The sequence below is a fragment of the Pungitius pungitius genome, chromosome 18, assembly GCF_949316345.1.
Source record: "Pungitius pungitius chromosome 18, fPunPun2.1, whole genome shotgun sequence".
NCBI classification, from domain to species: Eukaryota; Metazoa; Chordata; class Actinopteri; order Perciformes; family Gasterosteidae; genus Pungitius; species Pungitius pungitius.
This window is the reverse complement of record NC_084917.1, coordinates 3,213,968-3,352,438: the sequence shown is the minus strand read 5'-3', so window position 1 is coordinate 3,352,438 and position 138,471 is coordinate 3,213,968. Positions and strand designations below refer to the sequence as shown.

The window sequence follows — 138,471 nt, the reverse complement described above, 5'->3', positions numbered from 1 at the left end:
AATAGACTGAAAGGATATTTATTTTTTTTCCTCGATATTTGTAAAGTTCCAGTTAGCTTGTGTAGGACATGGCCCTGCTTGTTGTTTCTGGTCCTCAGGCTAAGCTTCGCTTTAAAAATGTGACACTGTTCTCTTAAATTTAAAAGGATCAAAAATAAAAAATAAAAAACAAAGAAAATGAGAAAAATATTAGGTTGAAAATTGTTGTTTTGAAAAAAGCTAAGCTAAGCTAACTGCTGGGTATTCCCCAAAAATGCGACACTGTTCCTTTAATTAGAAAAATATTTTTAAAAGAGGGAGGTCATTTTTTAGGTCGAAAATAGTTGTTCTGAAAGAAGTCAGTGAACAACGGTTTAAAGGTGACACTGTTCCTTTAAATCGTTCCGAATCTGTTCCAAACCATCTTTCACGTGACATCACTTCCTGTCGCCCCGCCAGGTACACCTTCTGTCGAGCCTTCCTGACGTCCCTGAACGAGTTGAACGACTACGCGGGCCAACACGAGGTCATCGCGGAGAAACCTGACGTCCCAAATCATCACCGACCTTTCGCGCTTCCTGCAGGACCTCAAGGCCGAGAGGAAGTCGGTGGGAAACGTTTTCGTATTAACGGTTGCTGGTTCCGCATCATCTTGTCACTTGAGACAGAACGACACGGATTCAGTGAAGGAAGGAAAAAATAAATAAATAAAAAAAGACCCGTTGGGCTTTAAGAAATGAAGTAGCGCATTCTCTCCGCATGTTCTATTCTCCACGGACTGAGGTCATCGGCGAGTAAATATAGATACACCCCAAAAGGGCCAGGGTGCGACTGAGCGAGTCCTCCTCATGGAACGAGTCGTCGCCTCTCTGTCGTTTTGCTGCCTTGTTCCTCTCCTTTCAGGAACCGGCCCGCACACGGTTCTGAGACGCTCTCGCTCCTTTTTTTTTGTCCGTTAACAAAGCGGTGGACCCGCTGTGCGTGATTCAGAGATAACAACGGAGGCGCCCGTTGAGGCCGTGGAGTAAAAAAAAAAAAAAAAAACGACCCGGCTGGAAAAAAGAAGTAGTCTCGCTAAATCTGTCACGGAAGTCCAGCTGAGGGACCCGGAGTGGAAAACCAAAAGCAGATTCAGAGGCACGCTGGTCCTTATTAAGAGTGCGTGTGCTCAACTGGTGATGCTCATGTTGATGGACCTGCCTCCTGCTCACAGGAAAGCGCCTCATCATCACTTTGCATTTCCAGAGAGGAAAGGGGATTTCTAACGATTCAGATTGGGGCCCCGTTCCGCTCCTCTGGCTTTGCTTCAGCCCCGGCCCGGTTTGGTTTGGTTTGGCTTGGCTTGGGACTGCGGGTCTGTCGCTCCAGTGTCCACGTAGAGGGTCACGGTGAGACCCCTGATGTAACTCTGTGACACCCCTCTCGAAGCCGTGCACCCCGGCAGCCTCTGCTCACGGATGCACTTGAGGGCTTCGAAGCGAGCCTGGAGAAGTAAGAAGGTGTTTGTAAAGAGGCCTCCTCGTCTTCCTGAGCTCTGGTTTCATTCACATGGCTTTCTAAGCACCCCTCTGTGCTTTTTTTTTTTTTTTTTTTATCACGACCGGCGTCTATGTCAGACAAAGCCATGCCGGGCCGACCCAGACACTGGGATTAGAGGAGGGTCAGCCTCCCGCCGCTGCCGGGTTCGTAGACAGTTTATTAGACAGGTAAAAGCCAAATAAATACCCCGTCTTTTTGTTCCCATGTGGGGATGTTACGTAACTCCCTGAGAGAACCTCTTGCTACTCTCAGCATGGGGTGGCACAGCAGGCGGGGGGGGGGGGAGCACCAGAGTTTCCTTTAAGGATTGCAGCAGTGTGAGCAGATGTACTTGTTTTTACAAAAGTGGAACCTGGTTTTATAGCTCGAAAGCTCGAGTGCATTCGCCTCATTAGGATTGAACCCTAAAGCCATGGGAATAAATCTCCACACAGACCGTGACCTCAGTCCGGTGCAATGGTATTATTCGAGTAGGCAGGGTTAATATGAAGGCACGGCCTGCGCCCCGCTGGACTGGGATAAAGTGTCCGGTCTGTCTAATGAGGATTGATTAAGACCCTTAAAGACTCATCAAGACCTCCAAACGTGTTTAACCGTTGTTTAATGTTGTTTTAAACGCAAAACTACACACGTTTGATCACCTCGGAGGCAGAATTCCACCAGGTGGAACATGTTGGAACATGGAACATAGCTAGCTGCTAGGCTAAGCTAGCTGGAAGAGTTGCTCGTTCAACATGTTTGACACGTGGAGGAATTGCTCTGCAAAGTTTCCCGCCGTATGTCGCGTCTCTGTCACTTCCGATGCCGCTTCGAGAGATGCAACCACAGTGCAGGAAACAACCTCCTCCTCCTCCTCACGCGCCTCCTTGTGTCGAGTGGGCAAAAGACAAAAGGAAGCTGAGCGTTGATCTTCTCGATTGCCCCAACGCGGGGAGAATAGTGGCGAGCGTCCCTCCGGTGCACAGCGCTCCTGTGACTCGTGGCTGTTCCTAGTGCCTGATGATCAAATGTTTGTCGACACCTGTGCAGAGCTGCAAGGTGCTACATTCCCCCCCCCCCCCCCCCTGCCGAAGGCACCACCGTGCACACCTGGGAAAATAGAGAATTGTATTCCTCTGATTCCCGTATTTCGGCACGTTCGAGTCCCAGGTGCCCCGCACGGCGGTAGCGGTGGAAGACAAGCGTACCTCTGCAGTCTGTGAATCTAAACACAAGAGAGGCCCAAAGACGGCAGAACGTCTGCCCGAATCTGGCGGCAGCATTTTTACCCGCGTCCCAGATGGCCGGGTTGTCCCACGCGACAATGCGCTCTCTTCTATGGGGTTTGAGAGGGAATGAGCTCACGCCTCGTGCTTCTTGGCTGCAGGCCGTCGTCCTCCAACACGATTTTAGGGGGGGGGGGAGAAGCATTTTGCATAGTTTGTTTATCTACGGAAGGTTTGTTTATGAGACGCTGGATACATTTCAAATGTGTTATTATGGAGACAAATGTTTGGTTGAAAAATGCTCCACGGTAACCATGAGGTCACCCGGTCTTGTGAAAAAGGCCTCACTGTATCTCCACTGTCTCTTATCATAGGACGTGGTTCAGAAATGAATAAGATTCTTTTTTATCATACTATCGAATTTAAAGGTCAGGGTCTTAAAAAAAAAAAGAAGCTGGATATTGCATCGAGGCGCCGCAATGTCCCGTTATTGTGTGAGAGCCCCGAAATACTTCCTCCGAAACACTGGATCACTTCCTCATTCCACAAAGCTTCCCTCTAAACCGGAGGTGTAGGAGAAGTGCGACTCTTTGAGGCGAACCAGGCCCCTTTTTTCACTACTCTCATCTTCAGGTGGGACGAACCTCCAGGACCCTTCCCACGTCAGTCCTTCATCTCACATCTCCTGCCGGTGTGTTTTTTTGCGATGCACTGAGGACTTTTCTTCTTCTACTTCTTTCCGCTCCCACGGGGCAACGGGCCCGCTGCTCCATTGAATCGAGCGCATCGATATTCAGCTCGGCTACTGAGCCGGGCCTCCGCGGGGGCTCAGCGTAACCAACGGTTACTGTTTTATGTTTTTTTTTTTTTTTTTTTACCAGGTTACCCTGACACACACACACACACAGCGGCAGCGGAGGAATTATCTGCACGTCTGATAAGCAATCACAGTTTAATGTGAAAGAAAAAAGGCTGTGCAGATTTCTGTGCTGAGGTCATTAAATCTGTGCACATAGCAGAAGTCCCAGAGGACAGTCATTTTAGAACTGCACAAACCCGTCACATGACACGTGACACGTGGCAGTGTCTGCTAATGGTCCCTCGGGTGTCATCGTTCCTCGAGCTACAGCATGTTTGACCTTTTTTATCTAATTGGATCGTTACTTACAAAGCCTCATTGGGTGGATTTTTGTATGGAGATCATAATTTGTATTGTATACACTGTACAGAATGTATTTGCCCTACTTTCTCAGCTCACATGAATACTCCCCTGACAGTGACATTCATAATGTTTAATGGTCGAGACTGCTTCTGATGTATTATCCCTCGTCGTCAAGGTCACCTGCTCACAAATCCCTTGAGCTTGTGATTAGGATGATAATAATTCCCCCCCCCCATCGCCATCTCTCCTTACAGCACTTCCACGATGGCCGTAAGGCACAGCAGCACATCGAGAGCTCGTGGAAACAGCTGGAATCGGTGAGTGACCCCAGTTATGTGCGAGGCACCACAATGGTGAAGTGAGGCAAACTATTATTATACACTACATATATTTAGAAATGACTATTAATCAGTTCTATTGTATTGATTGAATCCACCTTATAAGCCTCGGCCGATACATACCTTTCATTGCTTTTTATACAATTGATAAAGAGAGATGAGTTGAACTGTTTAATAAGAGATGTGTGCATTCATTAGCTTTGATGCTAACACAACCAAGCCTTAGTTGAGACATTCTGTACTCATGTCCTGGACTTTATCCTAATGGGTTCAAAGTGGGCTGCATTTGTTCTTTTTAAAGCTGGTATTTCTGCATAGTGTCCGATTAAGATTAGACAAAACTAATACTGTTAGTATTGCACTAAGTGGAAATACAATTTCTTGTTTAAGTGAATCAGCCAAAAGAGAGCTTGCACAGAACACCCCCTCTCTTATTTCTGCCTGGCCCATTTGACAGTGGGAGGGTAGGGGGGGGGGGGGGGGGATATGCATAACCGCCGTGTCCTCCTCAAACTCCGCTGCGCGTTCAATGATCCCTTTGTGCGCGAGGCAGATAGGCGTAGTTCAGAGTGCACGGCCGGGCCCAACAAACACGGATTGTTCGCCCGGAGGGGGTCGAGGGAGGTGGGGGGGGGGGTTTGAATGAATGCTTGTTTTTCCGTACACAAACGGGCCACACTGAACATTTGTTTAATCTGCGAGCTGCAGACGCCGCGTCGATGGCATGAACCGACCTCCGGGGGGGCCGCGACGCCACAATGCCTCCCCTGAACCCTACATGACGCACATGTGACTTGTTGTGACGTTGGTTACTCTGCTTATTTGATTTCTTTAACAAAAAAAAAAAAAGAAAAATGTCCTGCTCCCCTTCAACATGGCAGGAAACGAGCGATCTAACGCGTACGATCGCGTTGAATGTGCTTTTCCTTCCGCTTTCAGTGTAAAAGGAAGTACGAGAGGGACTGCAAAGAGGCCGACCGAGCGCAGCAATACTTTGAGAGGATGGACGCCGACATCAACGTGACTAAGGCCGAAGTGGAGAAGGTACGTGTCACTGCGAGCCGCCCAACCACGCCTGTCCGAACCCCCCCCTCCTCCCCCACCACCACAGTGCCCGGCCTTCCTCACCCTCCCGCGGTGTGCACCCTCCTCTTTCTCTCGCCGTTTGGTTTCACTTTTTTTCTTTTCCGTGCCCTCGTCCCACACTTCCTCCCCCCCCCCCCCCCACACACACACACACACACACACCAAAGCCAGAGATGGCCGAGATTGATCTGACTCAATATGAGATACCAAACACGGGTCTGTGTGGGTCGTGTCCATGGCGACGCAATGTTTGTTTTTTGGTGAAGAATCTAAATATCCAGTTTAGTCTTTCCTCTTCGGCGGGTTATCAAAGAGAGGCACGCAGCCCCCCCCCGACCCCCCCCACTTCGGGCCTGCAGCCGATGTCACTTCCCGTCGCCGCGGCTCCCGCAAGGCATCATGGGTCAGCAGCGCGTGCTCTCTCGCTGCTTCGTCACACTTCGGACTCGATTATGATGCGAATGCGGGCTGGAATAAAAGGGCCCTTTTTTTTTCTTCTGCTCCTCCCGCGAAAACAAGAGCGGCGTTGTGTGTGGTTACAGTTATTTCTTTAATGGAGGCGTGACGGACTCGCACATCACACACGGGTTCAGTAATGGAGTCAGCGTCGCGGTTTGTGTCGACTCAGAAAGGTCCAAAAAACGACATTCCATTGAAATAATGGAAATCAAACTGTCCTTTCAGTCTCTGTTCTTCAGAGCAGGAAGAAAATATTGATCTGGTAAAATGGTCAATTCACTGGAGCCTCCTCTTTGTCCCACATGACGCGATCAGATCAGGAAATAAACATCTACACAGTTCGCCTTGCTTATCGCAACCACTTCATCGGGATACACATCGTACCCCCACATTCTCACCATTACACATGCCATTCAGCAAGAAAGTACCAAATTAAATATCTCTGTTTTGTTTGAAATACCATTGGCTCTTACTCTCACTTAAAAATGATTCATGTGAAACTGGAGTTCATTTCCAAACTTCTATAACAAAGGCACTGCAATAAATGTGATGATTTTCCACATTTACTGTCTATCTGAAGCCTCTTGATTTATTCTTGAACGAAGTAAAGTTTCCTGTAAAAACAGGCTGCAGTGAAAATAGATGAAAGCAAATGTGTGAAATGCGGGAAATCATTATAAAATCATTGTGATACCCAAAGAAAAGGAGTGCAGTCTGGATTGTCATTTTATTCACATACCTCCAAGGCAAACATTGCCCAAGAGCCATAATAAATATATCAGACTTCATCACATTTCCATCGTTCACAAATGAAAATCCTATAATAGAAATATCGGTCTGATTTTATTGCAGCGTTCAAGTAGTGACCTAAGCATGTGGAAATAAGTGAATTGAGACTAGTGTATCATTACTTTTATGTTGTCAAAAAAAAGACAGAAATGAACAGGCCACGTGTCAGGTGGTTTTATTTCCTTTGCAGAGGCGTATTCCTCTCGTTATTTTTGACACGGCCTCTGCGTGTTGGAGTCACAGTGAAAACCTGCAGGGTTTAAGAACAGATCGGAACACATCTTTATCGTGTGTGTAAATTCATGCTGAAGCTAAAAAGAGAAATGAACCTTCTCGGTTGCTTCTCGCTCCGTAGCAACAGAATTTTCTTTTTTTTGCCGTGATGCCGAACAGCTTTTGTTTTGTTGAGCTGAGCTGTTGTGTTTTTTTTTTTTTAGAACAAACCCCTTAACTCTTCCCTCAATTTGTGGGTCTGGATTGACAGCCCAGACGTCAGTTACAGTTATTTAAAAAAAAAAAAAAAGGAACTGCGGCTCTCGCGTCCCACGAGCACAAGAACGCCGCGCCCTCCTCTCCCCCCCTGCCTTAGTAATACCATTCAGTTCCGGTATTTCAGGCGTGATTGCATATGCTAACCCCCCCCCTTTACTAACTTCCCCTTTTGAGTGGTGACACCCCCCGGGGGGGGGGGGGGGGGGTCCAGTAAGTGCCTCTATGGCAACTTCTTGTTTAGCTGGTAACGGCTAACAATCCTTTTTTTGTTTTGTTTTGTTTGTTCGTGTGTGTTTTTGTATATCTATTTTTAATGCCATGCCTTGAAGCGAAGTTCCCACAAGGTAGGTCCGGCGCGCAGACAGCCTGTATTATTATCTGTGGGAACACACACGCACTGTCTCGACCACCCCCCCCTAACCCCCGCCACACACACACACACACACACACACACACACACACACACACACAGACCTCGCCCGGGTCCCCGATGACACGCCCCGTCTGACTGTGATCTGCTCCCCTGTACAGCCGGCTTGTCTCGCTGTCTTCTGCCAAACACTTTTACGTGTGTGTGTGTGTGTGTGTGTGTGTGTAACCAAGCGAAAACCAAACATGCCAGATGTAACTCTCCTTTCCGATCTGCATAGATGGGCGGTTAAATATTTATATAGACACTCCAGAGATGCTGTCACCTCTATACAGAGAGGGTTGTGAGTAACGGAACAGAAGAACGTTCCAGAGCGTGGCCACAGGATGTGATGTTGCTGCAAAAGTTTCGATTTTTTCTGCCACGTTGCCATGGCGACGGTGTTTGTCCTCATCCTCTCTCGACACGCTGCGCACCACTTTGCATGCACACGCTGCAGCGTGGCACAAACTCCCCCTGAATGCATGTCCACTTCCAAACAGCCGGACCTCCACGTCTCCACGTGTGCTCTTTAGCTTTCCGCTACGCTTCACGCTCCTTTTCTCTCTTTTTCCACCCGAGGCATTACATGTCACAGCTATAAGCTATAAATAAGGGTGTGCCTCTGGTGTCTGTCGAGTGTCTCCGCTCTGATGTCCTCCTTCTTTCTTCCATCATGTCTTATTATTTCTCCCCCCCCCCCCCTTAGGCGTAGGAACGCTGAAAGATTGGTGCGTGGGTGAAAACTGGACCAAAGTCCTCCAAATGTTTCCCTCGAGACTTCGACAGATCAGAGTTTTGTTCCCTCACCGTTATATGCCCCCCCCCCCCCCTCCCTCCTTTCGGCCCTTCAGTTGAACTTATTTAATAGTGGGTTCATAAGGAGACTCAATGAAACCGCTATGTATATGCAAACCAGCCTCAAGTGGGACGGAAAAGAGGAAACAAATACAAGTACTTGGCCACAGTATGTACACACACACACGCACACACACACACACACACACACACACACACACAAACCCCACACTCAGACTGAGATAATCTCATCTCCATCTGCTCCCCTTGGACCTGCAATAGGCCGCCCCTGCTGCGTTTTCTGACTGCCTCCCTGAGACAGAACAAGCCTAAAATAATCACCATTATGGCGGGTGGGGGGGAGACAAATCCCCCCCCCCCTCCCTCCATCCTGCAGGCAGGGCACACTGCCCCTACATGTTTGTTCTGGTCTACATGCTGTATGGGCCAAGGCCCACCCAATCGTGCACCTGTGACCGTGTGTCCACGCGCTTCCTGTTGATGTGCGTACACCTGCGTGCATGAACACCGGTCCGCACAGGTGTGTCGACCCCGCGTAGGGTTTCAATGCTCTGGCTGCGCGTGTGTAATCCATACATGTGTGTGCGTGGCAATCGGGGGGGGGATTTGGGGGTGGGGGGGGTTCACCCGAGCGCGGCGGCTCACTGATGTGCATTGTGCTCTGTTTGTTGTTGTGCGTTTCCCCTCAGGCGCGGCAACACGCTCAGTCCAGGCACCAGATGGCCTCGGACAGCAAGAGCGATTACTCCTCCTACCTGCAGAAGTTCAACCAGGAGCAGAGCGAGCACTACTTCAGCACCATCCCCAACATATTCCAGGTAAACGTGACCTGGCGGTCCCGGAAAAAAACCTCGCGCCGCCACACAAACACGTTGGCTTCCATTTAGAAAGGGGCACAATGAGTGTTTGAAACGCAGCCCACGAGAGTGCGGACTGATTGAAGGCGCCGTCAGAACGGTGCATTCATGTGCAATCATTAACAAGCTGGCAAATTGAATGCTGTTCGCAGCCCAGCGTTCCCAAAAACTCCCCCCTCCGGGTCCGCTGCTAAATATACATGCACTGAAACGCCGCCATTATGCAGTTATTTTCTTTCTGCGGCTCGTGAGCTTGGAAACACTGTGTTGGGAGTTTGAAATCTAAGATGAGGGTATCATTTTCATGCACCGCCCCCCCCCCACAAGGGATGGTGGATCCCTTCCACTTCTTCCACAACACGAGCCTCGTATTTAGGTGTGAATACCTTACCTGTTTTTATTCATTACTTTTTTCTTTTTATCACAGAAACTTCAAGACATGGAGGAGAAACGAATTGACAGGATAGGAGTGTGCATGAAGACGTTTGCGGAAGTGGACCGACAAGTGCTGCCCATCGTGGGGAAGTGTTTGGACGGCATGACGAAGGCCGCCGAGTCCATCGAGCCCAAAACTGTGAGTGTGCAGAGGATGGGATACGCGCGCCGCGCACACACACACACACACACTGCCGTATTACTCACTCGTGCGTCCGTCACAACTCGCATTAAGCAGCGAGTGTTGCCGCTCTTGGGGTCCATTCAATTCAAAGCGATAGTTAATGGTTTGATTTGACTCCGTACCGTAGTATAAATATGGAAAATCACTGCTTTTTTTCTCAACACCTTTTGCTATTTCCTGCGGCTCGTATAGTGTCCACCTTCAGCCGCGGGGCTCACCAGAACCTTATTCTTTTTTTTTACTTCATGCACTTCTGCAGAGCTCCTCAGCAGATGTTGGCTTGCGATCTGTGGCCTGTGCTTTTTTGGATATGAAAGGCAGCGTTTCGCCTGCGTCGTGATTTATCCAGATGTCACATGTTAACTGGCTGCCCTGTGACAAAAAACAGTCTCTCCCCAGAATAGTGTGTGTGTGTGTGTGTCTGCTGGCGAGGCCCGGCTCCAGGGCGATGACTCCAGATTGTAAATAACACATATATTGCGCGCTCCTTCCCCGTCTCTCCTCTCTCCTCTCTCTTCACGACCTCTTGACCCTCGATCCAAACTCCAAAGCAGAACGACGCGCAACGCACTTGATTGATGTCCTTCTTCCCGTCCACGAGACGGGCCGCGCGACCCCTCGACCGGGTTTTTTTTGTTTTTTTGTCGCGGCCTTTTCCCTCTTTCCACAAACTGGATAACAACAGCCTCTCCCTCTGTTCACGGTGAACTGCTATCAGATATAAAAACAACAAAAAACTAGGGTAAACAAAGAGAGTCAGGAGGCCCCCAGCTTTAGCAGAACAGTCCACACAAACAGACACCCCCCCCCCACCCCCTCTTTTTTTTAGTCATTGCTTTGTGTTAAACGTTGACGTTTAAACAGACTAAAAGCCCCCCCTCCCCCTCCCAACAGGACTCCAAGCAGGTGGTGGAGTCCTACAAGTCCGGGTTCGAGCCTCCGGGAGACGTGGAGTTCGAGGACTACGGGCAGGCCATGAAGCGGACGGCGTCCGACACCAGCCTGAGCAGCTCCAAGGAGGCCAAGGAGAAGCCGGCCGGCAAGAGCAAGGGCAAACTGTGGCCCTTCATCAAGAACAAGAACAAGGTAACACACGGTGGGGAGGGGGGGGGGGGGGGGCGCTCGCACAGCCGGAGGCTTCTGAGACGTCCCTCAGTGGTGGTGGGGGGGCGGCGGGCGCAAAAGGTTGTGTTGTGTTGAGATTCATTTATTTGTTTCAAGACAACGTACGTGTTCAGCGTCACATTCGTAGTGTTGTGTTATGTATTTCTGTTGTTATTATTTGCCACCCGTCCCCCCCCCCCTCACCAACACCACCACCAACCGACCTTTGGGAACTCCCTTTCCGTAACACGCACTAATGCATTTCCACCGGCACCCCCGTGGTCCGACCCGACCGGCAGATATTGACTTCATCTGAGAAATGACCGTTTCCCCTGGTTACGACTCAAAGTGGCCTCCCTCAGGCCCCCGCCTCCGAAAAGAACAACCACACTGATCTCGCACCGCGTCAGAATCAGAGCCGGGCACGAATGTCTAACTGTGTGTGTGTGTGTGTGTGTGTGTGGGGGAGGGGGGGGGGGGGGGGGTGATGGGGAGACTGGAAGCAAGTGTGTGTGGCGCCGGATGACAAACCCTAAGTCTGTGCTCAGGTGTACTCAGGACGGCGCCACAGAGGTACCTCCTCTTTAGATACACACACACACACACACACACACACACACACACACAGACGCAGACACACACACGCATGCAAACGGAGCGCGGACCATTCAGCGCAAAAGCACCGTTGTTACCTTTCAGTGAATCGGGTTTTTGGGGATCTCCAGACCTTTGAGGGAGTTTTTTTTTTCTTTTTTTCTGACTCACCTCTGCTGCGTTCTGACACTTGGTGAATTATGCAGATGTTTTAGGGGGGGGGGGCGGAGACAAGCGGGGTTGCATTTCTCTAATGGTGACGCTGATACGCTGGGGGGGGGGGGGGGGATTTTGGGGGGGAATTCTGTCGTCCTCGCTGGCATGCGATGATGAGGACGGAGAAGTGGAGGCCTGCATGCGCTTTGACTGGAACCCTTTGCTGTGTTGCTGCCGCTTGCTTTGACTCATTTTACGCTTCCTACTCACTCTGGTTCTTTTCTTCTTTTTAACTGTTTATGTTTTATACGTTTTACATACTGCATATCTATTGATTCACTGGGTCTGATGCACCTTTGGTTGTCTTTTAATTTCTGTTTTGGGTTCTGTTGTGTGTTCATGTTTTTAATATCTGTTGGAGGCTTATTTATTTCGTTTTGTGCTCCCTCCTCCTTTTTCCTCCTCTGTCTTGTTTTCCGTTGGATTCGTTCGTGTCCCCCCCCCCCACCCCCCCTTTTCATCATCTTCCTGCTTCCTCCTCTCCGTCACTGCTCTCCTCTCTCACTGGTAGCTTATGTCCCTGTTAACATCCCCCCGCCAGCCCCCACCCGCCCCCCCAGCCTCATCCCCGCCCTCACCCTCTGCTGTTCCCAACGACCCCCAGTCTCCCAAGCAGCACAAGGAGCCCCTCTCCCACCGCCTCAACGACTTCATGACCTCCAAACCCAAAATGCACTGCCTCCGGAGCCTGAGGCGAGGGGTAAGTGTGTCTGTGCATGTGTGTGTGTGTGTGTGTGTCCTGTACCTGCTACTGCACACTGTATGGGTGAAGCATGAGGTTGTAATGGCCGCCTGGTCTCATCACGGAGCAGGCCACCTCCAGCAGCTTCACCCACGCGGTGCTCAGTCCACGTGCTCCTCCTGCATGCTTCTGTAGCGCAGAACTGTGATTCCATGTCACATGACTCCTCTCCATCTCCTCCCTCTTCATATTAACTCTGTGCACAAAATTCCCTGCCCTCCCCCCCTCCCCTCTTTTACGACGGAAATGAGCGAGATGCCTGAGCAGCCTTGGCATCAGCTTGGAGACAGCAGTCACTTCCCCGCAGGCTGCGCTGGAGGCAGATTGTTGTTGTTTTTTGTTTTTTTTGCACACGATTCAAAAAGGGAACAGAGAGGGGGCCAAAGTGGTGGTTTGTGGGCGTGACAGCAGGCTAAGTGAGTCACCTGGGCCCACTGGGAGAGAAACTTTAGGAGGCTCCCCCCCCCCGGGGGGCGACCGGCCCGGCGGGGTGTCAGCACCGGTCCCCCCCCCCCGTCTCAGTCCGGGCTCCGGCTCTCCCTGACCTCCGGGGAACAGGGCGGGTGTTCCTTCCGGACCCCACAAATAAACTTTCGGTATACACTGTTCTGTTCTATTCTACATCTATTTTGAAAGGGCAGCGAGTCAAAGCGAGAGATTAAAAAACGCGACGGCTGAAAAGGCAAAAGAACAATGCGGCGCAGCCGTGTAGTGTATCGCAGAGGAAAAGACTGAAGGTCGGCAGAAAAAAAAAAGAAAAAAAAGGGGGAAGTGTGTATTTTTTTTTTCCCCGGCCTATCAGGAAGCGCACCTTTCCGAAAGCGGAAGTGCACAAACGGCTGTCGAGAAGAGCGATAAAAAGTAAATCAGATGCATTGTGTTCGGCCTCCACGCAGAGATCCAACAGATTGAGCCCGGAGCCCCATCGTAATACTCCAAGGCCACAGAATCAAAGCCTCTCCCTCATCTCATCACGACACGTCTAATGAGCTCGTTCACGTCTCGTGGCAGAAGCCCCGTTTATGTTTTTCATGTATGTGCATGTTTTGATACGGAGCACATTTTTTCCAATGATTTCACGGAAAGTTGAATCTTTAATCCCGTCAAATAATGAAAAGTTGTACTGCTGCCTCACTTGGGCTGAAACCCAAGCTAACCAGCAATACTTTATAGCCCCCCACCCCCTCCCTCCTGCAAGCAGAGCGGAGCATCGCATCATTGGGGCAGGAGGAGGGTCTGCCCGTCTACCCCTGTCATATCGAGGCCGTATAAAGTATAAGCTGTTAAAAAGTCACTTCCTTGTCTTTGTGGGCTCTGATAACGAAGCTGTGTCCTGCCCCCCCCCCCCCCGCAGCAGCAATCCCCGCACTCGCTCGCTCGTCACAAAGAGCTCATGAAGAGGACTCTGGGTCGACCCACATATGCTTTCGAAGCCAGGCAATATGTTGTAAGTGTGTGGTTGGGGGTCAGTGAGTACCAGCGGTGTGTGTGTGTGTGTGTGCGCATCAGGGGAATCTGCCGCCCCGTTACATGGGAGAAGATGACGACCTCATCGCACGTCACATTTCCGCCGCTTGGGGTGGGGGGGGTGAAATCACAAAGTGTCACGAGCACCTGAGGATTGTGGGGGACCGACCTTGGGCTGAGGTGTTGGTCACACTTTGGGTTTTTGGGCCGGCAGTGGCCAGAATTCACCCCTCCAGCGCTTTCCTTGTGGCGGTGTGCCATCCCGCAGCGATGTTGTCCGTACGTGGGGACCATGATATTCATGTTTATCTCTGTGTGTCTGGGGGGGGGCGGGGGGGGGGGCACGGTTGGAGAGAGAATCACACTGTAAAGAGCTCATTAAGAAGGGAGAATTAAACACCATGCCACAGGCTCTCGGGGTGATCACATGACACGTCACATGAACGCTCAGCAGGAGTAGCCAATCAGGGGCGCGTCCTGATTCATCCCTGATGTTCTGACTTTTTTCCATCTGAAAATGTGAATTATTTTTGCAAAAAGTGCAACACATTTAGGGGAAAAAATAATAACCAAAAGAACCCCCTTAAAAATGAAATACTATTGTTAAGCATAGTGTTATTTATCATAGTTTTTTGGCTCCTTGCGCTTGTGATCAGGAGTAAAAGGATTTTCACCTTCACCAGTAGGAAATGGGATGACATGAAAGGGTCACATGAAGAGGGAGGATCACAAGGCGTCAATGGCGAGCGGCTGTAACAGGCCTCTCCTGAGCCTCTAACAAGATCTCAAGTCATCTGCTGCGGCTGTTAACCAGCCCCCCCCCCCCCTTCCCACAGCCCCCACCACCTCTTCCTTGTATTCAAAACCCAACCCCATGACTCAGCAAGGGCTTCCGATTAAGCGGTTCACAACATTTCTTTTGCAACAATCACCAAGTGATGTGGTTGTCCTCCTTCGTCCCGCGTGAGCTCGAAAAAAAAAACACGCGTGTGGGACGTTCTGGCTCGTTGCGTGTCCTCCGTCCGCCCCCCCCCCCCCCCCCCCCCCCCCCCCCCCCCCCCCCCCCCGTGTCCGACCGACCGGCCGGGTTCATGCTTGTGACGCCCTCTGCTGTCGCCCCCGCGTCCCTGCAGCAGCGGGAAAAAGACAACAGGAAGTGAGGCGTCCGTCCGTCCATCCGTCCCCGCTGCGTCTCGCTCTGCCTTTTTACCGTCCTCTGTCTTTCCTTCCGTTTGGTTTCCCTGCCGTTGTTTTCTTCACGCTTGAGCGAAGGGGTTTGGCATTTTTTTCGCCAACGTATTGCTCATTTTTCATTGAGTCATTGTAGGAGAAATGTTAAACTTCATCTTCAGGAAAAGAGGGTGGGGATTGTGGGAGGGGGGGGGTTATAGCTGAAAACTGTCGCTCAAAGAGCTTTTTTTTTCCCGACACAACTGGGAGACAAATCACACAAATCTCCTCTTTTCCTCAAATGATGAAGTTTGACAAAGTATTATCACAACAGACAGATTCTCACTGAGAGGAACGTGAAGGTTCTCCTGATGTTGACTGTTGTCTGTTTCTCTCTCCCGCTCCTCGCCATTTCTCTCCCCCCCCCCCCATGAAGCTATCGCTCAAGCTGGTAAGCATGACCGTATAACCTCACGATCGTAGCGGCATGACCATAGCACGCATGTCACGTCCTCCCCAGTAACACACTGTAAATAACGCCCCACCCCCCCCCACCCCACCTTTTCTGTTGGATACCAGTTAATCACTTTTTTATTTTATTTTTTAAATAATCCTCCCTGTGACACAACGATGGAACCTCACACTCATGCCCTTGTCATTTTGTCCCCTGTGTTTGTGTTTGTGGTCGTGTGTCCCCCCCCCGTCGTTGTCGTCCCTCCCTGTTCTTGTGGTCTCTGTGGTGCAGATCACGCTCAATTCCCACGTCCGGAATCTCATTGAGGTGATCAGATTTTACTCCATGTTTTACACCGTCTGGTAGTCCTCGAATGTCTCTCCATCGACCCGGTGTCCTTCTTTAACAAAGCACTAATCTGATCTCCTGTGGTAGTTGCACACTCACGTCCTCACACTGCATGTGATCACCGTTTGTCACGGCACGGTCTTCCTGTCGTTGTTATTGTGCCGAGAACGGGACAGCTACTCTAGTAGCTCGACACATTGGAATCAGGGCGGTTTTACATCGTGTTCCTAAGCGTAGCATTGAAACGGCTATCGTGGATCACTCCAAAGACAGAAGGAGAAGAAAAGGTTGCACACCATCTTTTGGTGCTAAAGTCCGTTTCTGAGAGAGGGAGAAGGTAGTCAGGCTATCCATTTCCCCTCGCTTACAGTCTTTATGCTAAGCTAAGCTAATGGTGTCAAGACGGCACATAATAAACCTATTTTCAAAAATACCTTACTCTTATCTAATCTTACATTGTAATAGAAAACAGGCCTTTTCGTGTGATTTCAACATTCACCACTCGATGTGTTTCGTCAATTTAGACCTGATTCCTTACAGAATAATCCAATAGTGACTTCCTAGCCATCCTAAATTCATCATAACACAAACCACAATTTACTCTCTGTCTGTGGATGGTTGTAGTCTGGTGAGCTAGATGCTTGGATCCGTCTCGGGGGGGTCGGGGGTCGGGGGGAGGGGGGGGGGGGTTTACATAGAGAACGTAAACACTAACACTCAGAAGAGCAGCACGTCTCTGCATGGTGATTGACACGATCTCTGGAATGGTGCATGCCTCGGCGAATGTTGCTTGTGAAGGAGAGCGGAGGGGTGAGGTTTCCACGGTAACCGACATGCCTGCGTAGCAACCCCCCCCCCCCTCCCCCGGCTGCGGGAGAAGCGCGTGAAGCGGGTGAAGCGGGTGAGGCCTGTAGTTCCAGCGGTTCCTTTCCCGTGGGGCCACTGTGACCCCGTCCATCAACACAACGGGGGTCATTAACTCAAGTTAAAAATGTCATTCATCACGAAATCCCTGAAACAAATTGGTAATAATCGAGGTGATTAATACGGTAAACATCAGCAGGTGGATTTGATGCAGCGTCGGTGTGATTTTGAACTGGGGCTCCATGCGCTCATCGTTCATCAAGCTCGAGAAGGAAAAAAAAAAACCCTTAACTCATCTCAACAGAAAGCCGGAGGGGGCTGCCGAGAAGAATGAGTCATCGGGGCCGAGTGCACCTGAGTGGAAAGCTTCTCATCGGGACACGAGATCCTCTCTCATTACCCGCTCAACACACCCTCCACTTTAAGAGCAGAGTCCCATTAGCCTCTGAAACACGCTAATGCTTTATCACGTTTCCCGATGCGGCTCACGAGCGGCATCCGGATCAGGCATCGGGGGGGGGGGGGGGAGCATCCCGACTCTCAGCGCGGCTGCAGCATCTCCTTCAGGAGAACTAGAAAGAGCCCTTTTTCTCACCGGGGTCACGGTCACCTGCTGGAACTAGAAGCGATCCCCGTCTGAACCAATAACAAGCGATGGCAGTTGACCTTACGGTTTCTTTCTTTCTTTCTTTCTTTCTTTCACCTCCCTCCTTCCCCTCCTTCTTCTTCTTCTCCTTTCAGGGCTCGGGACCGGAGGACTTCAGCCACCTGCCACCAGAACAGAGGAGGAAGAAGCTGCAGGGAAAGATAGATGAACTGAATAAGGACATTCAAAAGGAGATGGACCAGAGGTACGAGCCGAGTGTCCGTGCTCACCGTTCCACCGCCGCGCGACCAAAGACCCGCTCTGACTTTGGTCGTCTGCCTGCCCCCCCCCCACAGGGACGCGCTGACCAAGATGAAAGACGTGTACGTGAAGAACCCGCAAATGGGGGACGCCGCCAGCGTGGACCCCCGGCTGTATGAAATCGCCCAGAACATCGAGAAGCTCCAGTACGAAGCGGCGAAATTCGAGGTTTGTGTTGAGGAGGAGCTCTCCCCTTTGGTTCGTGAATAAATAACGAGGCCTTCACGTCCATGTGAGGAGAGGCCGCCCCCCCTCGAGAGGGAGAGGAGTCCCGACCGCAACGTCCTGCTTTAACCTCGTAAATAAATTGCTAACGTGAGGCAGCGGCGTTCCTCGCCGAATGTTTAATGGCCGTCGGATTTGAAGGATGGGAACCCGCCCCCCCCCTGCCCCCCCCCCCGCTATAAAAAGTGACAATTGTGCGTGTTTTCAGGGCTGGCTGGCGGAGGTGGAGGAGAGGATGCCGTCCAAGAGCGACACCAACCGCCGAAGTGGACTCTTTGAGGCCCAGAACAACGCGCCAGTGAGCAACAACTGTGCGCAGGACCGAGAGAGGTATGGCACCCACCCAAGCTGACCCCCCCCCCCCCCCCCCCCACCCCTCTCCGTTCGAAGGGGGGGTGGGGGGGGGAAGACTTCGGGTGTCTTCACAGCGTATTCACCGTGCGTGCGTGTGTTTTGCTGTTGGCCCTCGAGCAGCCCGGACGGAAGCTACACGGAGGAGCAGAACTCAGAGAGCCAGGTCAAAGCCAGCGCCGACCCCGCCCACCCCGTCAACCCCGCCCACCCCGCCAACCCCGCCCTGCCCACCTCCAGCACGCCGGAGTTCGACGACGAGTTCGACGACGAGGAGACCCTGCCCACCATCGGCACCTGCAAAGCCCTGTACCCCTTCGAAGGTAACAAGCGAACCCCCCCCCCCCTCCCCCCGTCGAAATGAATATTAGTGGATCCGCTCTCGCCAGTAAAAAAAATAAAAAATGAGAGATTCTTTTTGAGCACCATGGTGAATATTTTACGCTGCCTATTTTAAGATTTCTTTTAGGCTGAAGAGTTAAATAAATGCAGTACTTCCTGGGTGGGAGCGGCTGTATCCACGTATTCGATTAACAATTGAATTTTAAAACATAGTGTCAACTCTCTCTTTCAATTGTATTTTGCTGTGACTCTTTGAGAGCGAAAACCAGCTTGGTGTTTACGGAAAAAAAAGCTGCAACTTCCTCCCATGAGAGCATCGTGAGCGCTTTTCCCGACGACCCCAACAGCTGGTTCTGCCTCCGATGTCACACACACACACACACACACACAGTGACTCCTCGGTAGCCCCCCCCCCCGTCTCATCCGGCTCCCCCCCCCTCCCCGCAGGTCACAACGAGGGCACCATCGCGGTGGCGGAGGGCGAGCTGCTGTACGTCATCGAGGAGGACAAAGGGGACGGCTGGACGCGGGTGCGCCGCAACGAGGACGAGGAGGGATACGTGCCCACGTCCTACGTCGAGGTCTTTTTGGAGGCGAACGCCAAAGGTGCTATGACGTACATTTAACTCTCGTTTCCATCCGGTGGCTCAGACACGTTCTGCCTCTTTCACCCCCCCCCCCCCCCCCGGAATGGAAGGGCCAATCAGATTTGTCCGTTGCGCCTCGTCACGGTTTACCGTACGACACTGAGCCCCCCCCCCCCCCCCCCCCCCCGACGTGTGATAAGTACACATGGTGCGCCACCTAGTGGTCTCCCCCCCCCCCCCCCACCCACGATGGGACAAACCACCCACTGAAGTGTATATTTCAAACACACGGGACTTGTTGAATGTTTGCTGTATTCCACTCAAATAAACTGTCAATCAGGAGTTTGATGCACAAACTTCGGAGTCGGTGTGGTAATAAATTGCAGTGGCATTGGCCGTTGTTTATTCTTGTTGTGACGCATGCTCGATGTGCAGATATCATTTCAATTGCTGTAAAAGATGTGGAAAGATATTTTTATAAGGTAAAAAAAAAAAAAGTGCACCACACCTCACATGTCGCATGCTGTAGATTGATCGTAGTGCCGTTACAACACGATAAAGTAATTTCACGGAAATATTGGTAACTAACAGCTGTGTTAGAATGTGCTTTCTCCTCATTTCTTCATCCCCCTGTTTTTTTTTGGGGGTGGGGGGGCTGTCGAGGCCCAAAGGACTAAAGAGGACTGAGAATTAGCCGTGCTGAGCTAAGTGAGACGGGGCTCTGTGTCATTCCATCTCACTGCTACAATGAGACGTTCTGATTGCCCCCCCCCCCCCCGACTCAGACGTGATCTCTTTCACAACGCACTACACCGGCCTTTTGGTTTTTAAGGGTGGGAGGGGCTCTTCTTTGGGCTGTCATTACTACATTTCATGCAGTTGTTCATTTGATCATGAGCTGGGCTGCTCCCTCTGAGCATGTTGTGACCAAGTGAAGCGGCTCCATTCCAACATCTTTAGATGCTTCATTCATGGGTTGATGGACACGCAGATGACATTCATGCCGTATATCTGAATATTTGGGTTGCTGTTGAGTTTCCCTTAAAAAAACCATCTAACTTTTCTTTTTGTCGTTTTTTTTTTTTTTTTTTTTTGTCTGTGTTTCTTTTTTTTTTTTTTCTTTTTTTTTTTTGCAGATTCCTAAAAGCGTGAAGCTGGCTGAGGAACGGCAGGGCAAGCAGCCTCGGAGAAACCACCTCGCACGCTCACAGAGTCAGAGAGAGAGAAAGTGAAAGATGACCCCCCCCCCCCCCCACCCCCGTCTAAAAAGGCAGACACACGTCAGATTTAGAACGCGCCTCAAAACAAACAACAACAAACAAACAAAAACGCTTCGCCGGCGCCGCGCTTCCTCCGCGAGGTCGAAGCGACGGTACGACAACTCCGCCCCCCCCACAACCGTTCTCCATCACGCACACACACAGCTCGCAACCACACAATATTCTGCTTTTTTTTTAAAAGGTTCTCCAGCAAAAGCTTTGCTTCCTAATGAAACTAACCCCGGCTGCTGGCTTCCTCACTCTGAACGCCTGCCCCCCCTGGATCTGACACTTTCTCCTTACCTTTGACCTTATTACCCCCCCCCCACACACACACACACACACGTGGCGGAGGGTGTGGTCAGGGACGGGACAGAGACCAGCAGGAGCTTCATGGACCAGTTGTCAGACGCCTCCATCCAGCTGTGTGTGTGTGTGTGTGTGTGTGTGTGTGTGTGTGTGTGTGTGTGTGTGTGTGTGTGTGTGTGTCGGCTCATCTGCACACATCCTGGGCTTTGCACACGTCACGCTCGCCCCTCCCACTAAAATCCGCTCCGTGTTCGCAGGTGTCAGAAGGACGAGTGAAGGTGCTACTCATCTGTGTGTTTGCGTTGTGTGCTTGTGCGTATGTATATATGTGTGTGTGTGTGTGTGTACGCTTTTTTTTTAAAAGGTCTTGTGTGTTGTGATGATCCTCTCCACTCCACACAACACAACTCCAGGACCAGCTGGGGGGCCGTGGGGGGGGGGGGGGGTTAGTGATGGATGATGGGTCATTCGCCATCCTTTTCCATCCTACACTTCTTGTTTTGTCACTGGTGTCTGTCCCTCTCTGACTGAACGCCCCCCCCCCCCCCCACCTGGCTGCACTGACCCCCCCCCCCTCCCTCCCCATACACTATTTTTGCAATGGCCCCGGGGGTCAGGGGGCCTCTCAGCGTTGTGGTGTGCTGCATGCTTGCCCTGCCTTCCTCCTCGCCCCTTTGCTGGTAACCTGGAGCACAGGTGGGGTGGGGGGGGGGGCGTAGTCAGCTTAGCCCCCCCCCCCACCCAGCCTCTCCTGCCTTTGTGTTCAGTTAACCACCCATTGCCTGGTCAAACTGTTTTGGAATCAACCTGAAGGCTCCTGTCGGGTTCGGTGCCTGTGCTTCTTTCTGTGAGGAAGCATGTTTCCCTCCCCCCTCCCCCCCCACCGCCCCCCCCCCCCCCCAGTGCACCCTAGTTTAAAGTAAAAAGGACGATAGGGACCCCCCCCCCCCCCCCAGGTGTTGTTTCCCTGACTGATCACATGCATAGGTAGGCCATGGATGTGTCGTGTGCTTGTTTCGCTGTGCGTACTAACATTAGCATCGTTTGGTTTGATCAGAGTGTCTTAACAAGTTGTTGTTGTTGTTGTTGTTTAGTTTACAGTCAAATCAGCCTCGGGGGAAACATTCCACCCAATAACAAAAGGCTATGAAGATGTTTTTCACGATGCTCCACATCACTGCGATCCATGTTGTCCCCCCCGCGAGTTGGTGACTGAGATGTGAGCCGGGTTCACCTGGCTGAGGGTTAAGATGCGATCGTCTCAAATGTTTGGGGGCACATTTTTGGAGATTTTTATAAATCGTACATGAGAAATTATGTCCACTGCCCGCCCCCCCCCCACCTCCCTTTCCTCTCAACGGCACATAACGTACGTGATTTTAACATTTCTTTTGGTTTTATATTTGACGATGTTGAACTGAGATTCAGCTTGTTTTTCATGTCTGGTTTTCGTTTCAAAGCTGGAAGTCTATTATGTCGTAGTTTATTCTGTTTGAACGGGGTCTAACCCCCCCCCCCCCCCCCCGAAACGAAATATGAATAACAATTCAATTGTTCTGACTGAAAACGTTGTCAAAACACCTGACGCAACACCCATTGACCCTTGGAACTCCTGATGGGAAGCATCGATCTTAAGAAGTTTCCCGTTTGCTCAAACAAGCAAGTTTCGTTTTGTTTTTGTCGCCCGACCCCCCCCCCCCGATGGAAAATCTGATGGGACCTGCAACAAGACCACCACAAAGCCCCGGAGTAACCTGCCTGTACAGCGGAAAACGCCACGTTTGGAATTAGAGAGAATATATATGAATATATAAATAAAGTTTTTAAAAGGAAAAAATCTATATTTTAACTATTGTGAGTCTTACCATTACTTTATCTGCTTTGCGCAGTAAGACTTCTTTTTCCTTTGTGAGGTCTACCAAATGGTGTGTTTTTGCACTTTTTCGTTCGTGTTGCATTTGGTGGCCCGTGCTTGTGTTTTGGAGCACTGAATACTTTGTATCGTGTTTACCGTGCCAATTAAATATGCCTGGAAAGTTAACCGGTGGCTCTGTTTTTGGATATTTAATCAAATGAAGATTACTTTTAACACAAAACTTTTCTTCAAGAAGATGACATTTTTTTTCCATCATCGGTTTCATCCGTCAGTTATTTTGGAAGCGATGTATTCATTTTAGTTCACGCTGGAATAACAATAAAAATTGTGCATGTCGTATACATTTATTTTTCATTTGTCCAAACCAAAAGTTAAATCTCCTCATAAAATAAATAAAACTAAAAAAGACTAATTTGTTTCCGTAAGCTTTGAGAACACGGACTTCCCATGTTGCTGACAGGTTGTATTAATTCACATCTTCCCTTCACATGATGATAGGACTAACCCTATGTATTAAATAAATATATTATAATTAAATTACAGTAATCATTAGTCTGAAAAACACATGCACAAACTAACTGGAATGTACTACGAAACATGGCGATAGCGTCCCTGTATCAGTCGCATCATACTGTAATGGAACTTAGTTATTTAGGGCTTTGTAGAATTATAAAAATCCAAATGAGTCATAAAAGGCCAATACGGGATTTTATTTTGAAGGCAGGGATGATCATGCAGTTCCCCCTGTTGGCCGCTAGATGCTGCTCTTGCTCCACCGACTGGCCTTACTTAAATATGTGCTATTTTTTTTTTTTGCACTGGTTTTCAATGACAATCCAGCAATTTAGCAGGAACTAACATAACAAACTACCAAAGGGGAATTGTGCCTCTCTGGATTCCTCTTTATTTCAGTTTCCCTTGGCATTTTAATTTCCTTGACTCAATAAAAAAAAGTCTCCCTGTGGCCGTCATCCTAATACGCGCCGTCAGTGAACCCGACCAGCTCCGCCGCCGATTGCGTTTGACCATAGGACAGCAGAGCAGTCGCACGTATTGATCTGGCCCACTGACAGATTTGATTGCCAAATCGATTCTGGCCCCGCTGAGTCTCGGCTGCGTTTAGGGCCACAGAATTACGCAAGGCACGCGCTGTGTAGCAGACGCAGCACTTACCTCCCCCCCCCCAAAAAAAACACGCTCTAAGAGCCTCTGCTGTTTCAAATGCATTGCTGCGGGGGAATCCTGGGAGGGCATTGAGTTTGCCTTTCCACCATCATTCAATTTATTTCCACTTTGCTTTCTTAACTGGTTTATTTCGGCCGAAACGGTCTACTTATCAATTTACATCATCGGCATGGGTTGGCCTAAAGTCTTTGGCCCGTAGTGAGAGTAGCATGGGCACAATCCATCCATCTTCAGACCGCTCACCCTTCATCTCCAGGGTTGTGGGTGTAAAGTGTAAACTAGCGTAAAACTGAAAGATTCAAGTAGCGTACGAGGCACCACAGCGTCGCATAATACGGCACTTTACATCCAAACGTGTGTTTATTCCGCGTGTAGATGTGTTGAAAAGCTTCCCAATTGAGCATCAATTAAACCTGCAGACCAATCGGCCATCTGTCTTTTGGTTGGCTGTTTTAATTGAGTACGTTTCTTTTTCTTGAGAAACGGAAAAAGCATTTACGGGGTTTTTAAGAGTCATTTTGTGGAATTTGCGCCAGACTCAGTTCGCACCCGAGTCAACACAGAGGTGTTGGAGATTACCTCAACTGAAAAAAGCATCCTTCTTTACGGATTCTTTGGCTCCGCATCTCAAAAAGGTTTTTTAAGGTTAAAATAAGCATCTGGCTGCTCGTGTGGGTAAAAGCAAGGAGCTAGCTAAGCGTAACTAAGCTAAGGTTCAGCCAGCTGTAACGTAGCCACGCGGCATGCGGCGAGATTTGCCTCCTTTCATGGGAACTTTCACGAACGTCTCGCGCCGTTCATTTAGTGAAGGAACATGGTCGACCCCTCGAACCGAGTGATTGCAAAACTCCATTGCCGAGGATTTAGCGTGACTCATGTTCTTCCAGCAGTTAGCCAGAGGAGCCTGAGGGCCTCGTGGACCTCTTTTTTTTCTGTAATGCGTTTACAGGCTGCGTGTAGCACAGGTGTGCAGAGCGTTCATACTTCAGTGTTTTGCGACCGCAGCGAGTAAACTTCCTTTAACACCAAACAGCGCTCAGCTGCCGGCCTGCTGCAGCTTTCTCTTCTTCCCCGGAAGAACTCCGGCGAATATTTTTTGCGGAGCCAAAATATGTTGAATCCTTCCCACCAAAGGGAGAAAAAAAAAAAAAAAAACGGTGGGAAAGGAAGCTGCAAACCACCGAGGAGAACCAAAGACACCTCAACGTGACATTAATGGGGAAATGCTTTAGTATTACAGAAGGACACAATCCGCGAGGACATCTCCAAAGACGAGAGTAACAAAGGAGGTCTCACAATAACCCGAGGAGAATATGGAAAAAAAGGAAAAAGAGGAAAGCTGGTTCCTCCATCTGGAATAGATATGCTGTCCGCAGGCCGCGTCCCGAGCCGAGCCGAGCCGCGCTGAGCTAATACTTGGACCGCGGCTTCACTTTTTTCCGGGTTAACATTCTGCACATTATGGTCCCACCCGACGACGCAGCGCTGCGTCATCCGCTCCCCGGCAACAGCGACGTGACCTTGTGGGCCTGCCACATGCCAGCAGTGCAACAAACGGGGGGGGGGGGGAGGGATAGCAACTGGGCTGCTGAGTGGATTACTGGAACGGGGGGGTGTAGCCCGCATTGAGGATGTGTGCTACATGCATAGGTTTCACTCTCTGCACGGCCGCCAGCCAATCATCTCTCTGCTCTTTAATTAACTAACTGCCGCCAATTAGAGGGCGACGGCGTGCCGGGGGGGGGGGGGGGGGGGGTAGTGTGTGTCAGAAAGCATGAACCAGCAGAAGATCGCTCTTTGTCTCACTCTCTCCCTGTTCCTGCCTTTCTCTCCAGGATTAGCAAAATGATGAATGATGATGGATTGAAGGGATTTGACCCCCAAAAAATGGACTGATACTGAAAAGTAAACAATGTGATGATTTTTGAAGCTTGAAAGCTTGAATGCAGTCAAAAACCAACAAACATCAATTGACAGATTTAAAAAAAAAGAGTGCAGATTTCCCCATATTTCCATCCGTGCTGTAGCTCCCTGGATTCTGCACCTTTGAAGGGATGCCCCCCCCCCCCCTCCCCAGCCAAAAAGGAACAAAATTCCTCCGCTGACCTCTGCACCTTGAGTTGTAATTTGGTTTAAGGGTCTCTCAGTGTCATCCTCTTCCTTTAAACCCCCCCCCACCACGCACACACACACACAGCCGCCATTACGGAAAATGCCATTTGGAAGCAAACCGTAGTGCGCATTCACAGTGAATACCGCAGCGTACGAGGGCAAAGAAAGCCTTCCCCCCGCAGGACAAAGGGTCGTCTGTTGCTCCCGAGCCGCTCTTTGTAGTCTTTGGACAGACTTTTTTTTTTTCTTTCTTTCTTTCTACCCGGAACGGACCTCCAGACCCAGATGGAACCACCTCTCCGACTCCAGGCCGTCGTACCGCAGGAGGACTCGCCTGAAACCACGAGAGGCGGCTCCAAAACCAGCCAGCAAGGAGCCCCCGGGGTTATAAAAGTGTGTGCAGACCCCCACCCGCCACCCCCCCCCGAACACACAGAGGCTCGTGTAGAAAACAATCCAGAGATTTCGGTGTGAGATCACAGGGGTCACTGTGGCCATTCGTCGCAATGTTGAAACAATGAACAGAGGCTCGCCTTAGAATACGCATTTTCTATTCACTTAAACTGCGGTATTTTGTCAGACGTTGGTCCAATTACCTCCTGTTTTCTTCCCGAGAAAACAGTAAACAAGCCCCGTAGGGTGGAGAGTGTCCTACATTCGGGCCCCCCCCCCAACGGGAAATGATGCAGCTGTAACAAAATACCGAAGCAGCAGTTTGAGAGAGGACTCGGGATCGCTGCTCTGAATCCAAAAAATCCAGCTTTTTACGAGGGAGTCCCCCCCATCTACCCTCTGAGAGACGGCCCTTCACCTCGCACGACCCCCCCCCAGAGCGGGATTTAATTAAGAGGTTCCTGTCACCAATGAAATCGCAGGGCGCCTGCAGGAGGAGGAGATTTCATTCCTTTTCTTCTCCCGTTAATTCACGAGACGAATCTCACAGTGGGTTTGTCTCATCTCTGCGCTGATTGGGAGGAAAAGATTCCCCACGGGGCACCGCTAATGAAAATGTGGCTGAAAGCAAACGAGTGCGTTGCATTTAAATGAGGAATTACTTTTTACTTTACTTTACTTTTTTTTTTTTTCAGCTCTCTTGGTCACTTGGTATCTCGGTGGCACCCACTTTGGGTCTTCCTCAGGTCTTTGGGAAAGGTCACGTGGTCCTTACGGAATTTTATCAGGATCAATAAAACTACAACACGGTGTTAATGATACCAATGACACTATTGGAAATGCCTCCGATACGGCCAAAAATGATACCAGCTGATATCAGCTCTGGGGGGGGGGGGTTAATTTACAGAGGTTGCATTGGGTCACATGATACCTTCAAGCTCTATTTAGTAAAAAACGTATTGGCCCGAAATATACGTTTTTATGAGGATGAGACATCAGAATCAATGAGGAACAATTGGGAAACAATCAAAAACATGCTTTAGGATACTTTTAGATACCAATAGTTTGTTAATATATATATATATATATAAAAAAAAGCTTCAAAATGAAAGTCAAATGAATGAATCCACATAAGGGAGTCTGCTCATCTCTCAGCACACTTGTGCCTCAGCAGGAACAGCTCAGGTGATATTAATCATCAGTAAAGACTCTCTGGGCCCCCGACAGGGATCAGTCATCATGAAGGTTATTAGTTGCGTTTTTGCCTTTTCGTCGTCGTCAAAATGCCACAGAACGGTCTCCACGGGCACGCCGTGAATTTTACTAATATGACCAGTTTTTTAGTGATGTTTCTTCCCACTTGGTTCATTAATTCTGAGTTTTCCCATCTAGATGGTTTCCTCCATTTGTATGCAGATGATACCTTTTACAAACATGATAATAAGAGAGCTAATCTTCACTTATCCTTGATTTGATCTAAAGATGAATGCGGGACTTCTTCTTCTTTGTCAGTCGCATTGCGGCAAAAAACACAAAACAAGCACTTTTTTTTTTTTTTTTTTCATCCGGGGAGATCCTGAGGATTACATGTTTCCTCTTCAATGGGAGGAAACATGTTCTCCTGTGTAATCCTCCAGTGCGACGCCGTCTCTGGCTGAGCAGTCCGCTGCATTGTGGGATCACTCCACCGTGTTGGAGATATGAAGGTGTTTCTCTCCCGTCTCAGTGTGCAGAACCCTGTCATCAGCAGGGTTACAATGGAGGGTAAAAAGGCCTCATTATATAAGTGTTTTTCCCTTGGCTTCAACCAAGTAGCGTTGGCCCCAAAAAACCTAAAATGCCTCTTACTTTTTCCACAAAATTGTAAAAATTTGTTTTTTTTTTCTGTTTATTTATTCATGTTTTACTTTAATTTTATTATAATTTGAAAATCTTATTTGAAAAGGCATAAAAATGAGCAAAAACCAAAGGGAGCACAGACGGATCATTTATTTTGAGTTGAAGAGGTTGTAAACAAAACATTCCACTATTAGCTTTGACGGTTTTGTATGTTTATTTTCTATGACCATAATGCCAAATGTGCGGTCAATGTGATTCAAGATGAAATATGACAACGGTTAAATTGAAAAGAGTGCAATACGAGTAAAACCAATGTTTTTATTTTAAAGGGGCCTTTTAGAAAAGTGCAAAAAAATATTCCACCCGGTTCCCGACCTGTTGGAAAAAGTTAATATGTCAACTATTGATATTGGCCTCGTCTTTTTAAAGCTGTCAGACCCAGAATGACTGTCTTCTTTATTTGAACAGTTTATTCTTCCCCCCCCCCCCCCCCCCCCCGCCCCCTTCTAAAAATACAGAAACGCTTTATTATTAAACGGAGCGGGAGCGGCTACTCGAGGAAGTTTGGAAAGATGTCAAACGGTCTCGATAATCTTTCACTTTTTATGAGGCCCGGCTGTTTGAAAGTGACCCGGCGGTTCTGCTGCTCACTCTGAGCCCGATGACATAAGAGGCTCTCGGGCTGCCCCCACCACCCGGTTTCAGACTTCAGAAAGATAACGTTTGGGCCCTCGCTGGGATTCACCAGCACAGGAAAATATATTGTCCACCCTTTTTTTTTAATCCCTCAAAAATATAGCAGCCGTGAGGGATGTTGGGAGATTACGGTTTTAAAAATCAATTGAAGACCAAAACATCACTTTTGATCAGGAGGGTAACGGAGCACCCAAAAAGGTGCCACACAGATCAGGACGGATTAACCCCCCCCCGACGGAGACGAACCCAGAGAGGATTTTGGACCGAGACGGGAATAAAGCCAAGATTTTGGTTTAATTTGTGATCACAACAGAGGATCAAAAGCGGTTCTCCGTCGGCCCTGGTTGGATCATTCGCTCCGAGTTACACAAAAAGTGTCCGGTCCAAACCGGGCCTGTGTGTGTGTGTGTGTGTGTGTGTGTGTGTGTGTGTGTGGGTGGCCGAGGGACTTAAGCTTCACGGCTAAAGCCAAGTAATCTGATTAAAGTCGGCGATTAGCCGCTACATCGGGTCACGTGACAACGCTACATGGTAAAAAAAAAAAAAAAAGCAGAAATGATCCCTCCGAACGTCACAGGTGGGTTATGAAGAGATCAAAAAGGTGGAACTCATGATGACATTAACGAAGCCTCTGGTCCACGAGTTGTTTCCCTCGTCCTGCCCCCCCCTCCCCCCGACAGTGAGTCATCGTGCTCCAAATCAGAGTCCAGCAGGCGGGAACATGCAGCCATCACTAATGTTTGATCAGAAACACCTGTGGCCGCTTCGACACGATGTCCCAGAGGTTTACCTTGGTGTCCGTGTGAAGCTGTGGTGGATCATCAAAAGCTCTCCCTCTGTGTTTTTGTTTTAGCTGCACGTTGACCCCCCCCCCCCCCCCCCCCTTTCAGGGAACAATGTGTTTATTTAGCAGCTACTGTAAGGAGGGGTGATTCTAATGTGGCTTTGATAATAAAACACAACCCCCTCGCACATACAATCCATGTCATCCACGTGCGAACGCTTCATTGGAAACGTGGAGGACGAACACAACGTGTTTTAGAATACTTGAGATGAGGTGGACTTGTCTGGGTTTCGTTGACCTCCGTTGTCGTGCGACGACACCAAGCTCATTTCATCACACGTCAGATTTCTTTTTTTTTCTTCTTTTTTTTACCGTCACTGCAGCTGGTGTCTGAGGCCCAAATTCCAGTCCAGCTGTGGTGTACAACACGGTAAGGGGACAGCTCACATCGGCCCTCCCCACTCATCCCTCTCTTCACGTCCCCCCCCCCCGGAGATCCCAGACAGGCCTCATGCGGCCGACCACAGTTTACATGGCCTCTTTTCTTCTTCTCCTACAATTTATTTACACTGCCGTCGTCTAGCAACCGCCACAACACCGGCCGGCTCCTCCTCTCCTTCTGCTCCCTGAGTCATTGGCAGCTAACCTCCCCTTTTCGCACAGAGGCCCATCTGCTTGGAATGCCGACGTACAAGATGTGTTGGGGATGTTCGAGGCGCCGTCGGGTGGCCCACGCGCACAAAAAAAATGCTGAAAAAGGCACACGTGCCGAGCCGCTCGACTTATCAGAGAGCGACATTCAGGTCTGGGAACTTATCAACGCTTCCCTCTTCCGCCTCTTGCCCCCTCGTCTGCGATAAATGTTTTCTGGAGGAAAAAAAAAAAAAAAAAAACGGACCAGAGTCCAATGCCTCTGGCCTGCCATGACATCATTCCTGCGCACATCTGGAAACGCTAGAGTGAGTGTGTGTGTGAGTGTGTAAGAGAAGAGGGAGCTGCAGGAGAATAGGGGGGCTGGTGACACATCAGCAGTATGGAGCGAAGAGGGGGGGAAGAGCAAAAGAAAAGAAGGAAAAAGATTGTTTATCAGAACATAGACAAAGATGCGATGCATAACCAAACTGTGTAAACACGGCCCTTTTTCTGATCTAAACCTCCGCCTTTGTGCAGCAACTTGAAGCCAAACCCGCTTTCTTGGATTCATTTGACAAAAAAAACAATGCTTTTCCTCAAGGAAATACTTTGCAGAGTTTAAACATTTTCATTAATATCCAGATTGATGTGATTTTAAAAAATATTTTCTACATTGATCAATCTTATATTTATATTTTTGGCTTTTTTGTTCTCGTTTGTCGCCAGAAAGACAAAATATCCGGCAACCATTTTTCTTCCTTCTCATTCCCGCCACTGGAGGGCGACACTTTACTTATTGTTTTATTGATGAAACGTTTAGCCTTTTTTGACAGTTATCATAAAAACTGCTTAAAAGAGAGCTACATTAATAATTTCCTGATGTATACTGTTCACAGTCTATATTTCACAATTTCTCATACAAATCTGTTTCTGTAAAGGCAAATACAAAGTGGAGTACACGCCTACTCGGAGTGGAGATGTGGGATTATGAAAGAAGGAAATGGGGAAAAGTGGAGGGTTAATGGTGAAAGAGGATGTGGAGAAAGCTGTTTGCCAGATGTTTGTGTCCATGCTGAAACAGGCTCTGGCAAACAAAAAGGTCACATTTAGCATATTATGCTCAACTTCCTCCCTCTCTCAAACTGACTATCAAACTAATCAAATTATCTGGACCACCCATTTTTTTTCAGTCATTGCCCTGCCGTTGTCTGGTTCTATGCCCCATTTCAACGATGCGGGACTAGGAGAGAGTGTGCACACCAGCAAGGGGAGAGAGAAAGTCTCGTTGATGTCAAAGGCAAAAGCTGCAGCTTTGACAGAGGAGCGTCCGAAACGCGCCGCGCAAGACAGAACATGAAACGGAAAAAGGCTGCTGAATGAGAGGAGGAAGAGGAGAGGAAGCAGGGAGGCGCCACGCGGCTGGATACGCAGCAGCCTGTAAGTCACGGGTCGTGACGGAGGCGTCTCCAGCGGGGCCCGCGGAGCACAGCGGACCGCAGGCCCCTCCGGAGCCTCCATCCAGAGCTTTTTTTTGCGGAGTTGAGGGGGCTCATTACAGGCACAGCCACAGACCCTGCCCCCCCCTCCTGCCTCCTGTGGGGTACCATTACCACTGACCATCATGACCGAACTCGTCTACAATGTGGCACCGTTGCACTCTTTTTCCGTGAGCATCATCTCCCCCCCAATCGGTCACGGATGTCTCCTTTTGAGGGAGGAAAGAGGCTGGGAGATTTTTTATTAAGTGGGTTGGGGGGGGGGGTTATGAGCCAACCCTCACCCTCATGTGAACAAGGCCTCCTCTCCCCCCCCCCCCCCATTGGGTTGTCCTTTCGTCAGCTTGGAAAAGTGGAAAAAGGTCTGACTCACAGGCGGATAAATTCCTTTCCTATGTTGAGGGATTCCCCAAGGAGACAATTACCAGCACGTCACCACCAGGTCCGTAAGAAATAAATAAGTCACGGCTTTAATCCAAGACATTAATTCCACTTAGTAATCACAAAGTGTTAGCAAATAATACCCTTCCTTCAGGAAGCGTTAAGCCTTGTTCCACTGTGTTGTTTCAGTGCACAAAAAAGGTGAGAAATGATGTTTCATTTGGTCCTGAAATGGGAAATCGGGCTTTTTTTGCAATAACTCACGTTTGGGATCCAAACCGTTCTCATATTTTCCATGTTGTGGGATTTTAGTCAAGTCAATATATTATTCTTTTAAAACACTTGTGTCAGAGTTTGGCTCCTGCAGAGGCTTTACACCGTTTTGTCATGCTGGACTTGGGCAGGGTTCTTCATGCTCACCGTCTGGAACATTTCACTTGGAGGGGTGCAAGTTGCTGATGGCAATTTACAATATCCTCACACAGGGAACCAGTTTAGATTTGTTATGGTGCTTTTTTTTTTTTTAAAAGAAAATGATTAAACAAATAATATCTTCAACATGACCCCGACCATCTAAAGAAACTTGTCCAATGGCAAATTATACACACAGCTGTGAGTTCAATCATCTAAAATCATCTCTGAGAATATCAGCCAAGACCAAGAACACAAATAATTCCCAGCTGGTGTCTTAAGTCTTCCTTCATTTGTCCTCAAAACATCATGGAAACGAAGAACAACAAGCTGCCTTCAATCAAACAACACATGCCACGTCAGCCTCTCGCTTTGTGCTATGTTCATATCGGGAGGTGGGTTGGAAAAACTGCATTTTCTGGTTGATGGAGAGAGAGAGAGAGAGAGAGAGAGAGGGAGAGAGAGAGAGAGAGAGAGAGAGAGAGAGAGAGAGAGAGAGAGAAAATGACCGTTGCTGAGGGTCAAGTAATGCCCTCAAACGACCTCTGAGTGTGAAGGGTCAATAGCAGAACAAAAGAGAAAGAAAGAGACTACTCCTCAGTCATGATAACATGTCCGAAGAGGTATGGTAGTTAAGGTCTTTGGTTCAGCATAAATTAACAAAAAGTACACCAAACTACTTAGACAGAGACAGAAAAGTTAACTGACAAAGATTCTTCACCAAGTAGCTGCAATTTACCACATATCTCTAGATACATAAAACGATTAACATTGTTTTATTATTATTAATGGGAATTAAAAGGAGCTGGGATTAATGTTATGATCTGAAAGCTAATGAAACTTGCACATTTGTGTTCATTACTTTAATAAAAGCTACTCCTCATTATGGTAACGTATATAGATTTGAGCGTCATCAGCATAGAAGTGGCTCTTTCCATAGATTCTGAATGGGATTTAAGTCAGGTGATTGGCTGGGCCATTCTAGCAGCTTTATTTTCTTTCTTTAAAACCAGTTTGGGAACATTGTCTTGCTGAAATGTCCACCCTCGTTTCATCTTCATCTTCCTGGTGGATGGCAGCAGATTTCTGTCAAGAATGTCTCTGTATATTTGCTCATTCATCCTTCATGTCAAGTTTGCCAGTACCATTTGCTGAAAAGCAGCCCCACGCCAAACTTCACTGTGGGTATAGTGTTTTTTAGGGTGATGTGCAGTGCCATTTCTCCTCCAAACATGGTGTGTATTATGGCATCCAACCAGGTCGGTTTTGCTCTCATCTGACCACACTACATTCTCCCAGTATTTCACTGGCTTTTCCAAACGCAGCAAACTTTAAACGCGCTTCAACAGGCTTTTTTTTCCCCCCAGCAATGGAGTCTTGCGTGGCGAGCGTGCAACACAGGCCGTGGCGGCCGTTCTGATTATTCTTTTCACTCCTCTGTCAGAGCACCTGGTCGAAACTAATTTATGGTGAAATGCTTGTCTTTCCACTTCTGTATTATGGCCCCAAACATTGCTCACTGGAACATTGAGAAGCTTAGAAATGCACCTGTAACCGGCAACAATTAGGTTGCGGCGGTCTTGAGACAGCTCTTTGCTTTTACCCATCATGGGATGTGTGTTGTGTGACACCTTGGCAATGAGACCTTTTTTGTAGGCCACCAGTTGGGACGGAACCAGCTGATGTTAATTTGCACTGACAAAGGTCTGGATTGCTTTTTAATTACTGATAGTTTTCAGCTGTTGTCTTGGCTTTCCATACCTTTTTTGCGCCTCCCTTTATTCATGTGTTCAATCCACTGAGCAATGATCAGCATCTCTCCATCTGGATGCCGGAGAAGATGATGATTAAGGGCGTTTTAACAGTTGATTCTATAATATAGTGATTTTTAACACTGTTGGACAGAAATATGATGGCTCCTGATTGATTTTGGAATTAAAGTTCAAACCAGTTTGCAGTATATGAGATCTGAGAAGGACAATGGACAAATGTTTTGACACTTCTAGATGGATGATTCCACCACACTGTCTGGTACCCTCTTTGCCATAGAAATACAGATGGCAGCAATTATCATGAACAAATGTGTGGAGGGAGCAGAATCCTGTAGGCAGCCAAAGTTTTATAAAACTACCCGTCTCCTGTGTTTCAGTGAGTTTTGTTTTTCCTTTTGGATTTGATTTCTTTTGAAAATAAACAAAAGCACTGGCTTACATACACTCTTTAAAGGAGGACTACTGTTTCGGGCGTCTCCTGCAATCACAGGTCACTTGTGTAACTTTGTCACTCAACTGGCGTGTGTCATTACAGCAAACGATGGGGCGCGTGCGTTTGCGTCTGAGTGCAGCTCGGGGGGAGGGCGGCGCGCTCGCTTTCTTGTCGCTGAGATGAAAAGCAGAGGCAGGAACTCGGCGCTTTCTCATTACCCGCCGATGCTGGTAAATGCTCGTCATTCACCCCCTGCCCCGCCCCCCACCCCCCACTCCCTACTTCACTGCCAGACATCCACTTGACAGCATGGATCCCTGACCCCTCGCCATGCAGGACCTGCGGCAAAAACAAATTCCCCCTTCCTTTCCTTTTCTTTAGGCCATGTGGTTTAGGCCGTGTGTGTGTGTGTGTGTGTGTGTGTGTGTTGAGAGGCTTAAGTTACCTCAGGTATCAGCCCGGCTGATCTGCACTTCAAGTCCCTGACCCTTTAACCCTTTGAAAGAAAAAGGCCCCTCCATCACCTACGGACATTCGGGTTTCTGCAACCACTCGGCTCCTCAAAGTCTAGGAAACCCGGCTGAACTTAAATCATCCGGGCCTCGACCGCGCCGCGTGTTGTGTTCCCGATAAGCTCCTCCCGGGTGGATGTCGAGTGGCCGCGGCGTCGCAGACTCGCGACCTCGAGCCCCGTCCTTTTCTCCCAAGGCCTAATCCAAACCAAGCCATGAACACGTAGAAGTGGACCGCTGAACGTTCTCTTCTCCGCTCCCTAGTTAGGCTCCAGGTTTCCTTCTCGATGTCGTTAAGGGGTTTAATTTCAGTGTGTGTGCTCCACATCGGCTGATCTGTGTGCAGCGATGGATTGTTAAAACCCACAATGAGGGAATTGTCTCCCCGAGGCCCCTCCTGTAGCACTCGATTAACACCGTACAGTACGTCTCTGTGGTTGTGTGTGTGTTTGTGCTAAAAGGCGAAACACAACTTTAGATATCCTAATTCTGACGGCTGTGCAGGCCGCGCAGATGTTTGATTGTGCTCACCACGGGGAGCGCTGAACACTCGCATCCAAATGACCGCTCAGCTGTGAAAGGGGTTGAACCCTCACTTTAGCGACCACGTGTCACTCGTGGTTTCACTGAAAAAAAGGACGCGTTCTTCTTCTCCATCCTCGGTCTTTCCATTCTGGCCACATTTATCTCCCCCCCCCCCCCCCCCACCTCTTTATCCCTCGGTCTTGTATTTTAGCTGGCGGACATAAATCAAGTGTCTGGAATGGAAACACTCACGTTACTGGAGTGCCACATATGTTTATATTTAAAGACTGTTCCTCTTTTTTTTTTTAACTTTTGCAGTGAGAGCACCTGAAAAACACAGGAGGGGGAAACCGCTGGAAAGTGTGATTCAACCAAAAAAATGTTTCCCAATCTCCCCCCCCTTGAGACTCCCCTCCAGCAGCTTAGCAGTCAGATCAGTGCAGGAGAGAGAGGAGGAGGAGGAGGAGGACAAGAGGAGGAGGTAATATGGTTCTGCTTGACCCGCGAGGCCGACAGAGGTGGAAAGAATGTGCTCTCCAGCCGGTGAACACGTTAACATAGAGGGAGGGAGAAAAAAAAAAAGTCCTACAAGCAGCACCCCCCCCCCGCTCTCCCTCCCCCTCACCCGCCATTCACACATGGAGGAAGACCGTAAGGGAGAGAGCGGAGGAGGAGGAGCAAAGCGGATGGGGAGGAGAGGAATGAGGACTGCGGGGAGGATGGAAAAGGTATTGAATAGCAAAGGAAGAAAAAAGGGAGGAGGAAAGTGGGTGGCCAAGAAGAGAGAGAGAAAAAAATGTGAAATATGCATTTAACCTTGAATTTTAGACAGAAGAGGCGCAAAGAAACGGGGAAGCATTGGAGCGGAGCATCAGTTTCTGAAAGCACAATGGAGTAATAAAATAAAAAAAGAGGACTGGCAGCCAGATGGGCTGAGTCAGCTCACTGCTGACCCACCTTACTTGACTTTGCCTTTTGTAATAGAGCACAAGTAGGAGTCAATGCATGAGCATACGTGCTGAATGAAGCTGGTTTTTATTCTGATTCTTTGGGAAATAAACTTATTCACCATCCTGCCGAGAGGTTAATAACGCTGTCTTTGAGCTAGGAGATAGTTAGCATCTTAGCTTGGCTTGACAGTTTTCTGTCTTCCATCGAGGCTTCAGATCAATGTCAAGGGTGATAACTTCAATAACGATATGTTCTGGGCTGTGGCTACACCTTGTGATTGCAACAACTGAGAGTTGTCCATGTAACCTCCTGCGTTGGCCATGGATGTCCGCGTTCAGCTATACGTACCTTCAACTTGTGTCATTCCTGGTACGCAGGAATGACACAATATGATCCACTCATTGTTGGTCGAGTTGTTTACTTTTCCCACACTTTTCTGGTTCTTCAAAATACAAAATACGAGCCGGTTTGCAAGTTTAAACACTGAATGAAATTATTCCTCAACATGTGTTTTTTTTTTTTTTACTAATTAAGTAAGTAGTTTGTGACTTTTTCCCATTCTTAACTTATACCTACCGTAAACCAAAACTCTTACAAAATATGCATGTAAAAGTAAATCAAACTGAAAAATGCCTTTGGCTGTAGAAAGGATTCCGAATGGAGAACTTCAGGGCCTCTTGGAGACGGAAAGACGTCTGCCTTCCAATACTTCAAGGGATCTCTCAGGCATTAGAGGGTTGGTTCCAGGTAAAAGGGAGCGTTTAGTTCAAAAGACACGTTGACTTAAAAATAATATCATAATCCTTTAAAAAGGACAATCTACTTCCACTTTCTCTGTAATTCGGACGAACCGCCCCTTCAAGGATAAAGAAAAACAAAGAAACAAACAATCCGAAGGCTGAAATGTTGACAACCGTGATGTTTCCTGTTGTGTCAGTAAACAACAGGCCCACCCAACCAGCCCTGTGTGTGTGTGTGTGTAGTTACACACATGTGTAGGTATCAGGCCTTTCTGGCCCTAATGGTGGCAGTTTACGGAGAACACACATCCGCACCTTCTCTTCCTTCTTCCTTCTCCCAAACCAATCAACGATCTGAATGAATCAGACCACACAGAGCCATCTTCCCACCGGGGGGGGGGGGCACCAACCCTTGGTCGTGGTTTGGCACGAGCCCTCGGGATCGGCAGTGTCTGGACCCTCTGGAAACATGGCGTAAATCAGAGGCAGAGAGGAGGAGGAGGAGGAGGAGGATGCCTGGGGGAGAAACCAGGGAGGGGTCAGAGAGGCCCAGCCTGCTGCCAGGATATGGCAGCCGCTGCCGGGGATGACTCAACTGCAAAGCATCTCTTTCCAGGCAAGACGTTCACGTCAGCACTCTCTCCACAAGCCCATTGGGTCATTAAATTACAGTCTGGACTCATTTTTCCGTTATCTGCAAGACTCATTTGTTCCAAATCAAATCGAAAACCTTTTATTCTTAGAACTCAACAGTTGTGTGTGAGTCACATATATTTATTTTGCCTAAAATAACAATTTCATGCGTGCGTAAAGAGTTTAAACTGAGTTGGTATGATCGTTCCTGGAAGCGCTGATGGATGAGGGGCCAAGGGTCCTGATGTCTTTAGCAGACTGCAGAGTCCGTAAACAAGGTCTCTCAGATCCCTGACCTGCCCTCCACCAGCTTCCTGTCCTACTGGGGGACCCTCCGTCACCACTACGCCGTCTCGTCAGCCATCGATTTTTAGATTTTACGATATTCCTAGCATGAAGAATATCTAAAAGAAACTAAGCGAGTTAAAGTAGACAAAGGGTACCCGACCTTGTTTGTTCAAATCCAGATGATGCCAGTGCTTTGCCGATCTAAAAGTGCGGGAAACAGAAATGATTAGAATTTGCTTTTTAACAGTAAACCTGACACAAAATAACCCATCAGTGGAGATCCACTATCGTCCTTCAGTGTTTACAACCCTCCCTTTTCTTGTATCGTCATCCCACGTAGTTCCTGAGAAGAGGCTAATGATCAGGGCCGGGTCTAGGCAGGGGCAAGAGGGGGCCCGGCCCCTTCAAATAAATGTTGTGCCCCCTCAAACTAAATCTACTAAGCACATAAACTAAGCACAATGCCCCCTCAAGGTTTGTGGCTGCCCCCTCATACATGCCTGTCTTGACCCGGCCCTGCTAACGATCGTCGTATCGTTTGGCTTTACGGGTTTTTTCTGTAGATAAAGGAAGCTAAAAGCTGAAGCTCATTGCCTGGTGCTAAAGACCAGGTGCTGGAGCTGGGCAGAACCTCACGGCGAGGGCGAAAAAAAACACGCCTCTCGGCAAACCACATCACGAATTGAAGCGCGGCCAAGGGATTGCCGATCGCCTCACGTCAGTCAGCTAGTGGTGTCAGTTCGGAACAGGACTTCCCTTCAGATTTCCACGTCGATTTCTAAGTGATTCAAGTAAAGAGCATGGCGCTAGACCTCCCCGTTGACTCATTTATTGAAAGACTGCACGTCGCTGCCATAACTTCATGGTTAATGGAAAATATCCAGCCTGCTAAGTTACATAAAAACTTAATTGCAGGGTTACAATGTCGAGGTGGAACTTCTTTAACTGCTGAGTCGTGTAAAGAATTTATTGAACGTGGCTCTGGCTTTTGCAGACTGCTGTGGACAAAGAGAGGTTGTAAAATGATCCAAGCCCACCGACCCCCCCCCCCCCCACAGTAGTCTATTGAAAGAAAACACCCTTTTAAAACCGCGGCTTCATCTCAACGTTTTAAATGGAAAGTAGAGCAGGGTCGTCCTTCAATTAGGGGATCGGAGGTTCAATCTGTGAATGTTAATCAGACCTAATGGGCGGGCGCTGCCATTAGTGTGTGAATGGAGGAATAATGACATGACAAGTATGAAAGCGCCTCTGAGTGGTCCGAAGAAAGATGCTATACAATAAAGTCCATTAAGCATCAACCCCTTTGGAGAAAAAGCGCAGCATGGTTCCACAAGAGAAAACCTGCGTCTGCAGAAGGTCTTTGGTGATTGTACGTCGTGGACAGGTGCACTGTGCAGGGGAGAAGAAGAAGGCTTTGCTTGAGCAGGGCGAGATGTAGCAGCGGAGAGCTCAGGTACGAAAATATCCAGTGGAATAAAGGGAAGGACGCGCGCCACCGGAATCCATTCTCCCACGACTTCTACAGCCAGTGATACATTTTTTTGGGGGGGTAGAACCAGCTAAAGAGAAATGTTCTCTGCACGCCAAGTGTTTTCACGAGTCAAGTTTAATTCACCCGACACCCAAATTGAGTGCAAACCTACCAGAAGCCGTGGGCCAAAAAAAACAAAAACCAAACGGGCAGCACCACAACCCGCCGACTCTGACCACGGCTTCAGGACGTGTGCTGGAGAGCGTCTGCAGTGTCATTTTAACCCAAACGTATTTGGTCCTTGTTAGCAATCGTATTGTTTTATCCTCTTGTTTCCGCTGCCGTAAATGCCCACAATAAAAAAAAAAGCACATTGGGCGTAATTTTTTGACTGAAATGGGGGTTAACTCAGTGTGGCTTTAAATGTCAAAGCCAGATTAACCACCACTCATTTGGCAAAATTGTTCTGGGCTTCAGGGAGGACTGCGGCCCTCATTCTTACGACTTGTACTTCTCTCCTCCCCATATTTGATGTTTGAGTTATCGCCGACGCATTCGACTTCATTGCAAGGATTTTTTGCCACGATCTTGTAAAATACCGCTGTTTACATTCCCCCCCCCTGGAACGAGCGGAGGGCCCGTCTGTTTCTTGTCCCGGAGAGTAGAGCGATCCTCCCTTTTTTTTTTTCTTTTTTTTTTTTAGTAAACACCCACCCAGCGAGAAGTATACATTTACCAGGAAGAAAAATGAACCCCCATCTGGTGATGTCAGACCCAAGTGGGATAAGCAGCCAACATCCCTTTGTCTTTTTATGTGCCTGATCCAATTGTCAATCCTTATTATATATATTTATATATATGTCCCATAATTAGTTATAGTCTCACTGCACTCGATTGGTTTAAATCACACTGTGGGACATGAGACTGTGGTCACGCTAAATGACAATCAGCATCAGAACCAGCCACCAGGATTGACTGAGAGAAGGAGGCAGGAACTATGGGATTATCTTACAAAAGAGAGGTGAGAGAAGTGTGTGTATGTGTGTGTGTGTGGGGGGGGGGGGGATCTGGAATGACGGGGTTATAAAGTATTGGGAAAGAAAGGAGGGGAGGGTTGAGAGGAGAAGGGGGTTGAGGGAGGGGAGGAAGAAGAAAAAAGGGATGGAAACTGAAAACGTGGGAGCTGTGAGAACGTCGGGCAGACGGAGCAGCGAGTGATGCAAACAGGGCGGGATGGAATTTGCTGAAAAGTACAAGCCAAGGCGAATGCTCAGCTGTCAAGAACTTTTGTTCTCATCACAAACAGAGCTCGGTTGCTTTCGGGAACACACAACAAACGTAAGGGAGCAAAAGAGAGCAGGAGGGAGCAAAGAGGGGCCCGAAAGTCACCCGACAGAATGAGACAAACCCAGAGGAGAAGCTGAGTCGAGACCAGAAGGTTTGGTTGCAACGTGCAACCCGGGGGGGGGGGGGGCGCAACACAATGCACCAAGTCTAAATGTGAAAAGAACAACCCCAAAAGGGGAAAAAGGGAAAGAGAAAAAGACGAGGAGGAGAGGAGGTAGACGTATTTTCTCAGTGCACCGTGGCTCCCTCACCCTCCCTGTGGACCCAAGGGCTGCGCACATGTCAGCGCACCAGTGCGCATATGTTTCTGCTATTACACGATAGGCTGCGGAGAAAAAATATAGGAAAACAGTATCTGTGTGGGAGAGAGAGAGAGAGAGAGGGAGGGGGCGGTTTCATTCTCACAAAACTGCTGTTCCAACAATGAGCTCCACCTTCTTCAAGTGTCTCTGCGTTACTGAAGTTTTCCAGTCATGGCCCAAGAGCGTCCTCCCCCCCCCCCCCCCACCCCTCCCCCCGTTGCCTTCTTCTCTCTCACTGAACGACGGCAGCGTTGCCTCAGATTTACTTTTATCTCCTTTTATCTGCTTCCGATAACGACCGCCGGGGGCCGCGGTGGTGAACACGTTGTGAGCGTTTCACTGAGCACGACGTGAACCCTGCACCGCCTCCACCCATCCGTCAATCCTCGGGGGGGGGTGAAGACAGCGCGGTGACGTCACGGCGCGTGGAGGACAGCGGTGACGTCACCCCCCCCGTGAGGTCATCGTTGAGGTTTTAACAGCTGCGTGGTGCGGCCTACCTGTTTTTTTTTTTAGCTATAAGACACTAAAAGGCTAAATCCGTCCCTACCAGAAGCTTCCAGGTTAAACAAAGCCTTTTGATCCTTGTTAATGTGAGAATGAGCAGAGGTCAAGTGACGGTGACCTCTTATTCTATTATTATTATTATTATTCTCATTCTATGTTATCTCACCAGACCTCATCTAATCTTATGATTTGTGCGTGTTGAATAATTAGCAGCAGCCCGTCTTTGAACTGGCACATCCTGGGCATCCTTTAATGTGCGACTGGCCTTTGAAACAGCCACTCGCCCGGCAGATGGGCCCCGTCAAACAAACTGTGTGCGGGACTGAATGTATATACGAAAAGGTAGAAACAAAGACGACAGAAAGCGGCAGAAAGAGTTTATACCGTCACACTTTAGCATGAGTGTGCAAATGCAGATGTTTACATGAACGCATAAGCACAAAGAGCATTTGTCTGTTCCCTCAAAGTTCACAGGCTATAAACATACCAAGCATTTCTGTGTGTGTGTGTGTGTGTGTGTATCTTAAGAGACAGACGGACAGTAAAAGTTGAGAGGGGTTGTGTGTGTCCGGTGTCAACACACTTTAAATTTAGCCAGCGCTTCGAAAGTATAAACATAGGCCATCCGAAATAAATCTGAGCCGACTTGTCGGGAGTCATTATTTGACGGACCTGCTACGTTGGTAGTTTACATGCGTCACCCGTCTCCAGAGTCACGCCGCATTTGGGCCCCTTAAAAGACAAATGCAGGCAGATGCGACGTAAAAAAGGGCGAACGCTGTTTGACTAGCGCGGCACCGGCATGCCATCGGGAAGGCAAAGATGTTCTTAAGGCTGCGAGCACCAGCTGGCCCGGGCGGCTCTGTGAGTACACCGAGTCCTCAGTCTGTAAAAGGGCAATAATAAGTAGCAGACACAATCATACGGGGGGATTTGAGTGGTGGCGAAGCAGAGAAAGTCCAGACTGACCGCACTGTGAGTCAGACCAACCGACTGCAGCATTTACAATGCAGACAAGACAAGATTGTTTTTCACAATCATTAAATTAATTAGAATATTTTCCCTCTATTCAGGCCAATATCAATACCGTGAGACATGATTCATAAGAAAACATGCATGTGTATTAATGGTATAAAACTATGGTGGACTTTGTTGGGTCAGAAGCTTTTTGCTGCGCTTCCTCTTGACACTGAAACAGTTTGACATTTTGGGATACACGCATTCCTGCTTTCGGGCCAAGAGTACCACTCAATGAAACATCTTAATCTAATCTGAACGCGTCTTCACACATCGATAGAAAACAAACGGTGGCTCCATCCACGCCATCCGAACCACGCCATTAAAAAAAAAAAAAAGCGCATTAAAAGGTGCCACTTTGCCGCTCGCATTCCGCTTTGTGCAAGTTGTGCACGAGTTGGGCCATTCTGGACTCTGACTGCACTTTAGTGGAATAAAAATGCAGACATGATGTCGAAATAAATGCACCTCTCCTCTCTAGCTAAAGCAAACACTGGTTTGATCCTGCGTTGACACACTACCAGAGTCACATTTGTGTTAAGAAACCCTATCACCGATTAAAGAAGCCTCAAAAGTGGACGTGATGCCAGACATGTGGTTTTCAAAATAAAAACATTGGACCAGGAAAAGAAGAACAAGTCGGTTGGCCGTCGTTCTGTAAGTCCTCGCTGTTCCTAATGACTTCATCGTGATGCCTTTATTGATTCACCCTAGCTCCACCTCCCGCTGCTTCCATCTGCCTCAGCTCGAGTCTTTGGCTGCGTTGCTGCCCTCAAATACATCGGGGAAAAAAAAGAGGCTGGTGGCTATTTCGGGGTATTTTCAAATCAACGGTGTTGACCGAGCAGTTCGTGTTTCCATCGGGAGAACAGCGTCTGATGCCGTATCCTGCGCAAGAATTGGGTTTGCATTCCTCCACCAGAGGTCTACACGGTCGCAATCAACGCTGCATGGTTCCGGCATGCGTGGTGACTCGCAGACCCATTAGTAGTCATTCTCACTTAGCGGCTCCTTGGGAAAACCGCTCCCCTCCCCCCCCCCCCCGAGTCCAAGCTGAGTTCAGCGTTAGGTCGTCATCATCGTCCAGTTTGATTCCATAGAAGAACGTCCACACAACTTCACAGGGATTTCTTGGTTTGGTTTTCGCCGATGCAAGACGTGTCGATGAACCACGAAAGAATGTAAAAACTGTGAAGTGGGTTGGGATTGATGTTTTTTTTGTACCCTCAAGCTTTGTAAAAATGGACTTATACTTGTACAGCGCTTTTCTAGTCTTCTGACCACTCAAAGTGCTTTAACACCACACGACATCATTCACACCCATTCACACACTGATGACAGGACCTACCATACACAGTGGCACCTGCCCACCAGTAACTAACATTCGCAATCTGTAGTCGCGGCTACAGGAGCAATGCTAGTTAGCCGGGCCTGGGATCGAACCACCAACCCTCTGATTGGAAGAATGTTTCTTTGGAATCCCTCGCAGAGGTGTTGGCGTCCGGGAGGTCAGAGCTGTGTACACAGAAAAACTCGTGGTTGATGTCTGATGGGACGAGGTTATTAGATCATAGATACACCCTCTCGAACGACTACTGCACACCGAGCACCTCTGGTTAAGACACATCTTGGATACGGTTAAGAAATTACCGTAAATTAGGTATTGTTAAAGGAGGGGAAATGAAAGTTTTTCTTTTTACCATTAGGGAGAGATTACAGTTCCACTTCACACTTGACACGGCTAAAGAGACACTTTGTGTGTTTCTACTTCTAAATGTTGGCCCTGGAGGCTTAGTGCGGATGATTTATACACGAAATGACAGATCAGCTTCCTCCCTTGACTTGGATCTCTGGTTCAAACGGCTCATGCAGCTCTAATAGGTGGTTACCTACCTGATACCCTTTAGCTGGGCCGTGCCTGGACCCGCTGGAGGTAGTGGAGTGGAAAACGATGTCGGCCTCTTGTTCTCTACCGTTGTCCGTCCCGTTGGCCTCCTTCGCAACTCGCTATATACTGTATATATATATATATATATATATGAAAAGAGCATATATATATATATATATATATATATATATATATATGCTCTTTTCAGTTCTTCGGAGGAGTCAGCACCACCGCCACGTTTTATTTTGAGAGGGAAAACCGACCTTGGAGTTACGGGCCTACAGGGAGATCAGACAGAAAGTCAATGAGAAAATCCAGGTATCATTCCCGTTTTTTTGCAGCTGATGCAAAAGGAAATCTGCGTCTCCGTATCACAAACACGGACAAGCCTCTGACATCTGCTTGGAAGGTGGTGGGGTCAATGTGGCACAGAGGATGGAAAATGGCGTGATAGAAGCCAAGGGAAGAAGAAGAAGAAGATGAAGAGAGGGGGGGAAGGGGGACACGAAAGGGAGACCAGAGGAAGGATATGAATGGAAGAGAAAAAAGGAGAAAAAAAAACAATGGGCACAAAGTCCATAAACCTGGAGATGATGGTCTGAATAAGAGCTACAGTAAATCTCATTGGAGCCCTGCACACACGCATCACAGACGCGCACTTCAAAGGGCGCAGCTCAGGCAGGCCAGGAGCAGTCTAGACACGCTCTTCCCATCGCACCATCCAGTTCCCCTCTCTTCATTTTTCTCCGGTTCCACCTATCATACGTTTTTTTTTTTCATCTCGGTGTCCCCCTCTGACTTCGTGGCTGTTTTTTGAACTCTTTTCGTTCTCCTTTTGGTGCTCATCACGCCTCAGGAAACAAGACTCCACGGCCGATCAGCTCGGAGAGGCTGTGCCTCTTGGGCTGGATTTCTGCCATGCAGATTCTAAGCAGTCATTGGCACAATGCTTACAAACGTCCCCGTCCCGATTCCATACGAGTCCATACAATTTCCGTATAAAAGTGTTACTCGGAACCCAAATGTCACACTCACAATGGCGGAGGGAATTTAAACTTGTCCTGGTTACAAACTGCAGTACCGCAACCATTAATATGACTACTCGGACCCTGCTGTCGTGCCCAAAATGAGAGGATGAGCCGCTCCCAGTGAATAGCAGAAAAGCCCCCCCAACCCCCCTCTCCCACCCTGCATCTCCTTTCTCCCTCCCTCATCGGTGGTTTCAGTCATCGGAGACGAGGTCTGAATGGGAGCACTGGACTGAATCAAGGTTACACTGGGCAGAGGGTGGGCAGGATGGTTGTGTCTCCATTGTGTGCCCATCGGTTTGTCTCGTCTGCGGAGTAAATGAGCCGACCCGGTGCCGGCCCGTTTGTAGTCTGCAGGAGAAAAGTCTGCGCAGACATTTCTGTCCATTCAGAGCTTCGCGGTCTGGGTTTTGCGAGTGTGTCATCGGCCACATGAAGCGGGCCGGCCCCACTGGGATTTCTGACGTGCCCCCCCCCTTCCGGACCGTCATGAGCCTGTGGCTGTCTGCGTTTTTTTTTCCCATCTGTGTTTTGACAAAGACGCCAAAACCATTTGGGCTTTCCCACATCTTCACATCTTCCGTGTTCGTCAAATGTAGACCCCCCCCCCCCCCCTTTCCAACTGTATGCCTTCACCAGCAGACATCTGGACTTCCACTGCAGACCATTACATGGTAAAGGCTCCCGCCTTCATGATCTTACGGAGAGAAGTGGTAAGTGGCAGCCATAAAATGACAGACATCCAAGGAGGGGCATCGCTGTTACGGCCTGGTAATGAATGGCCAAATTGTGCCTCGTGTCGCTCTTCATCTGAGCTGTGAATTTTTTTGGGGGGGGGGGGATTTCCAAACATAATAAAGCAATGACTTAACAACAAGAAGTCACCAGTCTTCTGCGAGTCCCCTTTCCAGACACAGTGTTTATCAAAACCAATGAGCACTTTGGCACGGATTGCAGTGTTAAGATTTTCCACAGGGAGAGCTGCCAAACCTCGACGATCCCTTTTAGATGGAAAGTATATTAAAGAGAGCCAAGCAGGAGGATTACCAGTGGAACGATGAGCTATGGAACAGTTGTCTATGTATGTATTGTATATGTTTGTGCATGCTGCAGCTCACAAAGGAGCAGGGACGCTTGTATAAACACGCGTGAGACCCAGAAATCCATCACTCTTTTCTGCATCCGGCCTCTAAAGGGGGGAGTCGATTGCAGTTCCTACCCGATTGCAACTCCCCCCCCGGGCTGTTAGAGGCTTCGCTTTAATTCGCTCGTCCATGCATACGATTAACACGGGGTCGTCTGAGACAGCGGTAAGGAGGACTGAGCTGAGAGGGATTCATCCCCGAGGCTTGAAACACCGTGGGGAAATAGTTTGAATGTCTGAGACGGGTGCTCCTGGAATTCAGAAAAGGCCCATTAACTTCAGGCCTTCACAAAGGGTGGGGTCTTTTTTTCTGTGGCGTAAAATCTGCCCGGGCAGATCTGGAGGGTGGGATCAGGAGGAGAGGAAAGCCGCGGTCCATCGGCACCTTGATCTCTATGACCTTTGTGTCTTTTAATCTGTTTCTGGACGAGTAAGACGGAGAAAGATGGTTGGTTGGAGAGTGGTCCGCTTTGTTTTCTGCAAATGTGAATCCAAACCCTCAGATGGAGACAGAGTGGCATCATGACCGGTTAAGGGGGGGGGGGGGAAAGATGACCACAGAGTGGTTGACTCAGCACACTGGCGGTTTTCCATTTCCTGAGTGTGATCCCATGATGCTTCATTCAAAAGAATATCTGACTCTAACAAAGACAAACCATTTACCAAATCTACAACTGGCTTTGATATTTCAGGTCGCTGCGCCTCTCGAGAAAAAGAGACGGGATGCCCCAAAGTCAAGGAAATACATCCTCATCCAACCGTGGATGTACCTTCTGAACGTTGCGTGTGTTCATCTGGCATTTTGAGATGTCTCAGTGGATGATTGAGTCTTTTAACTCGCATGTGGGGCTGCAGTCAGAGGATTACGTTAGTCAGGAACCCCCCCCCTCTAAGCACGAAACGAGACCGAATTCCCAACAGTGTATGTTGTTGAAGACATATCCACTAATAGGGGAAAAGTTAGGGGATCAGCAAAGACTTGGAGAATTCATCCTCCTGTTAACATACTTTAAAAGTGTCCATTTTTGGTGCATATATTTAGGATTGCAAGGTGTTTATTCAGGTGTTGACAGAATTCCCGATTTACATCGCCGATGTCAAGCTGTTGGGAAACATTGCTTATTAGCACCACTCCAAACTTCCACGTGAGTCCGATTTTCCCCCCAAAATGTGTCTTCCGCAAAGCGTTTTCTCACCAATTCAGCATTTATGAGGGATTTTAATTGCTTCTTCTTCTTTATCATCTGGCGGGGCCATCTGGTGAAGAAGATCTCCCAGAACATCAGTAAAAAAAAAAAAAATCATCAAAGCTGCAACAAAACCCCAATTGAGAAACTGAGATACAATAAGAAGATTTGATCCAGATAAAATGGACTAAGCGAGGGGCAAGAGAGCAGCAGGACCGCTGTGGGCCTGGGGGGGGGGGGGGGGGGGGGGGGGGACCTGCGCGCCAGATGTGAGGAGGGTGGGTTTTCTCGCTGTCGCCCCCCCCGAGAAATCGCAGGCCAGGTTTCGGGCGTGGGGTCGTCGGGGGTCATTTCAATGGCGCACACAAGCGACGCTCAAAACACTTGCCTCCGAGGCCCGGGTTCAAACACATACAGCACCAGGGGGGGGGGAAATGCCTTATAATTACACAGAACAACAGAAGAACGAGCCCTGTGGAAATGTCCAGCCTCAAAAGGAACAAACCATAAAGAAATCAGCAGATATGATGGACAGTTTACACGTATGCACACAAAGATCTTTGTGTAGATTCCTAACATGAGCTTCTTTTTTTTTTTAAATTACCGCTGTTTTAAAAGTTTAAAATCTAGATAACTAACTAAATAGGCTACTAAGAGGCACTCAGTGGGATACAGATCTCTACGCCAGGTGTGCCTGCTACTAGCGTCTGTGTGAGCATGAGTAGCTGTGGACACACTCGCTCACCGATCTCCTTACTTCCTGGTGGGATAACAGCTGATTTATCTGAGATGAAAAACAAATTGCATCTAGAGAGCGAGCAATGTGCTGTGGTTCCACCAATTCTCTCTCTTGCAGCTGTGTTATGTTTTTTGAATGAAAAACGTTTTATGAGTCTCCCTTCTCTGTGAATTCTGAATAGTTTACATTGTGTTCCGGCACCAGCAAACACAACGTGATGATAAAACACATTTTGAACCACAACTAGACATAATCACTGTGCATTTCCAGGGGATGAGGCAGTTGATCAGCTTGTGTATCCGAGATGACAACTTCAGCCCATGTGGAGGAGAAAAATACAGTGTAATGCAATGAAGAAGACACACAGGCGTATTCAGACACACAGCACGGCACCATGGACCGAGCATTCAAACGCGTTGTAGTAGACACGTCGAAGACGAGCATGAAACGTTCCATGCGAGTGTTTAATGATGAAGTAACATTCCGCGGGGGTTAGAGCCCGGGCAGGAGGCAGCGCAAACATGCCACGCGCACTGCCAATTGGGGATTAGCACTCAATTGACAACTGGCAGCTGGTGAGTTCATGACAACGTGTCAAGATCGTATGTGTGTGTGCTTTTATGGTTGGATCTGATGTTTTCAGCGAGCAGCTGCTGAACACTTCCACATCTGCACACGTATCGTACCCTCTGATAATATTTATCTGAGCTCAGATCCAACCAATGCAAGCACTCACATCGTCATCTTTGAAACAAACAGCAGAATTATGGGGTGTCTTGTGTGAGCATGTTTGTTGTCTGTGTAGGTGCACAACTATCTGTGCATGGAAATAGAAAAGGCCTCAAATCCCCCCCTCCCTCCCCCCCCCCCCATACATGTGTTTCATTACAACGTTCTCATTTTGAAATGCTGTGTTTTTTTAGTTTTGTTATTTTTAGTTCATCATTACACTCATCTATCTTCTCCCCCCCCCCTTTTTTTTTTTAGTCACGGCCTATGTGTGGAATCTCCTCCTTTGTCCAGCCCTGAGCTGGTTTGTGACAAGCGGGGTGGACCACACAAGTGTGGAGCAGATCTCCCTTCATTCACAACCCAAAATGGGTTTTCAAATTTAAAAGCTTGGACTTATAAAACACGCAAGGCGAATAATGTTGGAGACCTTTTAAAGCCGAACTCCCGGTTTACTGTGGATGGATTTATTTACTTTTCCTTGCTCCTCTACCCTTTTATATGACTTGCCCAAACGAGCAGCCAAACCCCCGCCGCAGTGCCGCAGTGCCCCGAGTCCACGTGGTCCACATGCTGCAGGCCGTGCAGACTCAACCATGACCGACGTGCACTGGCCCCATTCGAGGGCTTCTCAGGGCTGAGAGTCTATGTGGGCAAAGACCTGAATATGTCGTATTCATCAAGTCGGTTGCCAAGTTTTTTTTTTTTCTTCTTTCATTTCACTCAACAGAACGTTCAAATCCTAAAGACCATTACATTTTAAAAAATAAAAATAAAAAAAAAACGTGTGTGCGCCGCCCACACAATGGCCGGTGGCTGGTAAAAAAAGAGGCAGCCGGCCCCCCACAAACGATGACCCTGACCCTAAGCTGTTTCTCTTGAATGCAATTTCTGCATCCTGCAAGCGGAGAATGCGGAAAGGCTTGTGTGACCCAACGTCCCCCCCCCCCCGTGTGGGACGGCCATGTCGTGCATTGCTGCGTGTATGTCGGGAGCAGGGAACGCCAAGAGCGGCTCTTTTTAAAAAAAACATGGGCACAGAGGGCCTTCCCCCCTCCCCCCCCCCCCCCAGCCAGCCGCCAGGGGCGGAGCCGGAGAGAGAGCGAGACGCGGTTAATTAATCCCGTAGACGACAGGCGACAACTCGGGGGACTTTTAAAAAATATATTTTTTCATTCCCGCCGCTTCGGTGGAGAGATTAGGCGCGACAACAAAGAAAAGAAAAAGGTTTTGCCCCGGTTTTATGGCGGTGTTTGGCTGCTTTTATGTTATGTGGGCGAACCTTTGCAGTCACATGTGAGATTGGCCTCGTTACATCGTTGTAACCGGTGCAATTGAGCCAGTTAAGACACACTTAAGCACACTTCACACAGCAGCGCAGTCGCGACACTTGACAACCCCACGTTTTAATTAACAATTACACCAAAGCCAGTTGGAATGAGTCAAAGTGTAATTTGTTCAAGTGCCCCCCCCCCCTGAAGAAGAAAGCATGTAAAGACTTGCTCTTGCTTTCATCTCATCATCTCCTTGGCTTGATTACTATTTACACTTTATGTGTCACTAAACACTTTAAAATGTCCTTTTGGTGAAAATCAAAGAAAATGCAAAATACATCATATACAATCTGCAATATTTTGACCTGTGACGTTGTTTTTTATATTGTTAGAAGTTTCTCCAAAGATAATTATTCCTATTTCACCCCCCCCCTCCTCCCTGTATATTAGCACTTCAAAAACCAACTGCAAAATGCAAATTTGTACCACAGGTGACACACAAAAGGAAAGATTGTTCTGAACTAATGACGGTGTTGCAGTACGGCACAAACAATACAGTCTGGGTTTCAAACTCGGTTCCCGAGTTCCTAAGAATTCCTAAAACGTGACCGCGAGCCACTTGTGTTCAGAGAGAGAGAGAGAGAGAAAAAACGATTCAAGCCGTTGATCGTTTTATAAATGTGTGCAAATCCATCTTCCAAGGAAACGTGGGTTGAATTGTCTCGTGTGATGCTACATTGCACCGGGTCCCATTCGGAGGAGGAGGAGGGGGGGCGGGGGGGGTTTCAAATGAGCATAAGAACAGGCGCTGCCTTGACAATGAGGCTGTCGCCATGATGTTCTGCAAAGTTGGGATCCAGCGCTGCGCGCGGTTAAAGTGGGAAGAAGGCCCCGCTGAACTCGGGATGACTGAGAACACACACACACACACACACACACACACACAGAGCCATTAGCCCAGCTCTTACAAAAGCACGTTTGTCGCTGCCTGGCTCTGTTTCACCTACCTGATACCCGGTGATTGATTAATGCCTGGCATCAAGAGGAAATGTGTGCGGGGGGGGGGGCCAAACCTCCTCCAACAGCGGAGCGGAGGACGAGCCGCACCTGTGAGCCGTGAGCAGACAGGTGATGACAGACGTCGCTTTGTCATCAATCCAATTTATTGTTCTAAAGGCTCATATTTGAAAGTTTTACATGCAGTACCAGTCAAAAGTTTGTATGAACTTTCACATTGAATTGAATGAGAAAATGTGTTCAAACTTTTGACTGGTTCCCTACATTCAAAGCCCGGATAGTGTAACAACGTAATGAAAAACTCCCGCTTTTGTTTTTTTATACTTAAAAAAAAAAGAAAGAAATTCTTTCTGCTCTTGTGTGTTGGCTGCATTCGACTTTCGTCCTTCTCGCTCCTCTACAATCTTCAAAGTCGTCAAACTGGAACCACACAACCGACTTCGTTCTGCAGTTCCTCTCCATCACAACTCCGGAGAGCCGCTGTGTGCCTCCACGGGTTTGGGAAAATCATTGAAAAGTGTCATACAAGGCCTGCAAGGAATTGCGAGGTTTGACTGTGTAATTTGAACTTGTGTAAAGCGAAACCATATAATATAATCATATAGTGAATAAATAAAATAAAAAACCCACAACAAACGCCCAACCTCAACCACCTCGCCAGAGATCTGCATATCGAGTGGTAACGTGGACGCAACCAGTTACGCTGTGTTACAGGGTGTAGATCTACCAGCGAATCTCTCTCTGTGTTTAACAGGTCTTAATCTCCCTGAACTCCATCTGCTGAACAGTTGAAGCAAAACGAGTCCCGGTTCAAACTGTTCAGTGGCCCGAGAAAGCTGGATCCCCGTCGATCTGATCACAGACGGGTGTTTCTTTGACGATGGAAGACGATGAACGAATGTGGGTTTAATAAGGTTCTCTCTGGCTTTCATTTCCAGCCCGACACTTGGTGAAAGCAAATATTGGGAAAAAGCAGGCCCGAAGCAGGACGAAGAGAATGGCTCTGATCAATCATCATTCGTCCCTCTGTTTCACGTTGCGCTTTCCCGTGTGTCATGTGAGAAACGTAAAAAGGCCCGAAAGTCCTCAAATGAGACGAAACCACCACCACCACCACCACTGGTCCAGCCTCAGATAAAACACCATGTTTCTGGTTAGAAGGCAGTTTGAGGGAGCAAATGGAAGCCTTGTAAAGGAGCAGTTGCAGAGTTTTGAGATGAGTGTGGTGTAGGTATAAAGCCACCCTAAATACAGGGCTCAGGCCATAATTTCAACCATTTATCTGACCCGAGGAACCATTACAGAGCAAAGCGGTCACTTCAGAGAGGCGCGTGTATCCGTGATGTAAATATCCTCCGTCCCCTTTTTTGAGGTCGAGGCTCTCCGTGTGACAAACACGGGGGGCGGAGGCGGGGGGGGGGTCACCCGAGCTGAGGCCTCCACGCAGCACAAACAGCTGACTGACAACAGCGCGTCAGTGCTGCTGCTCGTGTTATTATAAAATAAATTGATCCTTTTAACGAGTGCGCGAGGCGGTCAAACTTGACGCCCCCCGCGGCGTGACAGGCTGTCAGATGCGGCCTTAATGTTTTTGCCCGCTGGCTCGTGGCGCTGAAGCCAGACCTCCACCAAGCAGACAGCCGCCACGCCGAGGGTGCGTTGGTGTCCGTGATCCGGACGTGATCTCGCCGGTCTGGTACCTCGCATGAGTACCGGGTTCTGGAGGCTTCGGGGGGGCCTCTGTGGGTCTGTGAGATGCCCAGTTTGGTGTTGACTTGAATAATACAGATTTAGTAACAATGGAAAAGGCAGACAGGGAATAAAATATGAAATATGTTCACAAATAAATACACAAGCTTGGTATGTTTTCACCAATTGGTCAGCAGTGTCCAACGGAATACCAGCCCTGCTCTAATGTGGGGGTTACAGAATGATTTAAGTGCAAACCCACCTGTTGAGACAACCATGTATCACCATGAGACCCAGCTTGGAGAATCGCAAGACAACGAAAAAAAGACAAAAGTGCGCAAATTTAACTGCGTGCCGTTTGCGCAGGATCTGCTCTGACAAGAGACTGAAAAAAAGTAAAAGCGCTCGGAGCGCAACAATTGTAGGCGTGAAAACTGCCCCCCCCCCCCTCCACCCCCCCTTCAACTTTCCCCTCTCCACCCGCGGCCAATGACAGGGCCGCCTCTGGTGCGCGGACCCCTCTGATTTGCCCGAGTTTCGCGTCCGCAATGGGAGTGACAGGGGAGGGGAGGCTGGGGATGGGGAGGCGGAAAGGGGGTGTGTGAGGGGTAACTTTTCTTTTTTTTCCCTCTCTCTCTGTGTGTGTGTGTGTGTGTTCCCCCGTTGGACTTGGAGGGGGCCCCTACGTGAGGACCCGGACGGAGGGGACGGCACTTGTGAGCGGAGGCGCGGCGGTGCAGGACGGGTCCAGAGACGCAGCGAGGAGAGACGGGCGCACATCCGTCAACCAGCTGGAGGAACGCGCACCAAAACAAACCCTTATGGCTGCTTGAGACATAACGATACACCCCCCCCACCCCCTCCCCTTTTTTCTCTGGGACTTTTTTGGCTTTTTTTTTTCTTTTTTCTTCTTCTTCTTGTCGTCCTGACCAGAAGCCGCTGCGAGTCGAATTAGTTGCTCCAAAGTTCGAGAGAAGCAGCTTCCACTGGCCGCGGACGCGTTATGGCGGTCATGGATACCCATATAAGATGGAAAGTTAAACGGAGGATAAGGGACGCGCAGATCACACTAGCGGTGATTCTGCTTTTTGTCGCATCGCAAGCAAGTTCAGGTAAGATCTGCGGCTGCGCTTTTGGAACTGCGCTTCTTTTTTTTTTTCTTCTTCTTCTTTTTTTTTTTTTGGTGGGTCTTCTTCTTTTGCGGGATCACTGTGATGACCGCACCTCCTCTTAAACGCATCTTTGTGGTCTTTTTTTTTGTTGAAAACAATGAGCCTCGATCACTGTGTGAAAAGGCTTGTGAGCCGGGCCGCGTATTGTGTCTGAGGAACTGGTGCCCTGAAGCAGTGAAGTTGTGCAAAGGGTTCTGCAAAAAAAAAAAAAAAAAAAAGAACTCCAGTAGCTGAAAGATATGGCTCCTTGAGGCCAAGTTTACATGCATGAGATGGTGAAAGGGTTAAAACTGCACAGTATGCCCCTGAATTGCAAAGACAACGTATTTTTCAGATGTCCCTTTTTTTGTTGCATTTTGCAGACTAAACAAAGTTTAAAAGGGCTCAAACTTCTTTTTTTTCTCCTTTTATTCTGAGCTCCTGAGAGGTGTGAGCGTGCTCTCCGTGAGCGGGAGGGGGCCCGCGGCTCATCTGTAAGTGGTAGGGTGGAGCCGCCTTGGAGACTGACATCAGAGGCACAAGGCCCTGCTGCACTTCTCCTCAGGCATTCTCCCCCAGCCCTCCCCCCTCCCCACCCCTCCACCCCACCCCGTGCTCCCGGGCGACCTCTTTACGCGACAGAGAGTGTGACGATGTAAAAGTTTAGCCCGGCGCCGACGTATCGGGGGCTCGAACCGGGCGTGTTCCTGAAGGCCACGAGGAGCCAGAGGTGTCCTGCTCTTGTCCTTAGAGCCTTCGGCGTGGTGCCGCCGCGTCCCTCGGGTGCTCGGAGAGGTCACGCAGCGCCCCGGCAGCAGCAGCTAGTGGGGGGGCCCCCGGGGGCCCCTGGCCTGCGTGTATTATTAGCACCTTAAGGCTGCCTGGCACGGTTGGTGGTCTGCTGTCCGGATCTCTGACCCGGGGGGGGGGAGGGGGGCTCTGAGGGGGAACAGGTGGTTTCTTCAGGACGCTTAGAAAGTGTCCGAGAACCGGGGCCGACTCGAACCGACTCAGAGGCTCAGTACAAAACTCCTCCAGGGCACACACTGTTGGAACTGATGAACTGTTGAAAGGGTTCTAATGAAAAGCAGATGCAGCTGGCGTGGCTTTACGAGCTCACGTGGGCTCTCCTGTTAAACATATGAATAAGATTTACTGCAGCCTGTTTATTTCCACGTTGCCTATAAATAATGATTGTTAGCCGAACACAACTTAGGTCACTTTATGACAGTTGGATCCATATCTGGTCCTTTTTAATGACAGAGGAGGAGTTTACTGGGGAACACTAAAGAAATTGGGACTGAATTGATTTTGATGCTGTGAGCTGGATTTAATCAGCTCATAATTCTGACTTAATGTACTACCATGCAACTAATAATGATGTTCTCCAACTTACTATACTTACTATAATACGGAGGTAATTTAGCAAAATAGCCAAATGTGAGTTTCCCCAGACTTGATAGAACATGGAGCTCCATCCATGTCGGCGGAGCGTTTCTCACCACCTGGTGGCAGCAGATCGGATCACGTATGATTTTCCATGTGGCGTCCAAACCGTTTTACACGTACACAAAGACACAAAGACAAACACATCCACCACTCTTAGAAATCCCCAGCTGTTTAATTTCCACTTTGCTAACTCGCCAGCGAGCTGCTAATTTAGCACGTGGCCTGGCCGCTGTTTAACTGTACAAGTGTTGCATCATCACTATTATTTTTTTCATTTTTTTTTGCACACTGGCAAATGGTTCGAAGTTAACAGCGACCTTGACTTCAGGATAAAACGCGACGGAGTGAAGTAACGCTCCCCAGGTCTTTCCTCTGCATTAATCCGGAGACCTTTACTCTCGACCCGAGGCGGCGAGTGGCGTTAACAGAAGGCCTGTGAGACATCGAGCTCAGGAACGAGGCGAGGGGGTCAGAGTTCGAAGGTGAAGGTCAAAGCTTTGGGATTGCCGCCGCTGTCAGGTTTACAGTTTCATTGCCCGAAGAAAGGAATTCTTGCCCTTGAAGCTGCACAGCTCCTCGTTGCTGTCGTGTCGTGGGCATGATGTTTTTCATCTGGACGGACGGAACAATCCCATTAGCATCTTTAGCCTCAGATGCAATTTAAAGAGATACAGGTGTTTTGTTTGTCCTGTCCTAGTCGATGTCTCCAGATGCTGACTGAATAGCATCCATTCCCGGGAAATAGATACCCTGGCCTCCCCGTGGGGCACCTCAGATGTTTTGTACTTTAATGATCGTGCGTACCTGCTGGGGGGCCAAATCCACCTTCTTCTGCAAATGGTTCTCTTTATGTTTCTGCTGAGCCGTCTAGTCTAGAAACTCAGTTTTGACTCTTTGAGCCGGGAGGGTTTGTTATCATTAATTAACCCAAAGTTTTTTTTTATTTTTATATATCTGCAGTTCCAGAACCTACCGGCGCAGAGCACTTTTGGTCATCAAAAAATACTGAAAAAACATTCTTTGAATACCTTATGCAAATGAAAACATGGACGGATTTTGATGCTAATAGAGAGAAGTACCAGAAGTAGCAGTGCATATGCTGAGGAATAAACAAATATGGTCATGATGCCATAATTATGATTTATATATGGTAGGAGCGGCATTTGTTTCATCCATATGTGTATTTGAAAGGAATATACAGAGGAGGGCTTTGCTGTTTCACTAAGCGCCTTCACATCTGGATTTGATAAGTTCCATTGTGCCGTCTGCTAAGCCCTCCAGAAACCCAGAGGAAAATGTCTTCCAGATGTTTTCTTCCCATTCTTGGTGGAAAAGGGGAACAGGGTGAAGAAAAAAAAAATATATATATATACTGTCGCATTTCAAAAAGAAAATACACCATTCTGTGCTGGTATTATAGAGAAAATTCCTAATGGAATACGTCCAATCATCTGCAGCCTTTTAGGCAGCGGGCCTCGCATTTCAGCCCGGTTCGGACATCCAACATTAAAAGGTTACTTCTGCTAAGCGAGCCCGCTTCACAAAAGGGTGAGGGGGTGGAATACAGCTGGCCTGCAGCTGTTTCTCATTAGTCCCTCCTTCCAAAGAAATTCATGCGGATAAGTAAATGACGTAGTGCTGTCACCGTGTAAAAGTTATTCACGAGGCAAATTAGAAAACTTCTACTACTTCTTTTTTTTAAATGGATCTAATGGAGAACATACAGTTCCGCATCCATGTCTGGACAATTGTCGAAAGCATCGGAGGCGGACCCAGCCGACGTCGCTCCGCCCCCATCAAGCAATCGCGTAAACGTGCTTTTCTCCAGTGCGTCGTCGGCGACTCGACTTTAAGTGGCATTTTTCCCGAGGTCGTGTCCGACTCGATCAGATAAGTGGCCGGTGTCCACTCGTGTGTGTGTGTGTGTGTGTGTGTGCGCGCATTGCCGCTGAGGATGGGATGTGAGTTAGCTGGACCTTTGGAGAGAATCAGTCACCCTGCAGCTGCGTGAGTCACTTCAGTGTGTAAATGCAAGCTTTGAGGGAAGGACTGTACATCAGCTCTCATGCCTGATAAAAAAAAAAGCACTGGAGATAAAACCAAATATGCAGGTCGAGTTCCTAACCCGCATCCTGGGCCGTGCATCATCTTTTACTTTTCCCGACCAATTAAGGGTCAAATAATTGCTCAATGGACCTCTGGGCTGCTTGATATGAAGCCAGATACAGATGGTTTCTCTCTTCTAGCTCGAAACTGCTAGAAAAACCCAAGCAAAGATTGGATCTTTTTTCTCTCCCCTGACAGAGAAAAGGGGAACAAAATGGAGTTCAGTCAACGACCATCAGTGTAAAACTTGAACATGATGCAACTCCTGCATTTGATTCTAACCAGCATGCTTTGTTTGCAGCCGAGGGTTCACTTCATCTGGGAAACAGTGCTTTTCTCTGTAGTGGGGTATTATACTCATTGAGCATGGAAAGCCATGTATGACTCATCCTTTCCAACCCCATTTAACCCCCCCCCCCCCCCCCCCCCCCCTAAGCCAAGACTCAGCCGCAGCCTAAGCAGGAATACTGAGAGTAAGCATTTCTTTCCTACTTTGGGAAACACTAAAGTTTGTGGTCACTCCAGAAACTTTTCCTTTTTCTCAGATGTATTCTATTTTTTACTTTACAGGAGCATGGAACAAACATCGAGCCCCCCCCCCCCCCCCCCCCCAGTTTGTGATTACTCAGCGGTACTTTGTAATTAATTGGTTTTGTCGGAAAAAAACAAAAGGGCGAGTTGGACGCTGTTGCTCAAACATGAGTCACGTCGTACTAATTTGCAAAAGTAAATTAGTTTAGTCCAAAACGCGATGCTGTTTGAATCACTGTCAACAGAATGAATAAAACCCTGTGTATGAATACCTCAGTTTTTTGGACCACAATATCCGCTCTTGTTAAACAATTAAAGGATGCCTGAACATGAAGGTCTCACATTGCAGAAAGCCTCATTTCGGGCTCAGCGAGAACTGGTCCAGTTGAAATCCAAATATCATGCATGAACCTCATAGAATAAGCGTGACGCGTCCCCTCTAGGGTTCCTTCGACACGCCCCACATCGCGCGTTCACGCGTCCCCTCTAGGGTTCCTTCGACCCGCCCCACATCGCGCGTTCACGCGTCCCCTCTAGGGTTCCTTCGACACGCCCCACATCGCGCGTTCACGCGTTTACCAGTTGTTTTAACAACTGGAAAGGACGAAAAAACGGACTTTTTTATTTGTGCAAATGTAACCGCACACAAGATTGATGCGGCGCAGGGAACAGAACCCAGCCACCGCGGCTGAGCTAATGTGTATATTCAGAATCTGGTTAAAGTCAGAGATGAACTGACTTGGCTGTCACCGTTAACTCGGATTATTCCCGACCCCAGGCTGCAGTTACAGTCTGATAACAGCGTTGTTATCACCTCACAAAAAGAACTGGGATTGATTAACCTGTAAAAGGTTCCATTTATTTTTAACACTTGTGTGGTCACTCTTTCCACACCTCTTTTTTTTTGCCCATCTTTTCCCCTCCAGGCATTGATTGCTCCTGCAAAAGGAAGCGGCTGGTTTCCTAAACGCTGCCTACATTTTTCCGTCCTTTTTTTGTCCTGCAGCAATATTCTGATTAAACAGTCATCATGCTGGAGGCAAGATTTAAATCTGGAGTTTGCTTGTTTTGCTTCTTTTGTGAAGTCGTTGCAGCGCTGTGTCGTCATCAACTCTCGTTGCTCTTTGTTGTCCGTCTATTGATCACGTGCACTAAAAACATTTCACTAATGATGAGGAAAATGTGCACGTTTTGGATTGACTCCCGACGCCCCTCGGCTCAGTGTTGCATTATTGTGCAGAGCTTCACATGCATTAGATTCAGCTGTAATGTGTCTCTGTGTTGGGGGGGTGGAATAATTCTCTCTGAGAGGAAGTAGTTCTCCAAAGTCAGTGCTGCAGGGACCTGTTTTTATCGCACATTTCTCAGCAGTCGTCCATCAAAACCGTATCTGCAATGGGAGAGACTGAGCTGAAGATAAAGTAGGCACAGAGGAATAAAGTTGCTAATGAGGGTTCGAAAACTGAATGAACAGTCGACAAAACTACAGAGAGGGGGGGGAGGGGGGGGGGATAAAAGCGATGCAGGTCATCACACATGAAGCAGATAGTTTTACTGTGAAATCAGCGCTCAGAGGCGCACGCTGGAATCCTGGGTCATTTTTTCCATCTTAGTCCGTGGCGGGCGGCAGGCAGACGTTTATCCTCCGTGAGCTGCAGCGTGGAGACGTCTGAAGTAAACCATCTGGTTTTCTCCCTGTTAAGGCAATAAGAGTCTGGGCAAAGACGCAGAGTACACGAGAGAAGCTCCGGTCAGCTCGGGATCCTCTTTCAGGCCTGCGACTGTGTGTCTGTGTCTGTGTGTGTGTGTGTGTGTGTGTGTGTGTGTGTGTGTGTGTGTGTGTGTGTGTCTGGGTAGTTATGCACAACTTAAATGAGCAGATTCTGTGCGGGTTTCTTTGCGGGTTGTCATTCAGACTCACGCATTTTCACGTTTCTCTCTTTTCACTCGTGTCCCAAAAAGTCCGCCCGAAAAAAACCCCCAAAACCCGACACGCAACGGGTGCTGGCCATGCTTAACGCTTTGGTCACTTCACTTGGCTCATGCCGGCGTAAACACTGTCCTCAGTTGCCTTTTGTGCTGCAGCGGTTATCATTTATCGCTTAACGGAGCAGTTTTGCTTTTGCAGAAAAGCATCAGAATGTGGCGACAAGCGGTTAAAAACAGGCAAAACTACAAAGGAGAGCCAATGAACCCGAGCCATCACTGTCACACACTCAGTAATTAACTTGCGTTTTCCTGTTTAAGAAGAATAATGCGTCAATAATTAATCAAAAAGTCCCATCTAAACTTTTTTTGTACCGAGTTTGATTGTCATTGCAAGGCGCATGTGTGCAGGATCAGGCTTTGCATCTTGCTGACTGGAACCTGCATTGGTTTACCCGTGTGTGTGTGTGTGTGTGTGTGTGTTCTCTCTGTCCACGTGGTGTGTGTAATGTGTTCAATCTAGCAAGCGTAATGCCTGCAGTATGATTTCCAGGTCTGGTCACATGAAAGGGGCAACAGCTTAAGGTCAACGTGTCTCTCATTTTTGGTCCGTTATCACAATGTAATGAATTCTGAATTGAGACTTTAAAAAAACTGTTTTGTAGCAGCAGAGCAGCGACAAATTAAGAGACGTCTTAAGGGCCTTAATTGTTAATCGGCCGCTTTCACAGTCTCCAGTTTCTCAACACTTGGCCTCAGTTTAAGTTTTAAGAATCAGGTGAAATAAAATTCAAAAAGAATAACTAACATCTCACACCCTCCCTGTCTGTGACGCGCTCCCGCACGGGGGGGGGGGGGGGGCGGCATTTATTGGGCATTCCTGTTTTTCGGCAGGATCCTCTCCATGGCTGCTAATTACTCCTTGTCCTCAGCGCCAGGTCAAGCATGTGCCTGTAAGAGTCAGGCCTCACTTCAGGAAGGGCTGGAGGAGGAGGAAGGAAGAATGTTAATCCCCCCCCCCCCCACCCATCCATGAAAATTCACTGGTCCGGCTCCTGTCAAACAAAATGGTGGCGTCTGGAGTCACACTAGTGCTGTTTGCAGAATGTGTGTGTGTGTGTGGTTGGATGGGACAGGCGAGAGGGATCCACCGCAGGTTTGGCACCGAGCCGGCAGCAGGATCATGGATCTGGCACCTGAGCTGATTGTTTAAAGAGGAGGAGGAAGGGAAATGAAGTGAGGCAGGGGGGGAGGGCGCGGCGTCTTTTTTTTTTTTAAATAGTTACTTTCACCACACAAGATTCGCACACAAATGTGTGTCACCTATCAACTCTGCTGGGGCTCCTCTTTGATCACATCGCTCACCCCCCCAGTTTCTGCAAGTTCCCTGCTGTGCACGCGTCTCGAGGAGACCCCGTGGGAGTAGAAAACATTTCAATGTTTTAGATGCATTTAGGAAGGACGCTGGGCCTCAAAGGATGCATTTGTGTTGACGGGCGTTGTTGCAGGAAATTAGCAAACCGACAAAGAGCGAATGTACACGGGACCCCGGTCACACAAACAGTTCCTGTGTAACCGGCCCCCCTGGACGTGAGGGTCTGTGGTCGGGAGGGGGGAAACGTCTCTCGCTCTCTCTCTCTCTCTCTCTCTCTCTCTCTCTCTCTCTCTCTCTCTCTCGGGATATGCCTCGCTGAGTGGGCCAACGTCTCGGCTCAACAAGGTGGGACTGAGACCCTTAGGAGGGGGGGGTGTGTAAGGACACGTGAGAGATGGAGGTGTAAGTCCAGCTGGTGAGTCGAAAGGCCTCTTTGTGTTAGGCGAGTCACAGGCTTCATTGGGAGAGACCACTTAAAAAGGCACTTTTATTTACCTGCCTCTTCCTTTCCCTGTAAGCTGCTAATTGGCCCTCTCCACCTGGCTCACCTCCAGGTGACCCCCCACAGAGGCCCCCCCCCCCCCCCGTGGCAGTACTTTAACCTCCGTCACGGGATCTCGAAAGTAAATGAATGTAGCATCATTTTTGCATCAGGAAAATAATTTCGCCGGAGTAAGGAGATGAGATCGGTGCAAGGAAAGGAAACGAGGGGTTCTTCTTAGGAACCATCGTTGTTTCTTTTTCCCCCCCCCAAAAAAGCGCCTGATCTTCATGGGATTAGTTTGTGTCGGGTTAGATTAGCAAAAGCAACAGCCCTCAGCGAGGGGTAGTGACACAGTTAGCTCCTTACAGCCCCCCACCCCCCCCCTTCCCCCCCACTTCCTTCTTGCTCCGTGGTGCAGAGCTGACTTTTACTAGGGTGTTGTTGTTATTGTTATTGTGACAGCCATATTGTTATAATGTTTTCTATGAATGCAGGCCGCCGGCGCCCGAAGGAGATCATTTGAATGATTCATCGCGATTTCGCGCGTTGATGTCATCTCGAAAAGCAACCAAATTGACAGCGGACGCGCTTTTGACGGGACGATGCGAGGTGTGTGCGGCGCGTCCCCCCCCCCCCCCCGGGTCAGAGTCCTCGTGCGGCGGGGGCCCAGTCGAAATGGTTGCTGTCCGTTTAAGGTGAAATGCGGGGGCGGCCGCGTGAGAAGGGAGAGACCAGACGGGGTGACGGAGGAGGGAAGCGGACCCCACATGCTGACGCTCCGACGCGCCTCATTGTGATCGATTGGTTTTATTTCCCAGGGGAATAACGGGCTGTTGGCTGTTGGCGGGTCAGAGTGAATCACTGTAGAGTGAAGGCAGACTCAGGGAACATTTGTAGGGTTTCTGGGCGAAGGGCAACGACTGTGAGCTTTGCTTATATGAAGTGTATTCAATAAAAAAAAAAAAAGAAGCCACTTTCGTCGCAAATATCAGAGACAGAGAAACCATAACTGCCTGCAGGACCTTTTGATTGTTAATAGCTGGCATTATGTTTGTGAAACAGATGCTAAATATACACATATGACATATTAAGCACTATGCTATTCTATATAGGAGTTGTGTTCTACATGTACATGGAAGTAACTACACGCATGCTTTACCTTCTCACGTCCTTAGTTCATTCTTGCCACCCACTTCTCCCGGAAGGCCTCAGTTGCCAAGCAACCAGCGTAACAGCCTCCGATCAGCTCCCACAGTCTCCCACTCAATAATTGACAATCGGTGTCGAACACGTTCATAATTCACAGCGGATTCTCTTTTAGCTTTTTCGACGTCTCCCGTCCGTCTGCTGTGGAGACGAGCGAGGACGCCTCGGGGAGGAGGAGCTCGTTAAAGTGAACCTCCATCACGTCCATCGGGGGTTCCACCGGCCGTCCTCATTGTGAGCCGATGACGGGCGGCGCTGTCTCCTCGCGGGGGGACCCTTCGCCTGTCACCTTATCGGCAGCAGGAATTGAGTTCATCACCCCGTGTGACGCGCTCAGAGGCCGCGCTGACGCGGCGGCGAGGTGCCGGCGGCCTCGCACGAGGGACCGTGACGAAAAACAATTTTAGCGTGCTGCCCAGTTTTTAGCGATTGCGCTTTATGAATTTAAACAAACTCTCGGTGGTGAGATAGAAACGTAGAAACGAGGGTTCATAAATGGAGACCTTTGTTTAAGAATGTAGACCTTGTAGGGGGGGAGGGGTCAAATTGATGTGCTGCACATGAGCCAGGCGTAATGGCATCCAGCTGGAGGTTGGTTGCAGAGCAGTGAGTGAACTAACGCTCTCCTTTCCACCTCTTTCCCAGCATCCCTTTCACTCTTAGATGGATGGGGCTATTGAAACTTTTTTTTTCTTTTTTTTTTTTCCTCTGAAGGTTGTGTGTGGTCTTCTTAGACACTGGGCCTTCTGTACCTGTGTGTGTGTGTGTGTGTGTCCGTGTGTTATTCTTGTCCGAGGGGTCGGCTTTCAAACTGCGTCCAGCGTGCTTTTGTCTGTTTTTTGGGGGTTTTTTTGTGCTATAAAATCCTCTGTTTGATTTGGTCCGTCCTCCAAAGCACCCTGACGGCTCCCCGTTCCTTACGCGTCCCCTGTAGACATGACCCCGTTGTCCCTCTTTGGGGGGGGGGGGGGCAGACATGGCCAGATGCTAATGGGGTTGGTCGCGTAGCTGGTTTGAGCTTGTCCCGGGTGGTTTGCGGTTCCGGGGGGGGGTCAAACCCCAGGTCACGTGGTTCTGACCCAGTGTGCTTCTGTGGTGGCCCGGTTACAGCCAGGGCGACCGGCCTGAGCGTGTGCTAATTGCATGGTTGTGGGCCGAAGGGGAGGCAATGGTAGGTTTAGCAGGAGAGGAGAGGTTTCACTCTGTAACCCATGATCACCGCGACCTATAAACGGGCTCATCTGTGTTTAGTTTCCTCTGAACCACAGGAGTACAGTAACTAAAGCTCTCGAGTCAGCAAAAGAAGACTTAGAAGACAATTTAAGTCCTATTTTAAATCCAATAACTGAATTGTTTTTCCTCTTGTCTCTTCCCCCCCCCACAGTGGAACCAGCGGACCTCTTGAAGATTTTAGATTTTCCCAGTTTACCTGAGGGTGTTAAAAAAACGACAGGTTTCTGCTCCCATCGGAGGTCAACACAAGGAGCCGATGTGGCCTACAGAGTATCCAAAGACGCCCAGCTGAGCGCCCCCACCAAACAGCTGTATCCAGGTGAGCGCCTCACTCTACACACACACACACACACACCTACATGTTGCGGATTACCTAACTAACCTCAGAGGTCGCTTCCCTTCGCCCGCTCCGCTTCACGACCTCTTAGCCGGAGTCACGGCGAACGTTTCAACGCGGCAGAAAGCGATATCTGCTCCCGCGTAGGCTGTTTGCTTCCTTCCCCCCCCCCCAAACTCTCCCACCCCGTATTAGAAGGCGCTACTCGTGCACACGCGGATGAATGAGAGCACACCTGGGACGCGGGTCAGTCACACGCACCTAAATCAATTTAAAATGGAAAAGATTAGCCTCTAGGCGCATGACAAAGCTGATATTTAATGTGGCGGGAGGAGAAAACAGTCAAAATCAAGGTGGATAAGCGGGAGGGGGCGGGGGGGGAGTTCCACTTCTGCCTGGTTCTATTGTGCTGACGTGGCTTTGGGTTACTGCCTTATGGTGTGCTGCACCAGTACTTTCCTCTGCCCCCCCCCCCCCCACCCCCCTCCTTCCTTTTTTTTTATTTTCCCTCAAGTCCCTCCCTATTTTCCCCCCTATCATTTTTCCGAGACCACTGCTGCCTCGCTGTGATTTCTTTCTTTGTGTTCCAGCCCCGTGAGACACACGCCGGGCTCCCTTTTCCCTCTTAATTCACAGCGCAAAAAACCCCCCCCCACAAGTCTCCGACCGAGACAACCAACTTCTGAAATGACTGTGGTTGGATTTCCAAAGAAAGCAAAGAGCAAAACCTCTCCCCCCCCCCCCTGCGAGCTGAATCTCCTTTTTTTTTTCGAGACGTTGCCTCGGCCCTCGGCGGGTCCTTTTGATCCGCGTCGCGGGCTCTTCTTCTTCTTCTTCTTCTTTGCTGCCCCGGGGGGGGGCGGGGCTTTGTGCAGAGCCGCGGAGCTCAACGCGGCCGGCCTCCCCCCCCCCCCGCCCCCATCGCGCTCTCCGATCAAACAAATAGGTCCTCGCTTTGAAGCTCCGTGTTTAATCACACATGCGACTGACTGCGTCACACGAGATCAGGAGTTGGTTGCAAAGCAGCGGATTGGACGGCCTTAAAGTCTCGTCAAAGCCCTTTTTTTTTTTTATTAACACTAAGAGGACGTTACTGCTAGAATGTTCCCGGAGGTGCATCTCATTTGAAACTTTTGAAACTAGGTTTTGCTACTGAGTTCTGACTTTGGCCTAAAGCCATGGAGGTGCACTTTGCCCCCCCGTCAGCGTCCCAGCGTCTGATGAGTGGCTCTGATTGAGAACCCTGGGCAGACAGGCTGTGATGATGATGATGTGTTTTGGGGGGGAAGAAAAAAAAAAAAAAAAACGAAAAGAGCAGCAAGTGCAGACATGCGATCATTAGGGAAACATGTGGAAGGGATGATTCATTTGAACCCACTGAGGCCCCCTGAAAACAGAAGAGTCCTGTGTTGCCTTTATGATGTGACTGCAGTGAGGAAAACCCTCTTTAACTCCCACTCCCACACACTTCCGCCCCTGCTCCGTCCTCGTCTGGTCACTCTTCTCTGTGTCCACGGGGGGGGCTTCAGGTGGTGGACGGGTGTAGCGATTACGGGACACCTTCTAGCCCATTTCGTGGAGGGGATCGGTCAGAATGCGGCTCCTGCCCCCCCTCGCTCTGACTGTATTTTGCATTCTCAGGGAAGTTTGGTAGATGAAGAAGAAGAATGTAAGTGCAGATGTCAAATGCCCTCGGCGTAAAAATTGGAGACAGCGCTGCGAACATTTTTGCTGCCTCCAATAACACCTCTCTGAGACAAGAGAGTGCCCTTTTATTCTCCTCTTCGTCGCCCTTCTTCTCCGAGGGAGGTTGCCCCGCCGCATAAACGCAAACACTCACGATGAGAAACCTCGCTCGCCCCGAAATGCCGCTTCCATTCCATCGAGGGATGCTCTGGCACATGGCAGCGTTGGAGAGACGCCGCGAAGAAAAGGTTGAAGGGAGGAAGAAGAACCTCGGGAGACCCGTTAATTAAACCCGTTAAAGTAAAGGTGGTGTTTTCCATTGCGTCAGCCGTGATCATACAAGGGAATTAAAAAAAAAAAAAAAAAAGCTTCAAAGAGCAATAACTTAAACAAATTCGAAGGTTTTCTTTATACTTTCAATTGGGATCTTTGGAATAATGTTCTTTTTTAAACCCACATGTTACTGATATTCAAGCATATTGACTAAGTTGCATTCACACATTGTTGAATCCCAGAAAGCAGCGAATTCTAACATAACATTTGTGGATAGGAGGAATACCGTGCATCTCATCGTCTCATCGCAACAGCCTCTCGTGACAAACTGTCAATCACCCGCTTTTCCTTTCCCGTTGCCCTTTTTTTTTGTTGCATCGTTACCCCTTTTATTCCCGTTAACATTCAACGTTCTCCTCCTCTCCTCCGCCCTGTCGAAAGCATCTGTCCATTAAAGCAATCTTTCTCGTACGATGCCAAGCCGCATTCCTGGGTGGGGGTGGGGGTGGGGGTGGGGGGGGGTGTGTGAGGGCACTGCTGAGGCATGCGGCCCCTCCACGTGATGCGATTTGATGCCTGCCATTAATGAAAGGAGGAATCACACAAAAAGGGAGGAAGGGGACAGGAAGGACGGAGTAGATGCTGCTTTTATTTCCTTTCTTGTTTTATTTTTCCACCGTCCCTTATAGATGCCCCCCCCCCCCTCCCCACCCCACTGCCACTGATCGGCTAGCCATTCCGATTTAACCTTTTCCAGCTTCTCTCCTCTGGGTTCTGAGAAACCTTGGGGCACAGTAATAGGGGGGGGTTGGTGTCTGCGAGAGGTGCAACGAAAAACCACCAGAGCCCCCCCCCCCTCTTTTCCTGCCGTCTGGAAATCGTCCCCCCCCCGACACAAGATCTGCTGCTGCCAAGTGATTCCTCCGCTGGTGGAAAACGGGTTCCAGATAGCCGGCTTTCTCTCAGACAACAGACAACAAACTTTTCCTCCAAACTCAAAAGACCCGACACGGCCTCAGAGGATCCCAACAACCCTGAGAAGCCCCCCCCCCCATGAAGGGAATCTGCGTGCCAGATGTGACTCGCACATCAGCAAAATGGTGGAAGCAGTTTAGGTTGCAGAGTGGAACAGCTGGAAGAAAACACCTCTTTTGTTTAAGCTGTTTTCATGTGTGTGAATTCCAAAATATGATCGGTATTCCCACACTTTCCACCTCCGACCCATTTCAATGTCTGTCAGAGCGATCGGAGGAGAGAAGAAGAGCGGAACAGGGGGGGGGGGGGTTTGAAGGATAGTTAAAAAAAAAAAAAAAGGATCACATGCTTTTGTCATTATGCTTCTCATCCTGTGCTTTTGCTGGAAACTCTCTGCCTTTTGCACCTCGCTCTGGCGTCTTCTAAACAGCTTCTCCTCTCAGATCTCACCTCCCCGATTCTTCCCAATCCCCCCCCCCCCCCCCCCCCCAAAAAAAAAAACGTCTGTTAAAACCGGTTCTCTCATAACACCGAAGAGCCCAGCCAGGCTCAAATAATAACCAAAACATGCCATTTCACCTGCTGATGAACGCCGGCCGCCGCCCTAAAAAACACTCCCCTCTGCCCCGGTCCCCCCCCCGCCAGGCGACGTGTTCCCGGAGGACTTCTCCATCCTGGCCACGGTGAAGCCCAACAAGGGCAGCCAGTCCTTCCTGTTGTCCGTGTACAACGAGCAGGGCATCCAGCAGCTGGGCCTGGAGGTGGGCCGCTCTCCGGTGTTCCTGTACGAGGACCACACGGGCCGACCGGGCCCCGAGGACTACCCCCTCTTCAGAGGAGTCAACCTGGCCGACGGAAAGTAGGTGCACCTTTCGCTTGTGTCCCCTCGAATCAAAGTGCAGGTGGACGTGTGTGCGTGTGTGTGTGTGCGTGTGTGTGTGTGTGTGCAGAACACAGATTCACACACAGTGCAGAATTTGCATGAAAAGGAAAAAAAAAACTACTTTAAGGAAAAATGACACACGGTGAGGTCTTAGCAGTGTGTGTGTGTGTGTGTGTGTGTGTGTGTGTGCTGCATGTTCCCCAGTGGGTGTGTGAATTAACCCCCCCCCCGCTCTCCCTTGCAGGTGGCATCGAGTGGGCATCAGTGTGCACAAGCAGACCATCACCCTCATTCTGGACTGTAAAAAGAAGGCCAGCCAGAAGCTGCTCCGAAGCCCCCACCCCATCATCGACACCAAGGGAATTGTAGTGTTTGGAACCCGGATACTGGACGAAGAAGTCTTTGAGGTAGGCTCTCCACGTTTGAAAAGGCCTCACTCTGTTATGTCAAGACTCCAAAAAAACACAAACGGGATTTCTTCCCGAGCAAAGAAAACGAAATATGCCCGAAAGTCCGTTCTGCTCTCGTGTGGCTGCTAAGCGGTTAAAACCCGGGTCCGACCCAAAAGCTGCATTTCTGGTTTCATGGGGGAATTCTTTCCCCCAAATTGGCTTCTGCATTCTTTGTTTGCGGAGGTTTTTGACAAGTGGCGACAGGTTTTCATCATTAGAATGCGGCGTTCACTTCTCCCTGCCTTTTTTTTCTTTTCTTTTTCATGCGTGGAAGACGCTTTGTGACTTGAGATGAAGGACGACTTCGGTTCATTCTCACTGGTGACAGGAAACCTTTTTTTTGGGGGGGGGGGGGGGTTCTGATACTTTCTCCTCCGCGTGCAGAATTTGAGTTAGTTGGTACAGTTTCCTTAAACAAGCTTTTGTGTGGATGTTTGTGGCCCCTCACCATGACCCCCCCCCCCCCCACACACACACACACACACACACAAACACACTAAAGCGCACAAGGCCCAAGGAATAGCGGCATCTTTGTCCCCCCCCTCCCGTGCTTGTTTGAAGGGGGATTAGTCGGTGACGTCGAGGCCCTCGATAATAATTAGTACCAGAGGTTGACTGATGTGACTGATGCTGAGCCAGCTGACCTTTAACCCTACAGAAATATGACATCACTCCACGGCCACAGACCCCAAAAGGTGGTCTGCCAAGCCACAGGGAAATGGATATATGATGGGATGTAAAACAAAAACCTTCGCTTCTTCCCGTCAGCTAAAACCATTAATTGCAGCCTGGCACATGCACAACCGCAGTAGATGAGCGACGAGTGAAGCAGGGGGGGGGGGGGGGGGGGGTGGGGCGGGGCGGGGGGCGCAACGCGCGCTTTACATTGCACGCGTTCTCTGGGTTATTAAAACAACGGGATGGCGGCGTCCATTCTGCACGGCTGAAATCTCCTCAATCGCCCGCGTGTCACTGGATTGATGGTGATGTGGGAGCAATTTAACCAAGCTATCAGAGTCCAACTGGTTACCGTGGGAACCGGTAGTATGTGTGCGTGTGAGATGTTTCGAAAAGCCCTCCCGCCGTGCGTCCGCCAGTCGGGGTGGGGGGGGGGGGGGGACAGGACAGGTTCCAGTGCGTGCAGAAAATGGAAAATATGCCACATATTTTCCAAATTACGCCCCGGCTCCTTTCCTCCTCTCACTCCCTTCTCCCCTCTCGTAGTTTAGTCTGATCCCGTGTTGACTTTTGCCGGAGTCAGTTACCATCAGCACGAAAACCGACACAAAGAAAATAAAAAGCCCCAAAAGATTTCCATGCGTCCCAGAAGGACGGATGCTTATATTTCCCTATAGAAAAAGATAAAATCTGTTTTAAAAGTCGTAAAAATCAAAAGATATTCATATAAAAAGTGTTTAAATGCACACTGGCGTAATAGCCTGGGCCTTTCCTTCAGGAGGCGCGTGGCACGGGTCACGGACGTCGAAAGGCGCGCACACTCTAGTCCTCGTTGTTCATCATCATCATCATCATCATCATCGCTGACACCAGACACAGGGGAGGCGGATCGGAGTAGCCCAGATCCGGAGAACAAGATGTTCGGGGGGGGGGGGCTCTCTTCCCGCCTCTCGTACCGACCGCACGACCTCGTCCAGAGGTTTCCCCGGTACCCGCTGATAGGCTGACCCCGGGGCCGACGGCCTGCGCGAGGTGGGAGGCTTCAGCAAGTGGAGGGGTTTAGTGATGAAATAAAGGATCGTAGATGGAAGGATAAAGGCGGGCGTGATAAGAGTCGGAGGGGGAGGACGGTGAAGGGGGGGGGGGGGGGGTGATATCGCTGCGTCCTCAGCTTTTCTTTTGGTCAGTTTTTCCTGCGACACGTGTCACCTGACGCGTAGAGGCTGTTCTAAATGAACCAAGAAAGACATTTTTATATGTGTTTAATAATGTAGATTTGACACCACTTCCTATATTTACAGCAGATGTTCCACATCCAGGATCCTTTTAAGCCGATCTTGGCCCGGTCTTGCGGGACAGTAGTAAAATTGTTTGGAATGAGTTTTCTTGACAAGGCTCCTTTTTAATTTGTGATTTGTTACACTCAATAGCTCCGGCAAAGCTTGATTTGAAGTTGACTCAAAATGATGAGCTGTAGTTTGAAATGTATATCTTTTATTCAGGCTGCTTTGAGGTTACATTGGTATCTCCCTATCCAGAGGCAGGGCCACATATTGGCTCTTGACGGCATTGTCGAACACTTTTTTTGCACATATTTCCTTTGGTCACAACCTAAGGGGTTGACCCTGGGTCATATTAGCCCCTTTCCCCACAAGCCCAGGTTTATAATATTTACACGTCTCCCATATTTGCTCGATTGTCCTTTCCGGCATTTCCAGATCGGAGCCCAAAAACCTTTCCTTTTCATGCAATATAAAGTCCCTGAACATGTAGACGTCTGGACTCACGTTTGTGTGCATTTGTCAAAGGAAAAAGTCGTGCTTCACTGTCAGGAGTGGGACGCAGACTTCAGTAGCCCCCCCCCCCCCTCACCCCCGGGGAAGATGAAGTTTCCACCATGATAATTAAGAAAATTTCCCAAACTCATGTCAGATGTTTGTCTTTCGCCCGCGTTATTCCCTCTGTTATCCCTGCACTGTGTCAGAGAAGTGTGCCCTCAGCACTTTTCTCATGGAGGCTCATGAGGACCTACGTCTGCTGGAGGAGGTGAGCCCGCTCTGGTTTCCACCCCCCCCTGTATGAGCAGGAAATGTGAATATGGTATGGAATTAAAATCCTATACCGAAGGGAGTGGAGAATGGGGGAGAACAGGACCGGGGCGAGGAGGTGAGGGATGGGGGGGGGGGGCTGTGCGGTGGGTAAGTGGGGGGGTGGCAGACGGGCCTGTTGCTCTTGGCAGCTCTGACTGTGCGGATTGAGCTCCAGCCTGCAGGGGAAAGGGATTCTGGGTAAAAAGAAAAACCTACTTTTTACAGCTTCAGTTCGTTGTAGTGGAAGTTCAAATGCATCATACGTGTGCACGTGTGCACGTGTCCACACACGTGTGTGTGTGTGTGAGTCTGTGTGTGTTCAATCCACGCTGATTAATGGCCTCCGCGCGGCGGGCTGACCGCCCTGCGGCGTCTCGCTCTGGTTCCGGTGGTCGGATCGGAGTGTGTGCCGGTGTGGGCTGGCAGAGGGGCCCGAGGCCTGGCTCGGTCGGCCACTGTGTAAATATGTCGGGGAAAGCAGCTCCCCTCTAAAACGCAGCCGGGGCTCGGACCTCCCAGAGTCTCATCCTGCTCCGTGGGGCCCTGCAAGCCCCGTTGTTTTTTATTTGGTGACATATAATCCCGGGAAACAAAAACGTAGACTCTTTCCTGCAGGACGCCGTTGTGGCAAAGCCACTGAAAGGATTTTTGGGGGGAAATAACGAGCATCCATTTGTCTTATTTTGTGTGTATGCTGCTTGAAGCCTGAGCCGATCAGCTGATTTGTGTGTGTTTTAAGTGCCGTGTTGCAGTAAGCACTCTGGACTGTTTTGGACGCCGCACCAATGTTTGCTTTCCCGCGTGTTTTCATTCCCGAGGAGGGATCACCGTGACCTCGGCCCACCCCTGCGCGATTGTGGGTCAGGTCCCGACGGAGAGACACATGTTTGGAGCACTCTCCTGCCACCACCTGGACACATCCAGAACATCCCGTATGGACCCCGCATGGGGGGGGGGGGGGGCAGGGCGACCTGTGTGAGGTCTGGGGCTGTTGTTGATGTGATAAAAACACAGAAAGAAGAAGTAGATCGATGCCGCCGTATCTTAATCACCTGCCATGTGTTTCGCTGTAGTCACGCATCAGCATCCGGTGAGGCGACTCGAAGTAGAGGAATAAGCGATCATTCCCTGCTCCTTTTTCAAGGCTCCTTGCTTGAAGTGATCGCTCCTATTCGGATTCAGAACCCCCCCCTGAATGTGCAAACGCAGCGCTCAGGTGCTAAAACGCCGGAGTGCAGTATCCACCGCTTCACTGCATCTATTAAACAGCTTGTATAAAGTCAGGCCCCCCCCACAATCTGTTGAGTGACGCGTGGTGAAAAGAGCAGCTGAGGTTGGAGGAGAGGAAATCGGAACCAGCTGAAAGTGGGTCCAGATGTTGACAATGGGTTTTTGCTGTGAAGGCCGATGTTATCGGGGACACCGCGGATCGCTTTTCGGAGTCTTATAGCGGAAAAGTCTGCGTCGTGACTGATGCGCGTCTCGCTTTTTTTACGAGGACGCTGCATTGTGGGAAATAGTAGGAAGCGTTCAGGGCTTCACCCTCACTCAAGACATAAAAGTGAAGCCATCTGAGTCGGCTGCTCGGCTTCTCTTTCTTTCTTTCTTTCTTTTTTTTTTTTTTTTCGTTAGAAGCTCCTTCCATGAGGGGATTTTTGTTTTGTCTCTAATGTTTCTTTGCCCATTTGTTTCCGTGCTCTCTCTTTTCATAGCCCAAAACCTCCAACACAATAAAAACTTCAGACGCCTGGAACCCGTGGTTTGCCGGACGGGTCCAACGCGAAATGAGCACGTCTCAACTCGGGACCCAGGCTTCTTTCCACCGCTTTCTTCCCCCTCCGTTCGCCTTTCGGCCCAATTCGAAAGCAGCCGGCGGCTCCTCTCGGCCTCGATGAGATCCCTGCGATCATCACGCTTGCCTCTTTAGTTTCCGCGTGAATGCCGCCCCCCCCCCCCCCCCCCGCCCCTCCCGTGTATGATGGATTGTCTCAGTTTTGTTGTGTCGAGCGCTGTGATGCCTTACTGAATGTGACCTCATTTCAAACACCCATCATCCCCTCTGAGCGCAGCTGTTACACACAGTCCTGCCAGGAGGAGGGAGAACCAGAAACCAGGACCAATTAAAGGCCTCCCAACGCAAAATGGCCATTTGGAAGAGCTCATAGTTCTGGGAGAACTTTTGGGATTAGCTTTCTTTCTTTCTTTCTTTCTTTCTCGAAATCCTACCCGCAAAACTCCACTGAGGAGCCATGGACCGATTTAAGTGTGCGTTTCGCAAGAGTTATTCAAAGACGAGAGACGGGGGTTTTTGTGTGGTGCGTCCGGGCGATGCAGTGAAGGCGGGGGAGGGGGGGGGGGACGATGCTCCTCGCTGAGTTGTCACTGGTTGGACCAGAAATGAAGTCCATCCTGGGAGAAATTCAGCTGGAGGGTTTTGTATTGAGGGTTTAAGGGGAATTTTTCCAAAAACATTGTTTTTTCCTTTGGCTAAGTTGACATTTGATTGATGTTAAATGGCATCGCCGCATTCGATTGGGACATGTTTGGATCGATAAACCGTACGCAACATGTGGCAGGCACACACACACACACACACACACACATACCCGGCTCCCTCCGTAGCCCGGGGATCCTTCCGAGCCTTTCCCCCGTTTTCCCTTGTCGGATCTCTCACCTCGGCTAGTGTTCCACCCCACTTCACCTCACCCTCAGCATAACGTGCACAAACCCCTTTTCACTGGCAAACGGCTGCGTAGCTGCAGGTCTGCTCACGTTCCCCCGGCGGATCCATTCGTCTTCACGAGATCAGCCAAAATGTCTCGGGGGGGGGGGCGTGCCTCGTGTTTCGATCCATCTATCCGTCCATCTATCATCTCTGGAAAAGACTCACGTTGTGTTTGTGTGTTTGTCTGTGACGTGAAGCCGGTTGATCATAGATCCAGGACCGCCTGTTCCGCACGTGATAATAATGCACATGCAGATGTTCTCCCTCAACTCTCTTTGTTTACATGCCTCCATTTTTCTCCAAGGGTCACCGAGTGTGAGAGCGCTCTCTCTCTCTCTCTCTCTCTCTCCCTCTCTCTCTCTCTCTCTCTCTCTCTCTCTCTCGTTGACTCGTGGCGGTGTCAACTTGGGTCTGACGGCTTCTTGCTTCTTGTGGTTTCCAGGGTGACATCCAGCAGCTAATGATTGTGGGAGACCATCGTGCCGCCTACGACTACTGTGAGCACTACAGCCCTGACTGTGAGGTGCCTGTGCCCGACCAGCCTCAGAACCAGGACCCCAACACGGATGAATATGTGAGTAGAGAGCGACCCGTCTTTTAAATGATCCCGGTACATTGCCCATTACTGGGTCATTCTGGGGAGTTTTTGCATTCGGAACATTGCAACAACACGAAGCGAGAGTGTTCTCGTGGCCCGACCTCACTTTAGGGAAGTCCATTTCTCTTAATCCCTAATTGCCTTTTAATGCTTTAAATCTGTGCTGAACAGGGCCTCTCGGCCAATGCGAGGCAAATGCACAAGAACAGGGTCACCAGGCCATGCAGTTGGGTCACAATGTTCAGGAGTCATGTGGTGCCTGCGTCTCTGCCCCCATGCCGACACACTCTGATTTAAGGTGTCTATAACCCTCTTTGCTTCCCCCCGAGGCCTGTCAGTACGCCTGCTCGGTGCACAAAAAACCCGTCCTTTCGCTAAAGATGTGGGTCAGTTTGATTGGGGGAAGCAGTGGAGGAGTCGTTTGTCATCGACTCGTAACAAGTTGAAACAGGGAGATGCAGGCGTGAGCTCCGGGCGAGCCGAAAGCATTCCTGCTGATCGATGGCCAGTCCGGCGCACATACATCACCTTTTCTTTCGCTCCCGCTCAGTGTGTGTGTGTGTGTGTGTCATGCTTTTCTCCTTTAGAACACTGAGGAGGACAGCTACTATTACGAATACCCTTACTACGAGGACGGGGACGGCAAGGCTTTGGATTCAACATCTGATACCGAGACAGCCACAGAAGAACCAACGGTAGTCCACCAATAAACGTTTTATCACAAACACACAGGTCGAGTGGGCACGCCATCGCCAGCAGGTAAACCGCATTGTCCACTTGCCCCACAGGTGACCGATGGAGACGCATGGGAGAATGATGCAGACAGCGCGAGGACCACGTTGGAGGAGGTCGTGAGGGGCTCCGGCGCCGTCACCGGCAAACTGTTAACCGGCTCGTCCTCCGGCTCGTCCTCCAGTTCGTCCTCCGGCTCGTCCTCCGGCTCGTCCTCCAGCTCGTCCTCCGGCTCGTCCTCCAGCTCGTCCTCCAGCTCGTCCTCCAGCTCGTCCTCGGCGAGCTCGTCGGGCACCGCCGCCGGCGGGGACGCCTACGGGGGGGAGACCAGCCCGGACCAAAGCTACGACGGCTACTACGACAACCTCTACGACGAGACCAACCCGTCGCCCGACACCGACGACTCTCGGCGCGTCGCCATCGGCTCGGCGGGCGAGCTGGATCTGGGCCTGGGGGCGGGCGGGAAGATCGATCTGGCCGCAGGGGCCCAACTCGAGAGGAAGGTCACCACCAGCGGAGGGGGATCGTCGATGACCGTCACCAGCAAAGTGACATCGGTACGTCGGCGCCAACGGCACCGCCTTCTCCTTTTGGTTCCCGTCCTCACGTTGACCCAACCCTTTATTGACTGTGATTGTGTCATTACAGGCAGATTCCTACGACTACCCCGAGGGATACGACTACGACTTGGAGGACAAAGACAACGCTGGTGGCGCCGGTGGCAGCAGCAGTACGGTCAACATCGGAGGTGGAGGCAGCAGCAGTACGGTCAACATCGGAGGTGGAGGCAGCAGCAGTACGGTCCACATAGGAGGTGGAGGCAGCAGCAGTTCAGTCAGTGTCAGCGGTGGAGGAGGCGGCAGCAGCAGCAGCACACTCCATCTTGGGGGTGGAGGAGGCAGCAGCAGCAGTTCCGTTCATGTCAGCGGCGGCGGAGGTGGAGGCAGCAGCAGCACAGTCCACCTCGGAGGTGGAGGCAGCAGCAGCAGCAGCACAGTCCACCTCGGAGGTGGAGGCAGCAGCAGCAGCAGTTCTACCATCACCATCGGGGGCGGCTCTGCGTCAGTAGGCGGGGGCTCCTCCGCCACGGGAGGGGGATCGGCCAGCGCCGGCACCGGAGCGGGGGGCTCCGTCGCCACCGGACAGGGCCTGGGCGGCGTGGAGGGCGACGGCGACTACTCGGACCTGGAAGATGGGTTCAAGCACGAGGACCTCACCGGCTACAGCGACCTCGACCTCGACCAATACGACGCCTACGGCGACTACGACAGCGAGAAAGATAGCAAAGTTCTGCCCGCTGAGACCGATCAGGGATACGAACAGGTGAAGTAAACGATGGAAGCGCGTAGCGTGCGGCGACGTGGTCCCGACGGCGAGGGGTGACGCGGTGACGGCTGATTCTGTCTTATCTGCTTTGGGTGTGCAGGTCGGCGGAGCTCGTGGCGAGAAGGGACAGAAGGGAGAGCCTGCTGTTATTGAGCCTGTGAGTATCACTCTTTCAACAACAGATGTAGGCGGCGCGCTCTTGTGTGCACACGGGCGTGCAGCACGCAAACGCGTTTCCTATTTGCCGGTTTGTGATCCACGTCCAAACACAATCAACCCCTCACTTTGCAAATGAGAATCCTCAGACATTCCAGGGGCCTTCATTTTTCCTCGCAGCATCCTTCCAAACATTTGGAGAGCGGACGTGCAGGGATCGTCAGTAATCTCCTGACACACTGTGGGAAGTGTGTAAACACAGGCTGAGATGGAGGGGGTTGGGGAGGGACACGAGATGAACAAAAGGGGGAGTCGGGACGCCCTTTCCAGCCTCTGTGCAAAATGAATTCCCTTTTTGAAAAGCACAAAAGGGTGAATACATCCAACCTTTATTCAGGTAACCCCCCCCCCCCCCCCCCCCACAGTGTTTCACAGGTGAGGACGGCTCCTTTGGGTTTGCTTGCGAAGGCACATGCAGATGGAATGTACGTCCCTCACAAGGCCACAGCTGGTTCTCTTCAAACAAATGTCACTGAGCTCCACTAAGTATACATCGCTCCGTGACTGATTGTCTCCATGTTTATGCGTGTGAGACCGTGTGTCGATGGGAAGAGCTGCTAGTGTGTGTGTGTGTGTGTGTGTGTGATACTGTACTTCAGTGTTTGCAAGACACACACACACACACACACACACACACTAGCAGCTCTTCCCATCGTCCGGGGGGGGAAGGTCAAAGATCAATTGCAGGGATTTTACGATGAGAATGTAAATCCTGAGAGTTCATCTCAGGATTTGAATGCTTCGAATCAGTTATGACAGTGTGTTGTAGTCCGTGCTTTGAATGTTACCGCAGGAGCAAAAACAACATCCGAGGGGCCCAAAGAGCTGCAACAGTGCGTCTTTGAGTTGTTTTTTTCGGCTGCGGGAATACACGGTAAAAAATAACTTCAAAGGCTTTGTTGTGAAATATATCCAAGCGTAGAGGCGCGTTTTAAACTGGATTTCACATCGCATGCACGAGAACACATTCGATCAGACGGTTTGAATCAATAAAGGATTCGCCCCCCTTGGCTCTGCGGACACACACACTGCTCCTCGCCGTAGACGAATTCGCAAGCGCAGCTAAAATGAGGGACGGGTCACCGTAAAGCACGAGACTTGATAGGCAGGTGTGTCTCGCCTCCTCCAACCGATGAACTGATATCCGAGGCCATGGGGAGTCTTTGATATATTTGTGCTTGTGTGTTTCAGGGGATGTTAGTGGAGGGACTGCCTGGGCCTGAAGGGCCAACAGTAAGTCCTTTCCTTCTGTACTTCCTCCCTCGTGTCCTCATCTTGTCTAACGTGTTTTTTTATTCTTCTGTGTAATCACTGTTCTACATATAAATATAAAAGCCAACAATGCATTGTGTCAGCCAGCCTTTGTGTCCGTGGATTCGGAAAATTCAAATTTTATTGCTTTGCTTCGTGTGCAATAAAGCTTCCAGATGTTCCAAGAAGTTAATTATTTATCCAGGACAAATCTTTCAGACATCGTTTGACGCCCCGCGGATGGAGTCCCACAGAGACCAGCCATCCGAGCTTTGACTATAGACACAGAAAAAGTTAAACTCGTCGTATTGCGTATGATATGTATCATGCAATTGAGATTTTTTCTTTTGTTCTTTCCTGCCGTAGGGTCTCCCCGGACCCCCAGGTTCCCCCGGCCCACCAGGCGGTCCAGGAGATTCTGGAGAGAGGGTGTGTTTTAAAAAAATTCTCTATGTCACGCAGATTTTCAAATGTCTTAAGAATACACACACTGACCTCGTTTCTCCCCCTGTGTGTGTGTGTGTGTGTGTGTTGTTTTCCACTGGAAGGGTCTTCCGGGTCGTTCTGGTCTTCCCGGTGCTGACGGTTTGCCGGGAAGCCCCGGAACCGTGCTGATGCTACCCGTAAGTTAGTCACATTACGAATAGGAGAATATCAAGTGGAGAGGCGCTGTGTCGTTCTGTGTGTTATCTCGAACTCATGAACATGTGGCTTACAGCGCAGCGGAATGAAGGGGGGGGGGGGGGGGGGGGGGGGTTCGATATGGGGGCTGTCCCTTGCAAATATGTAGTTACGTGAATCTGTGCTTTTTAGCGGCCCCTCGTGGCGGTGAGTTCCGCATCACCTCTCTCCCGACCGCAGACGTCGCTTCGCCAACGTGTCAGATGGCCTGACCACGTGTCCTTCCAGGAAGTAGCCCGAGCCGTAGACAGGAAGCACAGCCGTTAAGGCCGTTGGGGCGTGATTGCTTGTACAGATGTTGCTTTTCGGGAGCTGTCTGGGCGAGCCCTGAGGCGACCCCCCCCCCCCCCCCCCCCCCCCCCCCCCCCCCCCCCGAGCTCCCGGGCTAACGGGGCATCGTTTTTTTTTTTTTTTGTTCTCTCACCAGAAGACTCCACGTAACAGGGTTGAACTACTAATCACCGCGGCGTTGCCTTAAATTATCCAGAGACTAGCGATGCATCTCCTCTTTATTTTAACGTGATAACGTAGCTCCCGTGGCCTCGCTTGTCGACAATTTGCTGCAAGCAGAACATTTGGTTTCGAGATTGCAGAGGAATATCGGAGAAGAAGTGCTTATTGGAGAAGGAAAAGGGGGATAAAGAGAAGAAAGAATTGAAGACAGACCATAAGGCACAGAAAAAAAATAGCAGCATGTATTTTATTGTGACTGAGATTGTAAAGGGCCAATATTTAATCAAACCCAGCAAATTGCGTCAGAAGAGGAGAATGTGGAAGTTGGCACAAAAAAAAAAAAAAAGTTCTGTGTGTATCTTTTTTATTGTGGGTGAGCTGCTGTGGCTCTGACTCACCCCCGATGTTCAAAGCCCGCTGTTGTTTATGTTTTGCTGCGTGGCAACAACATTCCTGCGATGCTGAATTTCCTGCACAGTGCTCTTCTGATCGTGCTGCATCTGCAAACCCGGGCCTCCAGAGGGGTGACTGTGCAGCGCCGGCCCAGAGATCAGACCTGCCGCTGCGCCACAGTCCCGTGGTGGCGGTCGCCTGTGGTGCAACGCCGCGGTTTCACCAGCAGATGCCAGTAGAACTCACGACGGGGGCCCGGCTTGACAGCTGGAGGCCGACGCTTCGCTCAACGTCTGCTGCGGGAGGGGGTAGGGGGGGGGAGGGGGGGTTTAGAGATGGAAATGCCGCGTTAAAGAGATATCTGAGACATCGTTGAGTAGATTCAAATGAGATATCCATGTCGCTGCAATGGTCGTTTTCGGCTGTGGGTCGGTGTCTGCAGCCCGAGTGACACCCGTCCTGTGGTTCCCTCCGTAGTTCAGATTCAGCTCCGGAGGCGACTCCGGTCAGAAGGGACCTGCTGCATCGGCACAGGAGGCCCAGATGCAAGCCATCATGCAGCAGGCCAGGGTAACGCTTCGCACGCATGAACACACTGCAGCAGTCAATACCATTTTATCTACATTCACCAAGTTTGCTTCTTCATTTATTTGATTTATTTCCCTTTTCTGCATGAGGATGTTTTTTGTTCGATCTTCGTTGTTATATTGGTGCTCTTGTATTGTCATAATTTATTTTCTTTATTTTGTTGTTTCATTTTATCGCCCCGCCATGGTCACAATCATGCATAATTCATGTCAAATTTCACACACAGAATATAGCGCACGCACACACACACACACAAACACACATGCACATGCAAATGGATAAATCCATGTGACATTTAATCAGATACGGTACAATGTTATACATTATTCAATATATACATATATATATATATATATATATATATATAAATTATCTTTTTAATCCTTTATTCATAATGCTGACTCGCCTCTTTCAGCTGGCTATGCGCGGCCCTACAGGTCCGATGGGTTTGACTGGACGATCCGGCCCTCTGGTACATGCTTTTTTTTTTTTTTACAACAAACACACTCTAAAAGATCTATACAAATCTGACGTAACAGGTTTCATACAAACAGTGTGCAGCTGAGTTAGCTCATCGGGATTTTTCTTTCCTCTCAGGGTCCCCCCGGTGGATCAGGACTGAAGGGAGAGTCTGGAGAGGCAGGTCCTCAGGTACGAGACATAAAACCCCCTCTAAAAACATTCAACACCTTTAAAAGCTGATTGGTTTGCAGTGTTTTTTGGGGGTTAGTGCGACATTTCCAAGATGCAAATGTACTGAAAAAAAATCAAAGAAATGCTTCTGAGGTTGAATTAAGTGTTTTTGTTTCAGGGACCGCGCGGACCTTTGGGCAGCTCCGGACCCCCCGGAAAGCCCGGCAGACGGGTGAGTGTGGCTTGAACTGTGAACTTGAAACGCGCGTCTCAAATTCCAACCGGGGCGTCGCTCCGAGTCTTCGTCACAAAGGCAAAGTTGGCGGGTGTGTCGTGTGACTCCTGTCGCCTTTCGCAGGGTCGCTCCGGAGCCGACGGCGCCAGGGGAATGCCGGGACAGTCCGGAACCAAGGTACCAAGGTTTTTTCCGTGTTTCCTAATACCACATTTTGAGAGGCGTGTGTTCGGAGCCTGAGGCCCCTGTTTGTCGTTGCTCTGCAGGGAGACCGAGGGTTCGACGGACTCTCCGGACTTCCCGGCGAAAAAGGACACCGGGTGAGTGACTTTGAAAAGTGTGTGTGTGTGTGTGTGTGTGTATTTTATTTATTTATTCGCGTTCCACTGTTAAATGTGACTGTTTGTGGCTTTAGGGTGAATCGGGACCGTCTGGACCTCCTGGCAGCCCTGGAGAGGATGGAGAGAGGGTAACAGACAGCATCACCACTTCCCGCCTCTCCTTCTCCTCTTCTCATTCTCATTCTCAGTCTGATAGTTCTCACCCTCTCAGTCGTTGGTGTTACGCTGCGCAAAGTCAGATATTTTGTCCCTTTTTTCCCCAAATCACATTTCGCCGGCTCTGGAATTTTCCACTTATTATCGTTTTTGTTCTAATCACGTTTATCTGCCTGTAATCTCCCTCCTCATTACCCTCCGTCCCCATCTTTTCCTTCGGCTTCTTCTCCTGTGCCTTCCCGTTGTGTCTCTCCCAACGCACACACACACACACACACACACACACACACACACACACACACACACACACACACACACACACACATACACACACCTCTGCTTTCTGTCTGCTCCGAACCCTTATCCCTCCCTTATCTCTCTCTTTCCCAGGGAGACGATGGAGAGATCGGACCCAGGGGACTTCCTGGTGAATCAGTGAGTGATCCCTCGTTATTCAATCTCAAACAGAGAGAGATTTTGAGTTTGACGGAGCCGACGGGGGCCCAGCGCTTAACTTTTTTTTTCATTTTATTCGCAAACGTTTCTAAAAGGATCGGGGAAATATCATCCGCCGCAAGACGAGTTTCTTCTCAGTGTCGTGTTGCTGGAAAATATAGATGCCGATGCGGCTTCGCTGATGTTTTATCTGTGCGAGAAACGCAGGCAGCTCGCATCTATCCTCCCACGCAGGATATCCACCCCCCCTGTGGAGGAGGAGAAAGAAAGGAGCGAGGAGGCAACAGAAAGCCCTCCACGGCTGCTGTCGTTACTCGCTTTGTCCACCAGGGTGTGCTGCGTTAGTTTTGCATTAGGCAACATTAGCTATGAGGCAAAGCAGAGAAATATATATATATATATATATATATATATATATATATATGAGGGATGTTTGACAGGCTGTGGGGAATTAATGCGTAGTGTGAAGAACGAAAAAAAAAAAAAGAAATGCTTCCAGCTTTCCATCACCATCAGACTTGGTAGAACATCCTCAAGGACGTTTGGGGCGTCACGTTGTTTCCAGAAGTATAATTTTGAAGCCTTGAGTGTTTAATAATTCATCAAGGCTTTCGCAGGTGTGAGGAGATCTCATTTCCCTCCTGTTTGTTTCTCCTCTGTAGGGGCCCCGTGGTTTGCTTGGACCAAAAGGACCTCAGGGACCTCCAGGACCCCCTGTAAGTCCCCTCACCCTTTCATATCCACGCTGGTACAATGGATTCACTGTTTATAAAGGGAGAATCATGTTTTTTTTTTACCATCTCATAAAAGAAAATCCCCCGCAAAACAGCACCCACAGGGAAATATAACTCGATATATTTCAGACAGCATACACAAACAACACGCACACGTTATTGAGTTAAACTTCAGCGCTTCAGACAAATGTCTACAGCTAAAATTGAATGTTAATACTGTTTCAAATGATTTAATTTAACGTGGACATTGTGCATCAATCAAATAGCTTATTTTCCACTGTGCAGGAAGTAGATTTATCACACGTAATAAATCATACCTTCGAAAAAAAAAAAAAAGCCAAAAGTGTCACCAAAATACTAAACTTTGTGTCATTATGTCATTATTTGTGCTAAACTTTGTGTTCATCTCCACCGCTGCAGGGCGTAACCGGGATGGATGGCCACTCTGGACCCAAAGGAAACATTGTAAGTGAAGCTGGAATCGATTCAAACGCCGCTATTCTGGAATAAAAAGCAGACACACTGTCGTGTTTTCACTACTTTGGGGAACATTACAATGATTTAGATCGTAAAAGCTTGTCCTGACCGAAAACCACACCCGCTACCAGGCCCGACCCTTCAACCTTAAACCAGGACCCCGGCACTATTTTAAGTTTCGGGGACGCTCGATTGTCCCCATTTTGTCCTGAAATAAAAGGCGAGTCCCCGCAGTGTTTAAAGTGATTTATGTCCCCCCCCCACAGCACGGGTTAAGCTCCCCCCCCCCCCTCCCCCTTACACACACAAACACGCACAATTACGATCAGAGGATGCTGAACCGATGCTGAAGGATAGACCGGCTGCGTTTAGGTCCATTTCAGCAACACCCCCCCCCCCCCCACCTTAATGATGGAATACCTGGCGGAGCAGCCTGTCTGTTCCGTTGAAAGTGTTCCAGCCAGGTAGAAAGGAAAGACTTGACTCCCCCGTAATGGATTGTGGAGTTATGTCAGCATGAATGTGTGTTTGTGGTTCAGCATCTTCTGTCCTTGGTAGAACAGGCGTGAGATGTGCGTGAATGTGTATGTCTCAAGCAAGATATTGGGCTTTTTTTCTGTTTTTTCTGTTTATATACCTCTGTATAAGGTACAGAGTTATATAGGTACATAATGGACCTCATGGAGCAGCAAATCTGCCCTCCCTTTATGAAGCGGGCCTCAGTCAACTAAATTATTTTAAATATTTATAGCGATATTTCCAAAACTACTTCTTGATCTTCTACAGGGACCTCAAGGAGAGCCAGGACCTCCCGGACAGCAAGGCAACCCAGGTACCCAGGTCAGTGATGAACAGGTTGTCCGACAGTGGATTTTCTCTCATCCATCAAATAAATTGTTCTGAGCATTTTCTATTCTCTCCGCAGGGACTTGCAGGACCCCAGGGAGCCATCGGACCGCCAGGAGACAAGGTAAGACATCACATGATCCCCCCCGTGTTACAATAACGACGTGACAGGCCGGTTCTGCAGCCCCACAGGAAAAAAGAAAGAGCCGCCAGCTTGATGAAATGTTAATAAACGCAGACCCGAAATCCGTGGCACTGCAGGAAATTGTCTCATTAATTTGCATGAAGTTGCTCTTATTCAGCTCCAAATGCTTAAGACTTTAATCTTGATCAATTGTAATCAAATTTCAGCTAAATCACATTTGCCTGTTTATACGCAGGGTATCCAACGCATAATTAAATGATGTGAGAATGAATAATGTAGATATTATCTTTATTCTTCCTTATAATGAAATACTAGAAGGCTGTAGTGTTTAATGGAACAAAATACACTCAAATGAGAAATAGATGGTTAATTTGAAGAAGTGAGCGCAGTGTTAGCATGCCGGCGTTAGCGCTTAGCTCGCGTGAGCTATTAGCATGATTCTCAACACTTTCATGACCTCTAACCTTGGATTGCTATTTGTTGTATTACTTAGTGATAACCTAGCTGTCCTAACATCCCGTCTTCTGTCCAGGGTCCTACAGGGAAGCCGGGCTTGCCAGGAATGCCGGGAGCCGATGGTCCACCGGTGAGTCTTTTTTTTTTTTTACGGGCTTTTTCCGTAAATTCCGAAAGTATCTCAGAACTGTTCAGAAAACCACACTTGCAATGCAGTATCTGGAATCTCAACGTTTAACCACACGCTGAGCTGAATGTATGTATGATAGAACACGTTCTCTCTCATCTCTGTCCTCCCTGGAATCCATTTCCTCCTTTTGTCTCTCACATCACAAAGAAAGCAACCAGACGCGTTGCAGAGCTCCCGTTTTGTCTGCCATCCATTTTTGCATTTTTTCTGGCGTTTTTGCATCATCCGCCATTTGTGTTTGCGTAAAATTCATGTGTGCAGTCGGTGTGAAGTCGCTAAACAGCAGTCCTGGGTTTTTGGAGCTACTGGTGCTTTAGGGCAAAAAAAAAAAACTAAGTGAGATTAATGAGTATAAAAGCTTTTATTCCGTTTTTTTAACAATGATACAGCCTCACATAGTTAACAACTTAATCCCTCAGTTATAGTGGGCGTTGTAGTATTTATAGACGTAATTATCCTGAAATAAGATTCAATAACGCTTTTTCTTAATTATTCACAGGGTCACCCCGGAAAGGAGGGACCTTCCGGAGAGAAAGGACACTTGGTAAGGTTTATTTCTTCTCTGGATTTCTTTTTCTCTTAATTTATTCCACCTGTTCTAGGTTCCTTTTACACACATCTTGCATACATCTAGATAACATTAGCAACTGTGTCTATTTCCCTAATTGTGTGTGTGTGTGTGTGTGTGTTACGCGCTCTCGCTCACCATGTACCTCCCCAGGGCCCTGCTGGCCCTCAAGGACCCATTGGCTATCCTGGGCCCCGAGGCGTGAAGGTGAGCCCATCGTCCACCACTAATACATCCGTCTGTGTTATAGCATGGTTATTATGGGCTAATATTTGCCTATATATTGTCAAAGTGTTATTATTTCCAAGGCTTTTCCAACAATTAAGCCCCCCCAGTTGCATGGGGGAATTTAATTCGACACATTGAATGAAACGGTGAATCAAAGGACTGACGGCTGGCTGCGTCACATGAAAACCCGTGTGTGTGTGTGTGTGTGTGTTCTTCCATCGCAGGGAGCGGACGGTGTGCGCGGCCTTAAAGGACATAAGGGCGAAAAGGTAAGAGATCTTGGACTTCTTCTGTGTGAGAGGAAGATGCTCTAAAAATCCAATAAGTTGTAGTATTTGTATGAATTACCCTGAATGTTGGCGGTGGTCCTCCGTCGACTGTCTCATGCTAATGAAGATCTCAATGAAATCCTGTCAAAATGAAGCTACTACGGAAGAGGGAAGAAAAATGATCAAGAGTTTCTATGGCAACAGGGGATCTTGCCAAGACTCTGCATCTCTGTATGTGTGTGTGTGTGTGTGTGCCTTCTAGTGTTTGGATATTAATTCCATACAAATGGTTTCAACATCTGTATTATTCTAATTCGCTCTCCTTCGTTGCATCCTCACCTCCTTTGCCTCCCTTTGTCCTCTTGCCAGGGAGAAGATGGCTTCCCCGGCTTCAAGGGAGACATGGGTCTCAAGGGCGACAGGGTAAGGCCTCCGCAAGCGCATTTCAAAGGAGTTAAGCTAATCAGACACCTGTGTTACGTCGGTTCTGTGTGACCGTTACCTGAACCAGGTAAAGGTCGCACTGAAGCCTGAGCCTCTCCGTGACCGCTGCGGGAATTGTGGGTAATGAGCGAAACGCGAGGCGTTGCCCCCCTAAAGCCAGGCGCCGGGCCGCTAGTCCCCTGCTTCTCGGCCCCCGCTGTCGCTTTCCCCCGCTCAGGCAACTTGAAGGGAAAGTTTGACAGGTGTGCCGCCCGGGGAACCGTTTCCTTTCTGCGACCCGCACGGGGGGGAATTACAATGTCAAGCGGGGTGTGGGGGGGGGGGCGAAACATAACTCGCTGTAGACATCCCTCACCGGGCTGCCCGTAGCTCTGTGCAGGAAGGAAGGAGAAATCAATGGCACTGTAAACCCCCTTCAAACCCTGAGAGAGGCTCACGGGACTGCGGCACACCCCCCCCCCCCCCCCACCCCCTTTCCCTCCGCAAAAAAAAGGCTTTGAGGAGGCCCTCCGTGCTGGAAGGAGTCGCTCGCACGTGAATGGGAATCCAAATGACCCGGTTTTGAAAAAAAGAGGTGCTTGATTCAAAGCGTTGCCTTTGATGAGCCTGCAGGTTCGAGTCGGGTGCGTTTTGCTTGACGCCGTTTCATGTGCGCCGGAGTCGGGCACCACGCCGTCTCCTGCTTGTCAGAGCGGGTTTGTACTCCGTCGTTTAGCCGGCGTCCCGGGGGGGGGGGGGAGGAATGGGGAGGGGTGGAGGAGGGGGGGGGGGGGTGCGCTATCGCCGATAACAACAGGATCGCTTACTGCTCCGAGGGGGGGGGGGGGGGGGGGGGGGGCGCTATGGGACAATAGCTTTACTTGATATGGGTTTTTTTCTGCAACTTGTGCTCTCGCGACAGTTTGAAAAGGGCGAGGCGAGTCGCCCTGAGGGGGCGGAGTCGTTTACAGGAGAAAGGCCTGCGGCACAAATGTTATGACATGATGAAACCTCGTGTATCTCATGACTCCCCCGTTGTTATTGCCCTTGAAAATGTGGTTTCAAATCTTAAGTATGTCTCTATCACATTAAATATTGAATTGAATAATGAGGAATCACAACATCCTGAGGTGATGTTGCCGCCAACATAATGAACCTGCAGCAAGCATCAGATTTTATTGCAGATATTGATGAATCTTGATGAAAACTGCTAGTTTGTGTTTTATTGATTTAGGTATTAAAATAAACAAAAAGGAAAAGGCTTTACTGATGTATTGCTATTTATTTTTCTGTAGTTTATAGTATATACAAACATGCCACAGCGGGTTATGTTGCAGTGTACGTCATGTGATACGTGTGCCTTCCAGGGAGAGCTTGGACCTGCAGGACCCAGAGGAGAGGACGGTCCAGAGGGACCAAAGGGTCGCTCGGGCCTCCCGGGAGACGCCGGTCCTCTGGGATCCAGCGGTGAGAAGGTGAGGTAGCTGTTAATTAATGTCTCAGCAGGGGGAAACAATTCATTCATTCTGTTGTAAAGTAAAGTCATTCTAAACACTGTATTGTGTAACTGACCTCTGACATTATTTGTCTTTTCCGGAGGATGTGCAAACTTACTTATGCATCGTACTTATTGCACAAAGTCAGAATAAAGCCAGGGGGTCTTTGGTTGGTTTCATTTTATCCGCAGGCATCGGGTAATGAAGAATCTCTGTGGACCGTTGTCACAACCTCCGATTTTTCTCTTCTCGTTGACAGGGTAAACTTGGCGTCCCCGGGTTGCCGGGATACCCAGGGAGGCAAGGCCCCAAGGTAAGTCACGACTTTTAAAAACTTTAAACGTGCTTTAGACGTACCCGATTAATTCGATGTCAGTACGCACTCTGTGTGTAAAATAAAAAAAAAAGTCCACACATCTGTATGGGTGGTGTGCTCTGCTGAACCTTTTGATGACTAATCCTCTGGCGCAGCCGCGTTCTGACAAGTAAACGCGCTTGAAGCGCTCTGATCAAAGAGCTGAGGGTTTTGAAAAAATGCCTTTTTGGTGTCAGCTCTCAGCTCTTCAGATGACAACAATAAAACGCTGCTCTTTTTTTCCTTACTGGTGGGGGGGGGGCTCACGTGTTGCATTTATTGTCGTGTGCGGATATCCAAGGGAAATAAACAAGGGGTATTATTGTTGAGGATGTGTCTCTCCAAGCGATTAATTACTCTCTCGCTCTCACACAGGGATCTCAAGGTTTCCAAGGCTTCCCAGGCGCCAACGGAGAGAAAGGAACTCGGGTACGTCAGAGAGGCTTCTTGTTATTCTCCTCGTTCCTACGAGGGAGCTGGATCGATACCCGCCGCGGACGCGCTGCTGTTCAAGCGCCGCATTTATCAACGCGGAGGAAGTTGCGCGCCTCTGAAATAAAGATTTTTTTTTTTTTTCACCAAGGACGGCGGGACAATTACATTCCTTCCTTCTTTACAACTTACACAACTCATTCGAAAACTACCCCCCCCCCACCCCCCAAAAAAAGAAGCGATGTTTATCGCTCTGCGGCACTCGAGCGATGTTTCATTTCCTTTGTTTAAGGGACGGGGCCATTAGCGAGAGTAATGCTCCCCCACCACGAGCGGAGAAAACCACATAAAGCTTTTGGTCCGCACTAAATATTTGTGAGCTTCCAGACGGAAGGGGATAATTGTCCCATTTTGGACTTCCAGTGCACTCTTTTTTTTTAGATATAATTGCTTTTCTCATTAAAATGTTATGAAGCCTTTGTAACGCGAATATTCCTTTGAAATTCTTATATCATGCATTATTATTTCCCAATAAATACAAATGGTAATTTTTAAATGTGTAATTCCAAATGAATGCTAAAAGATGACCTCCTTCTGATCGCTCTGTGTGTGTGTGTGTGTGTGTGTGTGTGTGTGTGTTTTTGTCCTCCGTGTCCACAGGGAACCGCGGGGAAGGCCGGCCCACGCGGACAGAGGGGACCGACGGTAAGTCTTACTCAGCACACTGGTGCTCGTGTGCAGATGGCCCGGCTTGGCACTTGAGGGGGAAAATGGAAGTTCCTCCTCGGCCCGGCACGAGCGAGGGGGGGGAAGCCGCTCCGTTTGATTCGACCCTTTCTAGCGGTGTGTGACATCCTTTTTTGTCTTTTTCTCCAGGGCCCTCGAGGAGAGAGGGGACCAAGAGGGCCGACGGGGAAAGCCGGACCAAAGGTGCGAACCGATATTTCACCGCCGCTTTCTCCCGCGTATTTTGTGGTTACGAGTTCACCACTTACTCCGTATGTTCTCTCCTTAGGGCACCTCAGGAAATGATGGCCCACCGGGACCCCCCGGCGAGAGGGTACGTACCATCACATCTTCGTCACTCAATTCTCACAATATGTCAAATGTAAACTGATTTAACTGACCAGGAATCCTTATTTGTGGATTTCAGGGTCTGCCGGGGCCTCAGGGACCAACAGGCTTCCCTGGACCAAAGGGACCTCCTGTGAGTCATAAGTCCAAAACATCACATCAGCCGTGTGCATGGGCCCGTCCTGCCTTGTCCCGCTTCACTCACTTTGACCCCACATTCATGGAGCTGTTTGTGTTTCTCAGGGGCCTTCGGGGAAAGACGGACTGCCCGGACACCCCGGACAGCGAGGAGAGACCGTGAGTAGACGAGATGATTCCTCAGCTCTTAATCCGTATTCGACGGAGTCAGTTGTGCGAGAATGTAAGTCTGTTTTTTTTTTCTTCTCCTTTAATAAACAGGGATTCCAAGGCAAGACCGGCCCCTCTGGCCCTCCCGGCGTGGTTGGACCTCAGGTGAGTCCCTGACTTCCTGCTACGGGGCATCAAGCAAATGTATTGTCTCATTTAAGGTTCTGAAAAATAATAAACTCACCAGTATGCCCCAATAAAACATGCTATTTGTGAATTGTTCATCCTCTCACATATTAGCAACATTTTATTCCCCCCGTTATAAGCGTTTAGCAGACTTCCTCCCTCCCGGGCCGTACCGATAACGCCAGAACGTTGATGATAACGGAGCTGTATGTGACCTGGATGACTGGTAGACCTCCTACGCAGCAAATGCTCGGCTTCACCGCGCCGCGTTTCATAATAGGTGGAGAAATTGGAAGATCTTTTTGGTATCGAATTCGCTGATTCCGCTCACAGCCGTCCTCCGTAGTTTTTATCTTCTTCACACCTCCTCTGCAATCTGGGTTTCATAAGTGTAGTTTTCTGGGACTGCATTCGTCTTTTTTTTTTTTTTTTTCTCCAAATTGCAGGGATCAAACGGCGAGACTGGACCGATGGGAGATCGAGGTCACCCTGGACCCCCGGGCCCACCCGGTGAGCAGGGTCTACCGGGAGCCACAGGGAAAGAAGGAGCCAAGGTGAACCTCCCTTTAATACGAGATATTTTACAGGAAGATGTGTGTAATTTTGGTCATGCGATCACGACCGCCTCACACTGCATCTCCAAAATGAACGGCATTGTGCTTTGATCTCCAGGGTGACCCAGGTCCTGCTGGCCCAGCAGGTAAGGATGGTCCTACTGGCCAGAGAGGATTCCCGGGAGAGAGAGGTCTTCCTGGCCCCGTGGTTGGTATTCCCTTCTGCTCAGTACAATAGCATCTCACAAATTCTAAATCTCTCACAGCTGGGTTATTGCATAATAGTCCCGGTCTATTAAATCGCTGTAAGACTTTGTTAACTCAAAGGAGCAGACATGATATCACGTCCCTGAGTGGGCTTTACAAGAGAACAGCGTGCTCCTGGCTGTTTATTTTTTAAATCTTTTACTCTATTCTAATTTAACAGAGTCACGTCGTGCTGGTTATGCAATTCACACTATTCTCCTACTGCAGACTTGTTACAAACGATTTAATGGCAGAAAGGTTTTTAGTTTAAACTTACAACAAAATGATGCATACAGCACACCTGTTCCTGTGTGATATAAAGGACGTTTGCCGCAGTTTTAGTCAATAGCTGCTCCCAACCTCCCCTTTAGGGGCTATAGGAGGTATTCCATCTCACGCTGGGACTGTTTGAAGGAGTCCAGCATGTGCTCCCCCAACAGATGTGTTTGTTTTCTCAAGCCTTCATTTTCTTCTGCTCCGCAGGGGGCTCACGGCTTGAAAGGCAACGAAGGACCTCACGGACCACCTGGCCCTGCTGTGAGTACCAATTTACTGCGTCCCCTCTCCCATCGTCTCGGGCCTCACCTTCCACATCCTGCCTCTGTCACGTGGAATTGTCTAAGTTCCCACCCTCGTGTGATCCGTGCTCTAACATAATACAATGATCTGCACAGTCTTACCTGCAGAGGTCTGGTCTGTTTGGTAGATGTGCCCGATCGTATAACCGTGTGGTTCCTCTGATATTACGTGCTGTAGGGTTCTCCTGGCGAGCGCGGTCCTGCTGGCTCAGCCGGACCTACGGGTCTCCCCGGACGTCCTGGCCCCCAGGGACCTCCGGGTCCTTCTGGAGAGAAAGGTGGACCGGTAAGAGCATCCCACCGTACACAATTGCCGCGGCAAATAACACAGATTTAGCACGGCTGACAAAATTCTGAAAAATATATATATATATATAATTCAGGGAGAGAAAGGACCTCAAGGCCCAGCTGGAAGAGACGGTATTCAGGGACCTGTGGGTCTGCCGGGACCCGGAGGACCTCCTGGACCACCTGGGGAGGACGGAGACAAGGTGGGTGGCTTTTCATGTCTCACTTTTGCCACCCACGTAGATGGAAATATGATGAAATTAAAAGAAAGTCTTTTTCAGCACTCACACACTAATACATACACACCATCTACTTCACAGAGACACTGAACTTTGCAGCAGAAATCTAAGCCAGATATTCTCTTGTCATTTTCCCTGTGACCTTAAACGCTCCAAGGGGAATTTGTCCGACAGAGTTAGTATCGACCGACAGATCTTTAAAAAGCAAACTTGTCTTTGACTCGGGGGAGGGAGGAATATTCTGGCACATGGCGAAAATGTTGTGAAAGTGACCCTTTTAGTATCGCTTGAAGATCAGCCACAAAGTGACCGGGAGGATAATTCGGTTCCTCGGCGGCCTTGCACCAAAGCGCCAGACGGACACGGAGAGAGAGCCGAGGCCGTTTGCCGTGCGGGTAAAATGGATCTGACCAGCTGACTCTCTTCCTCATTCCATAGTCCACGGGGAAGGAACAACTCACTGGTCCTTTTCCGTTGTTTTTTTCTTCTCAAGGCTAACGCTGCCTCACGAAGAGCTTCAGGCTGACTCAAACCCAAAAAGCAAAGGGCCTCTGGGTTTGGACAGATATTAACATTTATTTCTCCAAAACACCCACACCACGTGGAGGCTTTGAACGAATGCTGCAAGGTTCTTCACTCTGGGAACGCTGGTGCATACACGATGCTGTGGGACCATTCTTGTCTTCCCCCCCCCACCCTTTGTTACGTGGTTCGCCTTTGAGACGTCGTTTCACCGCCTTCGCTTCACGCTGTCATCATTTTCGTTCCACAGGGAGAGCTCGGAGAGTCGGGCCAGAAAGGAGGCAAGGGTGACAAAGGAGAACACGTAAGTTGTTGTTTATTCAGAGTAATCGAAAACCTCATTGTTTTGTACCACTGGAGGCTTTGAGTCGATCGATTTCCACTGTATATTTGCGTTGATTGTCCTTTCAATGTGTTCCTTCTCCTCTGCAGGGTCCGCCCGGTCCCACCGGCCCTCAAGGGCCCGTTGGAGCGCCCGGTCCCGCTGTAAGTATCTACGTTTAGCTCCATCACGCCAACCGCTAAGCCTTGTATCTCCCTGATTGACACCCATTTGCTCTCGTGTGCCTTGCTGCGCAGGGTGCGGATGGAGAGCCCGGCCCCAGAGGTCAGCAGGGCCTGTTCGGCCAGAAGGGAGATGAAGGGTCAAGAGGATTCCCGGGACCTCCGGGTCCAGTCGGGCTGCAGGTGCGGACTGCAGACAAAGCAACTATGTTCTCCTCATATTGTCATTGGTGAAACACAGAGTTGATAACGGCTGAACCCACTGCACGCTCCCACAGGGCTTGCCTGGTCCACCTGGTGAAAAAGGTGAAACTGGAGACGTCGGTCAAATGGTGAGTAGGTGGAAGACATTTTTTTACCGTCGTCCTGCGGCAGAAGTTATTATTCACTTATCGCTCTGTACCCTGTCTTCTGTGTAGGGTCCACCCGGCCCCCCTGGTCCCAGAGGCCCCTCGGGACCCCCGGGAGCCGATGGCCCTCAGGGACCCCCTGGCGGCATCGGAAACCCTGGTTCCGTTGGAGAAAAGGTAAACGTGCGGAGCGAACGAGGTCATTTCTGTTGTAGCGGGTTTTTCGGGGCTTTTGCATTAAACCTGCAACTTCTTTAGTGGCCGTAAAACTCATCTCAGTTTTGCTATTTAATGACATTTTTTTGTTTTATATGTATTATGTCTTTACTGCAAGCAATAAAGTAAATAGAGAACTTGGTCAATTCAGTAAACAAACTATATATTTTCTAGGAAAAGTTATCCTGAAAAAATGTATTCGGTCATGAGGCCCCGCTCTGATTAACATTGAGTGCCGCCTCGCCTCGAGATGTCAATTGTGTGTTGACTACAGATTCATTTTCCTGTAGACAACAACCCCCCCCCACCCCTCCCCTCCCCCCCCCTTCCACACCCACAAGTGTTCAACATATACCGATTGTTTTATTGTACGGTTGAACGGTTATTACAACACTTTGGAAGCGACAGCTTCGGGGCGCCGTGGTAACGGCGGCTGTGAGTGATTCTCTCAGGCCATCAGTATTCTGGCCCCTTGTCACACAGACACCATTTAAAACGAGATTCTTTCTGCCGCAGAGTGACAGATGCACAGCGAATGCAACGGACGCGCTGCCAGCCCCCCGGCACCACTGCTGCTGGGTGGAGAGATTATGAATTAATACTCAAAGACACTGTGTGATGAATGCATTATTAAAAAGCAGCTCTCGTAAAATCAGCCCTGGCACCCTATTGTTCCTGCTGTTTCATTATGAAAAAGACTCTGGCAGCCTCTGCAGCAGCTGGACCGCAGTGCCGTGTGCTTTCTCATCACTTTGTCTGGGCAGTGATGGTGTGATTATTTTTTTTTTTCTTTTTTTTTTTTATACATCTCAGTTCAGTCAATAGAATCACCTTTTGCTCTTTGTATGATCTCCCCTGAGGAAAGACTGTCCTTCTCCAGTGCATCCAAACACCGATCTTTAGGCTTAAGCGCTCTTTAGCTGATCTGGCATAGGGAGCTGGCTAGTGTCTTTATTATTATTGGGGTGGGGTGGGTTCCCTCACATCCCTTACATCCCTGAAATATGCCCCGTGACGAGCAGCTGTCTTTCACGCTCTCAGCTCGCCCCGTCTGCAGCTTTTAGCTGGTCGTCGTGAGGACGGAGCTGTGCAGTGCTTTCCGACACGCAGCAAATGCACAAAGACCCGCTTCCGATACGGAAGGATCGGGCCGAGCTTCGAAAACAGGCAGGAGTGGATTTCACTCACGGCCGCGTGCTGCTGACTTGGAGGATCAGCTGATGTTCTCGGTACAGAGAGCCGTTGTTCGTGCTCGAGAGGAAAACCGGATGAGGTCACGCCAGCACATCTCTGCTCAGCCTTTCATCGCGCTATCGATTGGCCCGCTTTTTCCCCCAAATGCGGCAACGGGCGGGCCTGCAATGTGCCAGGCACGCGCAGTGGACTGTGAGCGTTGCAGGCCCCCGCGTGACAGTGAGTAACGGGACCTGGCCCGGTGGATATAGGTGAACTATAGGCAACTATCCAACAAGGCAGGCGGGAAGGGGACAAGATATATGGGCAGCTTCCAGTGAGAACAGTGAGGTCAGCGTCCCCCCCCCCACCCCCAGGGCTCCAGCCACCCAATCTGCCTGCACTTGATGGATTGAAATCTCTTGTGTCATCTCTTTCTATTCCCATTTGGGTGACAAGGGCACCGCGACAGTGAGGGGCTGCTGTAAACTATGGGATTTTTAGAACCGTGTTGGACCAACAAATCACTGTGTGTGTCTTTGTGTGTGTGTCTCTCAACCTCCACCCCTCTCCCCCCCTCCCTCCCTCTCTCGCTCTCCCTCTTTCTCTCATCAGGGAGATTCTGGTGAAACAGGAGAGCCAGGTCTTCAGGGAGAACTTGGCCCACCTGTGAGTTATCCAGTTCCATTTCCTCCACATTAACATGAAAAAAGCACCAGCAACAGAAGCAGGAACCCATTTCACCACCAATTAAATGATTTATGAGGGATTGTTCTAAAATGAGGCTGTCAAAAAAATGACTTTGATATGTGGCATTGCCATTTTCCACCTAAATATCTGAGATTTAAAACGACTGTGTAATATATTAGGGTCCTAGAGGAGAACGGGGAGAAAAGGGAGAGTCCGGTCCGGCTGGCACAGCTGGACCTCCTGGCCCCAAAGGTCCCCCTGGAGATGACGGTCCCAAAGGCAGCCCAGTAAGTCTTTTTCCACCTTCGACCTCTAATGATAACTTTTTATACATACATCAATGCACCTTCAACAGTGACTCAACCAGCCACCCACAAAGGAAGCCCATTGTGACCTTTAGCTCAAAGTGATGCCACGTTTTACTGATTTTCAGGGTCCGAGTGGTTTCCCCGGTGACCCTGGTCCCCCCGGAGAGCCCGGTCCAGCTGTACGTATGACGCGAGCTGTTGGATTGTGCAGACTCTGTCCTTCTCGCTGTGTTTTTTGACGCGGCGTGACCCGAGACTCTCTCCCCTCTTCTCACGCAGGGGTTAGACGGCCCCGCTGGTGACAAGGGAGACGACGGAGAGGCCGGCCAAGCCGTGAGTGTTGGGTTCCAATCGCTTCACCAAAACTCTGTGTGCCGGGGAGGAAATCTGTTTTCATTTTTCATTTTAAATTCCAACTAGGGTTCTCCTGGACCCACCGGAGAGTCGGGTCCCTCCGGACCACCTGGGAAGAGAGTGAGTGCTGTCTCTCTTGTGCTTGTCACAACAATGTTATCCTTGTTCAAGGTCTCTTTGTTACACAATATTCTTTATTTTTATCTTTTTAACAGGGCCCCCCTGGAGTCTCAGGACCCGAGGGAAGACAGGGAGAGAAGGGAAACAAGGTAATACATTTAAGAAATTGTACAGCAACAATGTGACGTCACCATCAAGTGAGCAAGAATCGAATTGGTTTGGGTACATCCTGATTTTTTTTGTGAAAAGGGAGAGACCGGCTTGGAAGGCGCCCAAGGAAAGACAGGTCCCGTTGGTCCTCAAGGGTCACCTGGCAAGCCCGGTTCCGAAGGCCTCAGGGGAATCCCTGGCCCAGTTGTAAGTAAAGTGTTTTTTTTTTTAACCGTAGGGTCACATCTCGATGTCGTGTGGTTTAGTTAAAAGAGCTCACAGAGCCGGGTTCACATTGGTGGTCTGAAGATAAAGGGAGCTGCACTATTCATGGAAACGTGTTCTCTTATCAACGGTGGGGAAGGATACACTCTGCACTTTGTATTTCCACTCCAGGGAGAGCAAGGTCTTCCCGGTTCCCCGGGCCCAGATGGACCACCCGGGCCGATGGTGAGTAGAAGAGAATCCTCTCCGTGGTGTGTACAGTCCGATCTTCATGAATCTTCATTCAACAGTTATCGCCCCCCTCTCGCAGGGTCCTGCTGGATTACCTGGCATGAAAGGAGACTCTGGCGTCAAAGGAGAAAAGGTGAGCCAGGCTTAAGACTAATGGGGGCTCTTAACTAACTTGTTTGCCTCCAGTTATCAAAGCGTTAATATAATGGTCAGAGAAGTGAGCCACAGAAAAGCATCACAAGGATTTATGTTTGTGATGTTCGATGATTAATTATGGACCGTTTTGTTCTCCATCCTCAGGGCCATCCGGGTCTCATTGGTCTCATCGGGCCTCCCGGTGAACAGGGAGAAAAGGGTGACAGAGGTCTTCCTGGTCCACCAGGATCACACGGTTCCAAAGGAGACAATGTAAGCCAACAACACAAGTCAATAAAACAAACGTACTTCTTATGTTAAAAAAAAACGACAGTTATGGATTCACATTCTTCACATTTTTCCCTTCAGGGTATTTCAGGTCCTTCTGGGCCACTTGGTCCCCTCGGTCCTCCCGGATTACCTGTAAGACTCATCAAATGTCTTGTACCACTGCATATGTCTGTCACGCCTGACCCAATTCTGATCGCTGGGCCCTGTTTTGTGTCGTAGGGTCCTGCTGGTCCCAAAGGAGCTAAAGGGTCGTCGGTAAGCGGCAGGAACATTAGGCATTAATCACCACACGTGAAATCATTTGCACTTCCAAGATCCAGCATCGCTTTAATTTGTCCTGCACAGGGTCAAACTGGACCGAAGGGAGAGACCGGAACCACCGGACCTCCCGGGCCTCCTGTAAGTCAAAGACTCTCGCGATCGTTAGCGCCCTTGTGACATTTACAATGACCTCCCTCCTCATCTCCCCGACTGACCATTCCTCTCCAATCCCCCCCCCCGGTGACAGGGCCCTCCCGGCGACGTCATCCAGCCGCACCCCCTCATGAGCTCCATGAAGGGCAGAACTCGCAGGAACATCGACGCCAGCCAGATGTCGGACGACGCCGGCGGCGCGGACGCCAACTACAAGGACTACGACGACGGCATGGAGGAGATCTTCGGCTCGCTCAACTCCCTCAAGCTGGAGATCGAGCAGATGAAGCACCCGCTGGGCACGCAGAACAACCCCGCTCGCACCTGCAAGGACCTGCAGCTCTGCCACCCCGACTTCCCCGACGGTTCGTGTCGAGGCGCTTTGTCTGGTCTTTTTTCCATTTTTTTTAATTGCTGAAATGGCGTGCAAAGGTGGCGAAACGCTAGCGTCCAAAATCTACAGCTAAAAGCCGGGATTAGTGGGTCAGAGGAGCTGTTTTGAAGATGTTTTTATAGTTTAATTAATTGTGAAGATTAGCTGCTTATCTCTCTCTCCCTCATGTGACAATTAACAGAGTATCTTGAAATCCCCCCCCGGGAACAGATAGGTAATCTGTTTTCACCAGAGAATATTACCTTTACTCTAATAATAATAATAATAATAATAATAATAATAATAAGCAGCATTAGTTTCAGCTCCACGAAATTTCCATATTCATTATCATTAAATGCCTCGGTTTCAGCAGCTAATCCGCCACTGCAGCTTAGCGCCAATTGTTTGAATATCACTAGTATCTCTATTTCTGGATGATATTCAATCACTTAATGATGCTTTTGTCAAACAGCAGGAGTCACAAGATGAATGTTTGCTAAAATAGCTCAAACTAGCATCACTTTTGATGCTCAGTTTAATAGAATTTCTTGTATATTATGTTTATCAAAGAAAGACAACGGGGACTTCTTTCCTGCGTTTAACTTCTCCAAATAAGATTGTGGGGACAACGCAGGCTGATTGTGGAGACACGTGGAGGACACTGAAGACTCCTGATGTCCATCTCTCCACAGGTGACTACTGGATTGATCCGAACCAGGGATGCTCTCGGGACTCCTTCAAGGTTTACTGCAACTTCACAGCGGGTGGAGAGAGCTGCATCTTCCCAGATAAGAAGTCAGAAGGGGTGAGTCTGACCACGTGCACGCACACACACACACACACACACACACACAAGGTCAAGCCGACTTATGCTGTACAGAATTGGAAACCTTTGTCACCATTCTCTCCGTCTCCAGTTTGTGACGTCTCTTGATCGGCAGAGAAATGTCTTTTCCCTCCACGTCTTGCAGCAACCCGCCCCGGGCCTCCTGGATAAATGAACCAGAACCTCGGGGGTGGGCTTGTGGTGGGAGGTGACGCCGCATGGAAAAACGGCTCGGTCGGCAGTCTAAAAAAAACAAAAAAGAACAGCGCGCGTTCACCCTCCCGCTCTACGGGCTTCAGCGCCGTTTTTGTGGATTGAATTAAAGGGATGCGTGAATCTCTCCCGGCAGCCGAAGGACACATCGTGGAAGGACTTTCACTTCATAATGCATTAGAGCGCAGAGAAGAGAGAAGAGGAGAGAGAAGAGGAAAGAGAAGAGGAGAGAGAGAGGGGCGCGCAGCAGATGTGGTGCAACACTGGACAAGCTGTGTTTGACACAGCCAGGGTTGTGTAACAGCCAATATGAATGATTCCACTCACCCGGCCTCAGAGGAGTGGGAGTTTACTTAAGCTTAGAATAATGAAGCAGACTTTTTTTTTTTTAATGGCGTGCTGGTGATGGCTGAAAGAGAAGCCGTCGGAGGCGGCTGAACGCGCCCACGCGGCTGCACTGCACAACGCCAGCAGAGAACAAAGTCGCAGAGAGCCGGTTCACTTTCTCCTCAGTTCCACTGAAAAAACCACTGAAGGTCACCTCCAACTAAGCAACGGCTGCAACGTAGGAGCCCCCACCCACCCACCACCTGCTCATCATTCATCTACCTATCGAAACCCCCGCCATCTAATTGAGAAGTTCATCATTGTTGTAGCCGAGATCATTAGAGCGCTGCCCTGCTGGTCCACTCGCAGCTTTTTAATGGGCTAACCGAGTTAGCGCGGCCTCGCCGACACCGAGCAGCAGGGACGGAGGCCGCCGTATACAAGAGAACTTCTCGCAGGCGATCGTTGCTTAATTAATCACTGTGTACTCATGCATTTTTCAGCAGCAGCGAGCTGCCAGCCGCAGTTTGTACTGCACAAAATGGCATAATGGCTCACTAAAAACTCTCGCTCCCCTGGACCGGCTCTGGGTCTGGTTGATCTCACCGGATGCGGCACTCCTCCCCGGTCCCGGAAGACTCCTCCCCCGCGGACAGACAGGAGGAGGAAGATTTTCTGTTTCCTTTCGTTTAACACTGCTGTCTTTGCCCCCCCAGGCTAGGCTCACATCCTGGGCAAAGGAGACTCCCGGGTCATGGTTCAGTGAATTCAAACGTGGCAAACTGGTAAGCCACGCCCACACACACACACCTCTTCCCTTCCCTGAACGCCTCTTATATTTTTACAGAGCAAAATGGCAAAATGGCCCAAAGACTCGCCAGGCACATGGTATAGTCACTACAAGAGAGGTTCTGTGGTAAGTGGCCCCTGCCCGTGGACACAGACAGTCCCTGGCTCAGGCCGGGACTCTGCGTGCCCCCGAGGCTCTGCATGGCTCCGGTGCACCTGCACGCGTCGTTTGGCACGCCGTTTGGCACGTTGTTTGGCGCATGCGTTTCAGCGCGGGGGCTGCACTCGCCTTGTGGACCAACGCAATGCATTCAGCCCCCCCCCCCCCGACGGAGTTCAACGAGTGGGAAGCAATTCACACCCCCTCCGCTGCGTCAAGAGAGCGTCTCCTGGTGACCGTGTGCCTCGACGCTCCCATGGCTCCAAATAACACAATCCGGCCTCTTAAATAGTTCTGGAACGCTTCCTTATCGTACACATTACATCTCAACAACTTCCCGCCTCAGCAGGTACTTTATCCTCCACGAGGGGAGGGGGGTGGGGGGGGACCATAACCATCAGTCCCTCTGCAGCCATTCAGCTGCACTCCCATCCCCGGTATCTGCCTCAAACACCACTTAGATCCGGCGGAGTAGCTCTGAGTCGAGCGGGTCAGGCACTCAGTCACCACCCGGGGGCTCCTGGGTGCTCAGTCACTGTTGACTTGCGGCTGCGATGACAAAGAGGTAATGTTTTGTTTGTTTTTCGGGCGACTGGGGCCTGCTCGGAGGCCCCGTGGGGGGGGGGGGGGGGGGGGGCTCAACACCCGGCCGCTTTGCAGATGGAATTCTAACGTTGATATTAAGCGATAAATGGAAAGCTGGTCGAGTTCCCTCTGCTAAGCGTGCCGCTCGAGTGTCGCCGCCCGTCGCCCCCCCGGCCCCCCTCCCCGCCGTGCATGCGTGCATGCGTGTGTTTTCTGCTCGCGCGCCCGGTCGCGGACGTGGAAGAGGAACGAGTCGAGAGGGACAACTTACGGACTCGCAGCGACGGTTTGCCGCCCCTTGCTGCATGGCGTGGATGCTGCATGTGCACGCGTCCTCTCGTGGGGGGGGGGGGGGGTGGGGGGGGCGCCTGTGGGTCTCGCACACCAGGCGGCTAGGTGGATCTCGATGGATGCTCGACGGTTGGTATGCAGGTAGTCGCGCGGTAAACCCAAAGCCGCCGTCTTATCAGTCAGGAGGATTACATGGCGCTGTAATAATCAAGCTTAATGGAATATATCTGAATGAAAAAAATAGAGGTTAATTATAGGTTAATCACCAGCCTATTAACATATTATTCCTGCAACACATTTCCTATTAGGGATAATTACATTTTCATGTAAATGCTCATATTGGGTATATATTTTACATAATTACAATATCAACATTTAAATGAGATGTTTAGTTATGCTTATTTTAGTACTTTTTTTCCACATGGAGCATGAGTACAGCTTCCAGGCATCAGAAACAAATATTCTTCGCCCTTCTTTCCCATCAAGAAAGCGTGTCACCTGATTGGTTAGGAAGTATGGACTTTGTTCATGCTCATGCTTCACCCTGGAGACATTTGCATACATTTGCACATTACTTAGAAATAAGGTGGGTGATATTCAACGTTTTATTCAACAAATCCACACGAAAAGACCAAAGCTTGCAATGAAACGAACGTGCACTCCCGTAAAAACAAACAGTTCCACCCCTGCAATGAAATTACAATGAAGAGAGGCGATGTTTTGATGTAACACCATTATGTTTTATTACTCAATAGCGTACTAAATTATTTTCAAAATAGCCAAATAAATATAGTGTTAAAGTAAATCTATATTTTTATTTGCAACAATAGCATCTTCAATGGGAATGAGTGGAACAAACTAGGTCAGTAGGTCAGAGTATTTGGGGATTTTGTGGGATTTGTTAAAAAAAATAAGAGGTATACAGAATATCACCAACTTTAGCCTTTAATTAAAAATCAGGTGACAACGCCGTCTCTATATCAGAGAATATTAACTCTGCATCCTTGGATGAGGTCTCTTTTTTTTATTATGGCACTGTTGTCACTATAAATCACGTCCTATTGGCCCCCAAACACACAGCAGCGAAACGTGAATACAAATGACTTCTCATAACTTTAATTGAAACAGCTCCCGAGAGAGCAAAGACGCGGGAATCCTCGATCGGATCTTCCACTCGGGCCTTCAGAACCACCCCCCCACCACCCCCCCTCCCCCACGATCCCTCCTGGCCCTCCGGGGGTCACATTTCTTTTCTTTTCTTTTTTCCCGCAGCTCTCCTACGTGGACGCCGAGGGGAACCCCGTCAGCGTGGTCCAGATGACCTTCATGCGGCTGCTGAGCGCGGCGGCCCGGCAGAACGTGACGTACAACTGCTACCAGTCGGTGGCCTGGCACGACCAGGAGCAGGACAACCACGACAAGGCCATCCGCTTCCTGGGCTCCAACGACGAGGAGATGTCGTACGACAACAACCCCTACATCCGCGCGGTGGTGGACGGCTGCGCGGTGAGTCGCTTTTTTTGTCCTCGTTTGTCCTCGTTTGTCCTCGCCGCGTCATCCGTCAAATGTCAAATTCCTTTGTAGGTCCAACGTGTTTTGCCAATAAATGGTCCTGATGTTTTCTTTTCTTCTCCCCCTCCCACCCTCGGACAGTTGAAGAAGGGTTACGAAAAGACGGTACTGGAGATCAACACGCCGAAGGTGGAGCAGGTGCCGTTTGTGGACATCATGTTCAACGACTTCGGCGGCTCCACGCAGAAGTTTGGATTCGAAGTGGGCCCGGTGTGTTTCCTCGGCTAAGACTGTTTCACCCCACCGGCTGGAGAGACAAAACAAATAAGCATAACGTTTGGTTTCTCAGAAAATGAAAAAAAACAACAACAAAAAACTATTGAAAAAGAAAAAGGACACTTCTATTTGTTAAAAAAAAAAAAAAAAAAAAAAAGTTCCTTGTTTCCATAAAGCAGCGAGTATGAGTCCAAAAATCGAGACTTACAAATCAAGTCGATGAATGCGGTGAAATTCGAGAGGGATACAAAAGAACCTTGAAACCTCAGCGTGCCTTCTCCATCACATGCAAGTTTTGAAACCGGATGTCAGATCCTAACTCCCCTCACGCACACACACACACACACACACACACACACTAACCCCATGTGATCACACTCGATTTAGACGTTCAAACATCGGAGGCGACCCTGAGAGCTGCAGCCGCGGCTCCTTCACACGCATTAGATTTGGCTTCTCTTCTCTTCTCTGGTCTCATGTCTTCCCTCATCTCCCCTTCCGGCTTCTTCTTCTGTCGGCTTGTTTCCTCAACATCGTCGGCAGCTTTGTTTGTGCATAATTCTCTCCCCTTTTCCCTAGGAATGGACCATATATATATAAATATATAGATAAATAATTTTTTTATGTTTGTAAGTACATTCTGTATATTTCTCAATTTTTTATTTTTTTTTCCTGGTAATGTTTTTTTGCTTCTGGCTTTAAAACATGCATGTGACTTAATTCATTGCGAAGTAGGAGACGGTGGATACGGGGATGACATCTAAATTGTGGAATTATTATCGAAAGTTGAGTAAATTCGTCTTGTAAAATCAAAAAAAACAAATGGGGAACAAAAGAGAAGAAACCTATTTTGTTGGTTGAAGTCCTGTCTTGATTCAGTTGTGCAGCACATCTTGTTGTGATTTAACAGCAGAATGGAAATAAAAGCAGAAAAACAAGCTCTGTGATATTATGTGACAGTTTGATTTGCGTAACAAACAAAACAAAACAAACAACAAAAACAAACAATACATTCCTTTTGTGGCGCTTGAGCAGAACACACGCCTCGGTGGTGACATCATTAACTTAATAAACAATAAAATCAGACTGAGCAATGGGGGGATGTCACATTTGAATGAAAACACAAAGAAATCAAAACCTAGGTGCTATTTACTCTCTTCTGTGGTGCTATGTATTTTTTCCTTTTTTGTGTTGTTGGAATGAAAGGAAATCCGAGGTGATAATATTCCATCACCAGCCCCCCCCCCCCCCCCCCCCCCCCCCCCCACCGCCCTCTGACTCTTGTATCTTTGCTGCATCCGTTTCATTTTTTTAAATGTTTACGTTTTTGGGGGGTTTTTTCGTGTTCGCGGCGTCCACTCAGAGGTCGGTGCGGCGCGGCGGACCGCACAGAGGACACCTGTTGTCCTCGTCTGTGCCACATCAGACTGATGGATTTGACAAGTGGACGGTTTGTGATTGGGCCCAATTTAAAAAGGGACACGGCCCAAAGTTTTGTTTGGTGACTGAAACCCTAAACTCTCCCACCAAAAGGTTTTCAGGTATATTTTTTAGCTTTAAGGGTATTTTTTTGTTTGTTTTATTTGGGAAACAACTTGATATTCTTCTTGATTTAACAACAGTAGAAGCAGGTGACTAAATTGGCCAGATTGGAGTGCAAACAATGCTTGTTGGTCTACTTTATTTTGCCCTTTGTAATTATGCTCTTTGTTCAAACTATGCACTCTCTTTGCTTATGACCACTAGTATCTACCACAGATTTTGTTTTCTGCCCATAGGTTTGTTTTGTTTTTCCTTTTTTTTTTAAATCTTCAAATATGTGACTTGAACCATTTCTGTTAAGATAACTCAATATGCTTGTAGATCTTTGGCTTTATTTGTTATTAGGATGCAGTACACCCAAAATTTAACACTTTCCTCTCAATAAATACGAGAAACATTTTTTTTTGTAAATTTCCAGAACCAGCAGTGATTCTGCCATTGTTTCGTTTCAGTTTGTAGATTTCTGTTTGTTTGTCTGTTTATTTGTTTTCACAGTCTTGTCAAACCTGTGTAAGGATAAGAGGATAGAAGTTATATTGGTTTTTATGTCAATAAATTCAAGTTTACTGTGGCCATCCACTCTTGTATGTCTTTTGAAGCATTAAAACCTATCTGTATGCATGAAATTGTAAAGTTTTTTTCTCGTGTTATGATACCCAGTCCACGTTTTATTCATCGGGATACATCGGTTCTTCAATGATGAATAAAGGGTCATGTCCACAATTGTGAAGTGGAGAGAAAATGATGAACTTGTAACTTACCAAAGCCAATGTTCGTTTGTAGTATATTTATTGTATTATTTAAAATAAAAAATAAACATTAAATGATACCATAGTTTAAGTGTAAGAGGCCCCCTCTTTACGTGCACACAGGACAACAAAAGGTTTTGCCAAAAAACGTTATATATTCACCACATTTCTTTTTATTGGACCCTTTTCGGGAAGCCTTCGAAAGGGGTTGTTGGAGGTTTGCTGGACGAATGAGAGGCACCTGTGCCTCGACAGGTAAGGCTACTGCTCACTCGGGTCTCAAGATGCGGTCGATCGCGTCGAACGACTCTCTGTCCACGGCAAAGAAGTCGACTCTTTCCCCGTCGACGGAGACTCCTCGAAGGACCCCCCCCCCGAGGCGGCCTGACGCATGCACGTCGGTCGCGTCGACCTAACATCCGCACGGCCTGCAGCGGCCGCCACGGAAGACAAAGGCTCTTGCAGCGTCGCGAATTTCGTCATAACCTTTCTCAGCGATCGTCAAAATGAACGTTTTCTCATTTTAACGCCTCTCATACAGTCATCGCTTATCAAAGGGATGAAATATTCGGTGCTGGTGGTGACGACTCGCGGCACTCGCGGAATGTCTCGTCAAGTAGAAAACTTTCGCAAAAGCCTAGTGCAGCAAAATGAAAAAAAAGTTGTTTAGCACGATGCCGTGATCAATATTTAATGCAGTGTTTACAGGGTGGATTCGGGATGATCAGAATGCACGGATTCTACTGAGTAAAGCAGAAACCGAAGCAAATTCCTCATCCAAGCACAGAAGTACTTGCGATGCAGGGGTGAATAAGTGGGGCACCAAAGTGGGTTGAGGAATGGGAAAAGCCCCAAAATAAACGATATAGCTCCCTCCAATTATGGCAGCGTGTGACGTGCCCAAAGACCACGGCAGCGTCCCAGGTGTGATGACCGCGAAGACGTCACACTCTGGGGGGCGTTGGGAGAAAGCAACGCTCTCAAGGGATTTACAGCGGAGCGAACCGGTTGACGCAACCCAGGAGTGTGCGAGCTAAGACGCAGCTGCCCGAGGACGAGCTCGGGAGACATCCCGTCTCCGTTGGACCCTCTATCCCCAACACGGCTGGATGGCAAGTTGCATGGAAATGTAATTGTTCAGCGTAAAGGAGTGCTGTTAACATGTGCTCTCGGGTTGGTGAGGGGACCAGCCGAAGGGGTCAAGCGGCCCACGTGTTTAATGTGTAATTGCATGGAGCCGGTGGAACCTTGGTCTAACAGGGCCCATTCATAGCCGAGCGCCGCTGACCTACTTGCATACGAATCAGGTGGCAGAGAGGAGAGCGAGACAGCGCTGCAACACAGGGGCCCGTTCTATTGGCTCATTAGCAACGGGCCTCTTTCAATCTAATGGACTCCATGAGCGGCTGTAGTTCAACATGTTTGTTCTTCTAATGTGATTATGGGCCGGCCCACCCAACGACTTCAATCTATAGCAGAAAATAAAAAAATGGGATCTCTAATGTGCCGTTTGACTGCCAGAGGGGCAGAGGGGAGGGGGATGGTGGTGTTGGGCAGGTGTTTTTATCAAGGACTCCCAGCTGAGGCAGAGCTGAGAGGTCTGAAGCTTCCTGAATGTGCTCCAAATGTAAAATATTCCAAATCACCTCAAAATCAATTATTATCTGCATGTGGCTGCGTCCATGTACTCAATTCTACAAGCGTGCAATCATTCCACTTCAAGAAATGTAATGAATTTTACACTTAAAGATTATAATTCCGAGATTAGTCAAATAAAGATCACAAGATAATACTGCCCTTTGAGACTGGGAGGGGGGAGCAGATGGGATGGGGGGGGGGGGGCACAAGACAAAAAAAGAAAAGCAGGGAAACTGCAGGGGAGATGTTTGATGTGTAAATGTATCACACAGCCGGTGATGTTTTCCCAGTGGAAATCCAGGTAAATAACCCATGAGTTTGTTTTCATATTTAGAAAGATATTCAAATAAGTGTCAGCAGAAATCATCATGGAGAATGAATAAATCACCATGTCCTTTGCTTTTTCTTCTTCTTCTTCTTCTTTCGTTGTTGTTCCTCGCAGATTTATTGTCACAAACATCTGAGCTGTTTTTACATTCAGTTCCCCAGAAGAGTCTCAGGTGTCTCAAATGTTCAAGGTTAGAAGTTCGGTCAAATGAAAGACACACCTTTGACTCTTACTGCACATGAACTACCCCTAACCCTAACCCCCTAACCCTAACCCCTGCGCACATGAGGAGGAAATCCTGTCATCGCTGTGATGCATTTCGGGCTAAAAACAGTTGAAGATATGACTTTGAATCCTCCCTCAGTGGGAGAAGCTTTCCACTCATGTAAAACTTAGCACATTCTTTTAAATATATATATATATATATATTTAACAGAATGTGCTATATATATATATATCAACTTGTTTCACGGCCAGAAGGAAGAGCATATGGCTTTGCACCCCCCCTCTTCACTCACATACAGAAGCTCTGTTCTATTTCCAGGATCCCGGAGTACGAGCTTTGAAGCTGGAGGCCTCTCATCCACTCTCTGGTGGTCCCCTGCAGTGGGGGCGGGGGTGGGGGGGGGGGGGGGGGGTGAAGGAGACTCATTGGGGTCCTATGCCCCGAACATGTTAAAGGGGAGTCGGGAAAGCACTCAAGGTCCTAGAACCTCGGGAATGATCTCCATCCAACAGTATTGGCCAATTTAGTGGGGGCAGAGACCACTAACAAGGGGGGGGGGGGCTTTCTTATCAAAAGCCATCTCACTTTCAGGCCTTTTGGTATTTGTCGAAACGACACAAGTGCAAACCGCACCCGGGAAGCACCACTTCCAAAGGTCCCAGAGCAGCAGCCAAGGACGGGCCCTCATTGACAGCATTAATTACTTCTCATGGACACAGTGTGACAGCAGCTTTTTTTTCTGCCTTGATGTCCTTCAAGAGGAACAAACAAGGACGAGAAGATTATTCCAGTCTGGTTCTTGTGAAAATAAACAGTAATTAAGTGCCAATTTCTAAAGTTTTGTCATGCGCTGTCACAACGCCATTGCTGCATTTGAGGTGTCATTTCACATCTGTACCGACCAGGCTGCAACCTCCAGCTCCAGTAAATGTCGGTTCTTTTTAAATTGGCCTTTAGGGGGAACCTTTTCTCGTTGCAAAAAGAAGTCTGATTGTTTCGGGCATTGAATATAAATTGTATTCTCACTTGATCAGTCACTGCTGTAAACATTGTAAACATTGTAAACGCAATTTTATTGTCTCAATACAATCAAGCATGAAAAACGAGGGCAAAATCCCAGATATCTCCCATAAAATATCATGCAAAACAACCAACAAACATTGTGTGAATTCCCATCTTCTTAAATCTGAGCGAAACGCTCCTGCTGATGTAACCGGGATGGAGGTGAAGGTGCGCCGTGTTATTCTCTCCTGGGGGTGCACGCTCCAGTGTGCACACACAACGATGGTGTGGCCCGGGGAAGATGGATCTCTTTGATGGCTTGACATTTAGAGACTGGAAACGTTGTGGATGGAAGAAGCGAGGTGGATGAACACAGAAACCATTAAAGTTTTCTTCCCAGAGTCGATTGGGAGTTTTTTTTTTTTATTTATTTGTCGGTCAACAAGCGATTTCTTAATAATCTTCTTTCGTCCCTCTCCCCCTCCTCTGACAGATGGTGCACGTCGCTGCTGATGAATACAACATGCAGTGCACTTGTTAATCATTTGTGTGCGCACTGAGCTGTGTGGTTGCTTCAGTATTTCAAGGACTCACTCCTCACGCTGTTTTTTTCGCAAACATTTTGGACTCATTATTTCTTTAACGAGTTCATCATCGGAGCTCTGAATTGTTTGCAGTGGTGTGAAATGAAATACGTTTTTTAATCCGGATTTGGTGAGGATTACGTTGCATTGGTTTAAGGAGAATGTGCGTGACTAAGTAGCCATTATTAGAAAATATTAACAATTTGCATATTCATGTTTGCTTAATTTCTACTGAGGGGGATATTTAATGGAAATTTGAAGTACTTTTTCAGTTATCATGGACATGAGCAATAATAACCCACGTACCTTAACATTAACATGAAATATCCCCTCATGGCACATTTTATTAAGACAAAATCGTATGTATGTGAGGAAAGAAATACAAATATCTCCGTCATTCCGTCAGCTCACTATCAGCATACGTTCGAACAGGATCAGGTGATAAAATCGTTGCAGTGCAACTCAACTGAATATTTCATGATGCTGGCAGAAGCCATCGACAGCGCGATCTCTCTTTCCTCTGCTTTGCTTTTATTTGCCCGTTAAATCATCTCTGCAATGCCGAAGTACAATCCAGTTGCCTGATGCAAATTTAGCGACGGAAACGTGAATTAGTGCAGAGAGACTTTGTCGCCCTTGAAACCGCCGGCTTTGTGTGTCCCAACGCGACGTCTTTTATTTTCAACGCTCCACATGTCAAAGTACAGAGTCGAGGACCAAGGCTCCTCCTCTGTAGCTGTGTGCAGACTGAGACACTGACCCCCTAATAGACACTAAAACAGCCACCGGTCGCCTCCTCCTTGGGCCTTCACCACACTCCGTGCACTCCAGTCCGCGTCGTAGGGGCGGCCATTTAAATGATTTGTAATGCTGTGTCCACATCGCGGGAGTTTATGGTTTCGTGGGGGATGGGGGGGGGGTGGTGCACGTGCATCCAGCTGAAGTATCCAAACTTTGTATTTTGGCCCTGAGCCCCTGTAATAACTTTTCTTTCGCTGTTTTAAAAAAAAAAAAAAATTGAAAGACCTAAGGGTAAAAAAAACTCGCCAAGAGTGGATTTCTTTTATTGATCAGAGTCGCCTGGAATCATCCACCTTTCTGAAGAAAAAAAAAAGAAAAAAAAAAGAGGTAATATTGAATTACGGATGTGTGAACGTACCAGCTGGGGTCACAGCGCACGGAGGTAATTCATCACTGTCATTTCACCAAAAACACCTTCCCAGCAGGTCAAAAAGCTTCCTTCCTGATTAAAACATCCGGCTGTGACTGTGATGCCAAGGAGAGTCAAACCAGTGAAGCATGTTAGGGCCTGCAGGAGCATCTTCACGTCGTCGGCTAAGCAAGACTGATCTCCAGCCTTTCGTATGAGAACATCCTGGTTTTAATGAGGTTGTATGTCTGAGAGCAATTTAACAGCGTTCGTCTGAGGGCCTTTTGTTTGCTCCAAAAATGGAAATCTGCAACCTAATTGTTTTTTGTTCATGGTAACATGGCCATGTACATTATTCTGTTAGGATGCCATTCAATCAAAACATCGACAATCACAGTTTGAGAGCAATGATCGTCTAAAAAATATATATATGAATAAAAACACAATGATAATTGGGCTCTGCAGAGCTAATATACGTAAAGCAGCCACAGCTATTATACTGAATTATATTAGATCATTATGTGGCAACATGAATTACATGACCATTAAAAAATGCTGATTTTGAATTCTGATCTATGGCAGAGAATTGTGGCACGATGTATCAGGATGAGTTCAAGTGTGATTGATATTCTTTCCAATGAATGCATTACAACCAGGTTTACTAAATTTATGAGCTTGGTTTTCTATATTCCACCTGATTGCATTTTAAGTCTTAGTGATACATGAATTAGAGCTCTACATTCTGTACTTTGACATATTTAAAATACACGCCTCTGAAATTGGCCTATAACGAGCGATAAATTAACAATTAATACAAGGAAACGGGATTAAAAGTTTCAAAGGTTTTTGTCATTTCACTTGTTTTTGAGGCCACCTCACAGTAGTGAGGGGTGGCTTTGTGTCATTTTATCTTTATGATGATTTCTCGCAGCTGCAGTCTTTTGTTGAGTTTCTACTGCAACAAAAGCTTCCTCTATTTGAAGAATATATCTGATTTACGTTCCGTCAGGGGTCAAAAAAGCTAGCGATTGTGAATGGGTGTGTGACCAGTATGATAAAATCGTTGTATCTTTAATGTAATTAATTATACGTCATGTGTACGCAAAATAACCAACTCATTATTTTACATGTCTTGTTCTTCTGATGCTGGGTAATGACCTCAGTAAGACTGGGTCACACTGGCTGAATCCTTTATTTAATGCTCTTAAGTTGACACTGATCACCGCTGTCATCAGGCGTCTCCTCTGCTACCAGCAGCAGCATTTAATGGACCTCCCGCAATTAGTCATTTTAATTATTTTTATACAGCATGTGCGTTACGGGCCGTTTAGCAAATTGAGATATTGAGATATTGACATTGTAGTAGAATCAGAGGCTAAGTTATATTACGTAAACTTTTGGGGTTATTTATTTGCCTTTAGTTTGTGTCAAAGTGTATAATGTTAACACTATTAAAAGGTGTCATTTATGACGTCACGTCCCTCTTTGTCGTGAACCCTCGCCTAAAATCGCAGCCGGATTTCGGAGATGCCCCGAGGACCTCCCCGCCAGAGGGACAACACGAACGTTTCATCATCAAATCTGAGCTGGATCAAACAAAGCAGGCGTCAGTGAGATGGAAAAATCCACCCTCAGGTGTTCTTACACTGTGAATTATCATCAACAGGTGACATCCCTGGGACCGTTGCTATGGCGCTTCTTTGGAGGGACCCGTTTTATGCCAACCGCCATCGACTTCTACAGTACTTCAGCTTGTGATTTCCTCTTCCCCCCCCCGAAAGGCTTTCAGCAAAAACACAGAAAAAAAACAGGCTTTTGTGCAGAGGTGGAAACAACAGCACGTGAGCCTGCCAATTAGCGCATTGCAGATTGGCGAGCGTCTGCCGCTGCTGTCACGCTGGAAGTTCTGATTGCGGCTGCTATTGTGTTCTGGTCCATTGTGGTCCACGCGCGCCGCGCAACGCCAGGATGTCCCCATGCCCTCGTTACAGTTGGACATGCCTGGAGAACATCTAAAAGGAGGACATCGGGAGACATTACTATCGGATGCTTGAACGAACAAACCCATTGACTGTGTGATGAGTGACAGAAGCTCTCGGATCACAGCGGCAAAGCCAAGCATCCAAGGAACAGGAGAATACAATATGGTAGAGGGAGAAGTGCACAGGCTGTTCGATGTGATGTATTACGTTTACCAAGACAACAGTATGTCGTGACAAGCTGTTTAATCCATTTTTTTTTTTTTTTTAAATCTTCATTCAAGCCTCCATAGCTTCAAGCGGGGGAAAAGGCAGCAGACAGCATAGTGTGTCGTCGTGGTGAAGAACTCGCGGGCTTGGATCTTCACTATGAACGGCGATGAGGAAGAGAAACGCCCGTGATGTGCTTTGAGGTAATGGAGCATACGTTCTCCCTTTTCCATGTCATGTGCCAGACGTGACGGACATCGGCCTGCTGAGTGGAGACGGAAAACGAGACCAAAAGCACCTCGTTGCAGTCAGTTTCAGATTCTTTAATGCACTTCTTTTGCAATAAATTGATTTGCTTCCATTTTTACGCCGCTTTTCAGTGCAGTCTCTTGAATTTCTGCTGACTTTCTTACTCTCATACACATATCCATAATTTCCACTGGTGAATGTATTCCATTAAGGGTAAATCAAGAAGACATATTTCTCCATCCTGCTATAAAATACACACTCACACACACACTCACGTCTGTAACCTTTTATGAGTTATAAGGGGTCTCCTGAGCATGTACTTTGCTTCTTTTCTGATTCAAGCCCTGAGCATTGAATTGGGGATCGACGTTGTCGTTGGCGATAACACCCCCATCCAGACGCTTCTCCATGCCTCTCCACCCGCTCCACCCGGGTGCAGCCGTGCCTGTCCGACGTGCGGTAGCTGCTCCAGCGCAGGTGTGCCTGCCAGGCAGCGAGCGTTTCGCGCAGAAACAGCTCTGACAGCTGTGTGATATCTCACTAAACCGCAGGCACCGGCCCAGACGTGTACAAGGATGCGAAAAACGGGGGGGGGGGTGTCTGTATGTGCGATGCACGAGGGCGGGGTCATTTCATTGAAGACGCAGTGTCGTGCATCGCCACGGAGGGATCCGAATACTGATCACGGCGTGGCCCGGTTTGGAGGAACCTACACGCCGGGAAACACTGCGCTCCTAAACGACCATTAGCAGGGCGGCACCTTGTCTGGGAAGAGTCCTGATACGTAGAACCCTGCAGCACTCGGCCAGGGGGGGGAGGGGGGGGGTCACGGGCCTCGCTGCGGTGCAACTGCTGACAGGGTGGGACTGAACCCAGTTGGTCTTTGTCGTTCTGAAATCAAGTGCTTACGAGGGGTAAGACGAACAAAACTTTCCAAAAACTGCAAACTGCAAAAATCCATGTTGCAGTCCATGCTCCTTCTTGCCGATCTTCACGTCTTTGCATTTCCTCCTCTTTCTCGAATTCGCCACTTCTCCTTGATTATCTCAACAGCTCCTGATGCAGTGTTCTGGAATCCACTCATTAACACCAAAGTCAACAGGAAGTCGAAGGGGGCGGAATGACTTTCACAGGCCTGTCGGAGTTGGCTGCACAGCCGTCTGATGCTCCTGGGAGGGGGGGGGGGGGAGAAAATTGAATCCAGAGGGAAGGAGAGGAAGCCGTGTGATGTCACATATATTGAGAAGGATCCGTGGAGAGAGGTGTGGTATCACTCATTACTACGGAGCGCCGAGCACAGCTGAGCTGCTGCGCGACATGACAACTGGCTCCAGGAGCCGCCAACGCCAACAGGGGGGGGGGGGGGGGGGGGGGGGAGAGGGGGCTGATTCACCGTCACAGCTATGAATTTGCATTGACGCTGCGCTTGTAAAAAAAAAAAAAACAACACAAAAAATGCAACACATCCTTCATATTGTTTGTCTGGACGTGAGGACGTCATCCATCGTCCCTCCTCCCTCTGTGAGAGACGCCGTGTCGGAGGGGCGCGTCCAAACGGCTGCGCGGCCGCCTGTTTTTTTGTTGTTGTTGTTGTTGTTGCTGCTGTAAATAAAATAAAAAAATTGCGTGTGTTTACTTTGGCACGGAAATAGCTTTTGTCCCGCGGGCACACGTGGCTCTCTCCGTCGATGCATTATTGATGATGTTGTGCTGCGAAAAACACACTGCAAGTGTCCAGCACAGGACGGGCTCTGAAATAAGAGAGTGATACAAGATGATCAACCAGGCGCCGATGGCATTGTGTGATGACTATGCAGTGGACGAAGGGCTGTTCCTCTTGTGCTGGAGGGAAAATCCTCTAAAATAAAAAGCACGTTGCATTCGATTTGGTTCAGTAGTGACAGTGGAAGGTTTTTAGCATTTTCACTGTGACACACTCCTTAGTTCCAGGATGCAAATTGGACCTGTGAGGCTCAGTGCCAGGATCCGTGTAAAGTTGGGCTCATTTAGGCACAAACTGGCCTGGGAGGGAGGAGGATGGGGGGAGAGGGTGGAAGGGGAGGGGGGGGGGGGGGTGGAGGACGCGGAATTGGCCGAGTCGCAAAGCATTCAGCACCTGATTCTCAGCTAGGACAGATGGCAGAGTTGCAGCACGATGGCATGAACACGAACAGAGACGGGGCCGGAAGAGGGGAAAAGCAGAGCGGCACACACACACACGCACACACACACACACACACACACACACCCACACCCATCATCATCTCAGTGTTCCCTTGGGCGCGTTGCCAACAAACTCAATGTTTCATGAGGATCAAAGTATCTGCATGACACCTGTGACTGAAACACGACACATTGGATCGTGAAGCTGTGCCAAAACAGCTGCCAAGGCGCCTGGACAAGGGGGGGCGCCGGCGGTGAGTCACGGCGCCGCGTCACTTATGGCCGCTTGTCTTTTTCTCGTGACGTGAGGATGTGAGATTTTAATTCGGGGCCCTCGGGCCGCGAATCCGCCTGCGCCCTCTCCCGCGTCACGTGACACCTCGTGAGTCAGCGGCGTCTCGGCGATGGTCACTGTGGTGCGAGCACAGTGATGCCTTTTAAGTCACGGCTCACATTTGTGCAAACGGTATTAGCTGCACCCTTGCTTAACCCCCCCCCCACCCCACCCCACCCTCTGGTTTTGCAGTGTTAATCCATCAATACTCAGATCCGTCTCTGGGTGATGAACAGAGCTAATAAAGGCATGGTCGGACAGAAGCTGTTGATAACACATTATCCCCCGCCATCTAATCCCGCTTCTAATTAGAGAAACAACAACACGACGAGGGGGAAGGAAAAGAGCCGGCGCCAGACTCCCAATGGGTTTCATTTTAATTTTAACTAAATGACAGTCCATAGTGGCAGATTTGTATGCACCATTCATCACAAATCACGAGGCTGCCGAGCGTTTTTTTTTTTTTTTTTTAAACCCGTACCAGAAGTTTTTTTTTTTTTTTTTGATTGATTTCCTTCCTTCCAGGCAGCCGTTTGTTTCCAGACAGTGGTTTCATTTCAGCTCTCGAGAAAACCTCATTAACTTAGAGATGAATTCTAAATGGCTCGTTATAGATAATCCGTCACAGTGAACTTAGATCTGAATCCTCATTTTTTGGGGGGGAGGAATTTCTCCTTCTTAGAGACAGTGACATCAAAAACCTCAGGCTGAAAAAAAGAGCTGTCCTTTTGAAACTTCATCCGTCACCATCTAATCTATTTGCGTGATGGCAACCCACATTTGTCACCAAACAGCCGACAAAAGCAACAACTGGATAAAAGGCCCGATGGATGTCAAATGTCACGTTGTCACCGAAAAAGAAGAGAAGTAAAATGTAACGCACCTCGTCTTTCACCTTTTTCGATCATCCTCCCAACCTGCTGATGAGGAGGAGGAGGCTGTTGTGAAGTGTTTCCCACTTGATCGCGTCGCTGTTTTTTTTTTTCAGCATTGCATGAAGGTGGCACTATTTTTCTATTTGTGTCTACGTACACAAGACGGCCCCATTTGGCACCGCGCGACCCCCCCGTCCCCTCCTCCGGCAACCTGCCTGCAGTCACTCCATCCACCTCCGCTTTGTCTGGTTGCCCTGTTCTGTCCCTCAGGGAACATCTATCGCTGTCCCTGAATTTAAATCTCCTGTTCCCTCTGACGCTTTGTTTGCCCTCCCTATCTTGACTTTTTCTTTCACGCCGACCACCAATTTTCTTTCACTCGGCTTATGTGCGGCTTATCACTCACCCCTGTGTGTGTGTGTGTGTGTGTGTGTGTGTGTGTGTGTGTGTGTGTGTGTGTGTGTGTGTGTGTGTGTGTGTGTGGTTGGACATCATTGTTGTCCTCTTCTCTCACAATACAAAAGGCAAGCACGCTGGGGAAGGTTTTTATTTTTTTTATTTCTCAGGGGACCAGGATGGTAATGATGCTTTAATAACACTGTGCTGCAGGATGATGAGAGTGAAAGAGATACGGGTATCGAACGGGGAAAACAGTGCAAGATGGTTTTAGCTTTTTCCGAACTGCGTGGATAAAGTTTTGAGCATTTTAAATCGTTTTTTTTTAAAAATGATTCCATTCTTTGTAACCTGGAAGGTCATGGCCGTGACTTATCAAAGCGACTATTACGTGGTCTTCAGACGTTACCTCGTCCAAGCTGCTGAAGTTGTGATCTCTCTCTCTCTCTCTCTGAGACAAAATGAAAGTCCATTTACTTCGGGAAGAAACCTTCTGAAACCCCGTCTGGCGGCCCGTGTCAGGAGTTATAAAGTTTAATAGCGCTATGAGTGGGGAGATCTCTAATTGGCTCAGCATGCTTTGCAATAGAAGCGCCACCGGTGACTTTTATAACCTACAGAGGATCAGAAGGCAGGCCAACAGGTGCTTTCAATAAACCATAATTGGAATTTTTGCATCCTCGCTGTTTATATTTTTCCCCATAGAAGACTGACACAACTGCTCTCTTGCTTTTAAAAAAAAAAAGCCCGAAGGCTGGTGTTGACCCATCTTCCCCCTGCACCGACACACACAACCACGGCGGTCTCTTCCACGGTTACATGAATCCCAGGCAGCATTCGGTGCAAACTCGGCGCAGCGTGAAGTGAGTCCGCAGTGGCCCCCGAGAGCAGCGTTGTAGCAGACAGCGAAGCTCAACGAATGCAGCGTATCGCATGTGCAGCGCGAAGGAGAGCTCAAGTTACCCCGAGGTGGAGAGGGTCCACTGTCCACTGTCCACTGTCCTCCACCCTCCACGGACGCTCCATCCTCTGGATGGAGGGAGGTGCTGAACCTCTTGCTTTAGCTGCAACTCAACATTCCAGAAAAAAAAAACTCATTTTTTCCTTGACCTTTAGTATGATGTAAGCCAAGTGTGTGGTGTCTTTTTACTGTTCTGTAAGCCAGCTGGGAGACATAAAAGCGTCCGTACAAATGGTTACTGGCATCGATGGACCAGCAGCCGCAAATTTAATTGCCTCGATTATATTAACTTGAGAAAAAGCGGACAGGATGTTCCATTTACCTCTTCCTCTTCCTGTTGGAAGTAGCTAAGAGGGCTTGTGCTGAACTAACTGTCAGCTACACGCAGTGGTTGTGACTTTAACGGTATTGTTGCACAGTAAAAATCTCATATGAGAGAAATGAAAGCTCTTTCTCTTCTTTTATCTCATCCTTCCTGCAGAGTTTAGGAGAAAGAAAAAGAAAAACAAATACAGGGGCTTCTAATGATGCCCAATGTGATGCAAATGACTCATTCATAGCCACTGCTTGGCTTCGCCTAAAATAGATGGGGGAGGTAGAGTGAGGGGGTGGGGGGGGGGGGGTTGAATCCGACCTAATGATGTTTGAATGGAATCTCTGTTCTACATCGGGATTCAAATTCACTTGAAAGCACAATGTCTTTTACAACAATATTTCAACCAAATAAAACACAGATGAAGCCTTACAGACGCTTCTTCAAATGACATCAGAAACTCTATTTCAAAAGGAATCATCACGCTGATGATTTCCTTTCCTTGGCTTTTTTTTCAGGGAGTTAAAGAAGCTGAGCAAATGGCATCATTCAGAGACTCCATTCAGAGTGTTTGCTGCAGTTTAATGTTGCCCACTGTTGGGCATGAAGTTAGGGTTTGGGGATTTTATACAATGTCTTTGGCGAGATCAACTATAATTCATTTCCTCGCGTTCCGGTCGGAGCAAAATATATATTAAAGGCATCTGTTTACAGCCAGCTGCACATCAGCACACTCCACCCTGATGTGGATCTGTCAACACAAATCTGACTCAGGCCGCCACTCGGTTCACAGTCAGCCCTGATATATGAAGATGTTAGCGAGGGACCCATAACTTCCTCCTGTATAATGCAAAAAATATATATGTCTTGTCAAAGGTAGCTCCGCGGGGTCGTGTTGATTTACTCTGTCCACGGGCAGCCTCCTAAAATAATACACTGAGGCAGTGACTTCTACAGAGTGATCGTTACAGCTTGACCCCTCAAGCTAGATGAGAGTATATCTGCCTGCTGACATACTGCGTTAATGCTGAATTCTTTTTTTGTTCTTTTTTTTTTTTTTGCAAACAACCCCTCCTAGTCCTAAGCAGCGCTGACCTAGAAAGCATTGTGCCATCCAATGATTCACTTTACCACACGGTGCCAGCTGAACAATCATGCAGGATATGCCAATTGACTGCACCAAAAGAATATGAATCGATGCGCACTCAACAAATGCCTTCTTTGATTTGCTCAACGTGCAATTTTACACTCTTAGTGCAACAAATCGGTGATGGAAGCCGCTGTTGTTCCTTCAGATGTATTTCCAAATGTTAACAGTGAGCCATCGGAACATTGCAACCCAGTCTCCAAAAAAAGCGTGAAATGGCTACGTTGGTCCACCGTGATAAACGTAGTCATGTCACGTTTTCCCCCAAAATAACGTTACTATGTTACGTTTCTTTTGGCCCATTCATTTACATTGCTTTGCAAATAGGTCACGTGACTATCAAGTTTCCCGGTAGCAAAAAGAAAAACATGGCGGACGGTCAGCATAATCTCCGTCAAAAACACAATATTTTAAGAAAGCATCAGCATTTGTATGCATTTCGATGGCATTTCTAGCGAGAAGTATGCGTTATTCTTTCATAATCTTCTATCAGAGACTGTAGAAGACCTTCCGTTTATCCGTTTCTGCGAAGATTTGAGTGTCTCTTTGAGAAAGCGTGGCTACGCAACGCCTTTAACGGCGCATTATTAAAAAAACACTTCCAGTGGGGGCGTTACCGTAAAGAAGCGTTCAGCCTTAAAGCCACTAATCGCCAAACAAAACAAACTCAAAGCACACGAATCACATTATGACTTTTTAAACATAAATTCCCTTACTTTTATGAGTTTTCAATGAAAGAATGCATAATTTCCGGGTGTAGGCAAGCCCGGGACATCCCGAATTATGGGCAATTTTGATTTGTCCAGCTTTTTGACAGCTCCAGTCCCGACTTCCAATCACAGCCTCCTAAGTCAATGACGCGCCTTAAACTCTTGGGTGTTGTGTGATTGCAACTTCCCCCCCCCCGAACATTACGTCTTGTTTACATGGAAAAGGGGGGCGGGGCTTCGCCTTCAGAGCGGAGCGTCATTTCTCGCTCCACACGTCTCCTCTTTTTACTGGCCAGGAAAACGGGCGATCTATCCCACGTGGGTCTGGCTCCATTCCATTGGCTCTGACGAATCCATGGAGAGGCGGGACTTATCATTTTCCCGGCAAACGGAGCTGCATTGCTTGCCCTGTGCGTGAAGTGGCCGTGAGGCCTCTACTAAAGTCTCTCTCTATTTGTTCTGCTTTACTCAATAAAAGTAAAACCTTTACAGATATACTGTCCACACACTAGGCTAACATAACGGAGATTCCAGGCTTCTTCCTTTATGTTTTATGGGGATAAAGCCTCTGTAAGTAGTTTTTTCCCAAGCAAATCTGAGTTTCTTCTGTTTTTTGTGTGTCCCATACAAATATCAAAATATATATACTGATTTTCACATTCAAACACACTCACTTATGTTCCCTTTTATCATGACAACAAGAAATTTCAAGATAAACCTTTTGCTTTCATAAATATGACAGTTTTAGTGTGTAAATGCCCAGCAGTGTACGGTCCGAGGGCCCCTATCCGGCCACTTGTTAGATGGGTTTGATGGGTTACTGACTAAAATATATGCCCCCACCCCCTAACTTGATTTAGGTCTGTTGCCTCAGGGCAACTTGTAAATATAATAGGTCAAACAAGCAATGTAAGCATTAAGAAAGTAGTGCATTTTGAGCACATTAACCACAAATGGATTCAAACATAAATTCAAAAATATTAAACAAAGAAATTAAATGACCAACACTGTATGTACAAAATCCACATACAAAACATGTAAACTTAAAGGGCTTTTTTGTGTCAAATTGTATGGCATACACATTCAACTGGCCTACAATAACCTGAAGAATGTCTTAAAATACTGAAGGGGGGGACATGATATCATTAGAAATGTTATGCCAGAGGGAGCACAGAATGTATTGTGGGGTGTTCAACAAGGAGGATTTTCAACCTCTACTATGTCTCCATCCTCATCTTGATCGACAGACTCACTATCATCAGACATGCGTTATCCTAGTTTTAGTGTGTAAATGCAATTTCCAGCATGAGGCCTAAAAAACGCCTACAGGAATAAAAGGGTTAAACCAGATACAACTTGCTTGTTTGACTTATTTGACTTATTATATTTCCAACTTGCCCTGAGGCAGTTAGGGGGTGGGGGCATACATTTTAGTCAGTAACCCATCCAACCCATCTTGAAACTCAGTCGAAGGAGTCTAACGCCGGAGTCACAGGGTGCAACAAAACTCTGTAGTGAAAAAAGTGAAGGCCGAGGCATGCTGGGTGAAGTGCGATCCCGGCCCTTTCGGGACAGTGTTGTGCCTGAACGCGTTCATTGAACGATAGTTCATGAACTCGTTGATATTTTGGGTGAACGTGAACTGAACGTACTGTATTAATGCCCGATGAACGTTACTGTGAACTCGTTCATTCTGGTTTCTACGGCACGTTCTTTCAGGTTAATGTCGTTCAATGGGGTGCCAGATTTCTATAGAAAACACACCGTAAACGCGCATTGATAAGTGTAGCAGAGGCGGCGTATAATAATTTTAAAGAGTTTTATGAAGTTACTGACAAGGTCGGTAAGGATGGGAGGAATCTGACCTTTCTTTGCAAACATTTGCACCTTAATGATTACTGTCCTGTTTTTCTTTTTATAATACCTTATTTAAAAAAGACCATTCAAGCAGCATGTGTTTGAGAATGTACTGTAGGGGTGAACTCTGCAACTGCTGCTAGTGTGGAGTGAATGACAGCAACATTAAAGCAACAAAGGGGAAATGCTGTCCCCTCAATGCTAATGTAAACCCTGGTTGGATAAGGATTCAAAATTGGATATGAAGATTAAATCTGATGCATAGCTTCAGTGTTAAAACTGATCAAATAATTGCTGTCTGTGGTTCTGGGCTGTGGCAATATTAAAATAAAAAAATAGCTTGCAGCAACGTATGGAAAAAAAGAACTAAACTAGTTCATTTTTTGGAACCGTGAACTTATTTCAAATATTTTGAACTATGAACTGAACTAGTTCATTTTTAAAATGTGTGAACTAAACTTTGAACTAGTTAATGTAGAAAGTAAACTTTACCAACACTGGCTATAGGACCCCGGAAGATGATGAACTATGCCTGGGAAGGGCGAAGCCATGCCGGTACGAGCATGATGTGCAAATTAGTCGTCAGATCAAAGTATAGTAGTGATAGACTAATCGAACCATCTAACAAGTGGCCTGATAGGGGCCCCCGGACTGTACACTGCTGGGCATTTACACACTAAAACTGTCATATTTATGAAAGCAAAAGGTTTATCTTGAAATTTCTTGTTGTCATGATAAAAGGGAACATAAGTGAGTGTGTTTGGATGTGAAAATCAGTATATATATTTTGATATTTGTATGGGACACACAAAAAACAGAAGAAACTCAGATTTGCTTGGGAAAAAACTACTTACAGAGGCTTTATCCCCATAAAACATAAAGGACGAAGCCTGGAATCTCCGTTATGTTAGCCTAGTGTGTGTACAGTATATCTGTAAAGGTTTTACTTTTATTGAGTAAAGCAGAACAAATAGAGAGAGACTTTAGTGGAGGCCTCACGGCCACTTCACGCACAGGGCAAGCAATGCAGCTCCGTTTGCCGGGAAAATGATAAGTCCCGCCTCTCCATGGATTCGTCAGAGCCAATGGAATGGAGCCAGACCCACGTGGGATAGATCGCCCGTTTTCCTGGCCAGTAAAAAGAGGAGACGTGTGGAGCGAGAAATGACGCTCCGCTCTGAAGGCGAAGCCCCGCCCCCCTTTTCCATGTAAACAAGACGTAATGTTCGGGGGGGGGGAAGTTGCAATCACACAACACCCGAGAGTTTAAGGCGCGTCATTGACTTAGGAGGCTGTGATTGGAAGTCGGGACTGGAGCTGTCAAAAAGCTGGACAAATCAAAATTGCCCATAATTCGGGATGTCCCGGGCTTGCCTACACCCGGAAATTATGCATTCTTTCATTGAAAACTCATAAAAGTAAGGGAATTTATGTTTAAAAAGTCATAATGTGATTCGTGTGCTTTGAGTTTGTTTTGTTTGGCGATTAGTGGCTTTAAGGCTGAACGCTTCTTTACGGTAACGCCCCCACTGGAAGTGTTTTTTTAATAATGCGCCGTTAAAGGCGTTGCGTAGCCACGCTTTCTCAAAGAGACACTCAAATCTTCGCAGAAACGAATAAACGGAAGGTCTTCTACAGTCTCTGATAGAAGATTATGAAAGAATAACGCATACTTCTCGCTAGAAATGCCATCGAAATGCATACAAATGCTGATGCTTTCTTAAAATATTGTGTTTTTCACGGAGACTATGCTGACCGTCCGCCATGTTTTTCTTTTTGCTACCGGGAAACTTGATAGTCACGTGACCTATTTGCAAAGCAATGTAAATGAATGGGCCAAAAGAAACGTAACATAGTAACGTTATTTTGGGGGAAAACGTGACATGACTACGTTTATCACGGTGGACCAACGTAGCCATTTCACGCTTTTTTTGGAGACTGGGTTGAACATTGCAGAATATTTTCCTGCACAGTGTGCGACGACGGCCGTCCGTGAAAATGAACATTTCCAGCGTGCACACGCTGTAAACAAACACAATTTTCAACACGCGGCGTTGTTAAGCATCAAGAGCTCGTTTTGCCGGCCAGCGTCTTTCGGCAAATCTCTGGAGGCGACAAATGCATTAGCGTGGTCGCCTGCAGGAGCGGGGGGGGGGGGGGGGGGTGGGGAGGGGTGGATAAGAAGGATTGTGTCTCAAGCACTCGGGGTCTATCTCGCCATCGCGGTCTTAGTGTGACATTTTCTGAAGGGGTTAATGCTCCTGCGCACATGCCAACTAGCAAGATGGATGATTTCTGCTGCTGCTGCACAGGTGGCAATTGGATCACACGTCTTCCTCTGGTTTGGTCATTGATCTCTTTCCCCCCCCCCTGCAGGGCACAATATTTAGGGAGGCAGAGGTGGGAGAGCGAGCTCCACATTGATTTTAGTCTCAAACTGATCATGAGACCGTGGACGCGTGTGAGCATTAATCTGGGTTGCTGGATGATGGGTGGGCTAACAAGGGCTCAGCCATTCCAACAGGAGCTTGCCTCGGCTAGGCCCCGCACCAAGATCAGGTCATAACTGCCGCGACGTTCATATGAAATCGATGAAACGGCGTGTTGGCATTTTGCTTTATTAGAGTGGCAACGCACCGCCACCCCGGGGCGGATAAATGACAATGAAACCCAAGGATTAAGAGAAAATGAGACGTGGAACTGCTTGCATTCATGAAAGGTTTTCGCTTCAGAAATATCATTTAAATGGTTATTTCTTTTGTCTGGGGACATCTTTGAGAACGAGGTAACCGCAGCACATTTAGATGCAATTCAGAATTCATCACGACACCGGCTTTTTAAATTGTCCCTTTGTGGTGGAATCTCTGCCTCTACTAACTCACATTTCAAATAATCCTGTGCTCGGATCGAAGCGAAACATTTTGCTAACTAAACATGAACTACTTCTTTTCAATTTTTTAAAGACCTTTTAAGAAATATACAAGGTGACTATTCAGATTTTGACATCTATTTCATGATTATACTTTTAAAGCATCTACTAAAACAAAACCATCCGGCAGCTTTTTGGAAGCAAGTTTTTTTTTTTTATCTCCATAGATGACATTTACTTGGCTTTGATGCTTCAATGGCAGTCACACAAACCCAGGGGAGCTCTTTGCCCGGCGGGCAAAGCAAACAGTTAAATGGCATCATTATCATTCATAGAAGCCCAGCAAACTCATTTCATTTTTAATGCATAGGTGTGTCTTTCTGTTTGTGTGTGGCACAAAGGTGAAAAAGAAATCCCATTCTGACCTTAAATGAAACTGTGTCTTTGTGTGTGTGTGTGTGTGTGTGTGTGGACTTGTTTTACTCATGTTGCGGGGACATACATCTGTTTACACACTCCCATTGTGGGGACTGGTCTTCCTGTCAAACAACAAATTAGTAAATGAAACAATATTCTCATAGTAGCTTGACAATACTGGAGTTATTTTCAGTGAGAATTAATTCAATTTTAATATGATTGTTTTATTATTATTATTTTTATTTTAAAAAGACAAATCTCTGCATGGATTCCGTGGTTGTTAGATGACATGTGTTGGACTCCTCCTTCATCAAAACAAGGTATTCGGCCATAGCCATCTCCTTCATATCTGGGAGTTCCACCACATACTATACTCGTATTTTCGCTTTTCAATGATACTCTTTGACCGCCTTCAAAAGGTGCCTTCGGCACCCGAAGTGAAAAAACGCTGTGTGGGGTTTTTAACAAGCGCTTATCCGCGGCACATTAGGATGATGAATTCCCCCGCCCGAGCCCTCTACAGTTACAGCACGAAAAAATAAAAACTGTGTGTGTGTGTGAGAGAGAGAGAGAGAGAGAGAGAGAGAGAGAGGGAAGAATAAAAAATAGGTGTAGCACCCGTATCACCACTCTGAGTCAGTCACGTGAGAATGGGGGGTGCTTGGCTTCGATGTATTTAAGGTGGATACCACGAAGGTGCACCTAATTGGTTTTTAATACATTGTAAAACCTTTAGACAATAAGATTTTTAAAAATAATGAGACCCAGAGATGGTTGTTTCTTTTAACAAAAATAAAATAGGGTAACACCCTTGTTTATTTGAATACAAGATTTGGCTGAATATAATATAACAACTTTCCCCAAACACAATATTAACTAATGTACAAAAAGAAATAACCAAAACTTCACCAAAACTAAATAATAAACTCTTTAAATTTAGTGATACACCCCAATAGTATCATCCAGTAATAAGAATAACTAGTCTAAAGGTTCCCTTCCCTTAACTCGAAGAGAATATCAGAGTACTCAACAATAACAAAAAAAAGCACCCCGCAAAGTGTCTTGAAACAAGTCTTAGCAAATGCAGAGTTGGGCCCAATCACACACACAGCCACACATGTTCCAGTTTACTCACGGTGATGATTTGGACGAGAGAGGGAGGCACTCAGCTTGCGGCTTGCGAAAGCAACAGGTCTCAAGCCCTCAGGGTACTCTTGGTTGAGGACAGCGCCAAGCCCATGGAAACTGGCATCAATGTGAAGTATGTAAGGCTTGAGGTGGTCGGCAAATGCCAGCACAGGTGCATTTGTGAGGCAGTGGATGATCTTTTGGCATGCCTCGGAACATGACTGGTCCCACCGGTCCCCAAAAGGCTCATTGGCTTTGACCCAAAAACGACTGCAGAGAAGGAAGATCGGTTGGCGTCTTCCACGGCATCACTGCGTCAACTTTGCCCGGACGATACCGTGCTCAGAGACGATGTGCCCGACATATGTGACTTTTGAGCGACAGAACCGGCACTTGTCGAGGGACAACTTGAGTCCAGCCTCTTTGATTTAGTGATACACCCCAATAGTATCAATGACGTCAATCACAGTTGGTACATCAGAATAACTGGTCTAAAGGTTCCCTTCCCTTAACTCGAAGAGAATATCAGAGTACTCAACAATAACAAAAAAACACGTCGCAGGCCTGTTTGGTCTTGCAAAACATTTCAGTGCGCTGAACGACACTTGCAAAACATTGAGAGCGTGGAAAAACTCTGAATCCTCAGTCGCGGTGAGATTAACAGACACTTCCGCCCGGGAAAATACCCGGTTGTCGGAACTTGATGAAATAAACTCAGAAGTGGACAAAGTATGAGGGGCAGATTATACACTTCAAACAATCAATCAAGGTGGATTAAGATTGTACAGTTGTTTGTGGGGATGTAACCCCCCTCCCCCTCCCCTTACAACTGACATCAACTGTCAAAAACATCGAAAAGCCACAATCATCTTGGATCTTAGAACGATGAAGATGATTTACTCTGATTCATGGACCGTCAGTGTTTTTTTTTGTAAATTTCTTTGGTTTTTCATGGCGTGCCACAGTTGCGGCCGATGGAAATTGCACTTTGCCACTTTGAAGTTGTAACACTCCCTTTGATGGGCTCTGGAGTGGTGTTTGAATGAACTCCCCGGTGCTAGCGTAGAACTTCCATGTAGGAACCTCAAGACGCATTCAAATCACTATTAAACTGAGAGGGCAGTTTTTGCACTAAAGAACAAATCAGACATATTCAGCATCATAAATCACTGCAAACAGCTTGGCCAAGTTTCCCTTGGACCGACTTTGAATACTAAGTCACATTTCTTCTCTATTCATCTCGGCGTGTTGCTGTTCAACCAATTTCACTCCTGATGTTTAATTGAACAATTTATGTCTGAAACCGTTCCACAGCAGACTCTCAAATCCAATTTCCAGACATTAATAACCTGTGAGATAGTGTTTTGCCGAGGTTCCAATAAAGATAATGCATGCCTCATATATCATACAGTGTTGTGGAAACATTTCACTTACTGTCATGAATTAATTCATAGTTAACTATTAAGATCTTGCAACGGCCGCAGTGCCAAGTCAAACCCGGGGAGGGGAATGGGCTTTGGCCTACTTCCCAATTCTCTTGTGACCACACCTCGACCCCCCCCCCCCCCCCACCCAGGGAGATTACACTACACAGATCTCAAACAGCCCGGTCTAACCTCGTATCAGCGAGGGCTCCAGGGTCTGGGGGGAGGAGGGGAGGGAGGGGGGGAGTAGTCGTGGGCAATAAACGCAGAGAAGTAAACCGCAGGGGCTTCACCCGCAGTCGCAGGACAGGGCGACGGAGAGAGCACTTTTTCAGCACCTTGGAGAGGGACATACATCACTTTGTGAGGGGAGGACAGCCTTTACCCAGAAGGCCTCGGGTAGCTCTCTCCTTTTGCCAGCCCCCCAGTACCTCTCGGGGGGGGTTCTCCTCGCAAATCAGTCGGGGGACATCTTGTCAGGATTTACGCTGATCCGGTGCAGCACAAGTCCTTCGGCGGTGTAAGCCGAGCCGGACGCTTGCGACGGAGGGCTTGCAGGGGTCTCCTTGTAAATATGTCACAAACTGAAGTACGTTTTCGGGAGGTGGTGGTTAACCAGCGGTGGGACCGAGTTCCTGCCCTTCATCGTCCTCTTCCTCCCTCCTGGTGCTGCCGTCTAAAAGCTTCGGCTGTCAAAAAAACTCTTACACAGAAGATAAGCAATGGTGTACATGTAGTTTTACCGACATATTCATCAATATAAAAAAATGTAGACCCTACACCCATTCATTTTCTTACCAAAATAAGATTTGATGGATAATAGTGTCTCTTAGCAACATAAGATTGTGTAATAACATCAAATTACTTACTTTGATTGTTTTAATAGCATTTAAACACCATTTGATGCTGATTTGTAAGTGGTAATACGCTATTATAGCATAAAATACTCCTTAATTGGGAGGCATGGACAGAAACCGAGCATGACGGAATATAATATCCCCTTGAGTCAGATGTTTAAATCCTTAGTTGATATGTGCTAATTAAATGACAAAAGTATCTATTGCGTTTGTTTTATGTGAACTTAATATCATACCTGTCACTCACTGCAATAACGTTTTAATTTGTGTTACCCAACCAAGAGCAAAGGTTATTGATAGGTTTCCATGTTAGAGGAATCTTTACTTGATCAGACTGATCTGATTAAACCATACTGCATTGACCTTCAAGACAAATGCGGTGAAGAAATCAGTAGCCCAGTGACGCTGTTATTCGAGGACGCGCAGAAGGTGATGCTGGCGGCTGCGAGCTCAACGCGGCATCATGAAAAGACATTCACAAATGTGGCAACCCAGCAGGGTGAGAAAAGCACGGTGCTCAGATGCTTCCCCCGCCCGCTATCTACTGATCTGGCAACTGGCGGCGTCCTCCTATAATTATCTCTGACACGAATACAAGGGCCGTGCGGAGATGCCGCGTGTGACGACCAGACAAAGGACGGCGCCGTGTGAGAGAAACGCGACCCGTCCTTCTCCTCTGCTTCATCTCGGTCTCCTGCTTCAATTCCCCCCACGACGTGTTTTCTGTTGTTGGTTTTCTGTATCGTCCCTGATGGCCCTCCAGTCTGTTAAGCCTCTCCCCCGTCTCCCGTTGCCTGTCAGTGTCCCTCCGTGCACGTCCGCAAGCGCCGTCATGGCGTGACCCACATAACCTCTGGTTGGTTTTGTTTACGGCTGATGCATTATGAAGCGGGGATATTGATGGTAGAGCGCTCCCTTCGGGGTGGGGGTTTTGAAGCAGAGGCATGTCAATGAAACACATGTGCGTGCAAGCACACGCATGCAGCAGTTGTTTTTTGCTGGCTGACACGACCCACCCCCCCCCCCCCCTCCCCCCCAGCAACAACACGCACGTACAGCACTGCAGCCTGTTAAGGGGGCGCACAGCCGGAGTGGGCACGATATTATCTCGGGCACAGAGCGCTGGGAGGACTCAATAAAGAAATAAATGGAACATATAATTAAGAGATGATGGGAGATACACACAAACCGTAGTTTAAACAGAGGGTTGGAGCAGGGGAAATGGGCTTGAGGAGACTCGTGGCGACATACAGACCCATAAAGTCAGTCAACTGTGAACAACGTTTGACAATGTGGTTGCGGGGCGGCCAGAGTGTGGCAGAGCGCAAGCGCAACCCGCAACAAAAGAGCGTCTAGAGCAAAGCGTGTCACACGTTGAACGTCTCTGGATGTTTTGGAGATCGGGGGCGTTTTGGGCTGGATGGTGTACACGTGATGTAGAGCAACGCAAGCCGGCCTCTGGGCTTCTCCACCCCGCAGCCCCCCCCCCGTGTTTACCACAGCAAAACTGCCCCCGTTCTCCCAGCACTGAGCTACAGCACTGTAATCTATCTGCCTAATTACCTGCAGCGGTGCAGAAGGTGGATTCCAGGGCAGGAGGAGGAGTCATTCTACCCCTCTCCTTTGTTTAGCTTTAGTGGAAATGTCCATGCACCCTCAGGGCCTCCTTTTCCCTCACATGCACATATGCTTTTTTGCTTTATTTGGTACAGATATTTTAACTCATTCATACTTATCAATGATACTTATTAGATTGCCGTAGCTTGGTGGCCTGCTATTTTCTGGGAGTCTCTGCGAAACCGCTCCATGCGATCCAAAGGTGGATCGACTTGGATTTCCGCTCATGGGACGGGGTTCAAGCAAATTGTCAATTGCGGACGGTTGGGTGTTTTTTTTCCTCTGCATTTAGCGAGATATTCTCTGATGGACGCCGCCAGGCCGCGGACGTTGTGATTGCAAACTTCCCATGAAGCTCGAATGATTTTTGGATGCTGTGGTCGTTGCTGCCCGGTTATCATGTGCTTGACTGCATCCCGACATCGATTGGAGCAACCACCCCCCCCCCCTGAATTGCCGTAGCGGCGTGTCTAGTGACATTACCGACCCGCAGCACGAGACGCTGTGAGCACCTGATGCTGTAAACGCGCTCTAACATCCCTCAGCGGGTGCACAATCACGCAGAGCAATCATCTGAGCTAATGTGTCACGCTCGATGGCTGTCTGTATATTACACCGGAGCGAAAACCGTGTTTAACATCTGGCACCTGCGTATTTGGATTTCACAGGGATCTGCCTGGATGAAGGTTTAAAAAAAAACACAAAAAAAAGATTCATTTCACCACACTTTGTCAATTGCAGAAATCTGCAATGTGTCTCACTTAAGTGCCAGGATATTTATCTTCGTCTAATGGATGTCTCCAGTTTTTAAAAGGTATGCGTGTCATGAATGCCGGCTAAACGTGAGTGTGAGTAAGGGCAGAGGCCGTTGGTTCTGTGTTAATTGTTCGTTCTCTGCCGTTTCATCCAAGATGGATGTGGAGAGAGATGCTCTCCTCATTCCCCCCCGAGGTCTGAGGTCTGAATGACTACAGAGCGGTTACCCAATGCAGTCACACCGGATCGAGATCAACGCACGGTGGGCCGTTAATTCGGGGAGCTCTGCCTATAAGTGCAACACGCCGATGGAGGTGGCGAAGGACCCGCTCAGACCGGCTCCGCGGCAGGCCCGAACGAAAGGGAGCCTCGCTGAGCCACGGCAGGCGAATGAAACGCGCCTTTGATGGCCATCTTTAGCAATCGACTCCGCAGAGAGCAGAGGGGGAGAAAGTGATGAAAGGGGGAAGAAATGGCAGCTTGCCTGAGAGGAAAGACACACATTCTATCGGGACCTAAATTTAAACTGGAGCTCTTTCACACACACACACACACACACACTCTACTCTTGAAAACCCGGGAGAAAATCACTCAATTGTTAAAAGAACTCTCTCGAACCAAAATTATTTTTGGAAGGTTGAGCCTTTTTATTTGTGTGCCAAATATCATCTTTTTAGGAACATCCTTCAAGCAGACGCGGGAGCAAAGAGAAGTGAAATGAATAGTTGTGCGCGGTTGTGTCTTTTGTGTTTGAACAGTTGTGTACAATTCTTCTTCATTGGAGCGTTAAAAGCAGCTCATGCGTTTTACTCGGTGACGTCCCAGCCGATGCACCTGCCACGGAGACAATTTAAATACATCTGCATTTAAACAAGACAATCCAGCCATTTGCATTTTGAACTCGACGGCTCGGAAGTAAATCTCGAGGAGGAATATCCAAGCGAGTGGCCACATTAAATCGACATCCCCGCTAAGGTTTGCCGGCTCGGAAGATTTTTTTCACAGAATTCTTTCAAATCACAGTTACGCCACATTTTGATAACTTGTTCACCACTGAAGCGTCACAAGGACTTTGTGTGCAAAAGCAGCAGTTGACTAGAAAATGAGTAGACGCATTATCCCCCCTCCCCCCCCCCCACGCCCGCCCTCCCTCCCTTCTCATTAACAAGCGAGCACAGATGAACCTCAACCTCTCACTTTTATTTTTGGCAGAACCCTCAAGGCAAAAACATGCCACGGTTTATTCATGAATTCCGACTGTGGCCGAGTGTCTCGTCTCCAATCAGGGAACACGCCGAGGCAAGCAAACCGGCGTCCACCGTGCCCTCCCCTTTTCTTCCCAGCTCGTCGGTGGCGGGAGGGAGGGACCCACTGTGTCCTTCAGTGGTGCCGTCCGCAGCTTTAGCATCGGGCCAATGAGCCGGTGGCGGTGCGGCGTCTCCTGCTGTCCAGGCGAGTGGGCCGCGACCGCCCGCCCCGCAGAGGAGGGCCTCCCGCCGACCAGCAAATGGTCCTCCATTTGGTCGGCGGCCTTCGCCTTTGCACCCCCCCTTCCCTCCCCCCCCTCCTGTAATCGGATCCTCGTTGCGAGCGAGCGAAAACGCGCATGCACCAGTGAGCACGTGAAAGTCACCAGAGCCTCAAATCTCCCCCTCTCGGTTTGACCTTTTTTTGTTGTTGTCGCTTTTCTCAGGTGCAGAGACCAGCCGAAGGAATCTGCCCAGTCACGATAGAGTCCACATTAGAGACATGAATCACCTCGCTTCCATCGGCGAGTTGATTCACGCGTCTCACGGCCACCAGGAGAGAATTCACCCCAGCGGAGAGTCGATCTGCAGGCCACTGGTTCAGGGGGGCAGGCGTGGAGCCGCCTCCGACCCAATTAGGAGCCCGTTGGTGACGTTTAGAGTGGCACCGAAGCCGCCCTCACAGAGCAGAGCGCTTGTATCCGGGTAGTATTCTACATGAGGCGTAAAGCGCCGCCTGGATCTAAGGGACCAGGCGTTTCTATTCAGCTACGATAATGAATGCATTTGTTCAGATAAAAAAATCCAAGTTTGTCTCACCCCCCCATTCCCCCCCCCCCAGAGGTGCAGGGAGATTCAACCTAATTCTGCACCACCTGACAAAGTATAATTATGCAAGAACTACAAGAGTTATTGCAAGAACGAGTAACCGATTCAAGTTTCCTTACTTTCCAGATCGCAATACTTGTCACCAACTTCAATTGTTGTGTACTTTGAAGATTAAGATTTGACTGATGAAACACAACAACGCTCACATGCATAACTACAATTGTTAATAATGGGTTTTACATCCAATGAAATACATTTCATAGGACATTTAGCTGCGAATAACTTGTGAATTCATACATTTGACCTGTGTTCACGGTGATGTATGGCCGCTTTAACTGAAGATCTAAATACTGATTTTAACACTTGGTTAAACTAACTATACATCCAAGCCCTGAAAAAAACATGAAGTTGGATCCAGAAAAAAATGAAAAATACTTTGCATGTTTTTTATGATGTTGTTATTGTTTTGTTAATCTGCTGTTGGTAATAAAATAAATACCAACTGGATGATGAATTCGCGTTGACTCGTTTTCCCCTTTGCATGAATGACCGACTAGTTTACAGCATCCCCCCCACCCCTCCCTCCTCCTGAATTCTTGCCAAGTTTAAATCTCCCTCTCCTCGCGATGCTGCTTCCGTTTTGAGCAGCGTGCGCAGCGCGTCACTCGCTCCTTCTCTCCTCCGCGGAGAGCTCACACGGCGGCTCCAGGCGGGGAGAGGGAAACTTTTGGCGTGATCAAGAGAGACGGTTTACAGCGGCGTGTCCGACGCTCATCGCAGTCCCAAATAATAATAATATTATTATTTTTTTTTAAAGAAAAGAAAGGACCGGTTCGGGGAGAGGCACCGAAGACATCCCGGTATGAAATGAAAATGCACCGAGACGACTGCTCGAAGCCGATCCGCCGCCGCCTGCCACAGCTGGGTTGCTGAGGGGATCCGACACCGATCACCGTAATAAAAGACAAGAGCCGGAGGGGGGGTGGGAAGGTGGGGAAAAAAAATAAAGAAGAAAAAAGAAAAAAGAACCGAGCGCCTCGCACCGCCAGACGAGAGCCGGGAGGAGAGAGGACCGCTGTGCGCGCGCGAGGGGGGTGGGGGGGGTGGGGTGGGGGACGCGGAGGGACTCGATCTGCATGTGAGACCGGCTGGTCCACGCACACCGGAGGCAAGAGATGCAGCCCGCGAGCAAGCTCCTGAGTCTGGTTCTCCTCATCTTCATGGGCACAGAACTCACCCAAGTAGGTTTTATTGTTTTGTTTTTTTGTTGATGTTTTTTTTTTTTTTTTTTTTTTTTGTAACATCCTGGATTCAAAAGCTAAAAAGCCGGCGGTTAATTGGCTTCGGATCCACGGAGAGATTACCCGCTTTACCTCGTCCCCGTGAATTAGCCCTCTACCCCCCCCCCCCCCCTGCTTAAACAGATTATCGGCTGGGATTACATGACGTGAATGCATTGTGTTGGACGGGCGCGGACAGATCCAGCAGAGCCTCGCACGGCACCCCCCACCGACGGGGATGACAAATCGGCCCGATAGAGAGAGGGGGGGGGAGGGGGGTGTATTATTGCATGATGTGTCAGTTTTCTCATTAGCAAATGGTCAGATGAATCTCAAGGCTCTTTCTATACACTGTGTTGCCTGCAGGGTGTCGAATGGCCGGCTGCATGTTTCTAAATCAGAGCTGCACAATCAATCAAACGAAGGTGTTTGGAGCATGCTCAGTGACCACAGTGGGACTCACTGTTTGCCTTTGCGAAAGGGAGGGTGGGGGGGGGAGCATTTCTAGCAATGTAAAGCTACACAGCTCATCAGTAGTAAACAAATACTCGGGTCAATAAAAGGCATCCCTGTGATCCTTTACTGGAACTAGTAAATTACTTCCTGCTTTCTGGAAGGCCCTTTGCAGCCATAATAGTTGCATTAAGCTCTTGCCTTTATAAATCTTCACGGACAGTGCGATGGGGAGGGGGGAGGGAGTTTATGTATCACCGGGCCCTGCCACTACCGGGTTGAAGAAATTTGACAATTTAATTGCCTGTGCTTGAACAGTCACATTTCATTTGCCCCTCTCTCTCTCTCTTGTGTGAATCCAATCGTGTTTGGTAATCAGAGACTGGAAAAGCAAAAAAAAATCAAACCCGACACACAGGACATCAACAAAATGATTGTTATTTCCCCCGGCATGTGTAATGTACTCCAAGTGACAAACAGAACAAAATGTGCGTGGAAGTGGCCCGTCACGTGCACAAAGAATGTTGCCGTCACAACCTTGACACCAACATGCCAGCGATATCGATTTGATTGAACGCGAGCGGCGTTCATTCAGAGAGCAAATGGCATTTGGTGTGGGATTGCACGCCGCCGTTACTGGGCGGCGCCGCGTCGGGCTCGCGCGCGCCGACGCGGTGGCGCACAATGCGCGCGCCGATTGATGGAGGCCAGGGGGTCAGGAGGTCACGTTACAGGGACTGTGTTTCTCTGCGTTTACCTGTTTCAAGGTAAGTCGACGTGAGTCCACAGCCGCTCCTCCCATCCAGGAGGGCGGGAACGTCAGAGACACCGACAGGATCTATTTATACGCCCCCCACCCCCCCACCCCCCACCACTATAGGAGCCCACAGCACATTTAGACGGTAGGAAGGCCGGGCCTCTCTCCACGGGCTCATCTCTGTTTGAAGAAAAGACAGGAAAAGAAGTGAGAGGTGTATCCAGACGCAGAAAGACAGAGAGCCTTTTTGCTCCTGCCGGATTACTCATGAGAGACCCCCCCCACACCCCCCCCCCCGTTGACATCGGCCGCCGAACAGCGGAGACCAAAGTCTCACGCAGGCGGCCTCGGGCGGCTCTTTCTCTCAACATCTGGCCGAGGCGACCTGGAGTCACCCGATTAGCGGGTCTTTTTCACCTCCACCCCCCACCCCCCTTCCCCCGACCGCTGCGTTCTCACGGAGGAGAATAGTAAGCGGCCGGAGGGCGGCGGCGTCTGTTCCTCCTTCGCCTCGAGCATCCCCACAGTCACCTGACGACGCGGGGCGGCGCCGGGTGACCCAAATACCACCGAGCGAACCATGCCAAAGGTCAACAACACCTGCGCGTTAGGCTTTTATACATTGGTATGGCATGCACAATTTATAACGCATTCAGTTTTAGGTAAAACAATAATCACATCCATTTCACGCCACAAGTTCTCATTTCAAAACCGTTGGTGGCGATTTTTTTTTTTAGAAGGTGAAAGGACGCAGGGATGGATCCATTCTTTTGAACGTGAGACACTGAGACGGAGTGGAGCTGAATCGCAATACGCACGGCAGCTGGAGTTGAAGCTATTTATTATTCAGTGAGGGTTGGTGGAGCAAGAGGTGGAGAGAGAGAGAGATGGGGAGGGAAGACAGCGGGGCAGGGAGGGAGGGAGGGAGGGAGGGAGCAGACGAGGAGGAGGTGGAGTCACGGTGCGTTTTGTGGTTGGGGGATGTGATTCTTCACCTTCAACCTGGTCCCTATGATGCAACAAGGGTCAAATAGTCCGAATTCGCGAAAGGCTGCGCGGGCCTCATATGAAAATTTCAGACCGCATAACTTATCATTGAGCGAGTGTTGTTTTTATTGTGCTTGTGAGCAGAATTTGAGATGAATCCTTCTGCTTCGGCTCGCATCGAATGAGCGGTTTAAAAAAACGTTAAAGCGTCGCTCTGTAAACTGTCAAATACTGGTTGATTTCATTCATTCGTTTCGTGCCATCGAGTCAGGTTGTCCTTCCCCCGGGTGCACCTGTGGCTTCTCCTTCCCGGTGCTGCTGCGCTAAATACTGACTCTGTGAAGGGCCGGAGCGTTGGATCCAACACCTGTGAGGCTTAGAAGACTTAACCGTACCTGAGGGTGGGGGGGGGGGGCTGCGTGATGCTTCAAAGCTGTGGCGGCATTACTGTAGAGCGACCTCTCACCTCAAAGGTCATGGAGGAGTGGATCGTTTTTGGTAGATGGGGTGGTGGTGGGGACGGGGGGGGGAGGGGGGAGGAGGGTGATTCAGTGAATGTCACCTTTTCTCTGTCTGTCTTTCAGTAGAAGCATTAACTGACAGAAATAGCTGCGGACGCAGAGACACTCAAGCTGCTCAGGGGACCCCTCTACCCCTCAAACCCCCCCCCCCCCCCCCATGACAACTGAAGGATTACATCATTCTTTTGTCCTTTTTTACACAATTAACTCTTAACAGTAACCATCCACCCGGTGCGTGTCGATGCAACTAATGTAGCCATCAGTCGTGCTTTTGATTTCGGCAACACCCCGATCAGCTGCACGAAAATGAATGAAAACAAAAAGCTCTCCCTCTGAGCTCGATGCATCCGATCACCGATCAATCAAAATAAATAAATAAATAAATAAAAACAGGGCCGAGTTGTCGCCCCGCGTCTCTTTCTTCTTCTTCTTCTTCTTCTCCCCGTGGTGTGAACTCGGAATCACGTGGACTTGTATGTCCGTTACACCGTGCGCGT

The 138,471-nt window shown here is 48.7% G+C and overlaps 3 protein-coding genes across 4 annotated transcripts in view; all 3 read left to right on the top strand.

The window, feature by feature from the left end:
- Positions 1-19,290, top strand: part of LOC119226272 (formin-binding protein 1) — a 21,338-nt gene extending 2,048 nt beyond the window's left edge. Inside the window, 15 exon segments of the mRNA XM_062559014.1 lie at positions 99-108; positions 278-517; positions 519-587; positions 4,140-4,202; positions 5,163-5,267; positions 8,967-9,095; positions 9,562-9,708; positions 10,648-10,839; positions 12,272-12,367; positions 15,483-15,497; positions 17,454-17,563; positions 17,655-17,787; positions 18,053-18,174; positions 18,319-18,518; positions 18,985-19,290. Of these exon segments, the coding sequence (XP_062414998.1) occupies positions 99-108; positions 278-517; positions 519-587; positions 4,140-4,202; positions 5,163-5,267; positions 8,967-9,095; positions 9,562-9,708; positions 10,648-10,839; positions 12,272-12,367; positions 15,483-15,497; positions 17,454-17,563; positions 17,655-17,787; positions 18,053-18,174; positions 18,319-18,518; positions 18,985-19,163 (1,810 nt within the window). The 3' untranslated portion in view covers positions 19,164-19,290.
- A 35,066-nt stretch (positions 19,291-54,356) lies between these two features.
- Positions 54,357-106,796, top strand: col5a1 (procollagen, type V, alpha 1). Of its 2 annotated transcripts, none has more exons than XM_037484514.2 (66): positions 54,357-54,806; positions 65,307-65,474; positions 69,072-69,285; positions 69,554-69,716; positions 75,697-75,828; positions 76,440-76,547; positions 76,641-77,141; positions 77,233-77,907; positions 78,011-78,067; positions 79,318-79,359; positions 79,744-79,806; positions 79,926-80,000; positions 81,382-81,474; positions 81,908-81,964; positions 82,090-82,143; positions 82,304-82,357; positions 82,484-82,537; positions 82,627-82,680; positions 82,776-82,829; positions 83,248-83,292; positions 83,976-84,029; positions 84,468-84,512; positions 85,311-85,364; positions 85,450-85,494; positions 86,048-86,101; positions 86,661-86,705; positions 86,883-86,936; positions 87,182-87,226; positions 87,596-87,649; positions 89,017-89,124; positions 89,405-89,458; positions 89,876-89,929; positions 90,593-90,637; positions 90,809-90,862; positions 90,948-90,992; positions 91,086-91,139; positions 91,250-91,303; positions 91,406-91,459; positions 91,927-92,034; positions 92,153-92,242; positions 92,764-92,817; positions 93,037-93,144; positions 93,242-93,349; positions 94,158-94,211; positions 94,340-94,393; positions 94,487-94,594; positions 94,690-94,743; positions 94,831-94,938; positions 96,766-96,819; positions 97,020-97,127; positions 97,274-97,327; positions 97,428-97,481; positions 97,569-97,622; positions 97,718-97,771; positions 97,872-97,979; positions 98,169-98,222; positions 98,308-98,361; positions 98,529-98,636; positions 98,733-98,786; positions 98,874-98,909; positions 99,000-99,053; positions 99,163-99,433; positions 100,134-100,246; positions 101,655-101,723; positions 103,905-104,138; positions 104,286-106,796. In XM_037484514.2, the coding sequence occupies exons 1-66, from the start codon at positions 54,698-54,700 to the stop codon at positions 104,430-104,432; spliced, it is 6,270 nt and encodes a 2,089-aa protein (XP_037340411.2). In that variant the 5' UTR covers positions 54,357-54,697; the 3' UTR covers positions 104,433-106,796. The 2 variants fall into 2 exon arrangements, with proteins under 2 accessions (XP_037340411.2, XP_037340410.2); XM_037484513.2 differs by lacking the exon at positions 101,655-101,723 and adding an exon at positions 101,524-101,592.
- A 27,829-nt stretch (positions 106,797-134,625) lies between these two features.
- Positions 134,626-138,471, top strand: part of olfm1b (olfactomedin 1b) — a 12,555-nt gene continuing 8,709 nt past the window's right edge. The window contains 1 exon segment of the mRNA XM_037484728.2: positions 134,626-135,217. Within this exon segment, the coding sequence (XP_037340625.2) occupies positions 135,152-135,217 (66 nt within the window). The 5' untranslated portion in view covers positions 134,626-135,151.

Bases quoted from the DNA above. Each gene is read 5' to 3' on its own strand.
- col5a1 (XM_037484514.2), top strand. From the start codon at position 54,698: ATGGCGGTCATGGATACCCATATAAGATGGAAAGTTAAACGGAGGATA. The intron at 79,360-79,743 runs GTAAGTCCTTTC...TTCCTGCCGTAG, and splicing joins CTGGGCCTGAAGGGCCAACA to GGTCTCCCCGGACCCCCAGG. The intron at 89,930-90,592 runs GTACGTCAGAGA...CCGTGTCCACAG, and splicing joins ACGGAGAGAAAGGAACTCGG to GGAACCGCGGGGAAGGCCGG.